This window comes from Pan paniscus, chromosome X, assembly GCF_029289425.2.
Source record: "Pan paniscus chromosome X, NHGRI_mPanPan1-v2.0_pri, whole genome shotgun sequence".
In the NCBI taxonomy this organism is placed as follows: domain Eukaryota; kingdom Metazoa; phylum Chordata; class Mammalia; order Primates; family Hominidae; genus Pan; species Pan paniscus.
In genome coordinates this window covers 18,567,747-18,711,925 of record NC_073272.2, presented here as the reverse complement: position 1 = coordinate 18,711,925, position 144,179 = coordinate 18,567,747, and the positions used below count along the sequence as shown (strand labels likewise).

At 43.1% G+C, this 144,179-nt stretch overlaps 2 protein-coding genes and 2 pseudogenes across 3 annotated transcripts; 3 read left to right on the top strand and 1 right to left on the bottom strand.

Moving 5' to 3' along the window:
• Window positions 1-8,252: 8,252 nt before the first annotated feature.
• Window positions 8,253-17,005, top strand: LOC100973776 (solute carrier family 35 member C2-like; annotated as a pseudogene).
• A 24,007-nt stretch (window positions 17,006-41,012) lies between these two features.
• On the top strand, window positions 41,013-41,085 carry LOC112438660 (U4 spliceosomal RNA; annotated as a pseudogene).
• A 3,827-nt stretch (window positions 41,086-44,912) lies between these two features.
• RBBP7 (RB binding protein 7, chromatin remodeling factor) lies at window positions 44,913-71,407 on the top strand. Of its 2 annotated transcripts, none has more exons than XM_034950427.3 (12): window positions 44,913-46,211; window positions 47,031-47,175; window positions 53,091-53,236; window positions 57,220-57,393; window positions 58,360-58,475; window positions 62,213-62,373; window positions 63,181-63,307; window positions 63,428-63,505; window positions 63,934-64,010; window positions 66,757-66,814; window positions 70,119-70,229; window positions 70,954-71,407. In XM_034950427.3, the coding sequence occupies exons 1-12, from the start codon at window positions 46,196-46,198 to the stop codon at window positions 71,020-71,022; spliced, it is 1,278 nt and encodes a 425-aa protein (XP_034806318.1). In that variant the 5' UTR covers window positions 44,913-46,195; the 3' UTR covers window positions 71,023-71,407. The 2 variants fall into 2 exon arrangements, with proteins under 2 accessions (XP_034806318.1, XP_003819573.1); XM_003819525.5 differs by lacking the exon at window positions 44,913-46,211 and adding an exon at window positions 46,348-46,757.
• Window positions 71,408-73,863: 2,456 nt separating this feature from the next.
• On the bottom strand, window positions 73,864-129,969 carry TXLNG (taxilin gamma). Its single transcript, XM_034950426.4, has 10 exons — window positions 129,750-129,969; window positions 97,125-97,428; window positions 95,748-95,839; window positions 87,730-87,900; window positions 86,230-86,424; window positions 83,281-83,400; window positions 81,687-81,761; window positions 78,358-78,450; window positions 76,132-76,227; window positions 73,864-74,622 (listed from the first exon to the last, which is right to left on the bottom strand). Exons 1-10 carry the CDS (start codon window positions 129,948-129,950, stop codon window positions 74,284-74,286), a joined length of 1,686 nt encoding a protein of 561 aa, XP_034806317.1. The 5' UTR covers window positions 129,951-129,969; the 3' UTR covers window positions 73,864-74,283.
• Window positions 129,970-144,179: the final 14,210 nt, after the last annotated feature.

The window sequence follows — 144,179 nt, the reverse complement described above, 5'->3', positions numbered from 1 at the left end:
TGCCCACTCTTCACTTTTCTTTCTTTCTTTCTTTCTTTCTTTCTTAGACAGGACCTTGCTCTGTTGCCCAGGCTGGGGTGCAATGATGCAATCTCAGCTCACTGCGGCCTCTGTCTCCTGGGCTCAAGCAATCCTCCCACCTCAGCCTCCCAAGTAGCTAGGACTACAGGTACACACCACCATGCTCAGCTAATTTTTTAACTTTTTGTAGCGATGAGGTCTCACTATATTGCCCAGGCTGGTCTCCAACTCCTCAACTCCAGCAGTCCTCCTGCCTTGGCCGCCCAAAGTATTGGGATTACAGGCATAAGCCACCAATGCCCGACCTCACTCTTCATTTTCTATACAGCAATGCACCCATTGACTTTTGCAAAGCACCTCACAAAGACCACCAGAGCCACCCTTTGATGACACAAAGCTAAATTTATTAAACTTGCTGAGTAAGGGAGAGCCCTGAGTTTACAACATCTCAGTAGCGACTCAAAAGAAGGAAGTTAGATGGCTGGGCTCAGACGGTTCTAAGGCTGGGCTGGGTAGAGAAGGAACATATGTCAGATTTTGTAAACCACACAAGTTGCTGAATCTTGGAACACATGGCTTGGATGGGTTGGTACTAAAACAATTTGGGCTGAAGCAGTTTTTGTTGTAAGTTTACGGCCTGCCTTTCTAGAACAGATCATTATGTTATCCACTATAGAAAAGTATGCTATAAACGGTGCTCTAATATGACATTGAAAGGACATGTGGCCGGCATTTTGCCTATTTCTAAGTTTTGCATATATTTTTCTTAACAAAAGTAAGAGATCTGGGAGCAACATGAAATAGCACAGGGATGACAAATAGATTTCACCAATAGATCCAACTTTGCACCATTGATGGCACAGTGTTAAGTTGAGAAGGATTTTTGAAGACCTTTTTGGGGTCTTAAAGAAAGAATCCCATGGCTGGGTGTGGTGGCTCACACCTGTAATCTCAGCAGTTTGGGAGGCCAAGGCAGGCAAATCATCTGAGGTCAGGAGTTCGAGACCAGCCTGGCCAACTTGGTGAAACCCTGTCTTTACTAAAAATACAAAAAATTAGCAGGGCATGGTGGTGCGTGCCTGTAATCCCAGCTCCTTGAGAGGCTGAAGCAGGAGAATCGCTTGAACCCAGGAGGCAGAAGTTGCAGTGAGCCAAGATCGTGCCATTGCACTCCAGCCTGGGCAACAAGAGCGAAACTCCGTCAAAAAGGAAAGAAAGAAAGAGGGAGGGAGGAAGGAAGGAAGGAAGGAAGGAAGGAAAGAAGGAAGGAAGGAGAGAGAAAGAGAGAAAGAAAGAATCCCATGATCTATTACAACATTATTTTAGGGTGTTTCCTGTCCTGCAGAAATTGGAAAGCTAAAAACTACATTTTCTAGGTTCTCTTGAAACTTGGGTTTCAGATGTGCTTTGGATTCTGCCAACCAGATGTCCCCAAACCAGCAGGGCATGAGGCACCCCCAGATTTTATTTTGTTTTGTTTTTGTCTTTGACTTTGTTTTTTGTTTTTTGGTTTTTGTTTTTAGTCCAAGTTCTGGGCTTAACCCCGAGATTTTGGCCTAGGCATGGCTGTGCCTGTCTTCCTTGAACTACATGAGCCAAACCAAGACCCTGCCATGAAACCCCTTTGTTACATACGTGAATCCTAGCTGAGCTTCTGCCACTTGCAATCAAGGATCCTGAGTGACATATCTATTTGCACATAAAATCTTGCATGCAATTTCAGGCCCTCACAAAACCCATCCACAAACTTCAGATTAAACAGCCCTACTCTAAAGACTTAATTATTAAACAGCCCTACTCTAAGGACTTAATTATTTTACTCTGGACGTGTCTCCACAATACTGAAAACTAGTAGAAAGTTTAGAAAATCCCTATTCATACACGTATAGTCAAATGGTTATAAATACTGTCACTTCTGGGAAAAAATGATTATAAATAATACCTTTGGAAGGTCCAGGAAAAAAATTAGTCTTTTTTCCTCCATTTGCTCACCATAGTACCTAAAATCCAGTCGGAAGTATATATTTCTCAGTGTTAAACAATGACACCTTATTTATACTTTTTTTTTTTTTTGAGACATGGTCTCACTCTGTTGCTTAGGCGGAGGGCAGTGGCACAATCACGGCTCACTGTAGCCTCGACCTCCCAGGCTTAAGCAAGCCCCCCACCTCAGCCTCCCTAGTAGCTTATAGTGCTTACAGAGACTATAAGCACACACCACCACATCTTGCTTATTTTAAAATATTTTTGTAGAGACAAGATCTCACTTGCTGCCCAGGCTGGTCTCAAACTCCAAGGCTCAAGCGATCCTCCCACCTTGGCCTCCCAAAGTGCTGGGATTATAGTCATGAGCCACCATACCCGGCCTATACTCTTTTTTTTTTTCAACAAATAGGCACCACATACACTGCACTACATGAAGAAGATAGGCTGGTCCGAGTGCAGTGGTGTTTACAACGACGTGATCACAATCAGTTATGGATGTCTTTGTTCTTTCTCCACTCCCACTGCTTCATTTTGACTAGCTGAAAAAAAATTAAAAATAAATAAAAATAAAAACTTTTTAAAAGATAATAGATACGATTCATGCCACCATGGAGCTTTAAGTCAAGTGGGTGAGAAAGACAAGTAAGCAGGGGGGCTCTTACTTAAATGCCCCTGAGTTGTCATTATCATTTATTAAACTAAATAGAAATCTGTTTACAAAATAGTCAATCAGTTTGGCATTATCTACTGAAGCTAAACATGTGCCATCCCACGACCCAAAAATCCAACTGCTAGATATAGACCTGAGGAAAATGGTGCACATGTCTGTCCAGAGACTTATATAAGAATGTTTAAAGCAGCTGTATTTATAAGAGCCAAAACCCAGAAACATCTACAACAGGGCAATAGGTAAACGCAGTATGGCATATTCATACAAATAGAAAACTATACAGCAATAAAAAAGAACAAATTCGGCCGGGCGCAGTGGCTCACACCTGTAATCCCAGCACTTTTGGAGGCAGAGGCGGGCAGATCACGAGGTCAAGAGATCGAGACCATCCTGACCAACATAGTGAAATTCCGTCTCTACTAAAAATACAAAAATTAGCTGGGCATGGTGGCGCACGCCTGTAATCCCAGCTACTCAGGAGGCTGAAGCAGGAAAATCACTTGAACCCAAGAGGCAGAGGTTGCAGTGAGCCGAGATTTCACCACTGCACTCTAGCCCAGTGACAGAGTGAGACTCTGTCTCAAAAAAAAAAAAGGAACAAATTCCTGTTGCACCCAACCATGTGGATGAGTCACGGACACAACAATAAGTGAAAGAAGACAGACACTAAAAAGTATGTACTCTATCATTCCATTTAAGTGAAGTTCAAGAATGTGTAAAACTAATATATGGCAATAGAACTCAGGAGAGTGGCTACCTCTATGTCGGGGAGTGGCATTGACTGGGGAGGGAGCCATAAGGGAACATTCTAGGTTGTTGTAAATGTTCTATATGTTGATCAGATTGATTTTTTTTTTTTGAGATGGAGTCTCACTCTGTCCCCCCGACTGGAGTGCAGTGGCACGATCTCGGCTCACTGCAACCTCCATCTCCCGGATTCAAGCGATTCTCCTGCCTCAGCCTCCTGAGTAGCTGGGACTACAGGCATGCACCATCCACCTGGCTAATTTTTGTATTTTTAATAGAGACGGGGTTTCACTACGTTGGCCAGGCTGGTCTCGAACACCTGACCTCAGGTGATCCACCTGCCTTGGCCTCCCAAAGTGCTGGGATTACAGGTGTGAGCCACCACCCTTGGCCCCGAGTGATCTTTATATATGGATTTGTAAATGTAAACATTCATTGAGCTGTATGTATTAGGTTGATGCAAAAGTAATTGTGGCTCTTGCCATTGAAAGTAATGGCAAAAACCTCAATTAATTTTGCACATAAGATTGGTGCATTTGGCCGGGGGCCCTTTATCCTTCAGTAGCATTTCCCCTAATAAATCTCCTGCACATATAATTCAGTCTTGGTGTTTGCTTCTTGGATGATCCAAACTGACAGGGCTCCCAAAAACAAGTGTTCCAGGAGAAAGGAACCAGAACCTACCAATGCTTCTAAAAGCCCGGCCCAGAACTGGCCCACGGTCACTTCTGCCACATTCTCTTGTTTAACTCAAGTCATGGGCCAGCCTGACTCAATGTGGGAGGGGATTGCCACAGCATGAAGATTGGAGCCATCTTTGCTGACTAGCTGCCACAACTGTATGTATGTTATATCTCTATTTTTAAAGTTTTTTTAAAAAATATCCTGTCTTCTGGATAGACCTTGGATTCTGAAGCTGCAGGTGAAGAGTGTGCTGTGGAGGTCAAACAGCATAGAGGGAGACCTCTTGAGGACACCACCTGTGTGTTCTTGCCATGCGGCAGCATTGAAAGCGAGACATTTGCAAGTGCTGCTGATCACATATGGCTTCTGTGAACTATCTGTACTCCTTTAACAGGGGTCATTTATCTGTCAGCTCAACCTTGTATGCCCTCTGAGGATAAGGCAGCATACACAGCCAAGGATAGGTTAAGACAAGCACTAGCTGATTTCGGCTGATTTCATTTGTGAGCTCTTGTCACGAAATTTTTCAATTTAATCATTATTTGAGTTTAATATAAACAGTAATCTAATCTAATTAAGTAACTGCACTGGATCAAATTTGGCAGTTGGAAAAGTAAAACACGGCCAAGCACAATGGCTCATGCCTGTAATCTCAGCACTTTGAGAGGCCAAGGAGGGAGGATCGCTTGAGCCTAGCAGTTTGAGACCAGTCTGGGCAACACAGGGAGACCTCGTCTTTACTAAAACAAACAAACAAAAAAAGTTAGCTGGGCTTGGTGGCGCATACCTGTGGTCCCAGCTACTCAGGAGGCTGAGGTGGGAGGATCACTTGAGCTCTGGGAGGTCGAGGCTGCAGTGAGCTATGATGGCACCAATGCACTCCAGCCAGGGCAAAGAGTGAGGCACAGTCTCTAAAAAAAAAAAGGAAAGAAAAGGGCTGGGCGCGGTGGCTCACGCCTGTAATCCCAGCACTTTGGGAGGCCAAGGCGGGTGGATCACCTGAGGTCGGGAGTTCAAGACCAGCCTGACCAACGTGGAGAAACTCTGTCTCTACTAAAAATACAAAATTAGCTGGGTGTGGTGGCGCATGCCCATAATCACAGCTACTCGGGAGGCTGAGGCAGAAGAATCGCTTGAACCCGGGAGGTGGAGGTTGCGGTGAGCCAAGATCGCGCCATTGCACTCCAGCCTGAGCAACAAGAGTGAAACTCCATCTCAAAAAAAAAAAAAAGAAAGAAAGAAAGAAAAGAAAAGTCAAACACACCATTGTGCTTTCTTTTTAAAAGAGAGATGGAATAAGTCTCAAAAAAGACAACACATTTTTTTCATATATATCATGACTTATCAACAAATGTTTGTAGTCAAAAGACCAGAAAAGCTAAGACAGAAAAGGAAAATAAAAATTGAGGTAGGAAAGGCAGCTTTTACTAAAACACCAGAGTAAGTTAGTTAAACCACAGGATCCTCAGGTTCAGATAGGATAGAGCCATAGTGCATGTTGGTTAATTCCTACCTGGAGTTCAAGTCCAACAGAACTTACGTCTTACCTAGAGGGACTTGGCTGAAACAGAATTTTTTGCACTAGTTAGGTTGTCTGGGCAGACATCATCTTTGGCAGCGTGGGGACGAAAGGGGGGTCTTACTTTTTAAATTGAAGTATAATTGATATAAAACATATAGTTTTTGTTTTGGTTTGTTTGTTTGTTTGTTTGTTTGGAAACAGCGTTTCGCTCTGTCACCCAGGCTTGAGTGCAGTGTTATGAACACGGCTCATGCAGCCTTGACCTCCCAGGCTCAATTGATCCTCCCACCTCAGCCTCCCGAGTAGCTGGGACCACAGGTGCATGCCACCATGCCCAGATAATTTTTGTATTTTTTGTAGAGACGGGGTTTCCCCATGTTGCCCAGGCTGGTCTCAAACTCTTGACCTCAAGTGATCTGCCCACCTCGGCCTCCTAAAGTGCGAGCATTACAGGCGTGAGCCACCGCACCTGGCCTACATAGATCTTAAGTATACAGTTCTATGGGTCTTGACAATTATGTACTTGTGTAACCGATACCAAAATCAAGACATAGAATATTTCATTTTTTGTTTTCTGAGACAGGGTCTTGCTCTGTCACCCAAGCTGGAGTGCAGCAGCACCATCATAGCTCACTGCAACCTCTGCCTCCTGGGCTCAAGTGATCCTCCCACCTCAGCCTCCAGAGTAGCTGGGACTACGTGCATACCACCATGCCTGGCTAATTTTTTGTATTTTTTGTAGAGACGAGTTTCAACATGTTGCTCAGACTGGTCTCAAACTCCTGGGCTCAAGCGTTCCACCTGCCTTGGCCTCCCAAAGTGCTGGGATTATATGTTTGAACCACTGGGCCAGGCTGACATAGACTATTTCTTCCATCTTAGAGGTCTCTTTTGCCTCTTTCCATTCAATCCCCATGTACCTACCCTCCCCACCCCTGCAAGTCCCTCCAATTACTTTCTGGATTTTATCACTATAGGTTAGTTTTGCTTGTTCTAGAATTTCACTTACATGGACTCTGACAGAATGGCTTTTTTCATTCAACATGATGTTTCTGAGACTCATTCATGTTGTTGCATATGTCCTATTTATTTCCTTTTTATTACTCAGTAGTATTCCATTGTATCAATATACTGCTATTTGATTATTAATTCTCCCGCTGATGGATATTTGAGTTGTTTTCAGTTTGGGGCTCTTAGGAAGAAAGTTGCTAATGAACATTTTTGTGCGGGGTTTTTTGTTTGTTTGTTTGTTTTTGACAAATGGTTTCATGACTCATGAGAAAATACCTAGGCAAGGAATTCATGGGTCCTAGGGTAGATGTATGTATAACTTTATAAGAAACTGACAAAAATTGTTGTACTTTTTTTTTTTTTTTTTGGTGACAGAGTCTTGCTCTGTCGCCCAGGCTGGAGTGCAGTGGCACTATAGAACTCAGCTCACTGCAACCTCCACCTCCTGGGTTCAAGTGATTCTCCTGCCTCAGCCTCCCAAGTAGCTGGGATTACAGGTGCCCACCACCACGCCTGGCTAATTTTTGTATTTTTAGTAGAGACAGGGTTTTGCCATGTTGGCCAGGCTGGTCTCAAACTCCTGACCTCAGGTGATCCATGTTGTACCATTTTAAGTTCCTACCAGCAGTTCAAGAAAATTCCAGTTGCTCCACATTGTTGCCATTACTTGACATTGTCAGCTTTTCAAAATTTTAGCCACATAGTGGTATCTCAACTGGGTTTTAATTCCATTTCCGCGATAACTAACGATGATGAGCACTGTTACGTGTACTTTTTGGACATTCCTATGTCTTCTTTCATGAAGTGTCTGTTTTTAATGCCTTCTATCTGCCTTTTTTTTTTACAGCCTGCATTAATTTCCCTTAAAGAAGCAGTTCTCCAAGTCTGCTGCCTGGAAGAGTTCTGTGATGAAACAGATCAATTCAAGCAATACATTTAGCAAAAATAGTTTTCTATGCTGGTCCAGTTTCACCATTAAAAAGCAAATATGCTTGCTCACATAAATTGGTATAACCTTCCCAAAGTAAAATGCTGACTCTAGCATTTTACTTCCAACTTTGGGGTATGTATGTACTATAAGCACTTTCACCACAAGCGTGACCACTATGGACTATGGTCTATTATAAATAATGTTTCAAAAAAACCAATGTATTTGCTTTTAAATGAACTCTAGCCTGGGGCAACATTGAAAATCATTAGTATTTCTATTCTCAAAAAATGAGGCTGAGGCAACAAGCATAATCAATAATTAATAATCAGTGAGTCTTAAAATACTTTAGAATGATTGGCATAAAATATACTGTAAGAGCTCATTAAAAGATAATGAGAAAACTTCATTTTCACCCACTACAAAGTGTTTCAATAAAGAATTAAAATCCTACAGAGAGGAAGTCGTGGTCTTATGAGGTAGGTTTACAGCAGTTCATCTAACTTTCATGTTGGCTATCACTGGTGACACCAGCTTCATCTTTGTACCTAAGGATTAATCAGTTTGAATGCTTGATTATTCCATCTTTGCTGGTGAAGACTTATTAAATGGCACTTTTATATGCTGTAAGGAACTTAATATTACTGAATGTAATCATAAATATGACATTAGGGTGTGATACAATGGCCATCAGGTAAGTCTCATTCCACTTGACCGAAAAAATAATCCCTTTTCTTCTCCTGTATCTATCGTAATATGCTCACATTACAACATTTCAAAGTTTTCTGATTTTTGCTCACTGTTCTTATATTTGGACTTTTATTTTCTGTGCTTTTGAGTACTGATGCCAATTTGTCCCTATTTCACAATAGCAAATTGCTTGATCTAGAGTATTTTAGGCATATTGTACTGAGTCACCTTGGCTAGAGCATCTCAAATCTTAGTGTGCATAGGAATCACGTGCAGTTCTTGTTAAACTGCAAATTCTAATTCAGTAGGTCGAGGGTGGACCCTGATTCTGCATTTCTAACACTTTCAGGGTACACCCATTCTGCTCACCAGGGATCCCACTTTAGTAGTAAGGGACTATAGAATAATTGCTGTCACCATTTTGACTGATATTCAAAGGTAATTTACCATTAAAACTTTTTTCAGACAGGGTCTTGCTCTGTCACCCAGGCTAGAGTGCGGTGGTGAGATTTTTGCTCACTGCAATCTCCACCTCCTGGGCTCAAGTGATCCTCCCACCTCAGCCTCCTGAGTAGCTGGGTGCATGCTATCACACTCAGCTAATTTTTGTAATTTTTGTAGGGACTGTTACGCCATGTTACTCAAGCTGGTCCTAAATTCCTGTGCTCAAGTGAATCACCAGCCTCGGCCTCCCAAAGTGCTGAAATTACAGGCGTGAGCCACCACACCCAACCAAAACATTTTTATTGATACACAATAATTGCACTTATTTATGGGATGGGTCCATGTGATATTCTGATACATGCATACAATGTGTAATGATCAAATCAGGGTATTTAGGTATTTGATACATGCATACAACATGTAATGATCAAATCAGGGCATTTAGGTATTTGATACATACATACAACGTGTAATGATCAAATCAGGGTATCTATCACCTCAAATATTTGTCATTTCTTTGTATTGGGAACACTTCAAATCTCTTCTAGCTATTTTGAAGTATAAAATAAATTACTGTTAACTGTATTAGGCTGTTCTTGCATTGCTATAAAGAAATACCTGAGACTAGGAAAAGAGGTTTAATTGGCTCATGGTTCTGCAGGAAGCATGGTGCTGACATCTGCTTGGCTTCCAGTGAAACCTCAGGGAGCTTTCAATCATGGCAGACGGTGAAGGGGGAACAAGCATGTCACATGGCAAAAGCAGGAGCAAGCAAGAGAGAGTTGGGAGAGAGTTGCCACATGCTTTTTTCTTTCTTTGGAGAAGGAGTCTCCCCCTGTCACCGAGGCTGGAGTGCAGTGGTGCAATTTGGGCTCACTGCAACCGCCGTCTCCCGGGTTCAAACAATTCTCCTGCCTCAGCCTCCCAAGTGGCTGAGACTACAGGCACATGCCACTATACCCGGCTAATTTTTTGTATTTTAGTAGAGACAGGGTTTCACCATGTTACCCAGGCTAGTCTCGAACTCCTGAGCTCAGGCAATCCACCCACCTCAGCCTCCCAAAGTGCTGGGATTACAGGCGTGAGCCACCACACCCAGCCAGCCACATGCTTTTAAACAAAGCATCTCATGTGAACTCAGAGCAAGAGCTCACGTATCATGAAGGGATGGCCTAAGCCATTCATGAGGGATCTGCCCCCATGATCCAATCACCTCCCACTGGCCCCACTTCCAGCATTGGGGATTACAATTCCACATGAGATTTGTGTGGGAACAAGTATCCACACTATATCATTAACTACAGTCACCCTGCTGTGCTATGGAACACTAGAACATATTCATTCTATCTAACTGCATTACAAGTTTTTAGCTACACAAATATTGCATCATGGCAGGTGATGTACTTTGCCTGCCTAACTGCCATCTCATCCCAACCTCCTCCACAAACCTGTTTATTGATACAACTCCCATTTTATTTAGGGAACAATCTGACATTAGCTATTATGCTCCTCTTATCCACTTTCCCAGACCCCCTGCATCTAATAATGGCCACGTTACCCAACACTGGCCAACAAAATGAAGGGAAGAATTCTCCTAGGATGCTTCTGGGAAAGCTTTTATTTTCTTGCTGAAAGAGACTATAATAAAAAAAAACACCGCCCTCCCCCCACTTTTTTTCTCTTAGAGACAGTATCTTGCTCCGTCACTCAGGCTGGAGTGCAGTAGCATGATCATAGCTCAGTGCAGCCTCAAACTCCCAGGCTCAAGTGATCCTCCTGCCTCAGCCTCCCAAGTAGCTGGGACCACAGGCATGTGCCACCATGTTGGACTAATTTTTTATTTTTTGTAGAGACAGGGTCCCACTATGCTGCCCAGAATGGTCTCAAATTCCTGGGCTCAAGTGATCCTCCCACCTCAGCCTGATTACAGGCATGGGCCACCACACTCGGCCGGGTTTATATATATTTTTAAAAGAAAAGACCACCCATATGTTCTGAGGATCCTGGAAAACATTGGGATAGGTCCAGAAGTTAAAAACAAACAAAACAAAAATAAGCAGCTATCAAAATATCACATTACTTTATCTTCTTAGTCCAATTTAAATACCATTTTTTTTAAGTTCTCAGATGTTCTATGGAATGGGGAAGCTCCTGACCAAAGTCTTCTGGCTTATGTTTTAAAAACTGTCACCAAAGAAAATGTTAGCTTTGCAAAGCCAACCACAAGCTGAAATGCAAGAAGAAATGAGAACTAAGAAATTTAGGGTGTTAAAAATAGAAATTATAACTAGCAATAGTATCACCCTGCTTCCTGGGCTTTTTGTTTTCATTTCTTTCACAAACATAATTATGAAAAATATTTGAGCTGTTAAAATTTTTTGAGATGATTGATTTTCTGAATTTAAATGTTGTTATAACTCTTAATGGGTGTCCATTCTAAAGAAACTTGACAAAGTTTAAAATTTTCTACCTAGGTAATGATTTCTACATTTAATATGTCAAGCTGAGTTTTGTTTCTGTTAGGGCTGCAAAATTTTTTTTTTTTTTCTGAGACAGAGTCTCACTCTGTTGCCCAGGCTAGAGTGCAGTGGTGCGATCTCGGCTCACTGCAACCTCCGCCTCCCAGGCTCAAGCGATTCTCCTGACTCAGCCTCCCGAGTAGCTGGGATTACAGGCACTTACCACTACGGCCCAGCTAATTGTTGTATTTTTAGTAGAGACAGGGTTTCACCATATTGGCCAGGCTGGTTTTGAACTCCTGACCTCAGGTGATCCACCCACTTCAGCCTCCCAAACCGCTAGGATTACAGGCGTGAGCCACTGTGCCTGGCCCAAAGCTATATATTACTGTTTTCAGTGTTAAGTAGTAGTAGGTTTCTTTCTCACAAAGTTTGCTATGAAGTTTTCAGTATTTCAAGCTTGTTGTTTCACAAAGCAAATAAAATGGGGGAAGTTGGAGCAAGATGGTGGAATAGGACTCTCCAATGACTGCCCCACCACCACCTCTGCCAAAGCATCAATTTGAACAACTATCCATGCATGAAAATACTGGCCGGGCGTAGTGGCTCACGCCTGTAATCCCAGCACTTTGGGAGGTCGAGGTGGGCGGATCACCTGAGGTCCGGAGTTCGAGACCAGCCTGACCAACATGGTGAAACCCCGTCTCTACAAAAATTAACTAGGAATGGTGGTGGGCGCCTATAATCCCAGCTACTCAGGAGGCCGAGGCAGGAGAATTGCTTGAACCCGGGAGGCGGAGGTTGCAGTGACCCGAGATCACGCTACTGCACTCTAGCCTGGATGACAGAGCAAGATTCCATCTACGAAAGAAGGAAGGAAGGAAGGAAGGAAAAAAGGAAGGAAGGAAAATATGAATATAAGAAAGATATAGTCCCTAGCTTTGAGGATCTTAGAGTCTACCAAAAGGGAGACGGGCATGTTAACAAATGAGCACTAAAGTTATTTAGGTGCAAAATTAAAAATCTGGGCCAGCACCATGGCTCACACCTGTAATCCTAGAACCTTGGGAGGTCGAGGCGGGAGGATTGCTTGAGCCCAGGAGTTCGAGACCAGCCTGGGCAACATAGCAAGATGTTAAAAATAAAAATTTAGCCAGGCATGGTGGTGCGTGCCTGTGGTCCCAGCTACTCAGGAGGCTGTGGAGGGAGGATCCCTTGAGCCTAGGAGGTCGAGACTGCAGTGAGCTGTGATCATGCCACTGCACTCCAGCCTGGGTGACAGAGCAAGACCCCGTCTCAAAAAACAAAAACAAAAAAACTGCATGTGGCTCTATGACTTCCAAAGAAATGAATGTTCAATTCTATCCAAAGCAGAGGGTAGGCTTCTTTGAGGAGGTAAATCCTGTTGTGTCTCTAAAGATGTTCAAAGATCAATGGTGGGTTAGTCTGTGGGACTCAGGGTGGGGGATTATATGCCAGTTGAACCAGCAGGAGCAATGATACAGGGTGTGGAGCAATGATACAGTGTGTGAAATAGCAAGGTGCATTCCCCATTAAAAAAGCTCTGTGTGCCCATTCTCTAAAGTTTTGAGGTGGGGAGAAGGCATTATAGTGAGATAACATATAGCAGGTAGTCATGTATCACAGCTAAGGACTTTGAAATTTATCTTAGCGGGACGCAGAAGCCATGGGCTGGCCATTTTTATTTATTTCCTAGCCTAAATCGTCCTGATTCTGAGCAGCTACTATGGTCTATGATTACTGCAATAGATTGTTTTCAAAATGGGTACCATCATTCCCCTCCCTATATCCCTGCCTTGGGTAGATCTCTTCAAAATGGGTACCATCATCCCCCTCCCTATATCCCTGCCTTGGGTAGTTCTCTTCACTCTGACTCTTGAGCTTGGCCACGTGACTTGCTTTGGACAGTGGGGAAATAACAAACATGACACTTGGAAAGTGCTTGCACTGCAGTAATAAAGACACTATACACTATGATCCAGCAATAGGACTCCTTTGTATTTGATGAGTTGAAAGCAGGTCCACAGCAAACCTGCACAGAAATAATAAGAGTACATAAGGAAATTGGGAGAAACTAACAAACAAATGAACTAAATGTAAGACATTGACTGGAAACTGTTTCACAGAAGTTCAAAGACTATACATGAAAATTTATTAACTTCATAGTTAATTAGTAAAAACCAATATAAAAACACAAGATGATCCCATTTCACATACACTAGATAGACAAAAATAATTCATTAAAACATTAGATCGTTCCAATGTTGCCAATTATATGGAATAAATAGACACACGTGCAAGAATGGTGGAAGGGTCAACTCATACACTGTATTAGAAATTACTGGTAATCTTGAAGTTTCCCAGAACCTACAACCCAGCAAATTTTCTCTAATGTAGAATATTTGTTATGTATAGGCACTTACAAACTTAAGTATGGTTCGAGCAACATTTTTCGTAAGAGAAGAACATAAAATCATAGAAAGCCAAATACTATAATAAATGGAATGGATGAGCAAATTGGGTTGTCCAAGACTCAGACACCAGCAGGTGTGAAATATCCTAGGGGGAAAAAACAAAGGGATGCCAATCCATTTACTTCCTTTCGTGGAAAGTGCAAATGAGGCAACATTAAATAAAACACTGCTTGGTGATAAATAGTGGATAGTAAAGCCATAAAAAATATCCACAGAATGATAGATAGTGGTCACCTCTGATGACAGAAGGCAAATGAAGTCAGGGTAGAGCACCACAGGGAGACTATGAAATGCCCAATGTCTGTTCATTACTGTGAGCCTCCAGTCTAAAGAACTTTATATGATGTTTATCTAAATGTAAAACAGAACATTTTATGCATTTTTCTGAATAAGATATAATTTATTATACATATAGGCCGGGCACAGTGGCTCGTGCCTTTAATCCCAACACTTTGGGAGGCCGAGGCAGGCAGATCACCTGAGGTCGGGAGTTTGAGACCAGCCTGACCAACATAGAGAAACCCTGTCTCTACTAAAAATACAAAATTAGCCAGGCATGGTGGCGCATACCTGTAATCCCAGCTACTCGGGAGGCTTGAGGCAGGAGAATTGCTTGAACCTGGAAGGCGGAGGTTGCAGTGAGCCAAGATCGCACCATTGCACTCCAGCCTGGGCAACAAGAGCAAAAAACTCTGTCTCAAAAAAAAAAATTATTACACATATATAAAGAAAGACTTAAGCACTAAAACTATAATTTATTTATTTATTATTTATTTATTTGAGACAAAGTCTCACTGTCGCCCACACTGGAGTGCAGTGGTGCAATCCTAGTTTACTGCAACCTCCGCCCCCCGGGTTCTAGCGATTCCCCTGCTTCAGCCTCCCCAGTAGCTGAGATTACAGGCGTGTGCCACCACGCCTGGCTAATTTTTGTATTTTTAGTAGAGACAGGGTTTTGCCATGTTGTCCAGGCTGGTCTCAAACTCCTGACCTCAAGTGATCCAGCCGCCTCAGCCTCCCAAAGTGCTGGGATTACAAGAGTGAGCCACTGCACCCGGCTAAAAACTATAATTTAAAAAAAAGAAAGTCCTTGCACTTTGGGGTTTTTCCTGGGACCCATGCAGTCATCACCTTGTGGACAAGGCCAGGATGCCCTTCCAGAGACATGTAATCCAGTCACCTTCATCACTGTAGCCAACAGCCAGCACCCACTCCAGATATGTGAGTAATGCATACTACATCAATCATTTGTATTAATGCATAATCGTTAGGGAAACTCAGAATGCTAGAGAGAAGGAGACGTGTCACTCATAATTATACTACCTAAATATAACTACTATAAGCTTTTTTAGTATTTTTATTTCCAATTTTTTTTTAAAGTTTTTTGAGACGGAGTTTCACTCTTGTTGCTCAGGTTGGAGTGCAATGGTGCAATCTCAGCTCACTGCAACCTCTGCCTCCTGGGTTCAAGCCATTCTCCTACCTCAGCCTCCCAAGTAGCCAGGATTACAAGTGCCCGCCACCACACCCGGCTAATTTTTTGTATTTTTAGTAGAGACAGGGTTTCACCATGTTGGCCAGGCTGGTCTCGAACTCCTGACCTCAAGTGATCTGCCTTCCTCAGCCTCCCAAAGTGCTGGGATTACAAGTGTTAGCCACCGCGCCTGGCCTATTTCCAATCTTATCTGCCCAGATTTCTCTATATGGTTATAATCAATATATATGGACAGTTTTGCAGCCCGCTTTTTAATTTGTATTAAACAAGTATATCTCCTGCCAGGCACAGTGGCTCACACCTATAATCCCAGCATTTTGAGAGGCTGAGGCAGGCAGATCACTTGAGGTCAGGAGTTCAAGACCAGCCTGTCCAACATGGTGAAACACCGTCTGTACTAAAAATACAAAAACTAGCCAGGTGTTGTGACAGGTGGCTGTAATCTCAGCTACTCGGGAGGCTGAGGCAGGAGAATCACTTGAATCCAGGAGAAGGAAGTTGCAGTGAGCCGAGATCGTGCCACTGTACTCTAGCCTAGACGACAGATCAAGACTCTGTCTCTACAAAAAAAAAAAAAAAAGTATATTTTTGTATATGTTACACTTTAAATATACCATGTTTAATGGCTGGGTAATAGTCCATCTGATCTGGCAAATGAACTATAATTCCTTCGCTGTTGTTGAAAAATTAGGTATATGATGTAATAAACCTTTAAAAGCTTTAAGAGTAGGCACCCTAATCAGAGCAGACCTGGGGACCTGTGAGCCCTGCACCCAGTTAACCGCTGAAGGGGTTGGCTCAGGCTACCGGCCCCTTTGGTGAGAACTCTGCCTGGGGCTCCGCTGATGGTTCTGAATCATGGAGGTGAAGAGGACTTCTATAGCCAGGTGACGTTCTTGTTGAAAGCCACAGTCTACCTCAATCAGCTCTTCCTGCAAACTGTCTTTAAGAGAGGTGCCTGCCCCCGCTGATCCAGGAGCTAGGGCGTAGCAGCTTCCATGGATAGGGAGGTGGGCCCTCTTGTGACCTTTGGGTGGAAGGCAATGTTGACTATGCTTCTGCACTGGCAGGCATCGCCTTCCACAATGAAGGGCGCTGGTTGAATGATCCAGCCACAAGACCCTTGTGGTGCTGAGCTGGACCTACTACCTCAGAAGAGTGGCTCCCACAGCACTGGCAACAGCACTTGACATAGGGTTGTCCAAATGGAGCTTCACAATAACCAAATCTTTAGCTGTCCTCTTCATCATCAATCTTCTCTCTGATCTCCAAGCTGGAGGAGCTGCAATGACACTGGTCCTTGTGATCCTCCTCATCGCCGGGGGTCTCTTCATGTTCACCTTCAAGTCCACACAGCCCAATGTGGAGGGCTTTGCCTTGGTGCTGGGGACCTTGCTCATTGGTGGCATTCGCTGAACCCTCACCCGGACATTCCTGCAGAAGGCTGATCTTGGCTTCCAGGATTCCATCGACAGCATGTTCCACCTGCAGCCACTCACGTTTCTGGGGCTTTTCCCTCTCTTTGCTGTATGTGAAAGTCGCCATTTGTCCATGTGTGGGGAAATATTTCATTTCCAGGATACAGGGCTGCTCCTGGGGTACTTGGGAGCCTCTTCCTTGGTGGGCATCTCACCTTTGGTTTGGACTTCTCTGAGTTCATCCTGGTCTCCAGACCCTCCAGCCTCACTCTCTCCATTGCTGGCGTTTGGAAGGAAGTGTGCACTTTGCTGTTGGCAGCTCATCTGCTGGGTGATCAGATCAGCCACCTGAACTGGCTGGGCTTCCTTCTCTGCCTCTCAGGAATATCCTCAAAGCCCTGCACTCCAGAGGTGATGACAGCTCTGAACCCTTGAAGGGGCTGGGCTCCAGTTCCCACCTGGAGCCACTGCCCTGAAGCGGCCAGCAGGAGGAAGATGACAATGGGGAGGAGGAGTACTTTATGGCCCAGAGGCAGCAGTGACCAGCCAAGGGGAGCAGCTTGAAAGCAGGCCACTCCCCACTAACACTTGGCAGTAGCTCAGGGGACCTGGGTGGCTGGCTCTTCATGGCAGCTGGGAGCAGTGGGCCGGGAGTCACCCGGGCATGACCATGTGGTGTGGCCAGGTCAGGGACTTGTGGCTCCTGCCCCTCCCTTTGGAGCATGGTCAAACAGAGAGGGTGAGCACCAGGCCAGCTTGGGACCTGGCCAGAGCTGGGCCCAAGCTGTGCTAGAATCACAGCAGGAGATGGGAGTGGGCTGGTTCTCCTCAACTATTTCCCAGACTCTGACAGCCAAGTCTCATTTCTGAGGCTTAGCAGCTTTCTAAGGGGACTGGATTTGGACTGCAGAGCAACTGGGAAGGGGATCTGGAGAGGCTAGGGCCCTCATCACCTGGGCAGCATCTTTTCTCAGACAGCAAATTTATTTATACTTTGGAAATACATGGTTCACGGTCCAGAGAAATGGAACAAAAAATCCCTCATAAGCATAAAAGTTTCTTCAACTTTAGGATTATTCCATATAACATTCTCATGAAGCAGAGCAATTGGATCAAAAGGTGTGAATATCATTGAGGGCCAATACACATCACCAACTCACATGAAGGATTTCATACCAGTTTACACACCCATCAACATTGTCTGAGTGGTCATTTCACCAAAGCCTCAAAGGCCCCATGGGTTTCTGTAGTTGTTCATTTTGTTTTGTTTTCTATCTTTTTTAATTTGGGTGAGAAATTAATTCTGGTTTTCATTTTAATTATTTCTTCAATAATTAATAAGGTGGAAGTGTTAGAAAGTCACATTTTCCAGTGCCTATCAGAGCACTAGGCTAGTTGATTTAAGTTGTGTTAAAATAACTTTCTTCATATCCACACAATAGCTGCTTCCAAATTTCCATATAGTGTCTAGAAATAGCTATCTGTTTGAATCTGTATTTGCACAGCAATTTCAAAACATTGAGAAGATGTCAGTTGTCTATAACTAAGAATAAGCCTATCCAGTGAAGATTATTCGGGGGAGACCTAAACTCCCAAGCTACCCATTGGTATTGCCAGGAAATCCACACCACAATATTGCTGCAATTTATACATGAGTACCCTAAGCCTTGGAGGTTTTAAGAAACTTGCCTGGCTGGGTGTGGTGGCTCACGATTGTAATCCCAGCACTTTGGGAGGCAGAGGTGGGAGGATCACTTGAGTCCAAGGGTTCAAGACCAACCTGGGCAACATGATGAAACTCCATCTCTACAAAAAATACATAAATGAGCCAGATGTGGCGCATGCACCTGTAGTCCCAGCTACTAACTAGGGAGGCTGAGGCAGGACCGTCCCCTGAGCCTAGGAGGTCAAGGCTGCAGTGAGCCATGATCACACCAGTGCACTCCAGCCTGGGCAACAGAATGAGGAAGAAGAAAAAAAGAAAAAAGAAACTTTCTCAAGAGTCCTGTAGATATATAAACCTCAGAGAATGTAAATAGACCATCAGAGCAGAGTGGATGGGGGTCCTCAGTTCATAGAACAAAAATCAAATTAAGTAGCAAGAATGACATAACATCGTTACAAGATCTTTCTGGTACATCTCAAATACAATCACTTCCTATATCTCTACTGCTACTACCCCATCCAAAGCACATCCTCTCTGTCTCTGCTGGATTACCACAGTAGTCTGCAAACTAGTTTCCAAGTCCATCCATAATCCTCTACAGCTTACCTTCTACATGTCTCCTAAAGATGTTAGCAATCTTCTTTTTTGTTTTTGTTTTTGTTTTTGAGACGGAGTCTCGCTCTGGCCTAGGCTGGAGTGCGGTGGTGCAATCTCGGCTCACTGCAACCTCTGCCTCCTGGGCCCAAGCGATTCTTCCGCCTCAGCCTTCTGAGTAGCTAGGACTACAGGCTCATGCCACCAAGCCTGGCTCATTTTTTTTTTTTTTTTTTTTTTTTTTGTATTTTTGGTAGAGACGGGGTTTCACCATGTTGGCCAGCCAGGCTGGTCTCGAATTCCTGACTTCAGGTGATCCACCCACCTTGGCCTCCCAAAGTGCTGAGATTACAGGCATAAACCACCGTGCCTGACTGCAATCTTCTTTTTCCTTTTATTCATTTGGCAGTGAAGGGAACTTGCATAGGTGACTCTGGTCAGCTTCCTCTGACATCTTGTAGGTCCTCCCCACCCCCAGTGGAAAAAAAGAACCATAAGTACATGAGCCCAAGCTGACGCATTCCCCACCTGTAGGACTTGGGCTTTGCCCATGCCTGGGTAGAAAGAGCAGCCAGACCATCATCTCGGCCACCCGAAACAGTCTCCCTCATTCTCCCTGCTCAATTTCCAGCCTGCCAGATGGAGGGGTGTCTTGAGTACCTGCTATGGAACAGACACCATGTCAGATAATAGGTACAAGACAGTGAACAAGACACAAATGATTCTAGAATTTTGGCACTTACTTTCTAGCAAGGAATACTGACAAAAGTAAATAAACAAAGAAAATTCACGCAGTGTGATAAGCACTAGGAAGAAAGTGCAGTATGAAATTAGCCTAGAAAGTAATAGGGAGGGCAGTCAACTGACTTATATCGGGTGGTTGACAAAGGTCTCCCTGGGAAAATGACATTTAAGCTGAGACTCAAAGGAAGAGAAGGAGGAGTGGGGTTGGGGTTGTGGAGAGGCTGAAAGAGAACAGTAAGTTCAAAGACCCTAAGGTGGAATAAAAATGGGCAAACTCAGTGATCTGAAAGATCAGAATGTTCTTGGTGCACAGTGAGCAAAGGGAAGTTTGATATGAAACGTCCCTGAGATGTAAGCAGGAGTCCAATCACGTAAGGCCTTAGAGACTATGATAAGGAGTTTGGACTTCATTCAAGGTACAATGGAAAGGCATAAGAAGAGTTAATGAAGGGAAGAAAATTAATCAACTATCCCTTGATGTTTTATGAGAAATGGATTGGAATGTTCATGAGTGGTGTTGGGAAGACCAGGTGGGAGCCTGTGGCTCTGATCAGGTGAAAGTTAATGGTGGCTGGGACTGGGCTGGTGGCCATGAAGATGGAAAGAATTGGAGGGCTCTCAAGATACATTTTAGAGGTAGAATCAAAAGAAATTGCTGAAAAGGAAAATCCACATTCACCAAATACTAATAGATTCGTTTGTGTCTTTAGCAATTAAAAAATCACTAAACACCACTAGATCAAAATGGCAAAAAAAAAAGAAAAAAAAGAAATGTAAAGACTGTTCTAGAAAGAAATGTTGGCCGGGCGCAGTGGCTCATGCCTGTAATCCCAGCACTTTGGGAAGCTGAGGCTGGCAGATCACAAGGTCAGGAGTTCGAGACCAGCGTGGCCAGCATAGTGAAACCCAGTCTCTACTAAAAATACAAAAAAATTAGCGGGCATGGTGGCGGGCACCTGTAATCCCAGCTACTTGGCAGGCTGAGGCAAGGAGAATCGCTTGAACCTGGGAGGTGGAGGTTGCAGTGAGCTGAGATCACATCACTGCACTCCAGCCCGGGCGACAGTGCAAGATTCTGTCTCAAAAAAAAAAAAAAAAAAGAAGAAAAAGAAAGAAAAGTTATACTGCCATTTGTGATTTAAATTTTAAGAAATCATTCTGAAGGACTTCGATGAAACAGGCACTTATAATTGGATGGCTGATGACTCACAACATGCATAATCATTAAAAAATAAACTTTTTGGCTGGGCATGGTGGCTCACGCCTGTAATCCCAGCACTTGGGAGGCTGAGCCGGGTGGATGGCCTGAGGTCAGGAGTTCGAGACCAGCCTGGCCAACATGGAGAAACCCCGTCTCTACTAAAAAAATACAAAAATTAGCCGGGTGTAGTGGCAGGCGCCTGTAATCCCAGCTACTCGGGAGGCTGAGGCAGGAGAATCGCTTGAACTCGGGAGATGGAGGTTGCCATGAGTGGAGATCCCACCATTGCACTCCTGCTTGGGTGACAAGAGTGAGACTTCGTCTCAAAAAAATAATAAAATAAATATAAATATAAATAAATAAATAAACTTTTTTTAAAATTGAGGATGACTCCAAGGTTTCTGGTTGAATAATGAGTTGGTTGGCATTGCCCTTTACTGAGATAAGGACAACTGGGCAGGGAAATAAGGTAAAGGTTGTGCACAGGGATTAAGAGTTCAACTCTAGACATGTTAAGTTTGAGGTGGGCTTAGTCTTCTTGACTCTGGATAAGGTAAACACACGATGGTTCTTTATAAAAATAAATGTGACAACAACAAATTAAGCACTAATAACAGTGGAGAACAATCTGTAAAAGACCTTCCAAGAGTAAAAGCACCCAAAACTGCTGTGTTTCTCAGAGAATGTATTTGAAACTTGCAAATAATAACACTATGAGATAGGTACAGGATTATTGCTCTCTTATTGTAGATGAGTAAACAGAGAGTGGAAAATTTAAAAACTCATCCAAAAAATACACATCTAATAAGGGGAGAAATTGGGATTATATAAATTGTAACAATCTATGGTACATGTAGGAAAAGATTATTTTTCGAAGACCTTGTGCCCGATAGTACGTTATTGTCTCCCAGTTCCAAACTGGTCCTTGCCAGGGCTGGGACTCTGCAAACATTTCTGCTTTGTCAGCTGCTCTCTGCTAGGCTCTGCCAGTAGGGGGAGCTAGATAGAGACTGTAAATCGGGAAAAGGGAAAATAGTCTTGCTCCTCCCCATCTGCTTTCTACATCTTGACTGCAGCAGTTCCTTGCAGCAGGGGATGGCGCCCTCTCCCCTGAGGTCTGGGTCCCAGTCCCTTCCTCGACGTTTCTAAGTTTTAGTAATTCCAACCTCTTCCTTTGTTCACTCAGCCTTCCTTTGCTCACCTTAGAGTTCTCTTTTGAGTCTTTCCTAGGTCAAGATCCTTTACATTAATTTCTGCTTAAGTGACTGATGTGGTTTCTGTCTCCTGACTGACCCATGGCAGATACAGGCCTAAAAAATGAAAATTCCCAGCCAGTGTCACTTATGAATATAGACGCTAAATCCTAAATGTAATTTTAGTAAATTCAGCAGCAAAACAGTTAAGGCTCATGACATGGATCATCCTGGTGAAGCAGGTCTAATTTAATATGTTAAATTAATGAAATTTAACATATTATTATGCAAGACACAATCAGGAACAGGGGAGACAATTATGACCAAAATCGAAGTCCTGTCCTTCACGGAGCTTCAGCGAAGCCAGATATTTCTTGAATAGTCACACAAACACATGCTCTGTGAGAGCTTTTTATTTATTTATTTAATATATATACATATATATATTTTTGAGGTAGAGTCTCCCTTTGTCACCCAGGCTCGAGTGCAGTGGCACAATCTCGGCTCACTGCAACCTCTGCCTCCCGGGTTCAAGTGATTCTCCTGCCTCAGCCTCCCGAGGAGCTGGGATTACAAACACCAGCCACCACGCCTGGCTAATTTTTGTATTTTTAGTAGAGACGGGGTTTCACCATGTTAGCCAGGCTGGTCTTGAACTCCTGACCTCAGGTGATCCGCCCGCCTTGGCCTCCCAAGTGCTGGGATTACAGGCATGAGCCACCAGGCCCAGCAATTTTATATATATATATTTTTAGACAGCGTCTTGCTCTATCACCCAGGCTAGAGTGCAGTAATGTGATCATGGCTCTACTGCAGCCTCCAACTCCCGGGCTCAAGTGATCCTCCCACCTCAGCCTCCCAAGCAGCTAGGACTACAGGCACATGCCACCACACCCAGCTAATCCATGAGAGCTTTTAATAGGGTATGTGACATGGTCAGGAAGGTCAAAGGTCAGAGAAGGCTTCCCTGAAGAAGTGACACTTGGACAGATATTTGAAGGACACATAAATAGCTATTCAGGCAAAGAGACAAGGGAAGAGCATGTGCAAAAGTCATGTACTAAGCTGGGCACAGTGGCTCACGCCTGTAATCCCAGCACTTTGGGAGCCCGAGGTGGGCAGATCGCTTGAAGTCAGGAGTTTCAGACCAGCCTGGCCAACAGAGTGAAACCTCATATCTACTAAAGATACAAAAATTAGCTGGGTGTGGTGACATGCACCTGTAGTCCCAGCTACTCAGGAGGCTGAGGCAGGAAGATCACTTGAGTCTGGGAGGCAGAGGTTGCAGTGAGCCGAGATCTCACCACTGCACTCCAGCCTGGGTGACAGATCGAGACTCTGTCTCAAAAAAAAAAAAAAAGAAAGAAAGAAATCTCCACTGCAGTGTGCTCATCCGGGGTGCTTTTAAATATCTCACAATGCACAGCAGACTAATTATGTCAAAATTTGGGGGGAAGACCCAAGCATCAGCATTTTTAAAAATTCCTCAGGTGATTCCAATGTGTAGCCAAGGTTAACAATTGACAGACTATCATTGTATTCCAAGTCCTATTCTAAATTCTAGTGGTGTTAAAATAAATAAATAAATAAATAAATAAAGCATGCAATGTGTGCCTCAGCTGGGCATGGTGGCTCACCACTGTAATCCCAGCACTTTTGGAGGCCAAGGCACAAAGATCACTTGGGCCCAGGAGTTCGAGACCAACCTGGACAACATAGTGAGACTGCCATCTCTAGTTTTAAAAGTAAATATTCCTTTTGGTAGGAGATACCTAAAATAAATAAATAAATACATAATATATTTTTAAAAAGAAAAAACTGTATGCCTGTATACGGAGTTACTTCACTTATCAATAACATGCTATTTTTACATAAAGCAATTTTTCCTTGAGCATTCTGGTCTTCTCAAACAATTAAAGATAAGCAGGTTGGTCAGACATTTAAACTTATAACTGTTTGAACCTTATTAATTGCCCACTTCAACAGAGCTAGTGGACTTAAGATGCAAATGAAAACTGCAAGTTCAAAGCTATCAAAAAATTAATGATTGAACCGTTCTGTTGTTGCAGAGAGATGATTATTTGATAACACTCATGGTTATTTCAGAACCAAAGGAGATGCCTGTTATAAAGAAAGATTCTAATCTCCAGTCCCTTGATCTAGAATTTTAAAATTGTAGTCACTTTTTGGAAAAAGTTTTTATTGTGAAATAATTTCAAACTTGCAGAAAAGTTGCAAGAATAGTGCAAAGAATTTCCATATACCCCCTTCACCCAAACTTATCAATTGTTAACATTTTACCATCTCTAGATAGATAGATAGACAGATGATAGATGAATGTAGATAACTATAAATAGTTTTGATTTATAAGAGAGTAAGTTTATCATGTCCCTTTACCCCCTAAATACTTCAGAGTGTACGTCCCAAAAACAAGAACATTCTCTTACAAAATCACAGTTCAATCACAAGAATTTGGAAATTTAAAGGTGCTATAACACTATTATCCAATCTACAGCTCATATTCAAAATTTTTAATTGTATCAATAATGTCCTTTCCAGCACTTTCTCCCAGTCCAGGATCTAATCCACAAGTACACATGGCATATATCATGTCATGGCTCTTCGATCTCCTTTCATCTGAAATGGTTCTGTTAATATGCTGCAGAAAATCCTTCAGTCTGGGTTTGTGTGATGTTTTCTCAAGAGTAGATTGAGCTACACTTTTTTTTTTTTTGAGACAGAGTCTCGCTCTGTCACTTAGGCTGGAGTGCAGTGGCACGATCTCAGCTCACTGCAACCTCCACCTCCCAGGTTCAAGCGATTCTCCTGCCTCAGCCTCCTGAGTAACTGGGATTACAGGCACCCGCCACCATGCCCGGCTAATGTTTGCATTTTTAGTAGAGACGGGGTTTCGCCATGTTGGCCAGGCTGGCACATTTTTTTTTTTTGGCAGAGTCTTGCCTCCCTCTGTCGCCCAGGCTGGAGTGCAGTGGCACAATAACGGCTGAGTACAACCTCTGCCTCCTGGGCTCAAGTGATTCCCATGCCTCAGCCTCTCCAGTAGCTGGGATTACAGGCACCCACACCCACGCCTGGCTAATTTTTTGTATTTTTAGAAGAGACACGGTTTCATCATGTTGGTCAGCCTGGTCTGGAACTCCTGACCTCAAGTGATCTGCCCGCCTCGGCCTCCCAAAGTGCTGGGATTACAGGCGTGAGCCACCACGCCCAACCGAGTTATACATTTTTGGATGGGGATACCACATAAGAGATGATGTGTTCTTCTCGGGGAACCACATCAGAAGGTTCATGATGTCAACTTGCCCGATCGCTGGTGATGTTTGCTTTGATCACTTGGGTAAGATGCTGTCTAGTGTCTGTCAGGTTATCATGATAATGTTACTAATTTCCCTTTGTGATGTCATCTGTGGGGATCTACCTGCAGGGTCCAGACTAGGCTGAGGTGAGTGAGGCTTAGGGATGTAAGCAGTACTCCAGGCCCTGTTGGGGAGATCCTAGTCTCCCTTTTTAAAGACACCTTGTCACGTAATCAGTTCACCTACCTTCTCTTATCAGGTTCAGGAGGAAGTCTTGCAAAAATAAAATCATGCTATCAAAATTTTAACAGGAAATTTAAATCAAATCAAGACATCAAATTTGGCATAATTGAGAAGAAAAGAGAAAGCAGGAAGAGTAATCTAGGCAGGTGGGGATCAAATAACAAAAGCAAAGCAAGCAGGACAGAGCAGGGTCTGCTGGGCAAACTCGGAGCAGAGCGTAGTGGTTGGGATGACTGTGAAGGCCTCCTAACTGGGGCCCCTAAGTCCATCCTTGTCCCCCTACAGTCTGTCTCAGCATAGAAAGCCAAGTGATCCTTTAAAACTCAAAGTGGCACTTGGAAGGAAAGGCTAATGGCTCACAGGGCCCTGCCTGAGCCACCCACACCCACCTTGCTGACCTCTTCACCCACTGATTGCCATAGCTCAGTGACCTTGCAGTGCAGAGCTGCTCTGCTCCAGTCCTGCAAAAACAGAACAAGCCCATCCACCTCGCCTTGCCTCCCCTGCCTCGGGGACTTTGCGCTATATCCCTGGGCCTGAGACATTGTGTCCCCAGATAGCCATGTGGCTCCCTCCCTCTCCTCCTTCAGATTTCTGCTCAACCTTCTCAGCAAGACCTTCTCTGACCAACCCCCGCAAAATCCTCCCTGCTACCTCCCTACCTCCCTTCTTTGCTTTACTTTTCTCCAGAGCACTTATAAGAAGCCAACAGACAAATGGGGTTCTTTGCTTCGTCTTCGACATCCCATTAGAATGTAAACTCCATGAGGCGAGGAAGTTTTGTGTCTTGTTCACTTCTGGATTCCCAGAGCCTAGAACATGCCTGGTGCATAAGAGCTCAGTAAATGTGTGTGTCTGTGTGTGTGTGTGTGTGTGTGTGTGTGTGTGTCAGAGAGAGAGAGAGAGACTGAGACAGAGAGAGATAGAGAGAGAAAACGAAGGGAAGGGAGATCAGATAAGGTTGAGAGGTAGGTTGGAACCAGATTTTATTGGTTGTCTGACACGATGGATTTACCATGAAGATAATGAAGCTTAAGGATAGGTCCTAGCAATGTGCACATGGCCATGTGTTTAAATTTGCAAAAGTAGGCTAGGTTCGGTAGCTCACGCCTGTAATCCCAGCACTATGGGAGGCCAAGGCTGGAGGCTCACTTGAGCCTAGGTGTTCGAAACCAGCCTGAGCAACATAGTGAAACTCCATCACTATAAAAAATACAAAAATTAGCTGGGCATGGTGACATGCACCTGTAGTCCCACCTACTTGGGAGGCTGAAGTGGGAGCATCGCTTGAGCTCAGGAGATTGAGGCTGCAGTGAGGCAAGATTGCACCACTGCATTCCAGCCTGGGCGACAGAGTGAGACCCTGTCTCAAAAATAAAATAAAATAAAATAAATTTGCAAAAGTAAAATGCTTAAGCTGCAATCAGTTAGAAACACTGTCTCCATTCCAACTTCCCCTCCATCTCAATATATGCACAGAGCATAGTGCTAAGCTGGAGCTTTTTCCCAGAGTTCTCAGCTCTATGTGGTTCCAGGTTAGCACTGGCCACTAGAGACATTCTGCAGGCGATGTGGAGGGTAGATGTACACCAGCGGGCATATTTTTGAAGCTCTGAAGGTTAGTCTGGGGGTGTGGGGGTAGGCACTGTGGCAGCTTGCAGGCAGTGTCACTGATCTGATCCCTCACTTAGGCGACACTGGACAGCTCCTTCAGCGACTCCAAAGCCTGGGTCAAATGCATGTGTAGTTCCGTGGCAAAGAGTACCAGCTTCTCGTGCAGGCCACACACGACACCATGACAAGAGGTGGTGAGAGGTTGGACACGTGTTCCAGTTTGTCCGTAAGCATTCCAATTGTTATCCACATGCAGTTCTTCCAAATGCTGGTCTGGCTGACCTGTAGCAACTTCAGGCTCAACAATAAACATGGAGGTGACAGCTTACACATACTCTTCCCCCAGTCGCATAGGATCGAATCCCTATAACAAATCCCTTATTCTAGATCTCTCATGGCAGTTCTGCTTATCAGATCGACCCCTGACTGATACACTTCCCGCTATGCTCAGTGACATTAGAGTGGCTACAGGCATTTTGGGGATCTAGCTATGGGAAGTTGAGTTGGAGATATATTTGGCTAGGGTTTAGAGAAACATACATGTTTGACGGTCATTTCCATGAATGATTAAGTCATTGATTAGCCATCCAAATAAGGAATAGCTCTCAGGAATACTCCTACACCCCACTGCCAGAGGACATATCACAATATGATCATGTCCGAGGGCACCTGGCACCAGATGTGGGTAGTGGACAAAAAACGAGGCTTATGGTCAGGTGCAGTGGCTCATGCCTGTAATCCCAGCACTTTGGGAGGCCAAGGTGGGCAGATCACCTGAGGTCAGGAGTTTGAAACCAGCCTGGCCAACATGGTGAAACCCCGTTTCTACTAAAACTACAAAACTTAGCCAGGCTTGGTGGTGTGTGCCTGTAATCCCAGCTATTCAAGAGGCTGAGGCAGGAGAATTGCTTGAACCTGGGAGGCGGAGGTTGCAGTGAGCTGAGATCACGCCACTGCACTCCAGTCTGAGCGACAGAGTGAGACTCTGTCTCAAAAAAAAAAAAAAGGCTTAAAATGCACAAAGCCAGAAGCAAGCCTAGGGAAAGTTCTTCCAAGCATATTATGTGATTTTTCCAGATTTTGTGATGTTTCTGGTATTTGTCAGCTTTTTAACATTTGTAATGTGTCGTGATTTCTCATTCCAAATACTTATTCACTTTTGTATCTAATGTTGCACTATGAAGTTCGTATTATTGTTCTTAAAGAGGGCCCCTAAACTGCATAAGCTTCAGCACCCATGAGATCATATTCTGCTCTTAAATATCAAGCTGGAGAAACTGGAATCCACTCTGGAGCCAATCAGAAATCATCACAGGATTCTGGCAGAAGAATGGAATAATCAGGTCTGTACCAAGCAGTGATGTGTTGGAGAAGGGTCATACTGGTTCATGAGAGCTCATTGTGAAGTTTTCAGGAATTTTATGAGGTGACTGACGTCAGATCGGTAGCTTGAAATCAGCCACTGCAGGAGTATTTATACCACAGAAATTGGCAAGTGCTGCAAATCAGGACTTCCCCCACCACCAGAGAGCCGGTTATTAAACATATACCAACACATCACTGGTATAATACCAGGTGATTCCCTTGGTCATAAATCTTCATGAGAAAATATCCCTGGAATGAATTGACTCTCAAGTGTAGCTGATAGAGCTGGGGGTTAGGGAGGGAAGAAAGGGTAGAAGGCATCACAGAGGAGAAGTTGCTTAAAAGCTTTAAGTACCTGAAGGAGAGAAATAAAGAAAAAGGATGTGAAACTCAAGAGAAACAAAATTGTACCCATCCCCCAACTTTGTCTAAGATGAATCTTGCTGATCTTCCATTCTACATGGGAGCACACTGCAGTGAAGTTTTGTTTGTTTGTTTTGTTTTGTTTTTTTGAGACAGAGTCTTGCTCTGTCACCCAAGCTGGAGAGCAGTGGCGCGATCTTGGCTCACTACAACCTCTGCTTCCCAGGTTCAGGCGATTCTCCTGTCTCAGCCTCCCGAAAAGCTGGGATCACAGGTGCATGCCAGCACACCCGGCAAATCTCTGTATTTTTAGTAGAGATGGGGTTTCTCCATGTTGGCCCACCTGGTCTGGAACTCCTGGCCTCAAATGATCTGCCCACCTTGGCCTCCCAAAGTGCTGGGATTACAGGTGTGAGCCACCACACCCAGCCTGCAGTGGAGATTTTTGAGTTTGTGTGTTGCATGGTTACTTGGGCAAGCTCTGATTATAACATATGTAATTTAATATTCTAAATTGGATTTAGAATCACAATAAAAGGTCATTGTCTTTGTTTCTGTTTTAATATATTCAGATATATTAAAATAAATATGAAGATACATATTTTCAATGACGTTATTAAATTACACAGATCATATTTCGTCTAGTTCAAGGTGCCATGATTATAAGATACACCATTATTTTATATATAAAACTAAGAAAAAAAATATTGCCAACTATACTATGACATATTTCAGATGAACGTTAATTCAGAGATGTTAAAATGTGGGGGAAAAAGAGAATGAGTCTCATAATCAGTGAAATACGAAATAACCTTTGGATCTCTCCTGGGCTAAAAACATTGTTTGAGAAATGAGGAAATTATAGATCCGGAAGAGCAAACCATCTACTTAAGGGGATAGGCCTAGTTAGTGACAGAGTTGGAAATGAAATGCAATTATCTCCCTGCCTTGATCAGAGCTCACAGTGATTAGAGAATTTCATACATCAGAGAGCAATAAGGGGCTAATGTGGAAGTACCTTTTACCTCTGAGAATACAATGTGCTAAAATGTACGGATTGTCCTCTGATAAATTAGAAAATGCTATATAGGACAAAATGACAGCATCTGCTAAAAAGGTCCCCATATCTAGCATTGGTTTCTTTTTTTTTTTTTGAGATGGAGTCTCACTCTGCCTTCCAGGCTGGAGTGCAATGGTGTGATCTCAGCTCACTGCAACCTCCGCCTCCCGGGTTCAAGTGATTCTCCTGCCTCAGCCTCCCCAGAAGCTGGGATTACAGGCACCCGCCACCATGCCCGGCTGATTTCTGGGTTGGTTTTTTTTTTTTTTTTTTTAGTAGACACAGGGTTTCACCTTGTTGGCCAGGCTGGTCTTGAACTCCTGGCCTCAGGTGATCCGCCCACCTCGGCCTCCCAGAGTGCTGGGATTACAGGCATGAGCCACCGTACCCAGCCTAGCATTGGTTTCTATTATAGATTTCCAGTGTCTGTAATAGTGCCTTGCTGAAATATTTATTGGCATATTGTAGGTTCTCAATGAATGTTAGATGCATTTATCTAGCTCAGTGACTTTCTTGATGACTTTGAACCAGTTACTTCATCTCTCTGGGTCTGCTGCATCTTCATGAAATGAGCATACTAATATCCTTCACTGAGGGGCATAGCAAAGGTTAAATGAGATGGGAATGTAAGTCTGCCTGGCACAGAAGCTGGCCAATGGTGGGAACATCAATGTTAGTTTTCTTTACCCTTAAGGTATTGTTGTTAGATTCAAAGTCGTTTAAATGCCAACTTTGTAAAGCCATTCAGAAAAATCAATATTCCTATACAGTCTAATGCTCTTCTCCAATATAGTAACCAGTAGCCATGTGTGGCTATTTAAATTTTTAATTAGCCAGGTGCGGTGGCTCACGCTTGTAATCCCAGTGCTTTGGGAGGCCGAGATGGTTGTGGGAGATCAGCCTGAGAAACATACAGAGACCCTGTCTCTATAAAAAAAATTTAAAATTAGCCATGCACGGCAGCTCAGGCCTGTAGTCCCAGCTACTTGGGAGGCTGAGGTGGGATAATTACTTGAGCCCAGGAGGTTGAGGTTGTAGTGAGCCGTGCTTTCGCCACTGCACTCCAGCCTGGGCGACAGAGCAAGACCCTGTCTCAAAAAATAAAATAAAGTAAAAATAAAAATAAATGTATAGTTAAATGAACTAAAATTAAAATTTCATTTCTTCAGTCATTTTAGCCACATATCCACTTGTGGCTAGTGGCTGACGTGCTGGACAACACAGATATTGGAAATTTCCATCATTGCAGAAAGTTCCATTGGATAGTGCTGCTCTACATTCATGAGAGGACCACAATGCCCCTGTTTTTTTCCTCAACCCAAGCCAGGAGGTCCTAAAACATGTTATACCAAACGTCACTTGATTTGTGCGCCCTCCCGTGGCTAGAGGTGGAAACTGGTCTGCGTTTAGCTGACGAAGCAGCACATTTATAAAAGGAATAGCTTAGAAATCTTCAGTAATCTGACTACTAGAAAGAAAAGTGACATAAAATAGAATATGCATTTTGAATGCTCTAGAGACTACTAAGGAAAATCTGTTTGAGAAGGTTTGATCACGTAATCCTATTGTTTCTATATCTCGGTATTTCCTGGACTACCTACCCTTGTGGGATAAAGACGTTCTCTGTTTAAACAAAGGATGGTACTATATGGCTGTTTAAAAGTGCGGAGAGACGGGCAGGATTATTCGATGAATGATCCCAGGCGCTCTCTCAGTGGCACCTGGCAACAAACAAGCTGGAACCTGTGGCTCCCCCTGTGGGGACTGGGAGGACTAGACTGAGACTCCACTTCCCACTGGATGAAGGGGACTCCTGTTTCTGGGTGCCGGGCACCTGGCCCTTCCGGGCACTCCCCCACACAGCTGGCACCAGAGCTTAGCCTGCCTGGATCCTGAGCCCAAGAGTTTATGCCCGACCTACCACCCATGCAAGGCTGTTCTCACGCTTGCGCATTAGAAATGAAGAACCGTGGAGGCGGGGTGGGGCTTCCCGCGAAGCAGTCCCCGCCTGAGTTCTGCGGGTCCCCAAGCACCCTCGCCACAGGATGCACAAAACGTGAGGGACCTGGGCGGCCGCTGACTCTTCTGCCTGGGATTTCAGCCTCACCAGTAACACCCCTGGTGCTGGGGAGGGGCGGGGCGGGGGGAGAGCTAAACCTCTTTGTACAGATTTTTTTCTGAAGACATTAATATATTAATATTTCCACACACACACAATCAGTAAACACAGAGAAATACAAAGAAAATAAAGATCACTCAAAATCCTGTCACCCAGATAAAATCACTAATACAGCTAAATATACGGTTGTACTACACATAATGGCATTTCCCCCTACACTGGTTTACTTAGCTTTAAGAGATATTCAGTGAGCAATGCACGTGGCCAAACAGCAGCTGCCTCCTGAGGTCTGGCACAGCTTCCGGGTCCCTCCCCCACGCAGGACATGCACAGTACAAGAATTGGGTTGAACCTGGTGCAGTTCTTCAACTCAGAACAGCTACCCCTTCAAATGGGCACCTACGTGTGTACACTGTGTTCGGTGCATTGTCCCTGTCTGGGAGCAAGTGCCAAGTCACATCCCTTCTCGTGCAGCTGCAACTCATCAATCAAGAGTTTCACAAAGAATGTTTTTGGAAACCAGGTACACGCTGACCCGCTAACGTTCCACATTTATCTGAGCCCACTACATTCTGGGGCACAGAGACACATCGTGTTGGCTCTTCTTTTTTAAAAAATTAGCTTTATTGAGATGTAATCACATACTATACAATTCACCCAATTAAAGCATACAAGTGACTAGCTTTTAGTACATTCACAGTCTAATTATAGAACATTTTCATACCTGCTAAAAGAAAGTGGACAAATTAGCAATCACTCCTCATTTTCCCCCAAACCTTCCAACGTTAGGTAATCACTAATCTATTTTGTGTACTTATGGGTTTGTCTATTCTGGCCATTTCATATAAATGGAACCATACAGCCGGGCGAGGTGGCCTGTAATCCCAGTACTTTGGGAGGCCAAGGTGGTCGGATCACCTGAGGTCAGGAGTTCAAGACCATCCTGACCAACATGGTGAAACTCTACTAAAAATACACACACAAAAAAAATTAGCTGGGCATGGTGGCACACGTCTGTAAAACCAGCTACATGGGAGGCTGAGGCAGGAGTATTGCTTAAACCCGGGAGGCGGAGGTTGCAGTGAGCCAAGATCGCGCCACTGCACTCCAGCCTGGGTGACAGAGTGAGACTCCATCTCATAAATAAATAAATAAATAAATAAAGGAACCATACAATATGGTTTTTTTTTGTGTCTGGCTTCTTTCATTTAGTATGATGTTTTCAAGGTTTATCCATGTTGTAGCATGTATCAGGACTTCATTTCTTTTTATTGCCAAGTAATATTTCATTGTATAGACACAATGCATTTTATTTACCCATTTGTCAGTTGGTGGAATCCCATTAATATATATGTGTATCCTTACACCAGTACCACACTGTCTTGATCACTGTAGCATGTAGTAAGTCTTGATCTAGGGAAGTGTGAGTCCTCCAGCTTTGTTCAAGATTGTTTTGGCTTTTCCAGATGCCTTGACTTTTCATATGAATTTGAGGATCAGCTTATCAATTTCTGCAAAGAATTTAACTGAGTTAGGGATTGCGTTAAATCTGTAGATCACTTATACTGTTTTATAACCTGCTTGCTTTTCAGTCAAATATATTGTGGACATCTTTCCATTTCAGTAATTACAGAGTTCATCTTCTTTCTTATGTAATAATTTAACAAATATTTATTAAACAATTACAAGACACAAAGTGGTCTGGTTTCCTAGGTAGAAAGCTTCTTTTTTTCTGGGTGTACATGTACCAAAAAGATTACTTACAGCTTTGCAAAATGAGGTAAATATAGATATAGCCTTTTAGCTAGACTAGGGTTTCTTGGTCTCAGCATTATTGATATTTGGGGATTATTCTTTGTTGTGGGGGGCTGTCTTGTACATTGGAAGATGTTTAGCAGCATTCCTGGCCTCTACCCACTAGATGCCAGAAGCATCCCCCTCTCCCAGTTATGACAACCAAAAATGTGTCCAGACATTGGCAAATGTCCCCTGGGAGGCAAAATTACCCCTGGTTGAGAACCACCGAGCTAGACCTTACATAATCATTATGATGATTCCATAGTACATCCCATGAATAATCTACAATTTATGCAACTAATACCCTATAATTCCATGTTCCTGTTACGCCCAATTTTTTACTATTTTTTATAAAACATTACTTTTAGAAAGTACAACATCAGCTCGTTGGGGTAAATAACTATATCATGTTAGATTTTTTTTTTTACTATAAAAGTTCTACGTGAAAATTATTTTTCAAACAATCTTGAAGCTAAAATTAAAAGGATTTATCTCTCAATCCTACTCCCCAGAAATAGTGTATGGTATGTTAGTTTTAAATTTTTACGTTTATTCAGAAGTGAAGTGGTAAAAACCTTCTTTTAGTGCATTTTTATCATTACATGTGATAATTTTGTCTATTCACTGCACATTTTATCTGGAGCTCTCCAAGCCACATTTTTCGAGCTGCTGGTCTTGGCCCATTCGTGGAATCAAATTAGAGGGTCATGAGCAGCACTTTTAAAAATGAAATAGAACAAAACAGATCATATCAGAGTATATTATACATAACAAAAATAAGTACTATTTTTTGAAAAAAATGTTTCAGTATCAGATAGATAGATGAGATAGACATATAGATGAAAAATGTATGCGTAACTATAGGTTGCAGCCAAGAAAAATGTAAAAGCCACTGCCGTAAGCAATCTAAATATACATATTTAACAGTCCTTTCTATAATGGTAGTAAAGTGGTGGATGGGGCAAGTCTCTTCTTTCTTTAGAAAAGAATAATTAATATAACATAAGCAAAAATACTTAGTGTTAACAGTTACCCCCAGAAAAACAACACCTATTTAATGTAAATTTAAGTTACCCCCAGAAAAACAAAATACTATTTAATGTAAATTTAAGGTCCATCAACTCAAATTACCCTGACTCCTTAGGAATTAAATGATAACATATGGGCTGGTGCAATGGCTCACGCCTGTAATCCCAGCACTTTGGGAGGCTGAGTCGGGCGGATCATGAGGTCAGGAGATCGAGACCATCCTGGCTAACACGGTGAAACTCTGTCTCTACTAACAATACAAAAAAATTAGCAGGGTGTGGTGGTACGCACCTGTAGTCTCAGCTACTCGGGAGGCTGAGGCAGGAGAATCGCCTGAACCCGGGAGGCGGAGGTTGCAGTGAGCTGAGAGCGTGCCACTGCACTCCAGCCTGGGCTACAGAGTGAGACTCAGTCTCAAAAAAAAAAAAAAAAAAAAAAACACCAGGTGTGGTGGCAGGCGCCTATAGTTCCAGCTACTTGGGAGGCTGAGGCAGGAGAATCACTTGAACCTGGGAAGCCTGGGCAACAGAATGAGACTCCGTCTCACAAAAAAATAAACGATTCAATAGGAATCATCCACAGCGCATTTATACATTTACAACTTAAATAACATTATGATATACATTATGATGGTTGCTGATTTTTTTAAATCTAGTTCTCTAATACCTCATTCTTCACTCAGTTTGACTCATTAAACATGACCAAACACTTATGACTGCCAGTAGGGAGAATGGGACATGGTGGCTTATATAAATGTTGTACCTCCCTTCAGCAAGGAGAAGTTAGAATGGCAGAGTTCATATGGCCATGATGCTCTTGAATGTCTTTTAATTTAATGCCAGGATGAAACAATAAAGTCCATGTGACCAATTTACACTATTATATAAATCTTTATGTTCATTTAAGACTAAATTACTGTGATATTTGGTTACATGGCATGGTTAACAAAGGATTTCACTAAAATCATAGGATAATTAAGATTTCCTGGCCGGGTGCAGTGGCTCACTCCTGTGATCCCCACATGGGAGGATCCCAGGTGGGAGGATGGCTTAAACCCAGGAGTTTGAGACCAGCCTGGAATATAGAGAGACCATGTCTTTACAGAACATGCAAAAATTAGCCAGCCATGGTGGCATTTACCTATAGTCCAGAGAGAATTGCTTGTGTCCCAGAGGTCAAGTCTACAATGAGCTGTGGTCACATCATTGCATTCCAGCGTGGGTGACAGAGCGAGACTTTATATCAAAAAAAATAAATAAATAAAAGAAAAAAAAATAAAGGATTTCCCCAAAAAATTTGAATATTTACTCTAACTTGAAATGATCATATTTTCAAGGTCGCTGAAGCTAAATTATAGATGAATACACAAAATGACCTTCAAACTAAGGAAGAGAAAACATTTGCTAGACCTGAGAAACACGTTTTCCCCCAAAGTTTTATTTAAAAGATCACCAAAAAGACTTGATAAAGAAAACTTTTGAATCCTCTGTGTGAGCCTATTCTTTGCCGGAACACCCACAGCCAAGTGATGCCAGCTTGGCTGATCTATCAATGCAATCATTGAAAGCCACATGGCAGAGAAAGGGAAAAATAATAAAGTGAACCCTTTTGGAAATGTAAGGGGATAAAAAAACAATTTATCTCTACTTATAAATACAGGATTTCATTCTGAGATCTAGTCCAACTCCTCACTTCAGAGATGAGGAAAATGAGTCTTAGAGAAGATAAGGCTTTTTAAATTAATAGGCTATTTTTGTGAGCAGTTTTAGGTTTATAGAATAATTGAGCTGAAAGTACAGTTCCCATTAATACAGTTTCCCATGTTAATTCACCCATGTTAATCTCTATTACTTTAATTTCACACGTTAATCTTGCATTAATATGGCACATTTGTTATAATTGATCTGCCAATATAGATGCATTATTATTAACCAAAGTCCATAGCTTACATTAGGGTTCAGTCTTTGTGTTGTACATTATATGGCTTTTGACAAAGATATAATGACATGTATCCACCATTACAGTACCATACAGAATAGTTCTACTGTCCTAAAAATCCCATCTATTCATCCCTCCCTCCCCGCTCCTGAATCTCTGGCAAGCACCGATCTTTTTACCGTTCCATAGATTTTAGCCATTTTAATATACGTGTAATGGTATCTTCTTGTTTTAATTTGCAATTCAGTAATGGCATATGATGTGGAGCATCTTTTCATATGCTTATTTGCCATCTGTAGATCTTCTTTGGTGAGGTGTCTGTTCAGATTGTCTGTTCAGGTGTCTGTTTTTAAATTGAGCTATTTGTTTTCTTAAGGTTGTGTTTAAGAATTGCTTATATGTTTTGGATACCAGTCGTTATCAGATAAATGTTTTGCAAATATTTTCTCTATGGCTTATCTTTTTGTACTCTTAAGAATGTCTTTTGCAGAGCAGTTTTAAGTTTTCATAGAGTTTAATTTATCAACTTTTCTTTTTGGTAGATCATACTTTGGGTGTTGTGTCTAAGCAGTGATCACCAATCCCAAAGTCATCTAGATTTTCTCTTATACTATCTTTTAGGAGTTTTGTAGTTTTGCGTTTTACATTTAGGTCTCTGATCCATTTGAGTTAATTTTTGTGAGAGGTGTAAGGCCTATATCTGGCTTCGATTTTTTTTTTCATGTGGATGTCCAGTTATTCCAGCACCATTTGTTAAAAGGATTATCCTTTGTCCATTAATTGCCTTTGCTCCTTTGTCAAAGAGAGGTAAGACTTTTTAGCAACACCTTGAGGTGTTATTTTCTTATCAGTTCTTTTTGCTGATAAACTGACTACAGCTCAGTGTTTAAGGGAATTGTCTCTGGAGTCAGACAATCTGTTTTTTTATCTAAACATTTTCAGCTGCAATCTGTGAGATCATGGGCAAGTTACTTAACCTCTCTTGGCCTCAGTATACTCAACTGTACAATGGGTTTGATGATAATAACATGATTAATAATAATTGTAAGGTTATCAGGAGACAGATTAGATAATATAGGTAAAATATCTGGCACATAGTATACCCCCAAAAAGTGTTGAGTAAGGGCTGCTACTATTGGAGTATTCCAAATTTAACTTGCTTTCTGCCTTGGGGCTCACTATTGAAATATACCAGACAAAAATATATGCACATCTTTCTTCATTCTCTAAACACCCTTCTAATTTTTATAAAATTATGTACCATTTAAGTAGGTTTTTTTCCAAAATCACGTTCTCTGCAAACTCATCTGTGGTGGCAGCAGCCAGATCCGTAGTTGCTCAGTAGTCATTGATGGAGGAAGGGGCACAAGGAAACTTCTGGGTGTGATTGAAATGTTCTGTTTTTTTTTTTTTTTTTTAATTGTAGTTGTGGTTTCATGGGTGTTTACATCTGTCAAAACCCGTTGAATTGTATACTTTATATGGGTGCAGTGTATTGTACATACATTATACCTCCATAAAGCTAAGACACACACAAGCAGGAAATGTAAATACTATCTGGATATTGACATCAAGGAATTATTGTTAGTTTTTTACATATGAGAAAGTATTGTAGTTATTTTGAATTTTTTGAAAAGTCCTTATCTTTTAGAGATGCATAGAGAAATACTTGCAGATGAAATAGTGTGATGTGTAATATTTGCATCAAAATAATAAGAGATCGGAAGGGTGGATTGGGGAGAGAGATGAAACACATTCGACTATGAGCTGATAACTATTGCAGCTGGATGGTATGTACATAGATAGTTCATTCCACTATTCTGTTTTGTTTTGTGTGTTTAAAATTGTCTATAATTTTAAAGCTTTTTAAAGAACCACTCCACACATACAGGAACTGTTGCCTTTATTTCAGTTGATAAATGGAACAGTACTGAAAGCATCATTAAGGTTTTTTTTATTTTTTTCTACACACCATTTATTTTATTTTATTTTATTTTTTTATTATACTTTAAGTTCTAGGGTATATGTGCACAACATGCAGGTTTGTTACATATGTATACATGTGCCATGTTGGTTTGCTGCACCCATCAACTCGTCATTTACATTAGGTATTTCTCCTAACACTATCCCTCCCCCAGCCCACTACCCCCCAACAGGCCCTGGTGTATGATGTTCCCCTCCCTACGTCCATGTGTTCTCATTGTTCGATTCCCACCTATGAGTGAGAACATGCGGTCTGCACACCATTTATACTTTTTAATTACAATTTTTGAGATAATTGTAGATTCACACACAGTTGTAAGAAATAGTATAGAGAGATCCCCTGTACACTTTGCCCAGTTTCCCACAAAGGTAACATCTTGCAAAAGAATAGTATAAGATCTCAACCAGGATAGTCAATCCACTCATCTGATTTAGATTCCCCAAGTTTTACTTCTCCTTGTGTGTGTGTGTGTGTGTGTGTGTGTGTGTGTGTGTGTGTAAAGTACTATATAATTTTATCACCCAAAATTGTAGGTTCGTTTATCTACCACCAAAGTCAAGATACTGAACAGTTCCAATACTACACAAGCACAAGGATTCTTCATTTTGCCCTTTTATAACCATACTTACCTTCCTATACACCACCCCCCATCCCTATCCCCTGGCACAACTAATCTGTCCTGATTTTTATTTCAAAAATGTAATATGAATGGAATTATATAGTATGTAACCTTCTGAGATAGGCTTTTTTCACTCAGCCTAATTCCCTGGAGCTTCATCCAAGTTATTGTTTGTATCAATAGTTTCTTCCTTTTTATTGGTACATTGATGATATGTATGTACCACGGTTTGTTTAACCATTCACTAGTTGAAGGACATCTGGGCTGATTTCAGTTTTTAGCTATTACAAATAAAGCTGTTGTGAACATTCACAGATGCATTTTCATCTAACATTTTGTTTTCTACTAGTATAATAATTTTCTCCTCTATCGATTAATCTCAGATGAGGAGTAAGTTTGCAAACTTTCTGAATAAAATCTGTTGGCTTAATAGATCTGTACATCTGAAGCATGTATAATTTCCCTTTAGAGATTGTGAAGTATTTTTCCAGCAATATAATTAATGTCTCTGATTTCTCTTCTAACCTATTTTGAAAAGCAATTCTCAATTTGTAAGTGACCTTACAATTATAGACCTTTTGATGGCTATAATAGCTTTACATCAGTGCCAGTTTCCTCTTTGTAATAATCAAACTAAACAATCTTGCTGTACCTCCTGTACCTCATAAATATGTATTGGAAGGCAAATTTTCCGACTGATATATCCATATGCCGTCACTGAGGGCCAGAGAACATGTTACAGATTTGAAATTTGTGCCCTTAGGTCTTTCAGTATAGTACAATAATGAAGTAATTTACATTCAGCCACAGTTATATTGCAAATTTCCAATTTACTAGGGAATTCTATTTTCAAAAACCATTACTGATCCTCTTAAAAGTGAGGCACGGTTTTGTTGTGGTTATTTGCCTGCCTTCCCTTAGTGCTAAGCTAACCCCCTTTCACTTTGTTTGTGATGCTAGGGTTGGCACTGCAAACTGCTTTTCCCAAACTCCCTTGCTGGTTGCCTTCCTGTTAGGTTCTGTCAATGGAAGGTTCTGATGGGAGATTGGAAGGGGTGAGAAGGGTCTTCTTGCTGCCAACTCCTATCAACAGCCGCCCAACACACATGGCTCTGGCCTGCACTTTCTTTCAGCCTTCCCAGCACCACCATACCACACAGCTGCCAGCACCAACCAGCCACACCTTCCTTGGTGATCTGAGTCTCAGCCGAGTACTACTCTTCTCAGTTGTTGGAGCAATGACTGTGGGGAGTGCCAGCCAGCAGGTGAGGTAGCTGGTATGTACCCAATTCTCTGTATTGAATCAGCTTTATGGGAAATACTTAGCATAGCTTTTGCTTTCCAGAGTGTTGTATCTTTCTTATACAATTGCAAGCACAATTTTTTAGTATTGTGCAAGCGAATTTTTTAGTACTGTGTCAGTGTCCTCTCCAGCTACAAATGTCATGTTCCTTATTCAGGATAATCTGTGGTTAAATTCAGGACTTGGAGAGAGAAGGAGGTAGGTTTATGCAAATATCAGATTTCTTTGATGGTAGGCAACAAATGGACACAGGCTAACTTAAGGAAAAAGGAAATCTATAAAAGCTACGTAGGAGCTTTGCACAGTGGCAGTATCGTAGCCAATGAGGTTTATCCGAGGCGTGATTATTGCTAATTGAAAAGCTAAGTAAGAGCTCACAGAATCAAAGGAGCCAACTTGGAAAGGGTAGGAACCAGAGCCATTCCAGAGATCCAGGAAGCAGGAATCAATGGACTTGCACCTCCAGGTGTTTCACCAGCATGAATCTATAGAACTCATATTCCAAGAAGGGTGTTGCCCACTGGGGTCAGGCGCCCTACCTTTTAGCTGGTAGAGAGTGGGACATCCTGATGCACAGTCCTCCCAAACTGTAACTGATTAAGGAAGAGTAGTTCACTCCAAAGAAATCTAGCATGCTGTTTCCTGGAGAAGGAAAAATGGATGGTGGCCAGAAATTACAACAAACGTACACTTTAATAAATTTCAGAAGAGGTCTTCAGTGGTAAATAAGAATGCATTGTATATGAAAACTTTGAATAAAAGAACATTGTGCTTGGAGTGAAACACTCAGGGCTATGTGTCTACAAGAAGATTCTACAGTTAGGAGAAATAAGCTTTAGTGATCTATTCTACAGAATGGTGACTATAATAAATAGTAATATGTTATATATTTCAAAATTGCTGAATGCATATTTTAAGAGTTTTCACTACAAAAAATGTTAAGTACGAGAGGTGACGAATTTGTTAATCAGCTTGATTTAATCATCTCACAATGTAAATATAAATCAAAACATCACATTGTACCCCATAAATTTATACGATTGTGATGTCCATTAAAAATAAAATTTAAAAAAGAAGGTTTACATGCAAAGCTTTCTCATTGCTGCTTATGGATTGGGACAAGCCTAAGAGAAGTTTCTTGTTCATTATTTTTCGTTTGACAAATATTTATTTACCACGCCCCAGTGATTCTAAGTCTAAGCCTCAGTGATTCTGGTCTAGGTCATTTCCTTTATTCACTGTCCCCAGTGCAGAGCTCAAGTGGCTTAGCCTCAACAGCTAGCAACAGGGTAGGTTGGTCTTTTAGAAATCCAGAGGGACACCCCACAAAGGTTATTAACACATTTGTAAGTATAAAACAGTTACTTCACTTTTCCTAATAAAATATCAGAATAGTCAATGCAAACAAAGTACGAGTTCAAAGAACAGTGTATTTTCTATTAAAAGAATTTTCCTTCAACTCCCTCTCACACAATTGCATTAAACAATATTTTAAAAGAAATTTCTTAGAATTTTATCACATTAAGACAACTCTTCATTTGTATTACTCCTCTGACATTTTTTTTCTAAAATGCATGCGTTTTTTCTATTTATATGAGCAGTATGCATCCAATGGAAAAAATTTTAAAATAGGGCAATATATGAAGAATAAAACAACAATATACTAGTATCAAGAGACAATGGCTATTAATATGTTAGCGTATTTTCTTCTGCTCCTAATAATGACTGGATGAAAACAATTTGGCCAGAAACAAAATTGGTATTCCTTATGCTCCTCTTTTGCTTGTATAATTTTCTGATCTTTCTGTAACAAGCTTTGTTTTTGTAATAAGAAAAACAAACAATAAAGGAGAGTATAAAAGAGCAGGGTCTCTGTATGCCTTGTTCATCCAGCTAGCTGCAGTTTCCAGAACACTGCTTGGCTCACAGTAGGTACTTCAAAAATTTTTTTGAATGGCTAAAACTTTTTTGCCCCCAACCTAGTGAACCACAGCTGCTAATGAACATGGAATCACTCTGCAGGTATGTCTGGGTACTATGTCTCTGATTCCTTTTAGTAAATAGTTTGTTCTATCCATAGGATCACTTTCGCTGTCTTAATATAAGACTGATTAAATTCAAATTCCAACTCCAACACTCACTAGCTATGTCACCTTGGCAAGAAACCTCACCACTTTGGCTCAGCTTCCTCATCTGGTGAGCACCGGTCCAGGTGCTGAGGGCACAACAAAACAAGAATCCTACCCTCTAATTTACATTCTAGTGTGCAAGAAAAAGCCTGTGGACAAACATCTGTCAGATGGCGATAAGCGATAAGCGCTGTGAAAAAACAGAAAATAGAGTAAAGGGGATAGGAGGTGATTACCTGTGGGGGTGGATGAGGGCGTGTTGCTATTTTATAAAGGGTAGTTGGCAACAGCTAAAGGTTTAAAAACTAGGCCCAGCACGGTGGCTCATGCCTGTAATCCCAGCACTTTGAGAGGCCAAGGTGGGCAGATCCTTGAACTCAAGAGTTCGAGACCAGCCTGGGCAACACGGTGTCTCTACTAAAAACAAAACAAAACAAAATCTGGGAATGGTGGCCTGTGTCTGTGGTCCCAGCTACTTGGGAGGCTGAGGTGTGAGGTTTGCCGGAGCCCAGGAGGTTGAGGCTGCAGTGAGCTGTGATCGTGCCACTGCACTCCAGTCTGGGTGACAGAATGAGAGCCTCTCTCAAAAAAAAAAAAAAAGAAAAGAAAAGAAAAAAAGAAAGAAATAGAAATTTAAAAATCATAGTGTAGTGTTTTTCAAACTTCAAGTTGTGACTAAGTGCAATCATGAAGTGCATTTAGAATTTGCATTTTCGAAAAAATGAAATAAAATTCATCCCTTCCTTGTGTGTGTGCACCTGTTTGTGCCTTACTCTATTAGCTGAGCACAGGAGAGACAAAAAGAACAACCCCAGAAAAGTGCCAGAAAAGATTAGGACCAGAGCTAAGAGGCTGGGGAGAAAGGCAAAACAAACCCAACAGTTAAGCAATCCAAGAGAGAAAACATATCACTTTTTTTAATGCAAAAAAAGTAGTATGGAAAAAAGGCCAAAAAATTAAATAGAATTGACAGATTCAATTTAACAACAACAAAAATGCAAAACTAATGAAATATGCTGTACATGACACTTTCGGATTAAATGCATGATAGTGTGTGAATATTCTCAGAAATTCCCAAAATATTTGTTCCATATTTCTTTCTCTGACCCTCACTGAGGTAAACAGTATCAAGATTTTAAAGCCAAGTCGTCTGGGAAGATTTCTTTTCTTTCAGTCCTTTAAACATTTCTTTTAATAGGTTTTGGAAATCATGTCTACTTGTCAGAAATGAGTACACTGTATTAAAGGGATACAAATCATCTCCCAAGCCGCCTCTTGCTTTGCACACGAGGTTCTCTTTGAAGCAGAGCCATAAGGTACAATTATTCTAGAACAAGGTGGGCAAACTACAGTCCTCCGACTAAATCTAACCCACCACATGTTTTTGTATGACCCTCGAGCTGAGAATGGTTCTTCCGTTTTCAAGTGGTAGAAAAAAAAATCAAAAGATTTTGTGACCCGTGAAAACGATTTTAGTGTCTGTAGTTTTATCGGAACGCAGCCAAATGCATCCATATTTTCCATGGCTGCTTTGCGCTGCAAAGCGACAGAGTCGAGCAGTTGCCCCCAAAGCCTAAAATATTTACTATCTCGGTCCTTTTAGAAAAAGTCTTGCCAACTAATGTCCTAGAATATGAGGGCTGTATTGCTTAAACACCCTTCCAACTCTCTTCCCTCTCTAGCCACCCCCTCAGCCTTAGGCACTAACAAGATTCCCTGACCCAGAATGGGGGGAGGGCGTTATAATAATGAACGGTATTGTATCGGAAACAAGACAGTAAATATCTACAGAAGGGAATGTGACTGGTTCTGCCACTGACTAACGTCTGGGTTTGCGTCCCGGTCAGAAAAGTGGGCATGACAGCGGCATCTGCAAGATAGCATCTGAGCATGAAGGCACTTGGAAAGGTATCAAGGCAGCAAATGTTCCGGGGGTGCTTTTGCAAGAGGAGCCTCTCCCGGAGCTGGACGTACACTTCGGTTCCCTTTGCACGCAGGCACCTTGGTCGCCTCCCCCAACTCCGTCCCCTCTGCTCCTGGCCCTCATTTTCTTCTATTTCCCTTTTGGCCTTGCAGCCAGCTTTCTCCTCCCCCGACACACTCCTCAAGGGCTGTGAAGTTCCTGAGCAGAGAAGGGCTCAGGTAAGCAGGCCCAGGGTAGTTCAGCCCTGCTCTCTCCAGCTCCGCCAGCTTGGGGTGGGGTCGCGCTGGGACCCCTGCAGGTGACAAAAATGACTCAGCAGGGGCCGGGGCTGGGATGAGAAAGGAACGCCAGTGCAGGGACAAAATCCCCTGAAGCGCGAAGAGGCCGCAAACCATCATCTTAAGGACCCAAACATCGAACAAATTAAAATGTAACAGTGTAAATCGGCTTCGGCCCGCCGGCGGCCTGTGCCGCCACAGGCTGCACATTTAGCCTAACAGGGCGGCCCGGGGGCTTTTGCAGGCAGAAAACGCCCGCGGCCTCTCCAAAAGATCTCCTCCGTCTGAGACCAGCCCCACCTCGGCCCGACCGGGCCCCAGGAAAGGCCAGTCGGCTGGAGGAGAACATTTCAGGGGTGCAGAGAATTGCATGTCCGTGATTATCAGGGAGACTTTGAAGGCACAGTAATCTCTCGAGAACAGGAACCATTTTCCCCTCTTGCTCTGAGATTTTGCTTGGCTAAGCGGCGGCAGCCTCCCTGCCCCCCTCTCACCCCCACCACCGCTGCCGCTACAAGCAACCACGCCCCGCGGGCCCCAAGGCTCGCCGCCCCGGGGCTCGCGGCCCCCGCTCAGCCGGCCAACCGCGCCTCCATCCGCCCCGCCCCCTCGGGCCCTCATCCGCCCCGCCCCCGCGCGCCCCATCCGCCTCCGCGGCCGGCCCTGGGAGCGCCGGGCGAGCCCTCGCGCCTGCGCATCGCCAACTTCCTGCCGCGGCACGCTCCGCCCACCCCCAGAAGCCCGCCTCCGAACGCCGCGTGAAACCCGCCCGCCGCGCGTCATTGGTCTCGGCGCCGGAGCCGTTGGCTCCCAGACCCGCCTCTCCGCCTCCTCTCACTTTTCCCAGGGCGGATGCGCCTGCGCTCAGCTGCCTGGGCGGGCTGGGAGGCGCGGGTTGAAAAGTCTCGTTCCAAGTTTGGAGAGAGAGAGAAGAGCGCCTCAGACCTCGGTACCCGCGAGCGGGGAGGAGGCAGGAAAGAAGGACGCGGCGTCTGGGGAGCACCCAGGCAGCAAGACGGGGCCCGGGCTTTCGACAGTGGGGAGTGTGACGCGCTTGGGAAAGGCAGGAGCGCCAGCGGTCGGGCTGCTCTTGGCTAACGAGGGGAGTCCGAGGCGGCGGCGAGGGGCGAACGACCCGACGCAAGATGGCGAGTAAAGAGAGTAAGAGGCCCTGCGGGGCGGCGCGCGCCGGGGCCGCGGGGGGCGGCGGGCGCGCGAGGCCGCGGCACGCGCCGGCGAAAGGCGCGAATTGGCGTGCGGAGCAGGGGGCGGGGCCGGGCGCGAGACTGGGCGCGCGCCTCGAGGGGCCTGCGCGGGACGGGACCGCCGCGCCGAGGGCTCCGAGCACTTCCGGAGCCGGGCGCGGGGCCGAGGGCTGGGCCCCCCTCTTCCCTTCTCTCCTCCAGCGGCTGCGCTCCCTCCGGCGCCCTCGGCCCCGGGGCGGAGGCGGCCCCCGCCGCTGGGAAGCGAGCGCCGCGGCTCCTTCTACGCGCGCGCGCGCGCGTTGACCGCCTCGGGGTCGCGGCCCTTGTCCGGGGGTTGCCGGAGCCCTCAGGCCTATGGCTGCCGAGGCGGGCGTCGTGGGAGCTGGGGCCTCCCCTGATGGGGATTGGAGAGACCAGGCCTGTGGGCTTCTGCTACACGTGCATTTGTCTTCCCGACTGGGTCGCGCAGCCCCTGTACGTACAGGTCGTCATCTTAGAACAGGTGCGAACAGCTGTAACAGGGTAAACAATTTCCATGTCCGTGTAATTGACTACCCAACATGGTGTACGCAGGGGGTATTGATCTCAATGGAAAAAATAGGCTTCCTGATTGTTAGTATTTTCTCCACCTTCTGGAAGAGCAGTTAGTTGTCCGTGTCCAAATTAGAGGTAAAAGGAAAGAGTACATGAGGTGTGGCCATCTTGAGGTGACCTCCAATTTCTGACTTTGATCTATCTCAGCCACTTAATCGTGTGGGCTTTCTCCAAATTTCAGTGTTTGAAGATACTGTGGAGGAGCGTGTCATCAATGAAGAATATAAAATCTGGAAGAAGAATACACCGTTTCTATATGACCTGGTTATGACCCATGCTCTTCAGTGGCCCAGTCTTACCGTTCAGTGGCTTCCTGAAGTGACTAAGTAAGGGTTTCTGGCAACTTTTATTTTTTTTAAATTTAACTGTCGTTCTGAATTTCCTAGTTTTGGCGTTTTATGCATAGAACATAAGTATGTAATCAGCCCTTGCATGAGGTGGCAGGTGGTTTTTATTTTCAAAACTTACGTGATTTGTGGGATGATTTCTGGTGTATAGTGTGGTGGTAAAAGGGGAGAAAGAAGCTGTTGTGAGATTAATCGTGTTTGGAGGAAGCACTGAATATATTTGACATTTCCTGGGCTTGAATGTACAGCAGCATCTTTCTGGGCCCAAACTAATGTGTTTCTTTAAAACTTTATTGAAAAATAGAATATTTACGGAAAAGTTCACACATCTTAAGTGTTGTATGGCTTGATAAATTTTTACAAAGTGAACACACGTAACAGTCACCCAAGATAATACATTTTAATTGGTAAAGGGAAAAAGACCTTGTCAACAATTGACCAAAGAAAAGATGTTATCGGCTTATGGAATACACTTTGAGATTGCTGTTAGTCTTCATAAGAGTATTCTTTTCTGTTACATCTGCAGTTTCTCTGGTAATAATTGCTGGCATTTATTGAGCACTCAGAACAGGGCCTGGCACATCTGAAGAATCTACGTCCTGTTGTTTGTTGTAATCCTCATAATAGTACTATGCTGTAGGTACTTTTCATCATCCTTGTTTTACTGATAAGGAAACTGGGAGTGAGAGTTTAAGTGCCATCCCAAGATCACACAGCTGGTCCCTGCATTAGACTGCCTTTCTCATTCACTTGCACCTTTTCTAGTAGGAACTTGACCATGTACTTTTAAAGTGTATTAAATATGGGGTCAGGCACAGTGGTTTATACTCCTGTAATCCTAGTGCTTTGGAAGGTTAGCTTGAGCTCAGGAGTTCAAGGCTGCAGTGAGCCATGATTGCGCCACTGCATTCTAGCTTAGCCAACAGAGTGAGACCGTGTCTCCCAAAGAAACAAAAAACAAGCATCTTAAATTTGGGTGTTGCGGGCATATAATTTAAAGAGGATTAAATGAAACTCTAACCTAAAAAAAGGATTTTGCAACAAGTTATAAAAATAATAAGCTAATTTTGGCCGGGTGCGGTGGCTCACGCCTGTAATCCTAGCACTTCGGGAGGCCGAGGCAGGCGGATTGCCTGAGCTCAGGAGTTCAAAACCAGCCCAGGCAACAAGGTGAAATCCCGTCTCTACTAAAATACCAAAAAAAAAAAAAAAAAAACCGGGCGTGGCAGCGTGTACCTGTAGTCCTAGCTACAGGCTACAGGGAGGCAGAGGCAGGAGAATTGCTTGAACCTGGGAGGCGGAGGTTGCAGTGAGCCAAGATCGCACCACTGCACTTCAGCCTGGGCGAGAGCGAGACTCCATCTCTTAAAAATAAAAATAATTATTATAATAATAATCTAATGTATATAAAACTGCTCTTACAGTGGCCGGGTTCTCCATATGCAAACATTGATTTCCATACAGATAGGAATTTCCACTAGGCTTCCCAAAAATCTAAATGTACAGATGTGGGAAGAGTAGAGAAGAACTAAAAGATGGAGACTTGGAAGCATTGACGTTTACAGCCACAACAGATTGAAAAATAGATTAAGCATCATATACTCGGGTATTCAAGTTCTGGTTTGGAGCATCGCGTGCATTTGCCTCTTTGGTCTATTAAGCAGATTTAAAATGTATTAACTAAATTTACCTTTTGGGGGATCTTTTTGACCCACTGTAACATAATACAAAACAGCAGGGGCTTTAAACTTAGAGACCTGGGTTAGAATCATGCCCCTACTTCTTAGCTTCATGAACTGGGGCCGTGTTGTCTGGGCTGTAAATGGAGATGTTGGTCATACTGACTACCTACATTTGAGGGAATGAAATAAGATCATGCATGTTAAAGTGCCTGGTGCAGCATAAGTACACGGTAAGTGGTGACTGATGCTGATTCTCCCACCCCTTCCTGTTCAGAAATAATTTGTCAGGATTGAAATAGCTCTGTTTCTTCATTTGGATTTCAATGAAAGCTACTTGCTGAAGTTTTTTTTAAAAAAATGTTACCTATAATATGTAATACTTAGGAATGTAACAAAATGCTTTAATTAAATTATTTAATGTGTATCATGGTGTTCTTTGTATACAAAGCTGTTGTGGGATTGGGTTGTGGGATGTGCAGTGGCTTAGAGAATGTAAGAAAATGCCAAGCAGCCTGCATTCTTGGATGTTGAGGATTGCTGTGTGGTGCTTTGCAGGGTTCAGTTTGGGGTATAAAGGGACTGTGTTTTATCACCATACAGAACAGTAAAAATGTTGACTATTCTCAATGCCTGACTCTGAGGAACAAGATCCTACTCCACCTCATAGGCCTTTCTTCTGCTGACTTACAACATGCTTCATAACGATTACTTGGACTTTCTTAGCTATTGTCCTTCAATTGAGTTAGGTAATTGTCCAAATAATTGATTTGGCTTTCTTTCTTTCTTTCTTTCTTTTTTTTTTTTTTTTTTTTTTTGAGACAGTCTCGCTCTGTCTCCCAGGCTGGAGTGCAGTGGCGCCATCTTGGCTCACTGCAGCCTCCACCTCCCGGGTTCAAGCGATTCTCCTGCCTCAGCCTCCTGAGTAGCTGGGATTACAGGTTTGTGCCACCACACCCAGCTAATTGTTGTATTTTTGGTAAAGACAGGGTTTCACTATGTTGGTCAGGCTGGTCTCAAACTCCTGACCTCGTGATCCGCCCGCCTCGGCCTCCCAGAGTGCTGGGATTACAGGTGTTGAGTTGGCTTTTAAAAGGTTTTATTTAAGTATCTCTAAGAAATTTGTTTTAATTAGATAGTTATTTCATATCTCTTGTTGAATAATGTCTTAAATATATTGAGACTAACTTATTGTCTACCTAAAAAGCTTTGTAATTTTTCTAATTCAGGAAGTACAAAAGGACATAGAGTGAAGAATAAGTCCCCTTTCCACATCCCTTACTGTCCTACTTCCTTTCCCCAGTCATTGTTTTCAATTTCCTAACCCATCCTTGCCAGCGTGTAGAAGTGCATACCTGTATCTTCATTTTTTATGGTAGCAAGTTCTTCACTTGAGTTTGTCAGTAAGAGTATGTATTGGAGATTTTCCTGTCAGCATGCTTGGATATGCTTGTTCTTTTCAAGAGTGCCATAGAATTTTGTTTATGGATACACTGTGTAATGTATGATACCAGTTCCTTGCTGATGGATACTTAGTTATTTTCAGTCTTTTTCCTTCTATAAACAATACTGCTGAGAATAATCTTGCAATAGGCCAGATTTATGTGATGCTTGGCTAAATTTCCTAGTGGTAGTTACTGGGGTCAAAGGATTCTGCACTGAAAATGAATAGGCTTTCTTAACCATTAGTCCTTCTGCAGCCTTTAGGTACATCCAGTATTGGAGGAAAATAGTGTCATATTGATTAGTTTAGGAAAACAGGCTGTGTTTTAATGATGGAGGTGAAGGGATTTCTAGTAAAAAGAAAAGTCCTCATATGATGATCAAGTTGGGGAAAACTGGAATAATTAAATTTGAGTCCAGAGGGATTTTTAAGCTCCTCCAGTCTGTCTTGGGACAGTGTTCTTAGAAAGGGCCTGTGATAAACTGACCTACCTGTTATTTTTTACTTGTTGGTCTTAGTTTTCCTGCTTAACTCCACAAAAAATAAGTGACTTTTTTCCTTTGATGACAGTACCAGCATTGCTCTGTGGTGCCTTCTTTCTCTCAAGCATTATTATTTCTCTTTTTAAATATTTATTTAAATTTTTGTTTTTTGTTTTTGTGTTTTTTGTTTTTTATGGAGATGGGATTTTGCCACGTTGCCCAGGCTGGTCTCGAAGTCCTGGGTTCAAGCAATCCGCTTGCCTTGGCTTCCCAAAGTGCTGGGATTAGAGGCGTGAGCCACCACATCCGGCCAAATATTTATTCTTTCTTTTTTTTTTTTTTGGAGACAGGGTCTTGCTGTGTTGCCCAGGCTGGACATGAACTCCTAGGCTCAAGCAGTCTTCCGTAGTAGCCCTAGTAGCTGGTACTACGGGTGCACAGCACTGCACCTGGCTTACCCTTTCATTTTAAGCCACTATTCCCTGTAAAGGTTTGATTTTTGTCCAAGTCCTCATAAAGTATGTTGCTTAGAGCCTAATTTTAATGGTTTTACTGGTTAAAAATAAGTGGGCAAGCCAGATATGGTGGCACACATCTGTAGTCCCAGCTGCTGAAGAGGTTGATGCAGGAGGATCAACTTGAGTCCAGGAGTTGGAGACCAGCCTGGGCAACATAGTGAGACCTTGTCTCTTAAAAAAAGAAAAGGTCGGGGGTGGGGGGCACATGTGCTCATGTGCATTGCCCCCTACACACATATAAAGACCACCTAAGATGGAATTAATTAATTTTTTGATAGCCACATCATATTGTTGGCCCACTGTGCATGTATCAACCAAGACCCATGTTTTCTTTCTTTTTTTTTTTTTTGGAGACGGAGTTTCACTGGTTGCCCAGGCTGGAGTGCAATGGTGTGATCTTGAGATCTTGACTCACCACAACCTCCACCTCCCAGGTTCAAGTGATTCTCCTGCCTCCGCCTCCTGAGTAGCTGGGATTACAGGCATGCGCCACCATGCCCGGCTAATTTTGTATTTTTAATAGAGATGGGGTTTCTCCACGTTGGCTAGGCTGGTCTCGAACTCCTGACCTCAGGTGATCCGCCTGCCTTGGCCTCCTAAAGTGCTGGGATTACAGGCGTGAGCCACGGCGCCCAGTTGTCTTTTTTTCAAACACGTTGCTATTGCTTAGTCACGGCTGCCTTACTCTGTTTTGGGGGGAGTGTGTCTGTGTGTGTGTGTCTCTTCTCCATGTGCACACACTTTTTTACCGTAAGCCAAATTTTGGTAAAATTGCATCTTGTATTTTCTTATTACTAAATTACTTGCCTAGAAGTAATCTTCAATCTTTTTAGGAAAAAAAAAAATTGAATCCTTTGTGCAGCTGAAATTTAGAAACAGATAAATGGCCTAACTTGTCTTGTGTTAGGGCCTAGACCCCTACTTCTCAGTCCTCTTCATTGAAGTGGGACCATGGAGCACAGTTGAAAATTGTATTCTAGATAATACAAATGGGAAAGCCTTTTTAATAGATACTGATGCAAAAATCACTGCTCGGACCAAGGTGCCAAGAGGTTTGGGCAAGTTCTTCAGCCTCAAGGTGTTTCCACAGAACAAGGTAACAAAGATACCTCAGTAAAATTGAGAATGTTCGTTTCATAAACTTAGGTATCATAAACGTCAGTGAGTTTCACATCATGCCATTTGCACTTACAGCCTATTTTATTCAGTGAAGAAACTGAGGCCCCAGGGAGGTTGTGTTTTAAGCAACTGCATTTTAGTTTGATCCAGGATTTAAGCTAAGTTTTTTTGATTCAACACTTTCTGTCCATACTACCTTGTAGAATTTCTTATTGGGAAATAAGAAACATCTAGTGTATAAGATATTTTTAGGTGGGAAGAAGATTTCTTTAGGTGGGAAGTTGTGATTTATGAGTGTGGGGATTGTTGGTGGATTCCTGTGTAGATGTTTGTCTGTGTTTACTGAGTTGGGCCTACCTTCCCCGGAGTGCTGCTCTATAAAAGGTAGTGTTCACGCTGATAATTGAGGCACAGGAGGATGGCTCTTTGGGAAAGAAGCAAGCCCTCTGCATGTTGTAGCTAGAATATTTTCTTATATTTGCATATGTGGGGATTGTAAAGTTGGTAACCAGAGGGGGAGAAGATACACAGTTGATGCTAAGTATATATTTGCTAAAGAAATATGAATGTATTTTGAGGGAACTAGACTGAATTTGTTAGCAATTGGAGATTTCTTGTAGGATTAGTGTGACTTATTTTCTTTCTTAAACAGACCTGAAGGAAAAGATTATGCCCTTCATTGGCTAGTGCTGGGGACTCATACGTCTGATGAGCAGAATCATCTGGTGGTTGCTCGAGTACATATTCCCAATGATGATGCACAGTTTGATGCTTCCCATTGTGACAGTGACAAGGGTGGTAGGTATATCATATATTCCAATATTGGTGTCAAAGGGAAAATGTCTCTTTCAAAGCATATGCTATTAAAACTATACTATTAGCTTTTGGCCCAGTAATTTAACTTCTAGGACTTTATTCTACTGAACTTCCCACCCACATGTGCACAAGGATTTTAGTCGTAATTGCAGAATTGAAAAATTAGGATCAACCTTGTAACCCAGATGTTGGTTCATAGAAAGTTGGTTAAGCACATGGTATGTTTGAAATACTACTCAGCAATTAATAAGAAAGGCCAGGTGCCATGGCTCACGCCTATAATCCGAGCACTTTGGGAGGCCAAGGTGGGAGGATTGCTTGAACTCAGGAGTTCAAGCCCAGTCTGAAAAACACAGACCTCATTTCTACCAAAAATTAAAAAAAAAAATTTTTTTTTAATGAGAAAAATCTGTAGGCACTGGTATAGGGAAGGTATCCAAGATAAATTAAGTGACTAACTGCTATGTGTAATTACAATATTCCACTTTGGTAAAAGTAATATGTGTTGGTGTGTGCAATGGGTATTTTTTGTTTGAGGAGAGAGGCAGTAGTGGTAGGGTTAACTCAGGAATCTGTTGGCTGCTTTTTTCTTTTTTTAATTTGTCAAACATATACTCTCCTGTTTTGGTATTCCCATGACCACCCCAAGTTTGGTGATTTCGCTAGGACTCCCAAGAGCAAATTATACTTGTGGCTAAAGTTTGTTACAGTAAAGAACACAAAAGCAGCAGGGAAAAGATGTACATCGGCAAGTTCAGGGAGGTCTGGCACAAGTCTTGTCCAAGGCCACACAGGATGTGCCTTCTGGCAGCAAACTGCAGGGACATGTGTGAAATATCTCTGCTCAGGGAAGCCTGTTTGGGTCTTGGGGTCTGAGGCTTTCTTGGGGGACTAGTTGCATAGGCACATCCTGCTGACAACCAGCCACAGCAACTGTAACTTGAGGACCCAGTAATAGAAGAAGGTACGTGTCATCAATCTTGATATCTGCAAAGTAACCCTGACAAACTGGTACAACGCGGTCCATTGCTCCAGGTGCACACCGCAAAATCATCAGTTCATCAGTGACAGAAAGAACATTCTGAGGTGCATGTTCCCAGGAGTTAGCCAAGGGTCAGTAATAGGGTCCCAGTGTTCCTCAGAGACTCCAGGGCTAAGCACCCAGACTGCTGTATTAACTCTTTCTTCACAGTCCCAAATGGCTTAACGCTATTAGCACTTTCTAATATGTGCCTTAGGGTTTTTTTCTTATTGAAAATAAAATACTGGCCAGGTGCAGTGGCTATACCCATAGTCCCAACACTTCGGGAGGCCAAGGCAGGAGGAACGCTTGAGCCTGGGAGTTTAAGACCACTCAGGGCACACAGTGAGACATTGTCTCTATCAAAAAATAAAATTAAAAATCAGCCATGTGTGGTGGCGCATGCCTGTAGTCCTAGCTACTTGGGAGGCTGAGGATCGCTTGAGCCCAGGAGTTCGAAGCTGTAGTGAACTAGGATCACACCACTGCACTCCACCCTGAGCAACAGAGCAAGATCCTGTCTCAAAAATACTACATTCTCTAGTGTAGTGAAACTGCTAGGTTGTATGGTGTATTCATTGTCAACTTCATAGAAAACTATTTTCCAAAGTGATTTACCCAGTTTACTACTCCCACAATTTACTGTTCATTCCCCGACAACTGTATGCATTATTTCTTTAAATATTGGGGGTTTTTTGTGTTTTGTTTTTGTTTGTTGTGAGGCAGGGTCTCGCTCAGTCGCCCAGGCTGGAGTGCAGTGGTGCGATCTCGGCTCACTGCAACCTCCGCCTCCTGGGTTCAAGTGATTCTCGTACCTCAGCCTCAAGAGTAGCTTGGATTACAGGCGTCCACCACCATGCCCGGCTAATTTTTGTATTTTTAGTAGAGACTGGGTTTTGTCATGTTGGCCAGGCAGGTCTCGAACTCCTGACCTCAAGTGATTCGCCTGCCTAAACTTCCCAAAGTGCTGGAATTACAGGCATGAGCCACCACTCCCGGCCTGAATATATTGTAATCAGAAATTTTTAAATGGCTTTTAGCCCTGAAGTATGTATTTACCGGGCTTGCAGTTTAACAGTCTCTGCATAATGATGTTTCTTTTTTTTTTCTTTTTTTTTTTCGAGACGAAGTTTCGCTCTGTCACCCAGGCTGGAGTGCAGTGGTGTGACCTCAGCTCACTGCAACCTCTGCCTCCTGGGTTCAAGCGATTTCCCGAGTAGCTGGGACTACAGGCGCCCGCCACCACACCTAGCTAATTTTTTGTATTTTTAGTAGAGACGGGGTTTCACCTTGTTAGCCAGGATGGTCTTGCTTTCCTGACCTCGTGATCCGCACGCCTTGGCCTCCCAAAGTGCCGGGATTACAGGCATGAGCCACCACGCCCGGCCAATATTGAGTTACATTTTTTAATGGATATTATCATTAAGACAATGACTTTTCAAAATTTTAAGTTTGAGAAAACAAAGCTCTGTGTTCAAAGTAAATCCTACTTGGAAGCCCCGCCCCCCCCCCTTTTTTTTTAAAGGAGAGCTCTTCAGGTTGTTTTAGCTAAAGGAATCAGGAAACTTGAGTATCTTTGTAGCAGAAGGGTTAGAGCCACTGGAGTCCATGGAATGGGATGTTGAAGGTCAAAGTGGAGCAGATTTGGAGCAGTCTCAGGAGGGAGGAGACGATTGGATCAGGAGGGGTCTTAGCATGCCGAGGCACATTTCTTCCATTGACACCATGGAACAGAAGGTGCTACGAGGAAAAAGGATCCTTTTGCATGTGGTCACATGAGAGTAGTGGGTAGAGGAGCTTTGGAGTAATCATGGATTTGAGATATGGTTTTTTCAACCACACTGAAATAGTAAGCTATGTTTGCTTCAGAGAGGAACGGCTAGATACTGATATTAAGACATGGAAGCGAATGTTCATTAAGCATTCCACATAGAAGGAGCTGCTTGGAACTGAGAAATGGTTTGCTCCTTTTGGTGGTTGTTCCAGGCCCCGGTCTATTTTACTTCTTACCTCTCTGGCTCCAGTAGGCATTTGTGTTAGTTGTCCCTGACCTGAGACACAGGGTGAGCTAAAATGGAATGTGCAAAGAAAAGGCAATATAGGTCAGGAAGAATAACACAATTGTAATGTGAACCCTCCTATCTTTTTAAGCGTCAGCAACTAATTCAGGTTTTTTATCTATGAGCACAAAAAAGAATGTTCTTGTTTGCTGCATTTGCTTAGATGTTCTCTACTTGTATTCTTTCTGCTAACATGTTGCTACTTCTTGGAAGTTACCGTACTTTGTTATATGACTTTGTTACTTTACAAGGCCTTTTTCATGATTATTTAATACTATAGTCTTATTCACACACCAGATGGGCGGAGAGGTTAACCTTGGCACTGCACTAGCAGTTAAACCAAGTATGCTGGCAGGGCCAATGTATGTGTGTTTAGGGACAGGTAGGGGTTAGCGTGGGTTTCTGATTGATTTGAGGATGCTTCTGACTTCAGACTCAAAGGGTGTTCATACTGTGGAGGGTTAAAACCTTTCCTGTTTTGATGAATCCTAAAATAAGATGCTAATTCAGTGCAGTACTTCCAATGAGTTGTATTTGAACTAAAAAGCTATTGGTCTGCTTATTATATGGTTACTTGAAATTTCAGTGAATAACTATATCATCTTCATAACTGAAAGAGGACAGTTGTTTTAGATCCAAGGTGGAACTGAATTAAGTTGCATAAGGCAGCTACCAATATTTTCCAGTGCAAATGGGCTTTAAGAATAAATTGATGTGGCAAATGAACCCACATTTTTGGGTTTTCTCTATGCATGTTTCTGTCTTTGTCTTGTTAGTTTGTGTTGTATTCTGCCAGGTCAAAATCTGTTAGGTTGATTGAACTAAGTGATTTGTGAATTTTAATCCTGAGTGTGTGTGTGTGTGTTTCTTTCTCCTCACATTAGAATTTGGTGGCTTTGGTTCTGTAACAGGAAAAATTGAATGTGAAATTAAAATCAATCACGAAGGAGAAGTAAACCGTGCTCGTTACATGCCGCAGAATCCTCACATCATTGCTACAAAAACACCATCTTCTGATGTGTTGGTTTTTGACTATACAAAACACCCTGCTAAACCAGGTATGTAATAATAGAGTTAGGTCATTACTTGAGCAGTTTTCTTGATTCAAACTGGTAATGTTTTTAAGGTCAAAGTAGCATACTTTATAATATTTAAAGGTTTAAAAATTGCTTTGGGGGTCCCATAACCATCCTCAAGTTCAGGGATTTGTCAGAACTACCTAAAAGCAGCTTATACTAACAGCTAAAGTTTATTACAGCAAAGAATCCAGAGCAAGAGTAGGAAGAAAAAGATACACATCAGGGGAAGTCCAGAGGGGTTAGCTACAGGCGTCTGAGTCCTTCCCATCCAGGGCCACGTGGGACACGTTTTGTCTCTAGCAGCAAACCATAGGAGCATGTGCTAAATGTCTCTACCCAGGGCAGCCCATTTGAGTTTCAGAATCTGGGATTTTTGTGGAGGTCTGTTGGCGTGGGCACATCCTGTTCTATGACCAGCCATGGTAACAAAATTGAGGACCCCAGTAGTGAAGCCAAATACATTGTGAATCTTGCTAAACAATCCTACAAGTCTTGACAGGTCCCTATGGCATACCCCACTGCTCTGGGCTTACAAAACTTTATCAGTCAGTGACGTGAAGAACTTTCTGAGGGTCACATTCCCAGGGGTTGGCCAAGGGTCATTTATGGTTGCAGGCTACCCTAGAGGCATGCAAGGACTGAGCAACCAGACCTGTTGTGTTAGAAATATTTCTAAAAAATTGGGGGGTTGCGGGGATAGGGTCACCACTGCCCAAATTTGTAGGATAGCTATAGTTTTTAATATTTTTGTGTTGGGGATAGTATTAGGTTTTCCAAAGAAACCAATCATCTAATGGTCATGAGGCTCAATTTGCATTGGGTATTAAAGACCAGATCTTGTTCGTGTGCAATTGCTGTAATGGTTCACTCAATGAAGGAGTGAGAATTTATTCTCACCAGTTCTGATAAACAGAGAATAACTTAATGTTTTTCATCTTTTCTTAGACCCAAGTGGAGAATGTAATCCTGATCTCAGATTAAGAGGTCACCAGAAGGAAGGCTATGGTCTCTCCTGGAATTCAAATTTGAGTGGACATCTCCTAAGTGCATCTGATGACCATGTGAGAAACGTATTCTTTGTAATTTGTTCATATAGTGAGAGCTGACGTGTCACAGCTGTGCTGAAGGAGTACTATATAGATGAAAGGTTTTCTAAGATAATACTGCTGATTATTGTGGTAACATTCCCCCAGGACTTTAGAGAGATGGTTTTCATACTGCCCTGTATGAGTCTTCGGATTCCACAAAGCTCTTTTGAAGTAGCCTTAGAATGGAGGGAGCATAGGCAAAAGGCCTCCCATTATTTAAAAGAGGACCCTCCAGGCCCTTAAAATGGAAACTGTAGAGTGTTTGTGGGACCTGATTAATATAAAGTATTTTTTAAGTGTACAATTCAGTGGGTTTTAGTATATTCACAAAGGTGCACAACTATTGCCACTAATTCTAGAATGTTTTCATTCGCTCTCTGAAAGAGAAATTCCATACCCATTAAGCAGTGACTCCCCACTCATTCCCTGCCTTCCCCCAGCTCCTGGTAAGCACTAATTTATTTTCTGTCTCTATAGAGTTATCTGTTCTTGGTATTTCATGTAAATGGAATCTCATATATGGCCTTTTCTGTTTGGCTTCTTTCACTTAGCATAATGTTTTCAAGTAACATTACTTACGTTCCATTCCTTTTTATGGATGAACAATATTCCACTGTATGGATATACCACAGTTAGCTTATTTGTCAGTCGATGAACCATTTGAGTTCTTTCTACTTTTGGGCTATTTTGAATTATGTTACAAGCATTTGTTTACAAGTTTTTGTGTAGATGTATGTTTTTATTTCTCTTGGATATATACCTAGGAGTGGAATTATTGGATCATATGGTATCTCTGTTTAATTTTTTGAAGAATTACCAAACTGTTTTCCAAAGTGGCTTTCCATTTTACATTTCCACAAGCAATGTACAAACGTTCCAGTTTCTCTACATCCTCACTAATGCTTGTCTTTTTTATTATAGCTATCCTAGTGTGCATAAAGTGGTATTTCCTGGGTTTTTTTGTTTGTTTGTTTTTGGCTTGGGGGTGGGGAGTTGGTTTTTGTTGTTGTTGTTGTTGTTGTTTTGTTTGTTTTTTGAGACGGAGTCTGTCTCTGTCACCCAGGCTGGAGTATAGTGGCACGATCTCAGCTCACTGCAACCTCCACCTCCCAGGTCCAAGCGATTCTCCTGCCTTAGCCTCCCAAGTAGCTGAGATTACAGCCATGCACCATGAAACCCAGCTAATTTTCGTACTTTTAGTAGAGACAGGGTTTCACCATGTTGGCCATGCTGGTCTTGAACTCCTGGGCTCAAGCAATCCTCCTGCCTTGGCCTCCCAAAGTGCTGGGATTACAGGCATGAGTCACTACGCCCAGCTCATTGTGGTTTTAATTTGCATTTCCCTGATGACTAATGATGATGAGCATCTTTTCTTGTACTTACTGGCCATTTGCATATCTCCTTTAGAGAAATAGGTATTCAAATTCTTTGTCCATATTTTAATTTTGTCTTTTTATTGTCAAGTTATAAGAGTTTCTTATGTATTCTAGGTATAAGTCCCTATGATTTTCAAAAATTTTCTCCCATTCTGTTGGTTGTCTTTTCACTTTTTTTTTTTTTTTTTTTTTTTTTTTTTGAGACAAGGTCTTGCTCTGTCACCCAGGCTGAAGTGCAGTGGCTCAGTCTCGGCTCACTGCACCCTCCACCTTTCCAGCTCTAGTGGTTCTCTACCTCAGCCTGTCAAGTAGCTGGGACTACAGGCGCCCACCACCACACCCAGCAAATTTTTGTATTCTTTGTAGAGATGGAGTTTTGCCATATTGCCCAAACTGGTCTTGAACTCCCGGGCTCAAGTGATCCACCTTCCTTGGCCTCCCAAAGAGCTGGGATTATAGGCTCTCTGAAAGGATGCTTCCCTCAAAGTGTGTATGAGACGGTTTCCCAAGTAGGGAAAGTGGATAAGTGGATTGTACTCAGTAACCCAATTACTAGTACCTTTTGAAGAGACCAGGCTGGGAATTGGTAGTAATAATAATAGCTGACATTTACCAGGGGCTACCCACATGCCAAGCATCATGCTAATCTTGCCAGGTCCTTCTGAGTCGGTGTGAATGGCAGGAGCACCACATGTTCCTTTCTCTTCAGTTCACACACATTGAGTGTCTTCATGTGTAAGTAACAACAGAGACTGAGGGCATATGTATTGTGTAAAAAAAAATTTTGTTACTGGGAAAATAGCCATTACTGGGAAATAGCTTTGTTACAGAAAGTCCTTCATGTGGCTGGGCACAGTGGCTCACGCCTGGAATCCCAGCACTTTGGGAGGCCAAGGTGGGTGGGTCACCTGAAGTCAGGAGTACAAGACCAGCCTGGCCAACATGGTGAAACTCCGTCTCTACTAAAAATACAAAAAAATTAGCTGGGCTTGGTGGCACACACCTGTAATCCCATCTACTCGGGAGGCTGAGACAGGAGAATTGCTTGAACCCGGGAGGCGGAGGTTGTAGTGTGCCAAACTTGTGCCCTTGCATTCCAGCCTAGGCAAGAGAGTGAGACTCCGTCTCCAAAAAAAAAAAAAAGAAGCCCTTTCATGATCACGTGCTATGAATTAAAAAAAAAAAAAAAAAACCCATACCAGTGTCGGTGGAACTATAATTAGTGCTAATATACCTTCATGGGATTATTTCTTATTAACTATTGAATGAGAATCGTTGCCCTATACCTTGCAATATTTTTTCATTAAAACTTTCCTCTTAACTCTTTCTGTGATAGGATGTCAAGGCCCACATCATGAGGCCTCCTTATTTGTGGGCTGCTGTGACCTTTGAGGCCCAAGCAGAGGCCCCATGGCCTCTGCTTGGGCTCTGCTGACGTTTCAAGGAGCACATCATTGGGGATCTGTCTGTGGGCGCCAGGCCTTGACCTCTCAGTAGACTAGTAGAGGTTTCTGGCCCAGTGTCGTTTACCTGTCCCATCTCCTGATGTCTGTGGTGGTTTCTGCCATGAAGTGAAAAACTTGTCCATGAGGCTTTTGCTATGTGAGAGGCAGAGTTTAATTTTAATTCCCAGTCTTCCCATCCCAGTGTAAACTTTTAGGATGTGCATTTGTGTTCAGTAGATGCTGAGCGCCGGGCTCTTGGTGATTTGTTGTGTTGTCTAAGTGAATTTGGGGTACTTGAATGTCTGAATGTATGTAGGTAGAAATTCCAGCATCAGTGTCCTTGCCTGCCACTGTACTCAGTCTCCCCTCCCCCTCATTACAGTGGAGTGTCCTTTTCCTCTGCACCTCACATGGAGGCTGCACCCACATACTCTTCTGTTTGCTTATATTTTCTCTCTTGTGTTTACCTCAAACTTATATAGTTGAATAGTTTTGTTTGTAATGAAATTATTTTAAATAAGATGTTAGCATTTAAATTCAATCTCTTGACCGGGCACAGTGGCTCACACCTGTAGTCCCAGCACTTTGGGAGGCCAAGGCAGGCGGATCACTTGAGGCCAGGAGTTCAAGACCAGCCTGGCCAATATGGTGAGACCCCCGTCTCTACTAAAAATACAAAAAAAAATGAGCCAGGCATGGTGGCTTGCACCTGTAATCCCAGCTCAGGAGGCTGAGGCAGGAGAATCGCTTGAGCCCTGGAGGCGGAGGCTGCAGTGAGCCGAGATCGCACCAGCCTGGGTGACAGACTGAGACACTGTCTCGAGGGAAAAAAAAAAAATCAGTCTCTTATGGCCCTTGTTCTTTTTTTTTTTCTCTCCTTCTGTCTTAGACTGTTTGTCTGTGGGATATAAACGCAGGACCAAAAGAAGGCAAAATTGTGGATGCTAAAGCCATCTTTACTGGCCACTCAGCTGTTGTAGAGGATGTGGCCTGGCACCTGCTGCACGAGTCATTGTTTGGATCTGTTGCTGATGATCAGAAACTTATGATGTAAGGTGGAAAATTCAGTGGGATCTTGTTAAATGGGTGACCTGAATGACCATCAGTGATTGCTGCAGGCTGTAGTTTGATTTTTTTTTTTTTAAGTTATGGCTTTAAAAAACAGCTTTAGGTAGCTTACTCCTGTAATCTCAATACCTTGGGAAGCTGAGGCAGGAGGATTGCTTGAGACCAGGAGTGTGAGACTCTACACAAAATTTAAAAACAAAAAATTAGTTGGGTATGGTGGTGTGCACCTGTAGTCCTAGCTACTCAGGAGGCTGAAGTGGGAGGATCACTTATTATTTAGAAAAAAAGAAAACTAGGTATGGACATGTGAAGGAACATACTTGGTGTGGTGGTAAATATCAAAATTGAGATCCAGAGTGATGCCAGTTGGAGGTTGGGGAGGAAAATGATTTCATCAAGGTGTGGCCACAGGGCTTCATTCACTTATAATCTTACAAAGAAGTACCTGAGGCAAATGTGACAAAATACTGGGCATTTGTCAAAACTAGTTTTAGGTATCAGATTGTGACATTATTCTCTACATAGTCTGTATTTTGTGTACACTTGAAATAGTTGGTAATTAAAATAGGAATCTAATTTAAAAATCAGGACTAACAGCCCTAGCTTGTTCTCTGTAGGTTTCGAATGTATCATTTAGTGGTCGAGGTCTGAATCACCAGCTGTGTGGTTGGTTTCTTCATGAAGGGGAGCACATAGTGGAGCTAGTTGTGGAGTGCAGTGACAGTGATGTGAGGCCGAATGTGAGTGTGTCATCCCTGGGTGCTGTGTGCCTTTACCTTTGTGTTTTAGATGGGACACCAGGTCCAATACCACCTCCAAGCCGAGCCACTTGGTGGATGCGCACACTGCCGAAGTCAACTGCCTCTCATTCAATCCCTACAGCGAATTTATTCTAGCCACCGGCTCTGCGGATAAGGTTTCGAAGTTTTTGCATTATTTGGTGTTTATAAAACCCAGTTCTCTTGTGCCTTAATCAGATATTTGAAAATTCTTAGGTAAAGCATAGAAATCATTTTCACTTGTTATTTTTCTTTAGACCGTAGCTTTATGGGATCTGCGTAACTTAAAATTAAAACTCCATACCTTCGAATCTCATAAAGATGAAATTTTCCAGGTATGTGACAGTTTTCTGGTGTCTGTATGTCAGGAAATGAAATCCAGGGATTCATCAGTTAAGCTATACCAGACTCGTGGGTCCACTATTGAAAAAAATGTCTTGTACGTGGTGTTACATGGAGATGCTCATAGGGTAAGGTACACCTTGTTGAAGAATTAAAAAGCTTCTGGGATGGTTATGGGGTCGAATAAATTTATTGAGATCCCAGGCTGAGTTCCTCAGTGCTGGGGAGTGCAGCCTTCCTGAGGACAGGATGGAGCTGAGCCCTTGCAGAGCACTTGAAAGTCGGGGACAAGAGAGTGAGGCCATCAGGCCAAGGATAAGATAATAGAGTGCAAGATGGGAAAATATCAGATTAGAACAACAGCCACAAACCTAGCAGCGGATGATTCTTTAAATACATTTTCAAAATTATCTATTACTAGGTCCACTGGTCTCCACATAATGAAACTATTCTGGCTTCAAGTGGTACTGACCGCCGCCTGAATGTGTGGGATTTAAGGTAACTTACAGTCCTGTGACAAGATACTGCATAAATGTGCTTATCTGGCAAGTTACATAGTAATTCATAAACTAGAAAAGCAATTTGGTAATCCCCCCTTCAAGAAACCTAATATTAAACTTCTAAGCATCTTCCTAAAGAGCCTTTGTTCTGTAAAATAGAAGTGAAGCAGCAAATGGACCATAAAATAAATTTCTCTGGTGTGAGTTTTGTCTCTTAATATTCAGGCATGAAGGTGTATGTGTCTGTTTTTGTTTTTGCATTCAAATAACTGTATTTAAAACACACTTGATATAGAGAAATCAAGATGTTAGCTGTTTTATGTCTCATTGGATCTCATAGTACGTGTAGGCGGGACTGGTTTTTCTGGGTTTTTGTACCATTTACTTTGCTTTCAGTGATTCATTCTGCAGATGTGCACTCCTGCTGTGGGTTGTGTAAGTGCTGGGGAGACCTTTGTGAAGGGGACAAGGACAGCCCAAGCTGTCAGAGAGCTCATGTTCTCTGGGGCCTCATTGTGTAAAGAGTTTCTGCCAATTTTTAAAGTTCCTTTACTTCAGACTTGCTGTTCTAAGAATTTTAGACTCCTTTACTTGTTCATCTGAGCCTTTAGAACTTAATAAAGTTGCTCAGTTACATACTCCTCTGTAAGATGTCATCTTAAGTTTAAATCATAAAACTTATTTCCTGCTTGTATTAAATATATTGCTTTGAAGTGGACTGAATTTAGTACAGGTTGAGTATCCCTTATCCAAAATACTTGGAATAAGAAGTGTTTGGGGTTTTGGAATTTTTAGGATTTTGGAATATTTGCATTATACTTTATTGGTTGAGCATCTCAAATCTGAACTGAAAGTCCAAATTCTTCTTCTTTTTCTTTTCTTTTCTTTTTTTTTTTTTTTTTTTTTTTTTTTTTTTTTTTGGAGACTGAATCTTGCTCTGTCACGCAGGCTGGAGTGCAGTGGCGCAATCTTGGCTCACTGTAACCTCTGCCTCCCAGGTTCAAGCAGTTCTCATGCCTCAGCTTCCCGAGGAGGTGGGTCTACAGGTCTACAAGCACTGCCACAGCCACCATGCCCGGTTTTGTATTTTTTACTAAAAAAATAAATAAATAAAGGCAGAGCTTTGCCATATTGGCCAGGCTGGTCTCAGACTCCTGACCCCACGTGATTCTCCCGACTTGGCCTCCCAAAGTGCTGGGATTACAGGCATGAGCCATTGCACTCGGTGTGAAAGTCCAAATTCGGAGTGTCACGTGGTGCTTAAAGTTTTGGATTTTGGAACATTTTGGATTTGGGATGCTCAACCTATATATTAAAACCAAGGCTGCCTTAATTATAGAGGCAGTAATCCTCAGTATATAGAAGAGACGCTGGAGAATAAAATGCTTGTATGTAAAACTTAAAATAGCTAATGTTCAGGGTTCTGATGGAGCAAACTCTTGCCGTGATAAATACTTGAAGATGTAGAAAACCTTTAAAGCAGACAGTTGGGGGCATTGTATTTGATTTAAAAACAATTTTAGTAGTAAAATAAAACCTAAATCAAAACTATAAAGAGGTTGTATGAAGCGTACAGCAAGGTTTGGAAGTCTGATGCCCTGGCAACTGAATTGCCCCTGAAGGTGCCAATAATTTGTGAGCATTGTGTGTAATTTCTTCTTAGAATTATTTCTTAGCTTGTTTAATATTAAAATTACATTAGATAGGGGGCCAGGCATGGCGGCTCATGTCTATAATCCCAGTACTTTGTGAGGCTGAAGCAGGAGGATCGCTTGAACCCAGGAGTTCGAGACCAACCTGGGCAACATAGACCCTGTCTCTACAAAAAATTGTAAAATTACATTAGATAAAATTTGGGATTAAAATGGTGAGTTTTAGCAACTATACTGACAGGTGGAAGATAAGTATTGTCTAGCAGTCCCACAGGTTTGAGATTGTTTGGTTAGTTTTATGGGAAGGAAAAAAATGTCTCACTTGGAGGGCTGGGTTTTGTTTTTTAGTAGTTGTTACTACTAAAGTCTTTGGGCTAGGTATAAGGACAGGGCTGATATTGATACATAAAGAGTGATTTCACTGTTTAGCACTGGCAAATTCTACAAATTGAAGTTTTTAAGAGAAAAACCATAAAAACATTTCCTTGGCTTACACATTTCTCAAAGTTTTATTGCCATATCTTTAGACAGATGTATAGTACTGATTTGTAATTATATTTTACTCCTGGGATGCAAAAGGCTTTGAGTGAAGTATAGGGATTGCACATCAGTTCATGTGTAGATTTTTTTAACTATACATTTCACCTTTTAATTCTAAGGCAATAAACAGTTAATGAAGGGATTTTGAGTTAATGTTTATTATTGACAATAATTTCTCATTCTGCAACTTCAATTATGAACAACTCTAACTTATTTCCAGAAAGTAAACATCCCATCCTTACACCAAATATAAACAGTAGCCAGATGTGGTGAGGCTGAGGCGAGAGGATCGCTTTTGAGCCCAGGAGTTCAAGGCTGTAGTGCACAGTGATCGTGCCTGTGAATGAATAGCCACTGACTGCAGCCTGGGAAACATAGCGAGGCCATGTCTCTAAGGAAAAAAAAAAACCTAATTGATTGTAGTATAGAAATAAGTTGTTTTTGTGAGTGTGTTTGTGTTTTAAGATTACTTTCTGGGCTGATACTGGTTTAGCAGATGTTCGTGCTACAAGAATTTCACTGATGAAAGCGTTATATTCTTTATTCTTACAGTAAAATTGGGGAAGAACAATCAGCAGAAGATGCAGAAGATGGGCCTCCAGAACTCCTGGTACGCATTGGCTTATAGAAGATGAAATGTCATATGCAGATTGGATTGTCATTGATCTCTTTATTTCGAGAATGGGTCAGAACTTCGAATTCTAGCTCTTGCAGATGGTTTCAAAATGGAGGCCCTGAAGGTTATTGCAACTGGGCTTTGACATTTATCAAAAATAGTAAATGGAGCCCAGTAGGTTTTTATGAATGTTTCACTGAGAATGGTTTGAGGTCCTGGAAAATAGTATATAGTAATTTCTCACTGATTTCAACTCTGGTATTTGTGATGGTTTGGGGATGGGGAGTGAGTATAATTGCTATTCAGTTGGCAGTACTTAACATTTCCTAACAGTATAGAAAAAATTTTAAATGCTTTTTAAGTTTCCTGCCCAGAAAAGGAGTGCTTTCTCAATCTTGATGTTAGCAGAGCCCACTATCTCCCTCCCATGCCTGATTGAAGCATCACGCATCTCCTTGGCCCTTTGAAAGCTTATGTGGTGGTATCTGCCCATCCTCATTCTTCCCGTCTGAGTCCTTCAGTGCTCACTTCGTCATTTTTCTATGAAGCATTGCCGGATTTAGCAATGGTTCCCTGTCCTTGCTCTGAATCCCACATTTGTCTCCTCCCATTATTTGGCAGATAGTCACTCATCACTCTGTCATTTACGATTTTAGTTCTAATGCCAGTACTCATTTTTGGCACACTTGTACTTTGTCCATGAGTTTTATTTATTCATTTTTTCTGTGAACCTATGGAGTATATTGAATGTCCACAAGTTTTCAAAGGTAAAGAAGGTCCTTGAGAGCAAGCCCTGCACACAGAAGATGTTCACTAAGCCCACCTTGTAAGAATGCCCCAGTCCCTTTTATTTTGATGACGGCTTTACTGAGATATAATTTACATACCACACAGTTCACTTCTTTAAAGTGTACAGTTCAGTGGGGAGGGAGTGTTCTTGGGTTTTGGGGGGCTTTTTTCTTTTTTTGTTCTTGAAGTCAGTGGTTTTTAGTATATTCATAGAGTTGTAAAACCATCACCACAAATCAATTCTAGAACATTATTCATCCCCTCGGAAAGAAACTATAGCTATCACCTCCCAATTCTCTTCTTCCTCCAGCCCTTGGCAACTACTGTGCTACTTTCTGGCACTATAAGATTGGGCTATTCTAGATATTTCATATAAATATGACTTTTGTCTTTTGTCTTTTGGGACTGATTCTTTCACATAGTACAATGTTTTCAAGGTCTCCAGCTATTTTTTTTAGGGAGAAAGGAAAGCGTATTACTTTGTATATTATGCCTCTGCAACAATTCCAAGGTCCTTGAGAAAATACACTAGGATTTTGCTTTTCACAAGAGAGCTTGAAATCAAGGGACATTTGAGAGTAGTAAACTGGGCCTGGGCATGGTGGCTCCTGCCTGGAATCCCAGCACTTTGGGAGGCCAAGGCAGGTGGATCACGTGAGCCCACAAGTTCAAGACCAGGCTGGGAAACATGGCAAAACCCTGTCCTGTCTCTACAAAAAAAAAAAATACATAAATTAGCCAGGTGTGGTGGCGCGTGCCTGTAGTCCCAGCTACTTGGGAGACTGAGGTAGGAGAATCACCTGAGCCCGGGAAGTTGAGGCTGCAGTGAGCCATGATCACACCACTGCACTCCAGCCTGGGCAATGGGAGTGAGACCCTGTCCCAAAAACAAAGTAGTAAACTATTCCACCAGTATGCTTTGATAACTCCTGTATGTATTCTAAGCCCCAGTGATCTTAAAATATATTCACCTGTGTACCCCTTAAGAGTACTCTCTCTGTCGCCCAGGCTGGAGTGCAGTGGTGCAATCTCAGCTCACTGCAACCTCTGCCTCCCGGGTTCAAGTGATTCTCCTGCCTCAGCCTCCCGAGTAGCTGGGACTACAGGTGCGCAACACCATGTCCAGCTAATTTTTGTATTTTTAGTAGAGCCAGGGTTTCACCATGTTGGCCAGGATGGTCTTGATCTCTTGACCTCGTGATCCGCCCGCCTCAGCCTCCCAAAGTGGTGGGATTACAGGCGTGAGCCACCGCACCCGGCCAGTATATTCACTTGTGTACCCCTTAAGAGTACTTTAAAAAGCTATTTACCTCTTTTTTTTTTAAGTCAAGGTCTGGTTCTATCACCCAGGCTGGAGTGCAGTGGCGCAGTCTTAGTTCACTGCAACCTCCACCTCCCAGGTTCAAGCTGTCTTCCCATCTCAGCCTCCTGAGTAGCTGGGACTACGGGCACACCCCACCACGCCCGGCTAATTTTCGTATTTTTTGTAGAGACGGGGTTTTGTCATGTTGCCCAGGCTGGTCTTGAACTCCTGAGCTCGAGCCATCCGCCTGCTTTGGCCTCCCAAAGTGCTGGGATTACAGGCGTGAGTTTTACCCAGCCCCACCTCATATTTTTAACCCGATAAGATTATTCGGTAAAATAGATACATTGCATAATACCTAGTTGGCAGGCAGAGACCTCATTGTCAAACTAGAGTCAAATCAGACTTTGTCAGGAAGTGTGATGTCCCAGTTCCAAACAATGTATTTAGTACTGTCCTTGTGAAGAAGTGTTTCGTTTAAATCTTAATTCTAAGATAAATAAGGCATAGTGCGTTCCGACGAGGTTGTCTCTTGCAGGGAACAACTGCTCTCTTCAGAATTGTTTAGCAAAGCTCTCACCTTAGGCATACCTTATGAGGGACTATCTGGAGCTATGCTTTTGGAGCCAGGGATTTTCTTTCACCCTGGTGCTGTCTGTGTACGTTGGAAAGATGGGCAAGAAGTATGCCTCTCTCAGTAAAGTGGAGAGGGGAAGAACCAGAAGACTCCTCAGGCCGCTTGTATAATAGAAGAGTATGTTACATGGCATATAACGGATTGATTACCTTAGATGTTTGCACCTAACTGTATATGAGCAAATGATGCTGGATTAATGTTCATCATAATCAGTATGGAAATGGCATTTTGACTAGGAAAATGTCCTCATTCTTAAGGGATGCAGGCTGAAGTCTTCAGCCATTTCATTGTATAGGCTCATGGATAAAGCATCAGTTATGCTAGTATTACTTGGTGAATCTAGGTAAAGGGTATACAGGTATCCACTGTACTATATTCTGTCACCTTTTCTGGAGGTTTGGAAATTTGCAAAATAAGTATAAATAGATTACTGAGCCTGTACCACCTTCTAAAACCAGACAGCACCCACCCCCAGTTGAAATACCGATAGCTCTAAAAACGTAGTAAAATCTTTGTTAGGATTAACAGGAGAGTATATGAAACCAAAGCTTTTTTTGTTCTTGTAACAGTTTATTCATGGAGGACACACTGCTAAGATTTCAGATTTTAGCTGGAACCCCAATGAGCCTTGGGTCATTTGCTCAGTGTCTGAGGATAACATCATGCAGATATGGCAAATGGTGAGTTAAAATGTTTTTCTTGAATGACTGTCTTGTAAAGGAGAGATTTACTACTTACATAATGTAATAAAGTTATTTCGAATATGTAGGTGCATATTATGCCAAACATTTACAGAAACCGTTTAAAAGAACTTTTTCCATTTCAACAATACAATCTTTAGTCCCATATGGTGCTTCGTCCACTGTTTGCTATTTGTAGCACCTGTCAGGTCAAGAGAAATCTCTGCATCTGCACTGATTTTCATTGTTGTTGTGCTCTTCATACACTGGAGTCTTGGCGTCGCTACTCTGTCTCCAGTGTCTGTTCTGTGTGGTAGGCATGAGGGATACAGGAAGGAGAGGTCAAGGCATTCAAATGACACCAAGTTCTCTGAGGATGAGCACTAAGTAGCTGACATTTCTAAGGTGTTGTTAACCGAGACTTCCATAACATCTGGGCTACCACTTCCTCTAAACGATGCTTGAAGTGCCTTTGGGAAACATCTCTTATGAACAGTGATTGAAATAAGTAGTGCATGGATGGGTGGCTAAGTATACATACGGAATTACACACTGGCAAAGAATTTTTCAAAATACTGGCTAGCCTACCATTTCCTTATTGAAGTTTTTAAGAGAGAAATGTAAAAATGAAACTAGTAAGTTCTAAATAGATTAAATTGTTTTTACATGACCATGTGAAAACCATAGGGAGTTTTTACCTGTGAATTTATTTGGTTATCTCCAGGCTGAAAATATTTACAATGATGAAGAGTCAGATGTCACGACATCCGAACTGGAGGGACAAGGATCTTAAACCCAAAGTACGAGAGATGTTTCTGTTGAATGTAATGCTACATGAATGCTTGATTTATCAAGCGCCAAAAAGGCATTGTATAGTAGGAAATGTAAGTGGGGTGGCTTATGGCTTCTTTATCCTCTGATTCTAGCACTTTCAAGTGAGCTGTTGCGTACTGTATCATATTGTAGCTATTAGGGAAGAGAAGAATGTTGCTTAAGAAAGAACATCACCATTGATTTTAAATACAAGTAGCAGGGTATTGCCTTTGATTCAACTGTTTTAAGTCCTCATTTTCTCAAACTAAGTGCTTGCTGTTCCCAAATATGCAAGAATAACTTTTACACTTTTTCCTTCCAACACTTCTTGATTGGCTTTGCAGAAATAAAGTTTTAAAATAAAACTTGTGTTTTTTTAAAAGCTTAGTGGGGGGCGGGGAGTCTACTTTTTGAGTAGAAATGGGTAAAATGGTACCTTTGGACTCCTACAGTTAAGGTCACATGGATAATGAAAGAATACACAGAAGCTGTTAAGTTTATCATACATATTTACTTAATCTATACAGAATCAAGTAGATAAAATCAGATTCACATTAGTGAAAAATCTCTACAAAATGTCTTTGAAAAGCAAAACGAGACTGCCTCTTAACAATTCGTATCCTCATGAAAGACGTGGGCTGTAAAAATAAAGCAGTGTGTTTAGCACAAACTAGAAGATATCTGCATCATTTTTTTCACAGTTATTTCCATCTACAGTCTGAAAGAGGTAGATTTTTCTGCAACACCTGAGAATTGAATTGTGATAACCAGGTGTAATAAAGGCAGTTGCATACATAACTGAAAAATACTGGTCTCAAGACCAAGAAATGTACTCCTAACAAGTCTGAGGATGAAATGGTCCATATTACCCAAGACCCAAGTTTTCTCTACACCTTGGAGTCTACCGCCAATATAAATAATACACATCACGATTCCATGATGGTGCAACAATTGCAATTTAAGTGAATTCAACATTTAAACCTTTTCTGGGCCAGCCTAGTAGCATTACAGTGTTCTAGAATATGGTAGATATGGGGTGTGCTACAAAGCCACAACACTGGGCTGGTGAGGTGATCACTGTAGGAAGATGTCCTTCTCAGGGGGTCCCATTTGTTTTTATTCACAGGGTAATGGGAGGAAGGGTTCTGAAAGGACAACAAATGCATCCCAGACAGAATCCATATCCTTTCAACACTATAATAGCATCTAGCTAAAAATACAAAGTAAGCCAAAAGCAGCAGGCCAAGTACTGTTAATCACATTGCTTTAAAGCCCTTGGAAGTATGCAACAGGCCCAAGATTTACAATCTTCCACACAGGACAAGCACCACAAAGAAACGTGGTGGGCTACACAAATGGCTTAATAAAATGTTAAGAGCTGTACATCCAGCAGAGTTCTTGTGAAATGTGATCATTAGTACTAATTTTAAGGTAGATGATTATATTTCTGATCTATACCTGCATTCCCCCCCACCACCAGGGAAATGAGTCTAGTATTTTAGTAGCAGAACAGGGTGTACTCATAAGAGGCTGTTGGAGGGTGTTGTTTTTTGCTTCTGACTCATTTTGATGGTAATTAGATAATCTACTTTGTGGATTTACTTTCCTCCACTGTGGCCCCTTGAATTAACATGACTGATGGTGGAGGCTTAGATACAACCCTCCTCCACTCCAGGCGGTTTCCTATCTATCTGTTGGACAATTTTCAATTCTTTCAACCCAGTTTAGACCATGAATGTGACAGGACTTTACAAATAACACTTGTAACAAAGAGAAAACCCTTTTAACTGGACAAAACAGAGTTTATTCAGTCCAGTAAGCAATTTAACAAGTGTCAGTCTGATAGTTTTGCTCAGTGGAATGTGCTAACATCAGTTCTAGTAGAACCTTTTATTTCATAAAGCATTTCAATGCAAATTATACCAGGGACAAAGTCAAAACTTCCATCAGTGCAGCCTGATTAATCATCTGCATAACTGCGCCACATTCAACATTGAAACAAAGAACTAATTCAAAAGTTATGTGCTTAATTTCAAATTTTCCCCCAGTCCAAGTGTAGAGACCTTGATAATACTGTGGCTTTTCTTTTTTCTTCTTAAAAAAGAGATGGTAACTAAGAAGGGGGTGAGAAACAGACTGAACACATAAGTAACAGATCATGACTAACACTCTGCCAAGTCTTCCCAAAGTAAAAATGTTGGTGCCAGTGTTTGTTTTGGAAATGAAAATCAATTTCGGTTGGTACTGATCCATAATGAAAATTCCCTTTTGAAAAACCTGGAGTACTTTGCTGGTAGAATTTTTGTAACAACTTTCAAGTAGCCAGAAGGTATTGGAGAAACTTCTGCCTAGTGAAAGTGACACGTGAATTGACCGTCCTTGTCTTTGACAAGGGACTTCATTGAACGGCAAACATGAACACCAGTTTTCAAAGAATAAGTGGCCTTCTATGGGAAGTGGAGAATATGTACTGAAATCCCAAATCAGAATCAAACACAAACCGCCATCCTCTACGGGAGCCCCTCATGGTCCAAATCCCACACCTGAAACCCAAAGCAGGATGACTGTTCAGTCACGTAAACACTAAGCTTATTTGTCTAGTGATTTGCCTCTATGTACTATTTTGTCCACAAGTGACATCTTTATATACATATTCTGCCGAAACTTAGGATTCTAGGCATGTGGCCATCTCAATTTGTCCCAAGATATAAATGTTTTCAAAAAGCTAATTTCAATCAAATATGCTTCTGACCCAACACTAGGAGTTTTATTTTTACTTGGCATTTAAATGGGTTATTAGACAAAACTAATCGCCTTGGTATTTTCTTTTTCTGAATAATATTATTGGGGGGGGGGGCTAAGACGTTTAAATTAATATTGTTTTCACATCAAGGAACCATCGTCAGAACAAAGTTCCCTTGTAATGGTCGGCCCTGTCAGTGAAATTTTCATTAGGATGATAATGTGCAAGGAGCAGGGAGAGAAAGGACAAGGCAATGAACACATGCATTCCAGTGGAGGGAGAACGAGGCCGATGTGCAACACAGCTGAGGAAAATTTATAGATTAAACTATTCAAAACTGCTAAGCAGCCTCCTGTACCACATAAGTCCAGTAGTTCTAAGAAAATACAGATATGGTAGAAAAAGTAAGAAAATTTTCACCACAAAACCAATAGTTAACTACTAACAGAGAAAGTTATACACAAAATATATCTCTCAATACAGTGATCACACCTCATCTTAGTCAACCGACTCAATGGCCGGAGCAGAGCCTGTGGACGGGGGCTTTTGCACAGCGCTTCTCTGGCTCTTGGGCTCAGCCTCCAGGTGCGCTCCCAGGGCTCTTTTCGAGGAAGTGTTCAGCTCCTTGTGAGAATCCAGGGCAGTACGGGGCCGCATCACAGATGTTGCTAACTCCCTGTTGGCCGCTTTGATGGCCGCTTTGATGGCTATCTGCTCTTTCAGGACTTCCACCTTCTCATTGAGCTCATTCCTTTCTGTTTGAAGAGCCCTGCACAGCTTCTCTAACCGTTCCAGTTTTATTTGAAGGGCCTTGTACTCTTTATCACGGACTGTTTTCTGTAAGAAAAAAGAGGATTTCTGTAACCCTGTTAAATATCAATCAGGTTACAAAAAAATTAAGCCAGCTCAGCCATATTGGACACCTCTCACCTATGTAACATGTTCCGTCTCTTCAGCCTCCTAACATTCTAGCTAGCTAGCATGACTGCACCCATAACTATACCGAATGAGATTTAGCATATTGTTTCAGGGGGACAAAATTAAATTCCTTTTGTCACTTTTTTTTTTTTTTTGAGACAGAGTCTTGCTCTGTTGCCAGGCTGGAGTGCAATGGCGTGATCTCGGCTCACTGCAACCTCTGCCTCCTGGGTTGAGGTGATTCTCCTGCCTCAGCATCCCGAGTAACTGGGACTACAGGCGCGCACCACCACGCCCAGCTAATTTTTGTATTTTTAGTAGAGATGGGGTTTCACCATGTTGGCCAGGATGGTCTTGATTTCCTGACCTCGTGATCTGCCCGCCTTGGCCTCCGGAAGCGCTGGGATTACAGACGTGAGCCAAAGATAAACTTTTTAAGACATTTCCTATTGAACTATTAAGGAAATTCAAGATATGACAAAGAGTAGCAGACACAAAGGCCTACATACAGAAAATGACTCACTTCTACATAGATTTCTCCTCTACCAATTTTTAGATGAGAAGTTTGTTGTTTTTTTTGAGACAGTCTCGCTCTGTCGCCCGGGCTGGAGTGCAGTGGTGCAATCTCGGCTCACTGCAACCTCCGCCTCCCAGGTTCAAGCAATTCTCCTGCCTCAGCCTCCTGGGTAGCTGGGACTACAGGCACGTGCCACTACGCCCAGCTAATTTTTGTATTTTTAGTAGAGACGGGGTTTCACGATGTTGGCCAGGCTGGTCTTGATCTCTTGACCTCATGATCCGCCTGCGTCGGCCTCCCAAAGTGCTGGGATTACAGGCGTGAGCCACTGCGCCCAGCCGAGAACAAGGTTCTTGTACACATGTGCCCCAGCGTTTTATTTCTTTCCTGAAGTGTTATATAAAACAGGCAAAACGTACTTTGTTGTTTTGAAAGCCTAATAAGTCAAGCTAGAAAGGCCCTACATGCTGCATCAGCATCACCTGCATGCTTGTTAGAGAGGCGGATTATCTGCCTCCGCCCCCAAGAACTAGTGACTCAGCCTCTGGGAGAAGCCCAGCAATCCTGGTCTTAACAAGCAGGCGTCTGATGCAAGCTCAAGTTTGAGAAATCACTGCTGTAGAAGAAAGCAAAATCTAGATGTTTTATGCTATCTCCAACACAAGCCTGGGCTGATTAACTGGGTGGTAGGAAGCTCAGCCCCTCACTCAGGGCCCTGTCCCTAACCTAACTGCCAGGAAAGAAGTCACAGATTCTACCCAGCAACTCATCCCCACCCCCGCCCCAACGCGGGCTGGAGTCCTCAACTATGGCAGTAGTGTTACAGCACACGTCCCCGGCCCCGATAGGTACCTGAACTCAAGGAGTCCCCATGACTAAGACTACACCTTAGTCGCAGGAAACCATCTCACCTCTTCAGCCATTTGCAGAAGTGCTTTATTATTGTTTTCCCATTTGGTACGCCAAATTATTGTTTCTTTTTCCAGTTTTTTAATTTTCTTTGTCATCTGTGAATACAATTGCACATTTAAATTCTAAGTTCCCTTACTTATCTCTACTCCCTGTCCCAGTACACAAAAATGTTTCTGTGCCCCTCCCCTCCCCCATCCCTGCACCTCCCTCACCCGGCTGACAGCTGTGTGTGTCTTTATAGAAGTAGCTGTGCCTGCCTGTCGGTAGCAGAGCTTATCTCAGAAGCTCCTAGGGTGGAACCAAAGAAGGGGGTTTGTATTATGAGAAAAACAAATTTAATCTCCTCAATTTCAGAGGCAGCAGCACATGGAGGAAGCTGTCAGCCACCACACTCTGAACTCAGTTAAGGCTGAAGTGCAGCTTTCATCCCAGCTCCGGGTAGCGAGAGACAAGCCCTCCTTCTCCCTAAGTTGTATGAAAAAATGCCCATGACTGAGTTTTCTGTCCATTAAACGAATTCCTCAGATTCTTGGGAGGACAGCGACCTTCAGCCCCACAAGACATTAAGAACTGACACTCCACCACAACCTCCAAGAACACATCAGTTTCAGAACTCAAGGCAGCATGATTCAGGTAAGACTCCAGTGACCAAGAAGATAAAAGTAGTTAATACCTCAGCTTTGGTCATCCTCACAATTCGTGAGGCTGATTTACTTCAGATTTTGCTAAAGATAAAGTGGGTCCCCAAATCAGGGAAGTGTTAAACCTATGCTACCAGAACACAATTTTCAGAAATTCAGGATGCATTTATCCATGCCTGTAGCTAGCTACTTTCTCAATATGCCTTCATCTACTGTTGACTGCACACCAGCTCTGATCCAGGTCGGGGCATTGAGCCAGGTGGTGTTAAGGGAAACAAGGATAAGACAGAGCCAGTGCCCTGTGCCTTGGGTAATTACCCACAAAACTGTAACACAAGGCAAACCGGGACAAAGGCCATGGGAAGAGCTGGTGGAAGACCTAGGTTGACTGCTGACCCATGGTGATCTCTGCAGCCACGGACAGAGAGGAATGTGTTCCAGTCCCAGAAGACCAGAAGGATGGCAGATCCAGGAGGCGGGAACTCTCTGTTCCACCTCAACAGTGAGTCTGTGCTGGCGTCCAGCTATCACCTACACTGCCTAACAGCGCCCCCTCAATTGCAGCCTCAACTGAAAGGACTGGCAGGCAGAACGAATCTGCTGCTCATGGAATTCTCCAGATTACCAGGTCTAAAAATACCTGGAGGTGGTAATTTGAGCACCAATCAGCCACATGGTAACTGAGTACATGTTAATGTGCCAAGCACTGTCTGAAATACTCTATTTCATGAAGGGCAGGTTTTTGTTACCATTTTTAACAGTGAAGGAACAGAAAGGTTTAACAACTTGTCCATAGTCACACGTTCTATGATGCAACTGGGACATTAACCCAGGGCGCACGGTCTCCACCACTATGTGAGATCTAATAATAGTCATGACTAACATCTACTGAATGCTAACAAAGTGCCAGGCACTACTGTACTCCCCAACCCAACGCTATGTTTTTAAATCCCCCATTTTTAAGGGAAGGATGCCAAGTAAAATAAGGCTGGCTGGCTGGCTGGATATGCATAGAATTATATACTTTGGTCCTTAGCTTGATCTCAAGGATATCTCTTTCCTTAACATAGGCAGGAAAATGCAACAGAAGCGAAAGAATTGGTTTGGTCAGGGGAGAAAGAATTCAGTGGGAGTAAAGATAAGAAAAACAGAGAAGCTAAAAAAGGTAGAAACACTGATATATCAACCAACCAAAATATATGATGATTATTCTGGGCTTGGATGTCTTTCAATAGTTAATCTCCAAGGACACAGAGTTTTATGAGAGGGCTGAGGATGATCCTCTAAAGTGGTTAAAACAAACAAAAAACAGCAACACACCCAAAAAACCACCACTTTATTTCTAACAAGTTGCATTTAATATAGGATTTCACTATAATAAAGGTAGAATTCTAAGAGCATAGAGAACATTAGCTACTTGGGGTACATTGAGGGCAAAATGACCAAAAATGCCACTGGAGGATCACTAAAGAGAAAATGAAGACAGTATCATAACAAAGGAAACTCAGCAAAATAGTAATCACACTTAAAAGAGCTTATACAAATTCCATTTGATATACTATTCTACTAAAAATATGTAAATACCTTTTCCATTTCCTGTCTGAAGGTTGTAAACAGTTCATTGCTTTTTGCCATGGTAGTCTGGAATTCTTCAAACTTATCCATATAAAGAGAAAGCTATAGGAAAAAAAGTATGAAACATTCTGAGTTCCACGCAAACAATTCCAGTTCCCAAACTTTCAAAAGAACGTAGTATGGTTACTTATTACAAGTGATAGAAATACGAACAAATGCACATCCAATCCTTGGACACCAGACATAGATGGCTAAAGTTCTGACAACCCACAGAAATGCATTAAAAATGAGGACATTCTGTTGACTTTAATATTAGATCTCCACCCACTGGTCATAACACAGCCTGAAGTGGTGACTATAAACGTCATGCATGTGGAGTGCTCGCCCAACTACCCCTCTCCTGCCACGTGAAAACTGTCCTTGGGAAAAGATCATTCCTTTAGAATACCACCTGCAGAGTTCTTAGTTTGATAGCAATGGTATCTCTTTCCTTAACGAAGGGAGGAAAATGCAACAGAAGCCAAAGAATTGGTTTGGTTGGGGAAGAAGAATTCGGTGAGAGTAAAATTAAAAGAAAACGTAAAGAGATCTACTCTTAACATAGTCCTACCCTCAAGGAATTTTTATTTAAGGATGAGGGAAAAAATGCTAACCAACAAGGCAAGCAAAATATAAAATGGAGTCACCATCTTCTCCCCCTTAGAAAGGAGTCCAGAGAAGTATACGGGGAAGGGCACAGTGAGGCTCAGGATACTTAGGGGAAGCTTCATGTGGGAGGCCTGAGCTGGCCCTCATAGGTGAGCTGAATGAGTTCATCTTAGACCAGGAGGGAACCCTTCAGAGACTATCCAACATAATCACATTATTTTCAGGATAGGGGAACAGAGAGAGACCCAGAGGAATAAAGTATTTTGGGCAAGATCACACGATAGATATAAGAAAAGCAGAGAAGAATAAAGGATCTTCAGAGGCCAAGAAACAGCATAAGCAGTGCTGGATGCAGAATATTCACCAGCACCACCTAGCGCACAGGATGCAGGGCAGGGTGGAATATGATGGTGCCCGCCCAGCCACAGCCAGCAGGGGGACGGGCCATCCCGGAAGCACTTAAGCAGCACGCACTGTGGTGTGGTGGACGCAGAAGCCAACTGAAAGTTAGTCATCTCACAGTGACCTCGTGCTTGTTAGGCTAGACGAGGTCCCTGTGAGATGGCCAAGCCACATCGGCACAAGGGCCTGGCCTGGGATGAGGACAAAGCAGGAAGAGAAATGCAGGGTGACCTGGAGAACACACAGGATTTGTTAGCAGACACTGACGGGGCCTCTGACATGACAGGCCTGGAGTTGGGGCAAGAGTGGTGCTCACGCAGAGGGAGGGAGCAGTATTAGTGCCTGAGGGACATTAGAAGTTACAGCAGTTTTGATGTGGTCCTTTAGGGTCTCACTCTGTCGCTCAGGCTGGAGTGCAGTGGCGCAATCACGGCTCATTGCAGCCTCGACCTCCCTCTTGGGCTCAAGCAATCCTCCCATCTCAGCCTCCTGAATAGAGGGGACTATAGGCACACACCACCACGCCTGGCTAATTTTTGTATCTTTTATAGAGATGGGGTTTCACCATGTTGCTCAGGCTGGTCTCAAACTCCTAAGCTCAAGCGATCCGCCCGCCTTGGCTAGGATTACAGGCATGAGCCACTGCGCCTCGCAGGCATGGTCCACTTTTATTGAAAATGGAACATCCAAATAAAGACTGTCCCATGTGAGAGTTCAGTGCTGGCCCAGTGGGTAGCCAATAAGTGGCCACTGTTATCACACATGGACCTCCATGGCTAGATTACAAAACAGCAGGTGAAGACAGCACAAAGACTTTGAGTTACACCAGCAGATTCTGGGAAATGACATGGTGAGGGCAGAGAAGGTGAGACATGCTTGGGAAGGACAGCCACATTTAGGTAGAGGAAAACAAGAGGTGACAGCAAAGGAAACAAATAGTGACTGGATAAGAGGACTCTGAGTGGTACAGATCACAGACAACAGAAGCTACGGTGGTGACAGTACGATAGAATTGGAGCTGGCCTGGGGGCTTGGTAAAAGGGCCCTCTGGTGACTTCCACAGCATTGTCAATGACACCCACGTTCAGGAACATCTTCCAAAGCCATCTGGAGACTTCGTACCTTCTCCACATCAATTCTCATCTCTATTTACATGGACAACTGACTGTATAGGGCTGATAAGTAAGAGATTCAAATCTCCTAGAAGCTTTCTGGCATGATCTTCGGTTCCAAAGATTCCTCATATCTGACACCTCTTGAATATTCACTCTAAGTTAGGCTAGCTTTATAGGACCTTAAATTCATCACATTGTAAGATGTTCCCAAAGAAAAGCAGCACTCCAAAGAGGTGCTCATGAAGATCATGCCAGTCTCAAGGTATCAGTGTTATTTTACAGCTAATCTAGAGTCTTCACAAAAACTTATATGATAAACTTTTAAGTAACACTTCTTTCAGCCAAATGTAATCTAGTTAACTGAAAAAAAGGATGAATGTATAGGTAGAAATGCCTAATTTTACCCATCTGTAAAGCCACGGCAAGTCTTTCCTGTACCTTTTTTTTTTTTTAAGGAGCTAACTCCTCCTACACTCATTCCACACAAGGCAACCACAGAGAGAGATCACAGTAGGACACACTTACAGGGTCTGGAATGAACAAGAGGGAGGGCCCTGATGAAAAACACCAGCACAAGCGATCCTGCCGCCTCGGACTCCTGAGTAGCTGCGACTACAGGCGTGCCACCACACCCAGCTATATGTAGTTTTTAAAACAACTTACGTGCTTATAGCACAAAACTCTAAAGATATTAGAGTTCACTATATGAAATTGCCATTTTTTTAGGCCAAGGACATATTCTTGTCTTGTTTAGCAATTTCATGTGGTTCAACTTGATACAAAATAAATAAAATATGCAGATGTATCAGTTTTCCTTTAGTGGGAAATTTAGTTTAACCGACTGAAAAAGGGAGGAATTATCTGGGCTCTTAGAAAGGGTCACTGAAGACAGGTTGACTAACCGTCCCAGGCTGCCTGAGACGGGGCATTTCCTGGGACACGAGACTTTCAGTACCAAAACCAGGAAAGTGCTGGGCAAACTGGGATGAGGTAGTTAACCTAAATAAAGTGGAAAATACCAAGAGGGCCATGAGATTTCTGCCTCAGTCCTGGTCAGCTCTGGCTGGGAAAAAGCAAAAAGCAAAACCATCTTAGAGGAGATTGAAGATATGCAGAATCAAAGGAACCACAGATTTTTCTTACAAATTGTACTATCCCCTGCTGTGAAGTTACCTGCTGTTTTAGTTGTACTTCTTGCTGTTTCATTTGTTCGTATTTGTGCCTTGATTCTGTCGCTTCTTTTAATAACTAGAAAACAGAAACATTCTGGCAAAATGCTAATGGTAATTACAAGCAGGACTAAATATCAAATGATCAGAGTTAGGCTTCATCCTTCTATTTTAGCAAGAACCACAGGTCTACAGATGAAACAGTCTGTTCCACAAATTGCCATTTACCTGTATCTTCTATCTGTCCCGCTGGTTAACACTTAGGAATGCAGGAACAATATTTTTATTGCTGAAGCAGAAAAAGTACCCTGGGGGCCTAATATGGTTTCTAAAACTCAGAGTTACATTGTTGTGTTTTAGGTGAAAATAATTATATGTACAGTATTAGCAGAGAACACGGCTGATAATCTTGATATTATCTGGGTGACTTAGAAAAGCCCCGCTATTCCCTGAGGCAAGACGAGGCAGAGTGAAAGCGTATGGGGAAAGCAACGCAATCAATCTTGAGACCTGGTTTCTGAGCACTTTTTTAGAAAGCGGGGAGGGGGTGGACATTTTCATTTATATATAGTACTTGTGCTTTCAAGAAAATCACAAAGTTGCATAGTAGGCAGTTGTGAAATTCAGTCCCTGAAGTAAAATATCACACATAGTCCAAAGAAGCCTAGAAAAGTCCTGCTGAAGCAACCAGAAAGTACACACATGTAATGAATATGAGTGTGTGTGTGTGTATAAAATTTATATTCCAACTTTGGAAATGATAACCATTTCTCAGCTGAACACTGGATACTATTGTCAGTTCATATGGAAGGATGACACTGTGAAAAACATGTCTCTCTAAACCCTAGATGCACTCAGTGTGACATGCCCACATGACGAGGGCCACTCAGGAACTGAATCTTCACACTGTGCTCATGTCAGGGCTGTGGATGCAACAGTCTGCATTATTGCAATCATTTCTCCCTTGTGGATAAGCACTTAGCTGAATTTGCACATGGTAATATACATACCCAATGAGATTCCACTGTATTCACAATTACTGACAGGCAATAGAATCTGAGCATACACTGGCAACAATGCTGAGTGATTAGGGTAGAGAATTCTGTTTAAATTTTATCAGAAAATTATACCAGAGTAAGTAAATAAATGACTTCCCCAGTTTCAAGTTACTTGTTTGAAAACAAAATGTAATCATATATAGGAGACCTGTGGCTTGGTAAGCTTGTTGTTAAACTGAATCACCAAATTTAACATGCTAAATGTGAGCACACAACTCTTGAACCTGATGACCATTATCTAAGATGGGAACTAAATATTCTAAGCACAGAAAAACAACAAGTGCAGGTCTTCCCACTGATTTGGTATAATCTTTCCAGTATATTTTCTGTATAAAAGGTTAAATAGAAATAAACAGCCAAATGCTTTCTAACACACACACACCACATACTCTCTTCTCAATCTACAGCAAAACACCAGCTGGCATGCCCCCAGGTGCTACATTAAAGGTAGAATAGATAAATGTTTCAGACGGCCTTGGTTACAATTTGATGTTTCAAATATTGGCAATATTGTCTTTGTTTTTAAGAAGTAGAACTTACAAACTCTCTCTCTCTCTGATGTTTTTCATCAGCTTCTTTTATCAGTTGTGTCGTTTGCTGCAGTTTGGCATCCACGAGCTGCTGTTGCAGTTCCTTATGTTTGAACACCTTATCAATGTGCTATGGGAAAAGGAGAGTTTCTTCCATCACTCACCAAAGAAAGGAACACAGTGGGGAGGAAACATCACAGCAGTTACAGCACCCTGCTCACCCTGCTGTTCTGCTGCTACCACTGCAGCTAAGAACACCAGCTCTCTCTCTGTCCCTGTATACTCCGCTTAGAGAAGCGGCGATTTGACACCACCTTGCAAACCATCCCACATGGGCAGAAGCATGGCCCTTTGACTGTTGCCTGTTCCCCCACCCTGTCAGACATGGGCTGTCCCCCTCACCAGCTTGGTATTTCCTATTTCTGCCCGACACTGAAAATAAGGCTCAGAGTGCACCAAGACAAAGAAGGATAAGAAGAGCAAAGTACTAAACCATACATCATGCACACAGTTCCTTTTTTCCCTCCCCATATTTTCCCAAATTCCTTAGCTGGAGGCAGCATGGTATGATGGTAGGAATGGCCCAGGTCAAATCCTGGCCAGTGTGTGGCCCTGGGCTAATTCCTCTCCACGCTGGAGCGCAATGCCCTCCTCTGTACAGGGGGATACCTCCACCTACCTTGCAGAGCTGTAACAGTAAGTGCGATGGTGGCACTAGGTAAGGTGCTTGGTGCCTGGCACACTTTAGACATTTGGTAAAAGTTCATTAGTATTTCCAAACAAAACTGTTAAGTGGTTACTGATGTATAATAAAGTCAACAGAACAATCCCTTCCCAGCTGGAGAAACGGAACTCTTCCAGTTACAATACCCTATATGAGAGGGGAAAATGCTGGTTGGTGAAGTAAGGTGGTCTAACTATGTATTGAGAGCACCACAGACTGCTCTCAAGAGAGCGCCTGCAAGTAATTTGATCATTATATTCTGACCAAAGAACATAACATAAGACACATACAATATGATTTAAACAAATCTGATTTTCAAATCTGCTACATCAGTTATGAGGTACATAGACTGTCAAAACAAACAACAAAACTAAAAGAATCATTTTAAGACAATTAAAGGCTTTATAATCTAATAAAAAGAAAATTTAACCTCTATGACAAAAAAGACGTTTCTTCAATAAATACAGTGTAAGAATAAAGGGGGGGAACCTATATTTTAGAGACTGGCGTTATATAAACCAGTGAAATGGATTTTCTTTGGATCTTGTTTCAAACAATTTCTCTTTTAAAAAGAAGCTGATCCAAAAAATTTGAATAGTGACTAGATACTTAATATTCAGTAATTGTTAATTATTTGAGACAGTCTCACTCCCATCACCCAGCCATGAGTACAGTGGTGGTGATCCTCCTGCCTCACTCTTCCGAGCAGCTGGGACTACAGGTGAGTACCACCTCACCCGGCTAGTCTTTGTATTTTTTTGTAGAGACAGGCTTTCGCCATATTTTGGCGAAATATGGGCTCAAGCAGTCCTCCTGCCTTGGCCTCCCAAAGTGCTGGGATTACAGGCGTGAGCCATTGCACCTGGCCTATTTGTTAATTTTTTAGGTATGAAACTGGTATTGTGGTTATACTTAAATCCTTACTTTTTTGAGCTATACATTCAAATATCAATGGAATATTTGACATCTTGGATTTGCTTCAAAATAATCTAGGGGAACAGAGATGAAATTATCAGCCATGTACAGTGGCTCACATCTACAATCCCAGCACTTTGGGAAGCCAAGACAGGGGGATCACCTGAGCCCAGGAGTTCAAGACCAGCCTGGGCAATTTAGCAAGAAACTGTCTCTATACACACACACACACACACACACACACACACACACACACACACACACACACACACACACGGAATTACGGTTTCATCTGCTGAAGCCAGGTGCTATATTATCTCTCTACTTTTTGTTAAGCTTGAAATTTTCCATAATTTTTTTTTAAAAAAAACAAAAGGCAGTAAGAAAAATAAAATCTTAAAAAAAAAAATAGTTTTTGAAGGGCTGTATGTAAAACTATAAAGTTTGAGTTGAAAACAAGATAAAGTAACACACAGATGCCTGATCTTTTTTTTTTTTAATTTGAATCAGCTTTTTGAATCCATTTCTGTAAGGAACATAACATAACAAGCCCAACATTTTACTAAATGTTAAAGGCAGAGATGCACCATTTAAAAAAACCTAAAGCCTCTAACCCTGTCCATCGGACCTCTAAAAGTGAGGAACTTGAAAAACCAGGTGGTACCTTCTAGCAAATAGGTACTAACCTGGTTTTTCAAGTTCCTCACTTTGTTCAGAGGACACTACCTCTGAACTTCCAGATTAGCTTATAAAATAATTCCAAAAGTCTTCATTGAAGGCCAATGGCCAAGTTCATTAGCCATGGATCTTCCCAGTAAACTTTTTACCCTCAATGGGCTTATGTGTGAGGAGTTAGAAGTAGGTTTTTCCTCCCAAATAATACAAAGCCCTCATTTAAAAAAAAAAAATCTGAAACATTAACTGTACAAGTATAATGCAATGGTAGTGGATACTGTAGAGATTATCATAGATGTCTGAGATACAGGGTATTTGGGGCCCAAATATTTATTCACTATTAGTCTGGATAAGGGAAAACAATCTACATGCGAAAATTGCAATCTTCCAGTATTTCATGGAAGACAAGCAGTACTTAAACGGGTCTCCTAGAAATAACCTCAAATAAGTCCCAAACCCAGTGACTCCTGGGACATCAAGTGATGATCTCATTTGTGGTGCCTGATCGTTTCCTAATAAATAACCGACTGCCACTATGCATATGCAAAGTTCTGAAACACCCGTGACAGCAGTTTTACTTTAGGTGTGAATGGTGACACTTTTGCTAATCTTGAGAAGCCGTTTAAATAAACCAAATGCCATTACCTCTTCCCTCAGTGCGTACTGTTCGATGAGCTTCTTTAGCTTCTCCCCCAGCTCAATGTTTTCCTGTCGGAGTTTGGCGTTGTGGATGTCATGCTGCTCCAGCTGGGCTTGAATTTCATTTAAGGTAATCTGGAAATGTGCAGTTGCTTCTTTACGTCGTTCTTCTTCCTCTCGTGCCTGCTGCATATTTTCCTCCTTATTACCCAAAATAATATTTGTTAATAATACAGACCTATAGAGAAGATGCTCACAAGAGAAGCTGCTGCAATGTGGGTTCATTTGTTGCTGCCCTGACGTGTTGCTTCTGAACTACAATTCCTCCCCCTTATTTATGACCAGAAGGCTATCACTGAAAAGCAAGCAGTTTTTCCTAAGTAGACAGATAACCAGAGAGATGCAAACTGTCCTGCTACAAAATAAATGTTATGGCTGTCTACAATTCACTCTACTGCAATACTCGCCGGTTACACAGGCCATCATCTTAGATGGGTCGGAAGAGATCCTGCCCCCTTGCAGCTTACTTTCTGGGTCACACCTACTCCCTAAAGGGCAAAGGACAAATGGAATCCTCATCTCAAAAAGCTTCCTTTCTGTAACTACTTTCTGATGATTAAAAAGAAAAAACAAAAAAATTCAAAGCTTACTTTCAATTCTTGCTAGGATATGAGTGTCAAAAGACCTTTACATGTCTGAACTGTTACCAGCCTACTCAAAATATTGATTTCCTATGGGGAAAAAAAAAAATACCACTTACTTTGACATCTAAATCCAAGGGCTCAAAAGCAAAGGAGGTAATAATGGCTCCCATACCAGGTGAAGATCCATTTCAAGAGTGCACTTATAGTCTAGGGCCTTGGGAGTTTGTTGGGGCATAAAGGGAGTTTATTGGGGCATAAAGGGAGTCTGTCCCATTCTAAGAGGCAGATTCCTTCCCACGGCTCTGCTCCTTTCCTTCTTCCCCTGTTGATATCAATGAATCTTTGGATACCTATTCCCTCTTCCTTTACAATCAGCCAAGGTATAAGTGGTTTCCTAAAAGTACTTAGCAACTGAATGGCTGGGGGTGGGCCAGTGGAACTGGGCAATGCTCCACCCAGGAGCTCAGCAGTTCTCCCTTCCCAGACTGTCTGTTACTAGTTTCTCATTTCACTGCAGCTTTTCCTACTTGGTGATCAGCTGTATCAGTGCTCAGCAGAAAACTGGCAATTCTGAGCTTCCTAAGCCATGGCTCTAAGCAGGAGGGCCTTGAGCGTAGATTCCCGGGAGCCAAGTATGAGGCAACTAAGGTGCTCTTCCTTCAACAGGAAACCAAAACTTACGTAGAAAGAATTGGTCTTACATTTACAATGACCTCACACAAGGCATCAGGCCAAGCAAAATAAAAAGCAAGGCAGTATCTGTCTCCAAGTAGAGACAAGGATTTATTTGAGATAGGCACAAGGTTGATTATGAAATCAGATAAGTCCCTCCTGAAAAAAACAGACAAATGAAGCAACTAACCTTTAACGTCTTATTGTGACGCTGAAGTTCTCTGCAAAGAGACTCTAGCTTGCTTCTTGCCAAGATAGCCTTGCTATGTTCACTCTGCAAGTGAACTTTCTCTTTCACAATCTGGGCTTGCTTCTTCTGCAGGATCTTCATTTGCTTCTGAACACTCCTGCTCTCCTCCAGCTAAAATTCATAAGCACTTTGTATTTAGGAAGTACAGTAAAAATCTTACAGTTATGGCTAGAATTATAATGAGAGCTATGGAACACATTTTCAAAAAGTCAAATACTATGGTTTAATATATTATTTAAATTGTTTCATGCCATGCTACACTGCCACCCTTCTCTTCTCTTCTCTTCCAGTTGTGACAAAAAAGTAAGCAAATTTAGGGCAGCAGAAAATAATCAATCTTTTTCTTTTTTAAAAAAAAATCCTTTAGACAGATTTAATTTTCACAACCCTTTATTATCCAGGTTTTATAGAAGAAATGTATAAGCCTGGAGACATTAATAAGTTGCCTAACATTCTTTAATTAGTACAGATAATCAGTAAGGGGTGAGGTGGGATTTGAACCCAGCAGCCTGAATCTCTGGCTTTCTTGACTTCCGTATTGGCCTGCTATCCCCTGGGGTCCTGAATTTTGCCAGCTTTCTGACTTCAGACACTGATCACAGATCTTCTCCCTGCTTTCAACCCAACAACTCACAAGCAACATGGGCTCCTCAACTTCCAGCTATGATCTTGTGCTTTTTGAAGGATGATGCCCTTCAACTGGATACCTCCTGCCCCTGAATTTTCCTGGGCCCACTGGGAACACTGCCCAAGTATTCCAGCCTTAACCCTTTGGAAAATAAACCAGCTCCAGTTCTAGCTGAAACCTACTCCAATGTTGAAGGCCAGGAGTGACTCAGTGCTAAAGCCAGGCATGTCCCGAATTGCTGTTTGCTGGGTGAATGTCTGTCTAGATCATTTCCTACCTGGCAAAAAACCTGCTGAAATCCAAATATTTTAACAATCAATTTATTGTGCTTTGGGGTTTTGATTTTTTTATTTTCATTATCATTTTTTTAGATGGACTATTATTCTGTTGCCCAGGCTGGAGTGCAGTGGCACAATCTCGGCTCACTGCAGCCTCCACCTCCCGGGTTCAAGCGATTCTCCTGCCTCAGCCTCCCGAGTAGCTAGGACTACAGGCACCTGCCACCACGCCCAGCTAATTTTTGTATTTTTAGTAGAGACAGGGTTTCCCTATGTTGGCCAGACTGGTCTCAAACTCATGACCTCAATTGATCCACCTGCCTTGGCCTCCCAAAGTGCTGGGATTACAAGCATAACCCACCATGCCCGGCCGGGTTTTGCTTTTTTGAGATGGAGTTTCACTCTAGTTGCCCAGGCTGGAGTGCAATGGATCGCGCCATTGCACTCCAGCCTAGGCAACAAGAGTTAAAGCGATTCTCCTGCCTCAGCCTCCCAAGTAGCTGGGATTACAGGCATGCGCCACCACACCCAGCTAATTTTGTATTTTTAGTAGAAATGGGGTTTCTCCATGTTGGTCAGGCTGGTCTCGAACTCCCGAACTCAGGTGATCCGCCCACCTCGGCCTCCCAAAGTGCTGAGAATACAGGCATGAGCCACCGTGCCCGGCAGGTTTTTGTTTTTTTAAATGATGCTTTAGGAGTCAATACCATCAAGTTTTACACCCACAGGCTACTATACTGAAACAGTCATCAGAATCTAAAACTCAGTAAACAGCACTCAGGGTTCTTTGTAAGAAGAACTGCTGCAGTTTTGGGTATGGAACAAATCAGTCTGTTTCAAGGTTAAATCAACATGAACAGATAAGATGGCAGCCTTACTGACCTTTCAATAAAGCTTTTACTGAAAAAGAAAATGATGCTGAGTCACAATTTGAAGAGCAAGAGTGACATCTTGTGGCCTACCAAAACATATCACGCATCCTTACAGCCACATTTACAGGTATTAAAAACACCTTTACTGAAATTCTTGCAGGAAAAAAAAATCATTGTTTTTGCATAATTTTGTAAAGCAAAATTACTGCGAACTGTACACGGCTGCCCAGTTTAAGAGGCTGCAGGTCCGGCACATACTAGCTGTAATTTCACCAGGGTGCAGAGCTCCTGCCTTTCCTGACCCAGGGTTAGCGCAATCCTGAATCCGGTGTTCATTATTCCTTCGCTTTCCTTTCTATATAATTTCATTTCATCTGTGTGTACTTCTCTAAAAAAAAAATCCTTTTGGTTTTAGCTGTTTTGACTTTATTGTAGCTAGTGCAAATGAGGAATTGAAATTTTCATTTAATTTACACTAATTTAATAAGCCACATGTGGCTGATGGCTACTGTCTTGGACAGCACAACTCGATTACATTGCTAGGACTCATCCACATTGTTGGCGTGTAGCTGCAGATCAGGACTTAGCAGATTTTTTCTGTAAAGGGCCAGCAAGTAAATATTTTAGGCACTGCAGGCCACATATGGTCTCTGTCACGTGTTCTTCTTTATTTTTAAACATCTTAAAAATTAAAACCATTCTTGTGGGCAGTGTAAAAACAGACTTCGGATGCATTTGGCCCACAGGCTGTATAATATTCCACTTTTTAAAAACACAGCACACACACAAACATACCACACAAAGTGAGAACCTGTCTCTAAAAAATAAACAGTGAGCCATGATTGCGCCACTGCACTCCAGCCTGGGTGGTAGAGTGAGACCCTGTCTGAAAAATAAACAAACAAGTAGATAAAAAATAAAAACACACCACACATACACACAAAACTCTTTATTAATCCATCTTCTTGCATCAACAGGCATCTGGGCTGTCTCTAGGTTTTGTTATTACTCACAGTGGTATGAACATTCTCATGTGTTTCCTGGTATACACGTGTCAGGAATTTCTCCTCTGTGCAAACATCAGAAATGAGGTTGCTGGGCAATGATTTCTAAATGTTTGATTTCACATGACAATGGTGAATTGATATTCCCAACAGCAATATATAAGAGACCACGTAGATCCACATCCTCTCCAAAATGATCAGATTTCTTCATTTATGCCACTACAATAGACGTAAAATGGCATCTCACTGTGGTCCTGATTTGCATTTCCCTAATCACTTATCAGGTGGAACATCTCTTTGAATGTTTATGGACCTTTATGTTAAGGTATCTTCGTATCTTTGTTTTTCCACTTCTATGAAATGTCCCTTTCATGTCTCTCATCCAGCTTTCCATAGGGCTATTTGTCCTTTTCACATTAGTGTTCTTTAGATATTCTTGATACTAAATCGCCTGCTGGTTATATTTGTTGGAAATATGTTCTCACCAGTTTGTAATGTCTCACTTTTTTTTTTTTTCTGAGATGAAGTCTCACTCTGTTGCCCAGGCTGGAATGCAGTGGTGCGATCTTGGCTCACTGCAACTTCCGCCTCCCCAGTTCAAGCGATTCTCCTGCCTCAACCTCCTGAGTAGCTGGAACTACAGGCGCGCAACCACCATGCCCGGCTAATTTTTTTTTTTTTTTTTTTAGTAGAGACGGACTTTCACCATATTGGCCAGGCTGGTCTTGAATTCCTGACCTCGTGATCCGCCTGCCTCAGGCTCCCAAAGTGCTGGGATTACAGGTGTGAGCCACCGCGCTTGGCCATCTTCTCACTTTTTTTCAGGGCATCTTTTGACGAAAACAAAGTTCTTAATTTCAATAAAGCAAATTTGTACAATCTTTCAGTGCTTTTGTGCTACAAGAAATATTTCCTAAACTCAAGGTTGGAAAAATATTTATCTATTGATAAATCAAAATAATATCTACAAATTTCAAAGCTTAATTTTTGACATTTAAGCCTTTAATCTATTTGGAATTGATTGTTGCCTCTGGTGTGTAAGGATCTAATTTTACTTTTTCCTCAAAAGGATAACTTTTTTTTTTTTTGGAGATAGCATCTTGCACTGTCGCCCAGGCTGGGTTGCCATGTGGCACGAACTCACTGCAGCCTCCAATTCCTGGGCTCAAGCGATCCTACCACTTCAGCCTCCCAAGTAGCTGAGACTACAGGCGTGTGTGCGTGTGTGTGTGTGTACAGGGTCTTGCGACGTTGCCCAGGCTGGTCTTGAACTCCTGATTGTAAGCAATCCTGCTTCAGCCTCCTGAAGTGCAGATGCTACAGGGCTGAGCTACCATACCTGGCCAGGACAACCACTTTTTAAGTTACATTAATATCATGAGGATGGCAATTCTCCCCCAAATGTATCTACAGATTCTGTGAAATGCTCTTTGAAATCCCAAATAGTGCCCCCCAACACACGGAACTACTAAATTGAATCTAAAATCTATAGAGAGTAAAGGGCCAAGAATAGCCAAGATACTTCAGAAGAAAAGAGTAAGGAGAATGGAACCTACCCAAGCATATATTAAGATTATTATGCTATAATAATCTATACAAACTGACTACAGGATGGGAAAGAATAGCATTATAAAGTACTTAAGGATCATGTTAATGGTATCCACAGCTAAAAGCAAAATGCTACAATTTCATGAATCCATGTGATCTGGTGAACATGTTGGCCACCGGGTCTCTCCAATGGACAATCCCAGTTACAGTGCACAGAAATCCATTCCAACTGCTCCACAAAACAGTTATGCATGTCAGTGCAACAAGCACAATGACATCAGATGATATATGTCATAAACGGGCAGAAGACACTGATGGCAAAAGGGAAGGGAACTTTTCAGAATAATCCTTGGGAAAAGGCTGTGACTCCCTTGGTGACCTCACATATATATACTCCACTTTTTTTTTTTTTTTTTTTTTTGAGACAGAGTTTCACTCTTGTTGCCTAGTCTGGAGTGTAATGGCAGGATTTCGGCTCACCACAACCTCTGCTTCCCAGGTTCAAGTGATTCTCCTGCCTCAGCCTCCTGAGTAGCTGGGATTACAGGTATGCGCCACCACGCCCAGCAAATTTTGTATTTTTAGTAGAGACGGGGTTTCTCCATGTTGGTAAGGCTGGTCTCGAACTCCCGACCTCAGGTGATCCGCCTGCCTCGGCCTCCCAAAGTGCTGGGATTATACGCCCGGCCTATATCTACCTTTTAAGTGAAATATGTGTTGCTTCAAGAAATCAAGCTTTAGAACATTTTCTGGAAACAATACACATTTTGTCTTTCAAATTTTTGGCACAAATCTGTATAAAAGAGAGATTACTCACTAGGCAAGTCTTCAATGTGTCACATCCTGAAATGAACACAGTCATTACTGCTGGTGCTTAGCAATAACCTTATCCACAATCAAAACAATAAAACCAAAAGCCACAAACAAAAACACCCTAGACCCCTGCTACTTCAAGTGTGATCCAAGGTCTGGCAGCATCATCACTGTTGCCCGGGCATTTGTTAAAATGCAGATCCTCAGGCCCCAACCAAGGCCTAGTGAATCAGAATGTGCATTTTAACCACAAGTTCAATGATCGGTGTGAGTCTGAGAACAACCACCCCAGATCACTGTTTGTTCTCTCTTCTAACCAATTCATGGCTGTCTGTCATTGTCACATCACTGGGTGGGGTAGCTAACCTTCGACACTGCTTTTTCTGGTTTTTACTCTTTTCTCCATTTTTTCTTTTCCCTTCTCTGTTCTTGTCTTTCTTCTTTTTCCGCCATTTCTTGCATGATTCTCCCCATGTGAAAGGCACCAAGGGGGACTGGCTTCCACAGCCAATGGAAGCATTCCTTTCCTGAAGCCATCAATCCAACCACGCTGTGTTTTCGGCCATCTTTGCATTTGTGACTGCTCTGGGACATTTTCACTGATGCACAGGGCGTCCTGTTGCTACAAATAGTGAAAGGTGCCAAGCTGCTGAATGCCAGCTAACTGAAGTATACCTGGACCACTTCATAAACTAAGGGAAAGTAACTGTCTTTTTTTTTTTTTTTTTTTTTTTTTGAGTCAGAGTCTCACTCTGTCGTCCAGGCTGGAGTGCAGTGGCGCAATCTCAGTTCACTGCAAGCTCCGCCTCCCGGGTTCACGCCATTCTCCTGCCTCAGCCTCCCGAGTAGCTGGGACTACATGCACCCGCCACCACACCCGGCTAATTTTTTTTGTATTTTTAGTAAAGACGGGGTTTCACCGTGTTAGCCAGGATGGTCTTGATCTCCTGACCTCGTGATCCACCCACCTCGGCCTCCCAAAGTGCTGGGATTACAGGCGTGCGCCACTATGCCTGGCCTGTAACTGTCATTCTTGAGGCAATAAACTAACAGAATTCAGTTTTTTTATATTTTTTTGAGATGGAGTCTCGCTCTGTTGCCCAGGCTGGAGTGCAGTGGCACGATCTCGGCTCACTGCAAGCTCTGCCTCCCGGGTTCAGGCCATTCTCCTGCCTCAGCCTCCCGAGTAGCTGGGACTACAGGCGCCTGCCACCATGCCAGGCTAATTTTTTTTTTGTATTTTTAGTAGAGACAGGGTTTCACCGTGTTAGCCAGGATAGTCTCGATCTCCTGACCTCGTGATCCGCCCACCTTGGCCTCCCAAAGTGCTGGGATTACAGGCGTGAGCCACCGCGCCCGGCCTCAGAATTCATTTTTTTAGAGCTGATCATTGATTTAAAAAAAAGTAATGGCTTATGATATGGAATTAACTGTTTTAACAGATGAAGATGCATATAAATTGTACATGATAATTCACCTAAGTATGTCACAAAAGGCAATAATTTTAGCATTTATATTAGAACCACTCATTCTAAAAGTTTCCCACAACCATTCCTTTAAAGGGTTCTATGATTTTCCCATTCTTCAATTCAAATAGGATGGCAGGGTTTCCAAGTTGAAACTGCCTTCACGGGCCAGGCACAGTGGCTCATGCCTGTAATCCCAGAACTTTGGGAGGCCAAGGCGGGCGGATCACAAGTTCAGGAGATGGAGACCATCCTGGCTAACACGGTGAAACCCATCTCTACTAAAAATACAAAAAATTAGCCAGGCGTGGTGGCACGCGCCTGTAGTCCCAACTACTCAGGAGGCTGAGGCAGGAGAATAGCTTGAACCCGGGAGGCGGAGGATGCAGTGACCCAAGATCGCACCACTGAAATCCAGCAGCCTGGGTGACGGAGCGAGACTCCGTCTCAAAAAAAAAAAAAAAGAAAGAAAGAAAGAAAGAAACTCCAAAAAGAGAATTAATGCTACCTGTAATACCTGTAATATAGCTGAGAATGGACGGGCGCGGTGGCTCATGCCTGTAATCCCAGCACTTTGGGAGGCCGAGGCGGGCAGATCACGAGGTCAGGAGATCAAGACCATCCTGGCTAACACGGTGAAACCCCATCTCTACTAAAAAATTTAAAAAACTAGCCAGGTGTGGTGGCGAGCGCGTGTAGTCCCAGCTACTCAGGAGGTTGAGGCAGGAGAATGGCGTGAACCCGGGAGGTGGAGCTTGCAGTGAGCTGAGATCACGCCACTGCACTCTAGCCTGGACCACAGGCGAGACTCCGTCTCAAAAAAATAAAATAAAATAATATAGCTGAGAACAAACTCTTTGATAAGGTCAATGTTTCTAGAAAATGGAAAAAAGGATGCTTGACACATAGTAGATGCTAAAGAAGTATTTCTGAGACAAAGTATTGTTTTAGCAGATGATTTCATGTAACTCACAATCTCAATCAAAACAGTCCTCAATCTCTAGAATTCCCTTAGGAAAAGTTTAAGACAGGAACCACTACACCCCAACTGAGTGGCACCTAAGGCATCACAACATAGCAATGGAAAGGCTGACTTAGACTCTAAAACTGAGTTTTAGAAAATCTATGCCACATCTTAGTATTACAATGTTCCCTATATATTACCTCATAAAATGAAACTATACAACCAATAAAAAGCCCCAACAAAACAGATTCTCTTCTTCAATTTCAGAATAAAATATAATTTTACATTTAAGGCCATATTAAATTTGTACTTTAAGAAACTTATCAAGCACACACACATTTTGCTATATTTTATATGGCTCTCACATCCTTGGCTTAATACTCACAAGATCAGCATATTTCTTACAGAGAGCTGCCAGCTTCTCCTCTGGGGTTGAAAGGGTGTTTAGGGCTTGCATCAGTAATAAAACTTCTTTTCCTGATGATTAACAAGAAAAGAAATAAGTCCCAGAAGAATGAGATCAAATCTAACCTGTAAATTCTACTAACAATTCCCGTGCTCTGACATCCAGAGTAAACTAATTTACACCTATGATTATAAATAAGAGATTTACCAGCTCAATGAAAAAGGCAATTTTTAAATTCTGGATTAGCAGGCCTCGCTCCCCTCCCCATACCCACCCCAAATTTCTTAACTCATTCACTAACACTGCGAGCTATTTATAAGAACTCTTGTTAAAAGCTTATAAATTTCCTTGCCTAATCACTGATGTCCAAGTTAAGACAAAGGGCAAGTTACAAAGGGCATGGAATTTTTTTTAAAGCTTCCTCCTAACCAAGTTCGAATATAGAAGCAAGTTCAAAGGGAGTTTCAGTTGGTACTACACTTTGCCAAAGACACACATAATCACAGGAGAACATACCTTTTCCTACGAACAATTTAAAAACGTGTGCTTTTCTTATGATTTACTAAGTATATTCTGTGTGTTAACTAAGGTTAACTAACCAAAGGATGACAAGATAGCTCTTCCCGTGGGGAAAGACCTTAGCAATACTGTAAGGACTTTGGCAGAGAGAGGCAGGTGGCTGAGATTAGGAGGGGACTAATGGCATTTCGAAGTAAGGGGTAATCTTTTATTTCTTAAGCTAGGTGATAGGTACCATTTTTATTTTTTTAATGTTCATTCTTATTTGTAAGATACTGCATCAAAATATATATCTCAAAATAACTCTGACATACAGACTGCTATGGGGGAAAAAGGGTGACTTCAAAAAAGAATGCTTTTCTACTCACATAAAATTGTATTAATGAAATCTTCTCTCATTTAACCCAAGGCCAATAAGACCTTTAAGAGACGATTAAACACAATTACTGAAAATGATCAGAAATAACTGCAATGTGGCCGGGCACAGTGGCTCACACCTGAAATCTCAGCACTTTGGGAGGCCGAGGCAGGAGAGGACTGCTTGAGCTTAGGAGTTTGAGACCAGCCTGGGCAACACAGTGAGACCCTGTCTCTACAAAAAAAAATTTTTAATTAGCCAATTCTTGATTATTTGGAAAAAAAAAAACTAAGCGTCCTCTCTGCTGTTTTCGCCTCCTGCACATAACTGCAGCAGACACATGGACTGACCTCACCAAAGACACTAGGTGTGTTGGCTAAGCACCTCTAAAGTGGCTGTGTTCAAAATTATCTGGGCTGCAGAAAACACAAGTAAAATGATTAGCATGTGAAACGTCCAACCACTGAACGGATTATTACCTAAAGTTTTTTCTTTGTTCCTGTTGCACTCTGAATCTTGCTGACCATCAGGGGGATCTGTTCGAGCTTCTCCCCCAGGGATTTCCTCTCTTGACTCTTGCGTGCAGTATGCTGGGCTCACCAAATTCCTGTTCTCTGTTATAAAGTCACTGCCTTCCTCCTCTTCCAATGAATGCTTGTTACTTGTGCCACCACAATTTGAGCCTTGATGTTGAAGAATATCATTTGATTGAGAGTTACACAACATATCTGCTTTCACCCCTAGCCCACAAATTCCAGCTTCTTCCATTGTGCCAATTTCAAACTAGAAGAAAGGAGAAGGAGAAAAAAGATGGAGAAGGGGTTAAATCTAATGTAATCAATGTTTACAAGCAATGGAACATCATAGCCTGATAGTTTTTTCTTCCTTAGTGGTTTGCAAAATTGATGTAAATATGGTACTTTCTAGGTTTCACTGAGAGGTGACCTAACTATAAAGTATAAGGAAATTAGTTAAAATGAATCACACAACTATTCAGTACCAAAGGAGGCAAGAAACCCATTTAGTTATAAATCTAAATTGATTTCCACATAAAAATTCACCACTTAACATAATTAGCACCTTAACAGAAGTGAAACCGTCCCCAGTTAATGAATATTAATTATTCTAATCTTATCCTCAAGGAGACAGTACAGCAGGGATGGCTAGCTAGCTATCCATCAAAACCCCATGCTCCCCCAAGTTCCTGTGGAGTTGGCACTATGAGACAAGTGCCCAGCCAGGGACTATTCCCCAGCCCCCTTACACCAAGGGGCGACTTCCACGTGAAGTTCCCACCAACTGAATGTGGGCATAGGACACGACTGTCCAAGACTTTTATTCTTAGAAGCACAAGTTCTTTCTCAACCATCTCTCCCCGACTCTGGCAAAATGCAGACATCTCCAAGACCCTAAGGGATGGCAGAGCCACAGGATTAATGCAGCCTGGGACTCCATATCCTACGTACATACAGGAAAGCCACCCTACTTACAAAGAAAACCTACACTGGACTATAGGTGAACAAGAAATAAACTTCTCTCATGCTAAGCCATGGAAATTTTGAGACTGATATTTTAAGCAGCTATCCCTGCCCTAATACACATGGTAAAGATGCCTTTATTCCAGTATGTTATTCTTATGTCAGTAACTGTCTTCTATCACATTGTTAACCCTATTTGAGTTTTTTCCCCTTGTGAACACTTCCTGGTCATGATGTGGCACAAATTTAAATTCTGTGCATTTACTCTCTGTATGAAAGAGGGCCTCTTCCTTTTCTGAATAATACTGTTGAGGTGAGGAGGTGTTTAGTATCCTTCTCTTATCACAAATGGACAAAAGCTACTTTCAAAATTTATGGGAGAGTAGATATTTGAGATTTTAGGTTATAATCATTTTGTGCAACTGAAGAACTCAAAATATCAAAGTAGGAAGGGATAGAGAGGTTAAGGAAAATAAAATCTTATATTTTATAGTCTAATGTTGATAAATCCAGTACTGTGCTTTCATAAGAACAAATTGGCAAGGACACTTTGAAAAACTCTTTGGCAATATATGGATACCTTCTAACCCAGTTAAGTCTACTCCTGGGATTTTGCCCAAGTGTGTACATATGTGTATCCAAAGGCCAAGAATAAAGGAGCACTATTCCTAATAGCTCCAAAATGGAATCAACCCAAATTTCTATCAGTAGCAGAATGGATAAACTATAGTATCAAAGCAGTGAGAATGAACTACTGTTGGATGCAACCACATAGATGAGTTTCACAGACCTATGTTGTGAAAAAGGTGCTAGAAGAGTATCTACTATAGGAAATCATTTATGTATAAAGTTCAAAAACAAGGCAAGCTAATAAATGGTGCTAGAAATCAGGATAGCAGTTACCATTGGGGATGGGGCCTCCTGGGGTGCTTGTAGTGTTCTATTTCTTGGTCTAGATGAGGTGACACATTCACTTTGTGAAAATTCATTAAGCCCAACATTTATGATTTGTATACTTTTCTCAATTTATGTATTTCAGTAAAGTTTATTTTAAAAGTTGCAATTTATACATTATTCAAGAAGTAAGAGGAACCAAAACAAATATTTTCCTCTAAGAAGAGAGATTAAAGATATGCTGCTTTTCATGACACTTTTAAAATAATGTGCATGTAATACTTTGACATCTTAAAAAAAATTAACACATTAAAGGGAAATGGGTTATCTATTTCAGAGTTATGGTTTGATGCCACACTCTAAGCCTAATTCAGATAGAAAAAACTTACAAATACTGAAACTCTTAAGTTATTTGAAAAGATTTTAAAAATTCACTTCCATATGTATCATATTCTATAGAGCAATGTTTCTCAAGCGTAACCCATAAAGTTTTTCAAAAATTCACAATGGCACGCATCGTGGGGCATGCTTGTAGTCCTAGCTATTTGGGGGCTAAGGCAAGTTTGAGGACAGCCTGGGCAATATAGTGAGACTTCATCTCTTGGGGTGGGAGAGGATTCACAATCAAGTTTTAGGAAAAATCATTTGTAAGATTTCACTACTGTAGAAACTTCTTAAAATTGTTAATAGGCCGGGCGAGGTGGCTCATGCCTGTAATCTCAGCACTTTGGGAGGCTGAGGTGGCCAAATCACTTGAGGTCAGGAGTTCAAGACCAGCCTGGCCAACATGGTGAAACCCCGTCTCTACTAAAAATACAAAAATTAGCTGGGCAGAGGTTGTAGTGAGCCGAGATCGCGCCACCGCACTCCAGCCTGGGTGACAAAGTGAGACTCCATCTCAAAAAAAAAAGAAAAAAAAATCATTAATATACCCAAATAACATACTATAGCAGTATTATTATTAACAGAACAGATGCAAAGTGATAATTCAATGCTACATTTCACATGTAACTACTAGTTTCGCCTCTAATCAAATATTGAAATGTCATGTACTAATTGGGTGCATAGATATATAAAGAGACCCTTTACACAAAAGCAACAGAAAGGGAAAAAGTGAGTACTATCAATACCATTTTCCCCAATTTAAAAAAAAAAATTTCGGACAGGCGCAGTGGCTCACGCCTGTAATCCCAGCACTTTGGGAGACCGAGACGGGCAGATCACAAGGTTAGGAGTTCAAGACGAGCCTGACCAACATGGTGAAACCCCACCTCTACTAAAAATACGAAAATTAGCCAGGCGTGGTGGAGCATGCCTGTAATCCCAGCTACTAGGGAGGCTGAGGCAGGAGAATCGCTTGAACCCGGGAAGCGGAGGTTGCAGTGAGCTGAGATCGCACCACTGTACTCCAGCCTGGGTGACAGAGCGAGACTCCGTCTCAAAAAAAATAATAATAGTTTCAAATCTATTCCCTGAAAACCATTAGGTATAAGAATGGCACTATAGGCCGGTCGCGGTGGCTCACGCCTGTAATCCCAGCACTTTGGGAGGCCGAGGCAGGCAGATCACTTGAGGTCAGGAGTTTGAGACCAGCCTGGCCAACATGGTGAAACCCCATCTCTACTAAAAATACAAAAATTAGCTGGGCATGGTGGTGGGCGCCTGTAATCCCAGCTACTTGGGAGGGTGAGTCAGGGAGAATCGCTGGAACCCAGGAGGCAGAGGTTGCAGTGAGCCGAGATCGCGCCACTGCACTCTAGCCTGGGCGACAGAGTGAGACTCAGTCTCAAAAAAAAAAAAAAAAAAAAAAGAAAGAAAGAATGGCACTACAAAATTATAATGTTGGCCTTAAATATTGATGAAAAGTGTATAAAGAGGTAATAGAAGGGCTGGGTGCAGTGGCTCACGCCTGTAATCCCAGCACTTTGGGAGGCTGAGGCAGGCGGATCACCTGAGGTCAGGAGTTTGAGACCAGCCTGATCAACATGGTGAAGTCCCGTCTCTACTAAAAATACAAATTTAACTGGGCGTGGTGGTGCATTCCTGTAATCCCAGCTACTCGGGAGGCTGAGGCAGGAGAATTGCTTGAACCTGGGAGGCGGAGGTTGCAGTGAGCCTAGATCACGCCATTGCACTCCAGCCTGGGCGACAGAGCAAGACTCCATCTCAACAACAACAAAAACAAACAAACGAGAATAGAAGACTGCTTATCTCTAACACAGAATTTCTCAGACACTTAATGATAATAAAACCCACACAATCCCAGAAAATATGGTGTCAAGCCGTATCAAAAATACAGTGAGCATGAAATTCGTAGAAAAAAGGGGAAGCATAAATAATTTTCACCAAGAAAACCCTGAGGCCTGTCCTAACCCTGAGGCTACTTGAGGAATGAGATTGGTTCATTTGTAGTTTTTCAGTTCCATTAGCGATTTATTTTGTAACACCTTTATTGTGATATAATTCACATACCATACAATTCCCCAACTTAAAGTGTACAGTTCACTAATTTTACTGCATTCACGAAGTTGTGCAAACATTACCACAGTCAACTTTGCAACACTTTCATAACCTGAAAATGAAACCCAGTTCTCCTTAGCTATCAACCCTTAATGCTTCTATAACCTTCAGCACCAGGCCACTAATCTAGTTGCTGCCTCTATGGATTTGGCTATTCTAGATACACTTCATATAAATGGAGCTATACAATATGTGGCCTTTTGAGTCTGCCTATTTTTTCTTTTGAGATGGAGTCTCACTCTGTCACCCAGGCTGGAGTGCAATGGCACGGTCTCCGCTCACTGCAACCTCTGCCTCCCGGGTTCAAGCGATTCTCCTGCCTCAGCCTCCCAAGTAGCTGGGATTACGGGCACCCGCAACCATGCCCGGCTAATTTTTTGTATTTTTAGTAGAGACAGGGTTTCACCATGTTGGCCAGGCTGGTCACGAACTCCTGACCTTAGGTGATCCACCTACCTTGGCCTCCCAAAGTGCTGGGTTTACAGGTGTGAACCACCACGCCGGGCTGAGTCTGCCTATTTGCATGTGGCAAATTTTCAAGATTCCTCCATGTTATAGCATGTATGAGTATTCCATGCATGTAGCTGAATAATATCCCTTATACAGAGAGACTACATTGTATTTATCCATTCATCAGATGGACATGTGGGTTATTTCCAATTTTTGGCTACACTGTATTTATCCATTCATCAGATGGACATGTGGGTTATTTCCAATTTTTGGCTATTATGACTATTTCTTTTTATTTTTTTTGAGATGGAGTCTCGCTCTGTCGCCCAGGCTGGAGTGCAGTGGTGTGATCTTGGCTCACTGCAATCTCCATCTCCCGGGTTCACGCCATTCTCCTGCCTCAGCCTCCCGAGTAGCTGGGACTACAGGTGCCCGCCACCACGCCCAGCTAATTTTTTGTGTTTTTAGTAGAGACGGGGTTTCACCGTGTTAGCCAGGATGGTCTCGATCTCCTGACCTTATGATCCGCCTGCCTCGGCCTCCCAAAGTGCTGGGATTACAGGCGTGAGCCATGGCGCCCGGCCAATTATGACTATTTCTGCTATGAACATTAATGCATTCATTTTTGTGTGGACATTTCTCCAGGGTACAGTCCTAGGAGTGGAATTGCTATATGGCCACTCTATGTTGAACCTTTTGAGGAACTGTAAGACTATTTTCCCAAGCAACTGTACTTTTTTTTTTTTTTTTTGGAGACGAGGTCTCGCTTTGTTGCCCAGACTGCACAATGCAAGCTTACTGCAGCCTCAACCTCCTGGGCTCAAAGGATCTTCTCGCCTCAGCCTCCCAAAGTGCTGAGATTACAGGTATGTGCCACTACGCCAGGCTCATTTTTTTTTTTTTTAATTTTGTAGAGGGAGAGTCTCGCTATGTTGCCCAGGCTGGTCTCAAAACTTCTGGGCTCAAGCAATCCTCTTGCTTCAGTCTCCCAGGGCACTAGGATTACAGGCGTGAGCCACCACGCGCAGCTCATTGGTACCATTTAAAATTCCCACTAGAAGTGTATGAGGGTTCCAATTTCTCCACATCCTCAGCAACACTTGTTATTATTATTTTTTATAGCCATCCTACTGAGTGTGATGGTACCTCACTGTGTTTTTGATTTGCATTTCCCTAATGACTAACAATATTGAACATCTTTTCATGTGCCTATTGGCCATTTGTATACCTTCTTTGAAGAATGTTTTTCAGATCTTTTGCCCATGTTTAATTGGGTTGTTATTTTATCATTGGACTGTAAGAGTTCTTTATGTAACTAGCTACAAGTCCCTTACCAGATATATTTTTCAGATGACTTCATGGTTACCTCAACTTGGAAGAAAGGAATAGGACTGGCGCAGTAGCTCATACCTGTAATCCCAGCACTTTGGGAGGTTGAGGCGGGCAGATCACCTGAGGTCAGGAGTTCAAGACTACCCTGACCAACATGGAAAAACCTTGTCTCTACTAAAAATACAAAATTAGCCAGGCGTGGTGGTGCAAGCCTGTAATCCTAGCTACTAGGGAGGCTGAGGCAGGAGAATCACTAGAACCTGCGAGGCAGAGGTTGTGGTGAGCCGAGATCACACCATTGTACTCCAGCCTGGGCAGAAGAGCGAAACTCCACCTCAAAAAAAAAAGGCTGGCCGCAGTGGCTCATGCCTGTAATCCCAGAACTTTGGGAGGCCAAGGCCAGTGGATCATGAGATCAGGAGTTCGAGACCAGCCTAGCCAACATGGTGAAACCCTGTCTCTGCTAAAAATACAAACATTAGCCGGGCGTGATGGCACACACCTGTAATCCCAGCTACTCGGGAGGCTGAGGCAGGAGAATCACTTGAACCTGGGAGGCAGAGGTTGCAGTGAGCCGAGATCGCGCCACTGCATTCCAGCCTGGGACAGAGTGAGACTCTGTCTCACAAAAAAAAAAAAAAAAAAAGGAATAAATATTCACTTATTTCAAAACATCATAAGGAGATTTAATTAAAAGTTACTCTTGTTTTCAGATTAAAAGTATACAGGTCATTGGCCAGGCACGGTGGCTCATACCTGTAATCCCAGCACTTTGGGAGGCCGAGGCGGGTGGATCACTTGAGGTCAGGAGTTCAAGACCAGCCTGGCCAATGTGATGAAATCTCGTCTCTACTAAAAAAAAAAAGCAAAAATTAGCTGGGCGTGGTGGCGGGCGCCTGTAATCCCAGCTGCTCAGGAGGCTGAGGTAGGAGAATTGCTTGAACTCAGGAGACAAAGGTTACAGTGAGCCAAGATCGTGCCACTGCACTCCAGCCTGGGCGACAGAGCAAGACTACATCTCAACAAAAAAAAAAAAAAAAAAAAAGAAAAAAAAGTATACAGGTCATTTACTATTACCACTATACAGCAAAAAGACAATATAAAGACTCAGGGTCGGGTGCGGTGACTCACGTCTGTAATTCCAGCAGTTTGGGAGGCTGAGGCAGGCAGATGACGAGGTCAAGAGATGATCAAGACCATCCTGGCCAACATGGTGAAACCCCGTCTCTACTAAACATATAAAAATTAGCTGGGTGTGGTGCGTGCCTGTAGAGTCCCAGCTACTCGGGATGCTGAGGCAGGAGAATCACTTGAACCCGGGAAGCAGAGGTTGCACTGAGCCGAGATCGGGTCACTGTACTCCAGCCTGGCAGCGAGACTCCGTCTCAAAAAAAAAAAAAAAGCCGGCCACGGTGGCTCACACCTGTAATCTCAGCACTTTGGGAGGCCGAGGCAAGCAGATCACCCAAGGTCAAGAGTTCAAGAACAGCCTGGCCAACACGGTGAAACCTCGTCTCTACTAAAACCACAAAAATTAGCTGGGCGTGGTGGTGCATGCCTGCTACTCGGGAGGCTGAGGCCAGAGAATTGCTTGAACCTGGGAGGCGGAAGTTGCAGCAAGCTGAGATCGCGCCATTACACTCCAGCCTGGGCGACAAGAGGGAAAACTCCATCTCAAAAAAAAAATAGACTCAAGGAAGGCCAAAAAACTATTGTGTAATGCAGAATAATAGGTGGTGTCATATGGCATAAAGAATAATATTAAATTAATCTGTATAGTGCACAAACACCACATCACCTATTTTCCTTTTAATTGTATGTCATCACTTCCTATTTGTAGTTAATACTTCCGATTTTTTTGTCTTTCCAGACACTCCTGCCTCTGAACTCTTATCACATATTACAATATCACGTATTTGATACATACAGCCTCCTAAGTAGCAATAGCTTATTATGCACAAATGGTACTCAAACGCCAACTGATGGGGAGCATACAGAGGCAAAAATGGCTGTTGAAAACAATCCACGAAAAGAACCTAGGCATTAATACACAAGTTATAGAAAATACCACTATTGGCCAGGCACGGTAGCTCATGCTGGAAACCCAGCAATTTGGGGGGCTGAGGTGGGTAGAACACTTGAGGTCAGGAGTTCAAGACCAGCCTGGCCAACATGGCAAATCACCATCTCTGGTAAAAATACAAAAATTAGCTGGGCATGGTGGTACGTGCCTGGAATCCCGGTTTACTCGGGAGGCTGAGGCACAAGAATTGTTTGAACCCAGGAGGTGGAGGTTGCAGTGAGCTGAGATCACACCACTGTACTCCAGCCTGGGCAATAGAGCAAGACTCTGTCTCAAACAAACAAAAAATGAAAATACCACTATTTTTATTTTATCATTAGAAGCAAGACAGTATTACATTTCCCTTCTCTCTTGTACAACTAATTTTGATGTGGTATTGGGGTATTTTTTACATTTGCTAATGAAAGATATACTTTCGCTCTACAAAATCTTTTTGTTTATTAATAAGCCCAGTTCCAACAGGACTTGATTCAAACCACAGTCTACAAATACTCTTGAAATAGCAGGCCCCAATTTTTCTACCACAAGGACTATTCAATTAACAACCTACTTGAGGCTCTGTACCTGGGCTATTGAATATTAAGCAAATTCTTAGGCCAATAACTTTATTAAATTGTAAATGATTTCTCAGACCTCATCTCCTCAACCAGAGAATTCTATATCATATGCCCAGTACAATTTCCTACTCTGTCTTCTCTCTCTGATGCCCATTCTGGATGCCTTTTTTTGGATCAATCTCTTATATAAATAATAGTAGTAGCAGCTAATACTTATACAGTAAATAGTACATCCAGGCACTACTGTAAGAACTTTCCTATATTAATTAGCTTAATCCTCACAACAATGCCACTAGGTAGGCACTATTATTTTCTCCATTTTAGAGATGAGCAAACTATGGCATGTAAAGTTAAGTATCCTGCCTAAGGTCACAGTTAGTAAACTGCAGGGCAAAGATTTGAACTCTAGCAGTCTGAGTCCATGCTCTTAACCACAAAAATATACTGCTTCATAACTACCTTCTGTCTACTACTGTTCAAACATCCTTCTCCTGGCCCAGCCATCTTACAGAAGCCTATTTAATAATGGGAAGAGATGCTCCCAAAATACGATGCACAAAAATGAATTACAAAACAGAATGTACTGTATATTTTGTATACGCACTATATATATGTATACAGATGCTGCTCAACATACATTAGGGTTACACAGTGATAAATCCATCCTAAAGTCAACAATGCAAGTTGAACCACAGTAAGCCAGGAACCATCTGTGTGTATGTACATACACACACAGAGAAGTGCTGGAAGAAAATATCTTGGCCTGGTGCGGTGGCTCACACCTGTAATCCTAGAACTTTGGGAGGCTGAGGCGGGCAGATAAACTGAGGTCAGGAGTTTGAGACCAGCCTGACCAACATGGAGAAACCCCATCTCTATTAAAAATACAAAATTAGCCAGGCATAGTGGCGCATGCCTGTAATCCCAGCTACTCGGGAGGCTGAGGCAGGAGAATGGCTTGAACCCGGGAGGCGGAGGTTGCAGAGAGCCGAGATCACGCCACTGCACTCCAACCTGGGCAACAGAGCGAAACTTCATCTCAAAAAAAAAAAAAAAAAAAAAAAACAACTATAAGATATCATTTTACACATCAAAAACTTCGACAACACTGTGGGAGGGGGTGTGGGGCATTCTCAAGCATTCCTGGTGGGAGGATAAATTGACTTAACCACCAAGGAGTCCAGTCGGGGAAGGGACTGACTGGGAACCAGCACAAGGGAACCTCTAGGGTGTTGGTAATGCTCTGTATCTTGATGGGGATTTCAGTTACAGAGCTGCATGCATTTGCTAAAACTTAGCACATAATGTACTTCTGATGGCTTCATGGGTGAAGGGACAGATAAATGGATAACTGAAAAAGCAACCGGAGTAAAATGTCAAAGGTAAAATCTAGGTGGTGGCAAAATTGATGTTTAGTATAAACTTTGCAGTAGCTTTGAAATTTTTCGTAAGATGTTGGAGGGAGAAAACATCAAGTCACATATGCTTTGATCCAGCAAATTCATTTCTTACCAGTTTTTCCTACAGATATACCAGTGCATTTGTGAATGACATAATACATAAGGTTATTTATGCAGCATTATTTATGGTAGCAAAAATTCAGAAATATCCTAAATATCAATAAATAATAGACCGCATGAATAAACTGCCGTACATCCATCCAATTGAGTACCATACTGTTAAAAAAAAGAATAAGGTGGTTATATAATTACTGGTAAGGACACGTTAATAAGGGAAAAAGCAAAATACCCTGTAGCACATACCATATGCCATGATATGAGGCTTGAGGAGGTATAAATGTATGAGCAGAGTAGTATATCCAATCTCTGGCCGGACACAAAGAAACATTACTGGAGACAAACTGGGTGAGTGGGGACAAGACTTTCACAGCAGGCGTGTTTTCACCTTTTAAGTTAGGTGCCATGAGTTACCTTTACAAGAGCTTTAACATGTTTTTTAACAGCAAAATGAAGAGCTCTAATATAGTGCCTTATTTGGAAAAACAAAAGGGGAGGAAATATTTATTTAAATTCCAATCTCAAATGAAAATGAAACCAACACTGAGTAGTTTCCAGATGGATTTCTATTAGAACCCTTCCCTGCAGAAAATCAAGACACAAAAGCTATGACATCTGCATCTTGTGAGCAGCATGTGTACCTTTTAGAGAAGCACAACACTGTGCTACAAGTGTTTGTTTACAAGAGCCTTAAACACGAATAATCCCCCACCGTAGCCACTCCCCTCCGGTCAAAGGATATATTTTGCAATCTTCCTTCCACTGTCTCAATACTTGGAGCTAAGAGGACTCACTAACTGACCAAGAGATGCCTTCAAAATGGGAGGTCACCAGTTTATCAATAATAAATGACAGGAGCAAAGAACAACTATCATAGAAATTTTTGCAAATGAACATGAGGAAGTACTCTGCATTCATCAACTACTTGTAATAGCTTTTTGGATCAAAACATTCAAAACTAAGAACATGGAAATTAAAACCAAAAGGAAAAAAAATTTTTTAGGTTTCTTTCCCTTCCACCAACACCCACATTCACTTCCTAATTATTTCAACTACTGCTTGCTCACATGAGCTCAAACACCTTTGACCAGGGCCAGGCATATGCAGAGGACACAAATTACCCAGTCCTTGCCAGCAAGAGCTAGAGTGGACCTTCAGAGGGAGCAGTTGGGAAAAGTTGTGTGTATTTCTGCATTTTCCTAGACAGACATCCTTAGCTTGCCTCAGATTCCCAGTCTAGGAGGAACTTATCAAATAAGTAAAGGGAACCTTTAGCACCTCAGGCTGACACTGTGTGAGGTGTTCTCAAAGTGACCCCATTTAACCTTCCCTGCCTCACTGAGATACAGGCCTTATTGTTCCCAGGTACAGAAAATGAGACTTGACGAGATTAAGTAACTCGCTCAAAATCATATTAAAATCAGTAAAAGGGGCTGGGAAAATTCAAAACCAGGTCCACCAAACTCAAGAGTCAATGTTCTCTCTATTACACTGTTTCCCTCACTTTATAAATCAGCTTTGGAAAATGCAAGTTCAAAGTCAAACAGATCTCTGACGCAGTTACAAAATAAATCTAAATTAAATGTCTAAAAATACACAGCACACTAGAAATACCAATATGCATTCAGAAAACATCATGAAAGATACGCAGAATTTTTAGCAGGGATTAACTCTGGGATTTAGGGAGGTAAGACATGTCTAATTTGGGGGTAGGGACAGCTTCAAATAATTTGAAGTGATTATTTAAGGAATTGGAGTTAGTTTGTTGTTGTTTTTTAATTTTGTGGTTTGTTTTTGTTTTGTTTGTTTTAAGACAGAGTCTCGCTCCATCACCCAGGCTGGAGTGCAGTGGCCCTATCTCAGCTCACTGCAACCTCCACCTCCAGGGTTCAAGCGATTCTCCTGCCTCGGCCTCCTGAGTAGTTGGGACTACAGGCGTGTGCCACCACGCCTAATTTTTTTTTTTTTTTTTTTTGAGACAGAGTCTCGCTCTGTCCCCCAGGATGGAGTGCAGTGGCACGACCTCGGCTCACTGCAACCTCCGCCTCCCGAGTTCAAGCAATTCTCCTGCCTCAGCCTCCCGAGTAGCTGGGACTACAGGCGCGCACCACCACATCCAGCTAATTTTTTTGTATTTTTAGTAGAGATGGGGTTTCACCGTGTTAACCAGGATTGTCTTGATCTCCTGACCTCATGATCCACTGGCCTCGGCCTCCCAAAGTGCTGGGATTACAGGCATGAGCCACCGCGCCCGGCCAATTTTTGTATTTTTTAGTAGAGATGGGGTTTCGCCATGTTGGCCAAGCTGGTCTTGAACTCCTGGCCTCAGATGATCTGCCCGCCTCAGCCTCCCAAAGTGCTGGAATTACAGGCGTGAGCCACCATGCTTGGCCTTAATTTTGTGTTTTAGGATAAACCAAATTATCTCTAAAAATCTTTCCAACCCTTTGTTTCTAATAATTTACCCTAAGAGTTGTTAACTTCAACCAGGAGTGTACGGACAACAGTGTATGTGCAACCATGCTCGCTCTGCCCTGGGAGGGGCAGTGGAGGCAGAAATGGATGAGGAAATAGTGAAAGATATCAAAGATACCCCATACTCTCGGGGCATCAGCTATTGGTCTTATTTGGTTTTATAAAACATAAACCTTCCTCCTAAACCCTTCCAGTATTTTGAGGGGCTTTCACATTTCCAAATACAAAGTTTTACAAACAAGCCTATTATAAAAATTACATTGTCATGTGGCTAAATTACAAAAATGACTTCAGCTTTGTATAAGTCATTTAAAACAGTGTATACACTAAGGCTATTTTAATCTTCCAAAGAACTATTGTGGATAGCACAGTTTTCCTCACAGCTAATGCTTTATCAATCATTTATCTCAAATTCCTGTTTTAACCATTTTGGATCAAAGCCTTTAAAATATGTATTACATAACTCAATGCCTCCTTAAATAGTAGTCTGTTTTACTGTGTTAGAACAAAGAAATGAAATGAAAGGATATTTATTTTTAACAGATAAAATATTACTGTGCACTATTATATAATTAGATTCTGGTATACATGTCTCTACAATATGCCTATATTCTTTAAGATAATAAATTCTCAATGTTTCCAAATATAAACTCCCAAAGGTTAGATCTTATGTAAATTTTAGGTATGAAATACTTGTCTGAGACTTCCTAAGTTATATAGCACTGTCTTTAAAAACAGACCACACAGACCCATACATGGGAATTTACTACATTAAAAATGGTGTCATTTCAAATTGGTAAAGGAAATAAATGATTTATGATATCTCCCAAACCATATGGGGGAACAAAGGGGTATCCTGTCTTACCCCCTCCAGATATACCAAGATTGAAACATGAAAAATGAAAACCACAAAGAGCTTGAAGAAGTCCTCAACAAATTTTTTTCCATAACCTTGGCATGAAGAAGGCCTTTCTTTTGTTGTTGTTGTTTTGGTTTTTTTATTTTTATGAAATTATATACAGCAGAATGACTGCTCCATAGACAGAGCAGGGCTATCTCAGTAGCACAGAGTAGCCAAGAAGGCCTTTCAAAGGAAAGCAAAAAGCCCAGAAGCTATTTTTAAAAAGGGGGTGGAGGGCGGGTGCGGTGGCTCACGCCTGTAATCCCAACACTATGCAAGGCCAAGGTAGGAGGATTGCTTGAGCTCATGAGTTCAAGATTAGCCTGTGCAACACAGCAAGACCTGTCTCTACTAAAAATAAAAAAATTAGCCGTGTGTGACGGCACACATCTGCGGTCCCAGCTACTCAGGAGGCTAAGGTAGGAGGATCACTTGAGCTTGGAAGATCAGCAAGCTATGACTGCACCACTGCACTCTAGCCTGGGCAACACAGCCAGGCTCTGTCTCTCAAAAAAAAAAAAAAAAGGGGGGGGGGCAGTGGTGGTGATTGGAGATTAGTTTGCTAAATAATTAAAATCTTTGAAATTCCTGGGGTGGAGGGACAACGGACAGTGAGGTATGAGAAATTACCTATTGGGCCCAATTTATACTATTCCTAGTAGTGATGGTTATACTAAAATCCCAGACTTCAGACTTCACCGCTACATAATGTATCCATGTAACGAAACTTGTACCCCTTAAATCTACAACAAATTTTTAAAAACTAAAAACTTTCAGACTAGCCAAAAGACTGCAGGAAGCCCTTACAGATGAGCCAGAGACACCGTTTTCAAGGGTTTGTGAACAGGCAGATCACAATTAAAGAACTAAAAATGCCCAATATACAAATAAAAATGCAAAGCAAACCAAGGTACCATCTTTAACTTACCACATTTTAAAGGAGTAAAAAAACAACCTTGGTGTGGGCAAACAGGTCACTCAGCATACTTTTGGCGGGGGGTGGGGGGCTCTAAATTGGTAGAGTGGGTTTGTAGAGGTATTAGCAAGCTCTATCAACGTCTGAACTCACATGCATTTTCACCCAACAATTCTACCGCTTTGAGTTTATTCCAGATATTCTCACTCAAGTGTAAACGGTTACTCACCAAACCAGAAAACAACCTAAATGTCCACCAATAGGGAACTGGTTAAATAACGGCCAACCATACAAGGTAAAACCATGCAGCCATTCAAAGGAATAAAACAGATCGTATGCCGACATAGTATAATTAGGTAGGAAAAAAGGCAAATGGCCAGTACAGGATGAATACATCAGTATAAATTTAAAATATCCATATACTGTATAAGCCAATATATGGATACAATTTTCCTACAAGAATATCCCCAAAATTGTTCACCATAATTACCTTTGTTTGGATTGTGGACCTAGAAGTTGGAAATGAAGAATTATTTTTTCTTTTTATAATTCTTGGCTCTGCCTTAATTTATTTTACTTTTTGGCTGTCAAATGATCCTTTATTGGAATATTTTCCTTTGTGCTTCTTTTTTTTTTGAGACAGAGTCTCACTCTGTTGCCCAGGCTGGAGTGCAGTGGCACGATCTCAGCTCATCACAACCTCCGCCTCCCGGGTTCAAGCGATTCTCCTGCCTCAGACCTTCGAGTAGCTGAGATTACAGGCGTGCGCCACCATGCCCGGCTAATTTTTGTATTTTTAGTAAAGACGGAGTTTCACTATGTTGGCCAGGCTGATCTCGAACTCCTGACCTCGTGATCTGCCCGCCTCGGCCTCCCAAAATGCTGGGATTACAGGCGTGAGCCACCGCGCCTGGACCCTTTGTGCTTCTTAAATAGCTGGGTATTGGCCAGGCGCAGTGGTTCACACCTGTAATCCCAGCACTTTGGGAGGCCGAGGCGGGTGGATCACGAGGTCAGGAGATCAAGACCACGGTGAAACCCCGACTCTACTAAAAATACAAAAAAATTAGCCGGGCGTGGTGGCAGGCGCCTGTAGTCCCAGCTACTCCGGAGGCTGAGGCAGGAGAATGGCGTGAACCCAGGAGGCGGAGCTTGCAGTGAGCCAAGACTGCGCCACTGCACTCCAGCCTGGGTGACAGAGCGAGACTCCATCTCAAAAAAAAAAAAAAAAAATAGCTGGGTATTGCACTGCATCACTGTTGATGTCATCTATGATGTCATGAGAGTGACAGCCATCAACATTGCAATCCACAGACTGGGCAGTCCCCAGGATCTCTAATGGTTACGGAGAGTTCTTAAAGATCCGTGACACATCTGTAAGGCAAAGTTTGTTAGGTCAAACTTAGGCTGCATGGTGGAGGCAGTGGGTGTCCAACGAACCCCAATTTGGGACAACCAAAGAAAGTAGCAGGCCGGGCGCCATGGCTCATACCTGTAATCCTGGTACTTTGGGAGGCCGAGGAGGGTGGATCACAAGGTCAGGAGTTCAAGACCAGCCTGGCCAAGATGGTGAAACCCCGTCTCTACTAAAAATACAAAAATCAGCCAGGCATGGTGGCAGGTACCTGTAATCCCATCTACTCGGGAGGCTGAGGCAGGGAATTGCTTGAACCTGGGAGACGGAGGCTGCAGTGAGCCACGATCGCGCCACTGCACTCCAACCTGGGCAAAAGAGCAAAACTCTGTCTCAAAAAAAAAAAAAAAAGCATCTTGGCCTTCTCCGAGCAGAAAACTGAAAGCACTGTTTTTTATTGTATGAATGTATTACTTTTATTTTTTAAAAAAGACCTTTTAAGTTGAGATTTTGGTTGGATATCACAGTATCATACTTACTCACTTTTCCATTACTAACGCAAGCTCAGAATCTGAACACAGCAGGAGGTCATACCTTATTTCATGTCATCTTTTCCCTTTGCCTTGCTCTATGCCAGTGGGAAATGCGACCAAGCCAATTTAACATAAGTAGCGGTCAGAATCACTAATAAAAGGGGCCGGGTGCACTTTGGGAGGCTGAGGTGGACGGATCACCTGAGGTCAGGAGTTCAAGACCAGCCTGGCCAACATGGCGAAACCCGCCTCTACTAAAAATACAAAAATTAGCTGGGCGTGGTGGTGTGTGCTTGTAATCCCAGCTACTCGGGAGGCTCAGTCAGGAGAATTGCTTGAACCTGGGCGGCAGAGGCTGCAGTGAGCCAAGATTGTGCCACTGCATTCCAGCCTGGGTGACAGAGTAAGACTGTGTCTAAAAAAAAAAAAAAAGGCCAGGTGCGGTGGCTCGCCCCTGTAATCCCAGCACTTTGGGAGGCCAAGGCGGGCAGATCACGAGGTCAGGAGTTCGAGACCAGTCTGACCAACAGAGTGAAACCCTGTCTCTACTAAAAACACACAAAAAATTAGCCAGGCGTGGTGGTGTACGCCTGTAATCCCAGCTACTTGGGAGGCTGAGGCAGGAGAATCGTGTGAACCCAGGAGGCAGAGGTTGCGGTGAACCGAGATTGCACCACTGCACTCCAGTCTGGGTGACAGACAAGACTCCGTCTCAAAAAAAAAAAAAAAAAAAGAAAGAAAGAAAAAAAAAATCACTAATAAAAAGTATCCCTTATTTGCCCAAGATTATGCAACGGTTAGGCCAAGATCTGAACACAGGGAGTCTGGCTTTGTTCAAAGCCCGGGCTTTTTATTACTGTCACACGGTTCACAGGCAACACTAACATTAAGAATAAAATACATGCAAGACATGGGCTTCAGGAGAACTCACCAACGACTGTAGACTCATTTATAAGCAGAGAAAATAGCCAATCTCTTTCCCTCCAACCCCACTAGCTGGAGAATTAATCTATCATAACGCTAAAGAAATCACTATCTTTAGGAGAAAGGTAGGTTGCCTTTAAATAAATCAGTTGACCACTGAGTAAAAGGGGAAAGTCCTTGACTATCTGGATGTTTTGGGGACTAGACTTCAGGTAAGCGTAATGGAAAGGGAGGTGTGTTAGGCCATTCTCATACTGCTATAAAAGAATGCCTGAGGTCGAGCTCGGTGACCCACGCCTGTAATCCCAGCACTTTGGGAGGCCGAGGCGGGCGGATCACCTGAGGCCAGAAGTTCGAGACCAGCCTGGCCAACATGGTAAAACCCCATCTCTACTAAAAATACAAAAATTAGCCAGGTGTGGTGGCATGTCCCTGTAATCTCAGCTACTCAGGAGGCTGAGGCAGGAGAACTGCATGAACCCGGGAGGTGGAGGTTGCAGTCAGCTGAGATCGCACCACTGCACTCCAGCCTGGGAGACAGAGTGAGACTCCGTCTCAAAAAACAAACAAAAAAAGAATGCCCGAGACTGGGTAATTTATAAGAAAAGAGGCTTAACTGGCTCACGGTTCTGTTGGCTGTACAGGAAGCATGGCGCTGGCATCGCTTCTGGCGAGGCCCAGGGAGCTCTTATTCATGACGGAAGGCAAAACAGGAGCAGGCGTGCCACACAGTGAGAGCAGACGCAAGAGAGCTAAGGGGTCAGGGGCACCACACATTTTTAAAAACCAGATCTCGCTAGAACTCACTATCAGGGGGATGGTTGGCACCAAGCCATGAGAGCCCCTATGATCCAATCACCTCCCACCAGGCCCCACCTCCCACCAGGCCCCACCTCCATCACTGGGATTACAATATAACATGAGATTTGGAGGGAACAAGATCCAAACCGTATCAGGTCTGAGGTTGCTGAAGCCAAGAACTGCTCCACAGGAAATACACTAACAAATAAGCATTTTTCAGAAGTATCTCCTCTTGGCCAGATGTGTTAGCACACGCCTGTAATCCCAGCTACCCAGGAGGCTGAGACAGGAGAATCGCTTAAACCCGGGAGGCAGAGGTTGCAGGGAGCTGAGATAACGCAATTGCACTCCAGCCTGGGCGACAGAGTGAGACTCCATCTCAAAAAAAAAAAAAAAAAGTTTCCTCCTCTCCAGGCCTGGCTCGGTGGCTTACGCCTGTAATTCCAGCACTTTGGGAGGCTGAGGTGGGCAGATTGTTTGAGTCCAGCAGTTCCAAACCAGCCTGGGCAATACAGCAACACTCCGCCTCTAAATAAAAATTTGCCAGGTGTGGTGGTGAACACGTATAGTCCCAACTAATCGGGAGGCAGAGGCAGGACGATCACCTGAGCCTGGGAGGTGGAGGCTGCAGCGAGCTGAGACTGTGCCACTGCACTCCAGCCTGGGTGACAGAGTGAGACCCTGTCTCAAAAAAATAAAAAATTAAAAATAATAATAAAGTGGCTGGGCATAGTGGCTCACGCCTGTAATCCCAGGACTTTGGGAGACCAAGGTGGGTGGATCGCCTGAGGTCAGGAGTTTCAGACCAGCCTAGCCAACATGGTAAAACCCTGTCTCTACTAAAAATACACAAATTAGCCGGGCGTGGTGGTGGATGCCTGTGATCCCAGCTACTCGGGAGGCTGAGGCAAGAGAATCGCTTGAACTCCAGAGGCGGTGGTTGCAGTGAGCCGAGATCATACCACTGCACTCCAGCCTGGGCTACAGAGTGAGACTCCATCTCAAAAAAAAAGATTTGATGATGGATAATTATTCCCAAGTGGAATTACATGGTCAATATCTAAGTTTACTATGTGAGATAAATGGAACACACAAGATGGCTAACAGAATACCTTCAAGGCTAAGTTCTGAGTGAAAAAAAGGAATAAAAAAACTAACATTACTAAACGCCTGACATCTTATTTATTTTTTTGAGACAGAGTCTCGCTCTGTCACCCAGGCTGGAGTTCAGTGGCGCGATCTCGGTTCACTGCAACCTCCGCCTCCTGGGTTCAAACAATTCTCCTGCCTCAGCCTCCCGAGTAGCTGGGACTACAGGTGCCCGCCACCATGCCCGGCTAATTTTTGTATTTTTAGTGGAGATGGGGTTTCACCATGTTGGCCAGGCTGGTCTCGAACTCCTGACCTCGTGATCCGCCCGCCTTGGCCTCCCAAAGTGCTGGGATTACAGGCATGAGCCACCATGCCCGGCCTAATGCCTGACATTTTAAATACATTATTTAGTTCAGTGTTACAATTCTAAGACAGTAGGAACATTACCCCATTGTATAGCTAAAGAAACTAGGGAGCAGAGTAGGAAGTGAGGGGAGGAAGCCATTATTTCAGACCTACATTTATTAAGCCTGGCATGGAGGTCGATGCTTCTATAAGGGGACGTCCTAAAGAACCACATCTAAAGCTAAGAATCATGATGAATACCCAAATATCCATCGCCAGATGAATGGATATACAAAATGTGGTTAATATATAAGGTAGAATATTATTCCACCTTAAAAAGGAAATGCGGCCGGGTGTGGTGGCTCATGCCTATAATCCCAGCACTTTGGGAGGCCGAGGTGCGCAGATCACCTGAGGTCGGGAGTTCAAGACCACCCTGACCAACATGGAGAAACCCCATCTCTACTAAAAATACAAAATTAGCCGGGCGTGGTGGCGCATGCCTGTAATCCCAGCTACTCGGGAGGCTGAGGCAGGAGAATCGCTTGAACCCAGGAGGCAGCGGTTGCGGTGAGCTGAGATTGCGCCATTGCACTCCAGCCTGGGAAACGAGCGAAACTCCGTCTCAAAAAAAAAAAAAAGGAAATGCTGGCTGGGCGCAGTGGCTCATACCTGTAATCCTAGCACTCTGGGAGGCCAAGGCAGTAGGATCACTTGAGCCCAGGAGTTGGAGACCAGCCATAGTGAGAACCTGTCTCCACAAAAAATAAAAATATTAGCCTTGTATGGTGGCACATTCCTGTAGTCCCAGCTACTTGGGAGGCTGAAGCAGGAGGCTTGCTTGAGCCTAGGAGTTCAAGGCTGCAGTGAGCTATGATCATGCCACTGTATTCCAGCCTGGGCGACAGAGCAAGACCCTGTCTCTAAGGAAAAAAAAAAAAAAAACTTTTGCTGTCCACCACAGTATGCTGGTGGTCTTCGAAAAAAGCACGAGTGCAGCTGTTTGAATTATGAACCCAACTTGCTGCTCTTTCTATGAAACATGTTTTAAATAGACAAACTATGGTTGTTTGTTCAGACCTGGGTATTTGGCAGACATTTTCTCCAAAATATACGAAGAAAGCCTGCCACTTCAAGGCAAGCAAACAACAGTACTTGTTGCCAATGATAAAATTTGAGCTTTCAAGCAAAAAATAGAATTTTTGAAAATTATCTGCCACCATGAGCTAAACAGCTTCCCAATACTTAAAAAGACTTTTCTGATGAGATCAGTGGTGATTAACAAATGTAATTTTTATATAGTATACCAAAACGTACCAACGTTTGGAAGATGAACACAATTCAGTTAACCAATATTTTCGAAATGACTAATGGATGGTATTACAAAATGATACATGGGGAAAAGAGACCCATTTGACACGCAAGACAGACCAACAGAATCAAAGGATTTCCACAATTATCCACAAAGACTATTACAATACTCCTCCCTGTTCCAACTACATACATGTGTGAGGCCACATTCTCTTCATATACTTAGGCTGAAAGGGCATATTACAACAGATTGAATGCAGAAGCAGATGTCTTCTATTAAGCCATTCATTATAGAGATCTGCAAAAATGTGAAAGAATGCCACTCTTTCCAGTAACATTTTGGAAAATCAGCTATTTTTAATTTTTTTTAAATGTTACTTATGTTAACATGTATGGCAGCTTCTGCCATGGCTCCCAATGGTCCCCTCCCCTTGAGTGTGGGCTGAAACTAGTGACTGGCTTCTAATGAAGAGAGAATTTATCAAAAGTGAGAAGATGTCATTTCTATGATTACGATACAAAAGACTGCAACTTCCTTCTCTTTCATGCTGGCACTCTCTCTTACTCACTCTGATGAAGCAGCTGCCATGTTGTGAGATGCTTACAGAAAGACCCATGTGGCAAGAAACCAAGGAAGGCCTCCGGCCAACTGCTCATGAGGAACTGAGGCCTCAGTCCAACAGCCCACGAGGAACTGAATCCTGCCAACAGCCACAAGAGTGAGCTCGGAAGTGGATCTTTCCCAGTCAAGCCTTCAGGTGACTACAGCCCTCGACAAACCCTAAAGCAAAGGACCTGGCTAAGCCACACTCAGATTCCTAAACCCCGAAACTGTGAGATCACAAATGTTCCAAGTCAGTAAGTTTTGGGGTGATCTGTTACACAGCAATAGATAACCAGAGTACAACATTTCTTCTTCTTTTTTTTTTTTTTGAGACAGTCTTGCTCTGTCGACCAGGCTGGAGTGTAATGGTATGATCTCGGCTCACTGCAACCTCCAACTCCTGGGTTCAAGTGATTTTCCTGCCTCAGCCTCCCAAGTAGCTGGGATTACAGGCATGCGCCACCACGTCTGGCTAATTTTTGTATTTTTAGTAGAGATACGGTTTCCCTGTGTTGGCCACACTGGTCTCAAACTCCTGACCTCAGGTGATCCACCCACCTCGGTCTCCCAAAGTGCTGGGATTACAGACATGAGCCACCGCGCCCAGCCTCATTTCATTTTTTAAGTGAATTAATAATGTTAAAATTTTTATTGAATTTCTAATATGGTAAATTAGGTAAAGAAGCCCACAAGAACAAAAGCTCCTTGGGACTGTCAATAATGTGTAAGTGTACAAAAAGATCCTCAAACCGAAGTTTGAGAACTGCTGTCCTGGTTGTGGTGGGAGCAGGAATAGAGAGACTAGAAGGCCAGCTCTGTCAAACCATGACCAGAAAGGGGTCCACATCTTGGCAGCAATAAGCAGGTAGATCCACCTCTGGGGAATATGCCCTGGGACCAGGGAGGAGAACAGGGAGAAGAGTGCCACTTCCTTCTTATTCAACTACACCTAACAAATAGGCATCTTTCCCCCTTTTTGTTAAGTGACAGATGTGCCAATCAGTGGAATCCAAATGGGTGGTGAGGGACAACTGGTATAAACACTTTCCCTTGACCTTCATTGCTCTGGCTCATTCAGAAGCCTCTGTAACAGTATTTAATAGACTACTTCCTCATTTAATTCTCAGAACTATCTTATAGGCAGGTATGATAAACAAGCAGCCTCAGTGATAAGGTAATTTAAGTACGATGTCCACGGTCAGGAACCTAGGAAAGGAAAGCAGAGACTGAATCCTTGTCTTTCTCTGTAAAGAGCATACTCTCTAAAGAGCATGCTCTTCCCAGGTTATGTTAAAAATAAACAAGTGCGGCCAGGCACAGTGGCTCACGCCTGTAATCCCAGCACCTTGAGAAGCCAAGGCTGGAGGATCCCTCGAGCCCAGGAGTTTGAGACCAGCCTGGACAACATGGCAAAACTCGGTCTCTAATAAAAAATAATAAAAATGAACAAGTGTAGTGACGGTCACACAACTCTGAATACATACTAAAAAAAAGTGAGGCCGGGCACGGTGGCTCACGCCTGTAATGCCAGCACTTTGGGAGGCTGAGGTGGGTGGATCACCTGAGGTCAGGAGTTCAAGACCATCTTGGCTAACATGATGAAACCCCGTTTCTACTAAAAATACAAAAAATTAGCCGGGCACAGTGGCGCATGCCTGTAATTCCAGCTACTCGGGAGACTGAGGCTGGAGAACTGTTTGAACCCGGCAGGCAGAGGTTGCAGTGAGCCGAGATCGCACCACTGCACTCCAGCTTGGGCAACAAGAGTGAAACTCCGACTCAAAAAAAAAAAAAAATTGAATTATACACTATAAATGGGCAAACTGTATGGCATGTTACCCAAACAAATTACTAAATAAATGAAGCCAGAGAAATGATGGAGTTCTGAGGAGGGATCATAAATTGGAGGCATGGTAAGTTCTAGGAGTTGTCCTAACTACTACCTGGGAGCAGGCAGCTAAAGGATCCAGAGTAACTGTCACAGCATGTAAGAGCACAAAGAACACACAGAACCATTAGTAGGTAAATGACAAGAAAAGAGAGGCAGACTAGTGCTAAACTAAGGGATGAGGGAACCTGATCTCCCCCACTGGGGAAGAAACCAAGAATGAGTAAAAGGATCCGGGAAAGGTCTACTTTGGACACAGCTTCTTTAGTCTCATAACCTAGCAGTATAAGTGCTAATATTGTACATTTACTGGTAACATCTATATTAGACTGTGTACATCATTTGCCTTTTAATAAGTGAATGTTAATGACTGCATTAAATTTTGCATTTAACTTCTGTGGCTATTTCTTTTATAAAAATAAATTATTATTTTTATTTTTTTTTGAGACACTGTCTCGCTCTGTCGCCCAGGCTGGAGTGCAGTGGCGCAATCTCGGCTCACTGCAACCTCCGCCTCCCGGGTTCACATCATTCTCCTGCCTCAGCCTCCCGAGTAGCTGGGACTACAGGCGCCCGCCACCACGCCTGGCTAATTTTTTGTATTTTTAGTAGAGATGGGGTTTCACCATCTTAGCCAGGATGGTCTCGATCTCCTGACCTCGTGATCCGCCTGCCTCTGCCTCCCAAAGTGCTGGGATTACAGGTGTGAGCCACCGCGCCCAGCTAAATTATTCTTTTATAAAAATAAAGGATGCTGTATTCCATGATTTGCAAAATCACTTCTAGTTCTAAAACTGTAACTCAGTGAATATCTGCAATCTGAAAGATACTTGTATTAGTGTAAGTACCTATTTCAGCAGCAAAAGAGCAGGACATTCAAAGATTTTAATGCCCAAAGCCACTGAAATATACTTGGACCTGATCTATTTACAGGACAGGGGCTGGGTCACACAACTAGCATCTTTAAGCCACAGACTCTTAGATGTAAAATGGTCCTTTACTTTTATGGGTTACCTAAGTGAACATCCCTGTCCCAATTTTATGAAGTCATCCTTCCCTAGCTCCATATGGACCAATCCTGATACACCTCTGAAACATCAAGCCTTCTTTTTATTTGTCTTACTTCCCCAGACCACTTCAACTCTTTGCTAACACCAGGTTATATGAACTTTATTTACAAGAAGTTAAAGAGAGTCTCTCTAAACTCTCTACCTTTCAATTTATTCAAATTACACTTGGAGGTACTGTTGCAGGAAGTTGTAGCATGGCATACCTCCTAAATCATAAATCTCAAGGTTAACCTAGGGCCTAGGTGAATGAAGCAAAAGATATTAAGAGGCTCAAAACTCCTCTGGTCCCCAAATTACAATCAATTTTCGATATCCCCTAATCATCCAACTCCATCCCTCATCATTTGTCTTCGTTTAGCAAAAACTATTACTATTACTATTTTATCTACCAGCATGTTTTGCTCACTTTCAACTAGGGGCACTTATGTGACCTTTACTATCTGAGGAAATGTTAACATGAGAGATACGAAATATGGACAATGGCTTTGGAGCCCAAAGAGCCGAAACTCTGGATATACCACTTAGCATCTCCTGTGTGGCCATAGGGAGGCCAACCTGTCAGTTTCCTTATCTGTAAACTGAGATGTACAGTACTTACCTTCTTAGTGCCATAAGTAGATATAATAGGTATAAATTGCTGATAGATATAAACTGCTGACACATAGCAGAACTGTTATAATATTTGAATGAAGACATTTTACAGGCTGCGTGCAGTGGCTCACGCCTGTAATCCCAGCAGTTTGGGAGGCCAAGGCAGGAGAATCATGCTTGAGCCTAAGAGTTTAAGACCAGCCTGCGTAACATAGGAAGACCCTGTCTCTCAAAAAAAAGAAAAAAAACAGCCAGACAAGGTGGCACACACACCTATAGTCCTAGCTACTAGGAAGGCTGAGGCAGGAAGATCACTTGAGACCAGGAGTTCAAGGCTGCAATAAGCGTTAACTACACTCCAGCCTGGGCAACACAGGGAGATCCTGTCTCAAAAAAAAAAAAAAAAAAAAAAAGATATTTTACAAAACGCATTCATTCTCACTTTTAATATGGCCCATTTTGCAATCCAAAAGACCCATAAAGAAATGAGTTTCTAAGCTACTGGCACATCTTTCTTGCCAAACCATTCTACTACCTTGAGAGTAGGGAAAGAAGAAACATGAAAAAAAAAAAAAGTAGCCAGTAAATATTACTCAGGACAGACTATAAGGTGGGAAGTAGGAGATAACAGAGGTCATTCTAGGGACGTTTTGGAAATGCAACACAGAATGCAAATCAACACCCTAAGCAATAAATGCTAATACAATTATTTTGATAGCATAGGAGGAAAACACCAGTTATTTTATGTATCTTTTCCTTCAAGTAATAAAATGTAAGTATTTATAAGTGCCAACAGAATTTCAACTAGGAGGTAGATTCAAACATAAAAATGTACTCCCAGGGTCTTAATGGATCTTAAAGGTCACCTTACCTATTTCTACCCTCTTCTAGAAATGTCCCATCTCAATGTTGATGAATATGATATTAAATTTGTATATTATTGTATACTTTTTTTTTTTTTTGACACGGAGTCTCCCTCTATGTCACCCAGGCTGGAGTATAATGGCACGATCTTGGCTCACAGCAACATCCGCCTCCCAAGTTCAAGTGATTCTCCTGCCTCAGCCTCCCGAGTAGCTGGGATTACAGGCATGCATCACCATGCCCAGCTAATTTTTGTATTTTTAGTAGAGATGGGGTTTTACCATGTTGACCAGGCTGGTCTTGAACTCCTGACCTCAAGTGATCCACCTGCCTCGGCCTTCCAAAGTGCTGGGATTACAGGCATGAGCCACTGTGCCTGGCCTATACTTTTTATTTTTATTATTATTATTATTTTTTAGAGACAGGATCTCACTCTCTTGCCCAGGCTAGAGCAGTGGCCCAATCGTGGCTCACTGCAACCTTGACCTCCTGGACTCAAGTGATCCTTCCACCTCAGCCTCCCAAGTAGCTGGAACTACAGGCACATACCAATGTGCCTAGCTAAGTTTTTTATTCTTCATAGAGACGGGGTCTCCCTGTGTTGCCCAAGCTGGTCTCAAAATCCTGGCCTCAAGCAGTCCTCCCGTCTCGGCCTCCCAAAGCACTGGGATTACAAGCATGAGCCACCATGCCTGGCCCATACTTTATAAATACTGACACATCCGTTATATTAACTAAAAGTTATTCATAATCACATTAGAACCAAACAAGAGGAATTAGGGGGAGGGCAGCAGGAAGAGGAGGAACAGGCAAACAGATTTCTTGAGGTATTAAGTTAAAACTTAACGAGGTAAGCAGAAACTTCCTGGGCATTAGAAGACATCTGTCATACTATCAATTACACAACTATACACTAACCCTAGCAAACGTCACCAACTGTGGGCTCTATTATTCAAGCAAGTTTGTTTCTGACTAAGACTCAGATGCCTTATCTATATACCTGGGGATACCACCTACCTTGCAGAGTTAAGGAGATATTAGAATGCATGCACACCTTAAGTGACTAACACAGTGCATGAAACACAAATGAAATTTGAGGTCTCAAAATTTCTTTCCTTTGAAACATAACTCTGAGAAGTGTAAAACTGTGACAGCATATCTATTTAATAGAAGCCCATTATAGTGAATCTTGTGAAGAATCCCACAAAAGCAGTTTTATGTCATTTGGATTTGATATATACCTTCCTAAACAAAACTTCTCTAGGCAAGACCAATATAAATAACACACAAAATAACATAAAACACCTTCCAGGCAGGGCGCGGTGGCTCATGCCTGTAATTCCAGCACTTTGGGAGGCCAAGGCAGGTGGATCACTTGAGGTCAGGAGTTCAAGACCAGCCTGGCCAACATGGTGAAACCCCATCTCTACTAAAAATACAAAAATTAGCCAGGCCTGGTGGCGCATGCCTGTAATCTCAGCTACTCGGGAGGCTGATGCAGGAGAATCACTTGAACCCGGTAAGTGGAGGTTGCAGTGAGCTGAGATTGCGCCATTGCACTCCTGCCTGGGCTACAGAACAAGACTCCATCTCAAAAAAACAAAATAAATTAAAAATAAATAAATAAAACACATTCCAATAACATAATAAATATGGCATAATATGATATGAAAATGTGGCATGAATAGCAGAATATGCTGTATCTGGTTTGTTCTCATTACTGCTTGTCCTATTTGATCCCAGTAAAAGAAAAAAATAAATTTACCAAAGCTTGGTGATACAATTAGAAAACAATGGTGTAAGCAGAAGATCACTTTACTTCTCATTACTTAATCTCTGTACCAGAAGAGTGGAAGTTCATCAAGTTGGCAAATGGGGAGAAAAACAAGATTAATGAAATGGCTTCTTCCTGCCCCCATACTCTTGCCCAACCCTGACCTGATTTCTCCTCATTATGTCTATCACGGAGAGATTCTGGGAAGAGGAGAGAATATAAAGGTTGGAAGATGGATTTACAAAATTAGCACCCTAAATGCAAGAGAAATTAATCTCTTCCATATGTCCTCCCCTCCAAACCATGTAAAATTCTACATATCCCACACTGTGCCAAATGTGTCCCATCAACTCCTTCTTCACAGTAATCCCCTGTGGTAGGTATGAGCATTATCCCCTCTTTACAGATGATGCAACTGAAGCTTAGAAAGATTGAGAAACTTGCCCAAGGTTGCAGAGCTATGGGCGGCAGAAAGCCAGGAGTCCCAACTCCAAAATCCATAGATTTACCCAGTACTACACTACTCATTACTGTAGTATAGATGAAAGAGTATTGGGTTCCAGACTCAGCTTCACCCCTTAGGCAAGTGAGTTAACATCGTTGAGCAGCTTGTCATCAGCAAATGAGGGCAGTGAAAGCTGCCCAGCCTTCTCCACAGCATCTTACTGGTGCTGAAAGAGTTAATGTATGTGCAAATGTGCCATAAAAACTACAGGGCATTATGTAAATGCAAGATTTTGTTAATTTGGGCCTAGGTACCTTGTATTATCCTTCCACATGGTTTATGGACCTAAAAATTAGTTTAATAGTAGTTAAATAATTTTTAACATTCCCAAGCAAAAATCTAGTAAAGAAAAAAAATACCAACCTTAGACAACTGGAAAAGGCAAAACTATGGAGACAGTAAAAAGATCAGGCCAGGTGTGGTGGCTCATACTTATAATTCCAGCACTTTGGGAGGCCAAGGCAGAACGATCGCCTGAGCCTAGGAGTTCAAGACCAGCCTGGGCAACATAGCAGGACCCCCAACTCAATAAAATTAAAAAAAAATAAAATCAGTGGCTGTCAGTAGTCTAGGGGAAGGGAGAGAGGGATGAATAGGTAGAGCACAAGGGATTTATAGGACTGTGAAACTCTTCTGTGTGATACTATAATCGTGGATCCATGTCACTACACATTTGTCAAAATGCATAGAATATATAGCACCAGAGTGAACCCTAACGTAAACTATGGACTTAGTCAATAATAATATAGCAATATTGGCTCATGAATTTTAACACAAGTATCACACTAATGCAAGATGTAAATAATAGTGGATAAGGGTCGGGCGTAGTGGCTCACGCCTGTAACCTCAGCACTTTGGGAGGCCGAGGCGGGCGGATCACCTGAGGTCAGGAGTTTGAGACTAGCCTGACCAACATGGAGAAACCCCGTCTCTACTAAAAATACAAAAAAAATTAGCCGGGCGTGGTGGCACATGCCTGTAATCCCAGCTACTTGGGAGGCTGAGGCAGGAGAATTGCTTGAACCCGGGAGGCGGAGGTTGTGGTGAGCCAAGATCATGCCATTGCACTCTAGCCTGGGCAACAAGAGCGAAACCCCATCTCAAAAATAATAATAATAATAGGGGGAAAGGGTGTGTGTGAGGGGGTATATGGAAACTGTACTTTCTACTCAATTTTTCTGTAAAACTAAAAACCATTCCCAAAAAAAGTCTATTAATTTTTTTTTAAATCAACCTTATAAAGCAAATTCTACATAGGGATTTAGGAAGTAAAACGAATGAACCTGATGTTCTAAAAAATGCCTGACATACTAGATATTGTGTACTCATCTTTTTAGACCAATGCTGATAAAATTTTTATGCAATGATGAAAATATTCTAGATCTGCTCTAATACAGTAGCCACTAGCCACACTGGCTACTGAATACCTGAAACTTGGTTAGTATAACTGAAGAAAAAAATTTTTAATTTTAATTTTAGTTAACAAATTTAGCTACATGTCACTAGTGGCTACTATCAGCACAGTTTTAGAAAATTCCTGAAGAGACCCCTAGTAATGTACTGTAACATTACCTTTAGAAGCAAAAGGTTACCTCAAGAGACCATTCAAATGGATGTAGTTATGAAACAATGCCACAATTAACTGAGCAGGTCGCGAGTGACTAGGCAGATGGTTAAAGCAACCAGGAACCAAAAAAGCCCATCTCCAATTGTTCCTCACTTCAGGTCCCATAATGTAACTAGATAATGACAAAACACTCACTTTTCTTTTAATTCTTTCAATATTTTCAAAAAACTCAATTCATTAAACATTTCTGCTTCCTGAAAAAAAGGATAGAAGTTAAGCTGGAATTAAGAAATATTTTTTCAAGTCAGTGACCCAAAAGAAATTTTAAAATTAAGGGACACAATGAAGTAATGTAAAAATGATTTTTAAAAAAATTTTTGGCCAGTTGCAGTGGCTCATGCCTGTAATCCCGCCACTTTGGAAGGCCAAGGTGGGTGGCTTACCTGAGGCCAGGAGTTCAAGACCAGCCTGGCCAACATGGCGAAACCCTGTTTCTACTAAAAATATAAAAATTAGCTGGGCGTGGTAGCACACATCTGTAATCCCAGCTACTCAGGAGGCTGAGGCACGAGAATCGCTGGAACCCAGGAGGTGGAAGATGCAGTGAGCCAAGATCGCATCACTGCACTGCAGCCTGGGTAACAGAGCAAGACTCTGACTCAAAAAAAAAAAAAAAAAACACAACAAGTTTGTTTGTTTTTTTAAGAGACAGGGTGTCACTCTGCGGCCCAGGCTAGCCTCCTGCTTCAGTCTCCCGACTAGGTGGTACTACAGGTGCATGCCACCATAGCTGGCTTAAAAACGATTTTTGCAAACACAAGATAATTCACCCAATTTGTTAAATGAAAATTCAAAGATTAATGTTTTACCATGTATTTGAATGCCGTCACTGTCAGTTAGAAATCAAAAAGAAAAAGATGCTCAGAAGAGCATAAGCAAAGAAGAATGGAGTATGAGGTACATAAACAAAAATGAGTAGACACACACATGACTATTCCTATCCAGCTGTTAACCAGAGCTCTGCACCTCAAAGGGTCATTACCTCCTATCTTGGTTATTTTAAATGCTAGTTGATTAAACCTCAGTTCCTAATTCAACGACTTTTTGTCCTTATCCCAGTGTCATAAAAGGGAACTTATATCCTCAATTGCAGTGGCTTTTTATTAGAGTCCTCCTCCCCTGGGGAACCTACGAAATCAAACACTGAGATTGGCACTCCACCCTTAGGGAATAAGTGAAGTGTCCAAAGTGATGGTGTTGAATCCCTTACAGGACATTGGTCCACAGCTTCTTTTTCAGTCCTGCAAGCACTGGATCTTTCTTTTAGAATACAAAGAGAGGGAGAGAAAGAAAGAGAGGTAATTGAGAAGTAGTAACACTGTCATGCAGAAACATGAAAATACCTGACCTTAGAAACAGGCCCCAAAAAGCTAATTCTTAACACTCTGCTCAGACGTAAACTGGACCTTTGTTCTCCCATTTGAAGTTTGTGAATTGCATTAGAAAAATATTATTTCGTAATTTCATACAGGAGTTAAGAGTGTTCAAATACGTAATTAAGTAATATTAAATAGCCCTCGGTGATCAAGCAAGATATCCAACAAGTCGAACGTTTCAGTATGTTCACCTGCAAGGAAAAAAAGAGATGGGGTTCCCACCTTCCCAGTCTCAGTCCCCGCAATTATCCATTCCAGGGCCCCGAAAACCCTGTACCCCGTTCGTTGTGCAATCTTTTTCAAACTCCACCCACTGAGCTCCAGAACAAGTGGAATTGTCCCGTTCTGAAAGAGGTCTCAATTTTCCTGTATCTAGGGAGGGACTGAAAACTCCTTGACGTGAGTCAAGTAAGGCAAGGGGAACAGTCCGGCCTGTTTCCCAGATTAAGAAAGACCCAAGGCCAGGGTCGGGAAGGCATTCAAGTTTCCACTCATCAAATTAAAAAAATAATAAATGAAAGAAAAAAAAGAGGGGAAAAAAGAGGAGGGTGGTAAATAGGACTGGGAGGACCAGCTATCATGCGATATCCCAATTCTGCAGGACCGAGGTCCTCCAGCATCGCCTCCCCATCCATCCCCGGCCCCACGTGCAGCCAAGCCCTCGGAGCCCCGGGGTCTAGGTCCCGGGGGCCGAGCGTCCCGCTCGCACCGGCCCTGCGACACTCACCCGCTCGCCTGCCCGCCCGCGCAGTGGCGGGGAGCGCAGGGGGGCGGGGGAAGGGGGGCCAAGCACACCCCGGCTCCCGCGCGGTTATCTTACTGCGCAACAGCCTAGCCTGAGCAGCCCGGGGGCACCCCGCAGCGCGCCCTGCGCACCTGCCCGACGCCAGGAGGGCGAGCCCACGACCCCAGCGAGCCCCCGGACGGCGGCGCTCAGCGCCGGGAGCACGGTGACGGCGGTGACTGGGAGAAGGAACGCCTGGCGCCCGGATCCCCGCGGTGCTGGCCGCACGTGGCTGTCACACCTGGCGCACCCCCGCCTCGCACCCCTTCTCCCTTAGAACCGCGTGCGCCCCCTGCCCTCCCTCCCGGCTTCCCCGCCGCGCGCCGCCAAACCCCAACCGTCGTCCCTTCCCACCCCATCCATCGCGGTCCCACCCCCCCCCCACCTGCTCCCACTGTCGTCACCCCCGGGAGGGAAGAAGACCGGATGTTCGTCCCGTGGCTATAGGTAACCAGGGAGAGAGAAGAGGTGGACCCTGAAAAAGGGAGCCCAAACATCCCCCGGGCCCGACAACAACGAGGGCGTCCCCCTGACTGACCTTCTGCCGCGGGCTGCGTCGCCGTCCGCCCCGTCCGGCCTCAGTCGCCTCTTCGGCGCCGCCGCTTCTTCCCCGCGCTGCCTCCTCTACCCGCGTCGCCATGAGGTGACGGCAGCAGCCAAACAAGCGGCCCGACAAGGGGCACAGAATCTCGCAGGGCCTTTCGCCCCGCCCCCGAGCCCCCACGACCAGTCGCCGCATGTGAGACTTCCCACGTGACCGGAGGAGGTTGGCCCCCGAGGGGACGGAGCGAGATGGGGGTGGGGAGCATTGAATACTGGGCTGGGCTTCAGCAAGACCGAAGGGCAGATAGAGGCCGTGTGAGTCTGCGCGGATCGGGAATGGGACTCGGGAGTGGACTACAAGTCCCAGCAGGGCGTGCGGCCACAGCTCGCAGGCTCGGATCGGGATTGGGACATAAAGCGGCGTTCTGAAAAGGGGAGAGTGCTGCACCCAGTGTGCTTCGTGTGCATCCTAGTGGGACTTGCGGTTTCTGGGGGCGGTGTCTGGCTATAGGAAGGTACTCGTTATGATCTTTCGCGGAAAGTTTAGAAATATCCCCGTGTTTGAGAAGGAGCACGATCGGCGACACATTCTTGTGTTTTTGTTTTTGTTGCCGTTCTTAGGAATTGGGCGTGAATGATTTGGGGATAAGGGAAAATACTTCGCGACTTTCAAGACGGAAGGTGTACTGGCTCTTAGAATTTGAAGTTTCGTGCTCGGGCACCTGCCCCGAGCCCTGCCCCTCCACCAGAGTTGTTACCACGGTTTACTTGTCCCGAGCTCCCGCGGGATAGGTGCCGCATTCTATTCACCTTCGTTGAACCGCCCCGGCTTCTGCACACTTACTTGGCACTTCATTCATGTTGAATGTATCCTGCTTTCTCCCACCCCATTTACTCGTTTCATTACCTAAATTTTTTCAACAAACTCGGTTTGCTGAACCGAATTTTTTTTTTCTTGATATGATGTTGGGGGGGAGAGGGGAGTTTTCCTCAGGAATATTCCCTATTTCCATCTGATGGAACCAGATCTCCAATGGCCGAGCTTCTGAAAGGTACAGACCATCATGAAATCCTGATATATTGTCTTAAATAATTCATTATGAGGCCGGGCGCGGTGGCTCACGCCTGTAATGCCAACACCTTGGGGGACCGAGGCGGGTGGATCACAAGGTCAGGAGTTCCAGACCAGCCTGGCCAACACAGTGAAACTCCGTCTCTACTAAAAATACAAAAATTAGACGGGCATAGTGGTGCGCGCCTGTAGTCCCAGTTACTCGGGAGACTGAGGCAGGAGAATCGCTTGAACCCGGGAGGCGGAGGTTGCGGTGAGCCGAGATCGCGCCACTGCACTCTAGCCTGGGCAGTAGAGCGAGACTCCGTCTCAAATAATAATAATAATAATAATAATTCATTAAGAAAATCTGTGCAAGTCATATCATTTTTATTAGATTTGAATACAAAACGGTGGTAGCAGGCGGCAACAATTTAATAACATAGATGAGAGTAAATTTCAATATTGGGGAAATTCCATCCATTACTGTTAAATATTTCTGTAAGTTTGAAAAAAGTATCATTATTTTGTTTCCTGGGCAGAACATCACAGTCCAGCTTTGCGATTTCAAAACCAAAGCATAGTTTGAGACGTAGGTGACAACTGATAATGTACCGATAACTAGACTCTATAAAACTGATGACCTCAGCCACCATGTCTCATATTCTTAAAGGCAAGTCCCAACAAGATGCAGAATAAAATCTATCAGTAATGCAATTCTCCAGGGATCAAGTGGGAAATGCACTGTAGTTAAATTATGGTACAATAGAATGCCACGAAGCCACTAAAATTGATAAGCATTTTAAAAAATTGATATAGAAAAAATATTCCATTTATGTAGAATTGCGCCGGAGTATGTTTTTTTGTTTTGTCTTGTTTTGTTTTGTTTTTTGAGACGGAGTCTCTCTCTGTCACCCAGGCTGGAGTGCAGTGGCCAACATAGTGAAACCCCGTCTCTACTAAAAATACAAAAATTAGCCGGGCATGGTGGTGGTGGTGGGCTTTTCTTTTTTCTTTGTTTTTGTTTTCCCAAGACGGAGTCTTGCTGTCACCCAAAGCTGGAGTGCAGTGGCACGATCTCAGCTCACTGCAACCTCCGCCTCCCAGGTTCAAGCAATTCTCCTGCCTCAGCCTCCCGAGTAGCTGGGATTGCAGGCACGTGCCACCACGCTGGGCTAATTTTTGTATTTTTAGTAGAGAGAGGGGTTTCACCATGTTGGCCAGGCTGGTCTTGAACTTCTGACCCCCTGATCTGCCCTCCTCGGCCTCCCAAAGTGCTGGGATTACAGGTGTGAGCAACTGCCCCCAGCCGGTGGTGGGCTTCTGTAATTCCAGCTATTTGGGATCTGAGACAGGAGAATCGCTTGAACCCGGGCAGCAGAGGTTGCAGTGAGCCAAGATCGTGCCATTGAACTCCAGCCTGGGTGAGGAGAAACTCCATCACACACACACACAAAAAAGTAAGTTATTCCTCAAAAAAAAATTTTTTTTTAGAGATGGGGCATTACGTTGCCCAGGCTGGTTTCAAATTTCATGATTTTCTATATTGCTTAAGTATGTATGGAATGAAAAAAATCAATAAAGTTATCTTTATTAAGGAAAGAGGCCGGCCACGGTGGCTCACGCCTGTAACCCCAGCACTTTGGGAGGCCGAGGCGGGCGGATCACCTGAGGTCAGAAGTTCAAGACCAGCCTGACCAACGTGGTGAAACCCGGTCTGTGCTAAAAATAGAATTAGCCAGGCGTGGTGACACGTGCCTGAAATCCCAGCTACTAGGGAGGCTGAGGCAGGAGAATCGCTTGAACCCGGGAGGCGGAGGTTGCAGTAAGCCGGGATCACGCCATTGCACTCTAGCCTGGGCAACAAGAGCGAGACTCCGTCTCAAAAAATAAAAATAAAAGAAAAGAACTATGCCATTAACCCCAAGCCTTCAGAGAAATGAAAAATATTTAATTGAATTAAATGCATATCTTTTTTTTTGAGACAGAGTTTTGCTCTTGTTGCCCAAGCTGGAGTGCAGTGGCCAATCTCGGCTCACTGCAACCTCTGCCTCCCGGGTTCAAGTGATTCTCCTGCCTCAGCCTCCCAAGTAGCTGGGATTACAGGCGCGCCCCACCACGCCCAACTAATTTTTCTATTTTTAGTAGAGACGGGGTTTCACCACGTTCGCCAGAATGGTCTTCATCTCTTGACCTTGTGATCCGTCCACCTCGGCCTCCCAAAGTGCTGGGATTACAGGCCTGAGCCACCGTGCCTGGCCTCTTTTTTTTTTTTTTTTTTTAATGCAGAGTCTTGCTCTGTCGCCCAGGCTGGAGTGCAGTGGCATGATCTCAGCCCACTGCAATCTGCACCTCCCAGGTTCAAGGAATTCTCGTGTCTCAGCCTCCCTAGTAGCTGGGATTACTGGCGTGCACCACCACACCCGGCTAATTTTTGCATTTTTAGTAGAGATGGGGTTTCGCCATGTTGGCCAGGCTGCTCTTAAACTCCTGGCCTCAAGTGCTCTGCCCGACTCGTCCTCTGCCCAACTCGTCCTCCCAAAGTGCTGGGATTACGGGCTTGAGCCGCAATGCCTGGCCTATCCTTTCTTTATGTCCAAGACTTTAAGGGTCATCCAATGTTCTGTTTACATTGATCTCACCTTTGCGCCAGGACTATTGTCTTTTAACTGTGCCTGCAGGCGTGGCTCACACCTGTAATCTCAGCAGTTTAGGAGGCTGAGGCAAGAGCATCGCCTGAGCCCCGGAGTTTGAAACCAGCCTAGGCGACAAAGCGAGACCTCGTCTCTAAATAAATAAAGTTATCAAATAAAAAAAGCCGGGCGCTGTGGCTCACGCCTGTAATCTCAGTACTTTGGGAGACCGAGGAGGGCGGATCACCTGAGGTCAGGGGTTCGAAACCAGCCTGACCAACATGGTGAAACCTCGTCTGTACTAAAAATACAAAAAAAAAAAAAAAAAATCAGCTGGGCATGGTGGCGTGTGCCTGTAGTCCCAGCTACTCGGGGAGGCTGAGGCAGGAAAATCGTTTGAACCCAGGAGGCAGAGGTTGCAGTGAGCCGAGTTCATGCCACTGCACTCCAGCCTGGGTGACAGAGGGAAACTCTATCTCAAAAAAAAAAAACAAACACTGAGGCCGGGCGCGGTGGCTCACGCCTGTAATCCCAGCACTTTGGGAGGCCGAGGCGGGCGGATCACGAGGTCAGGAGATCGAGACCATCCTGGCTAACACGGTGAAACCCCGTCTCTACTAAAAATACAAAAAAAATTAGCCGGGCGTGGTAGCGGGCGCCTGTAGTCCCAGCTACTCGGGAGGCTGAGGCAGGAGAATGGCGTGAACCCAGGAGGCGGAGCTTGCAGTGAGCCAAGACAGCGCCACTGCAGTCCAGCCTGGGCGAAAGAGCGAGACTCCGTCTCAAAAAAAAAAAACAAAAAAACAAAAACAAACAAAAAAAAAACAAACACTGTGCCTGCTAGAAGGGTAAAGGCCACCAGAACTATAGCTCCTCATTGGGTACGGGGTGTTCTCTCCAGGCTCCCTAAGGAATGTGAATATAACCTGAATATGGCTCCATTTATTCAGATGTTTATTAAAGTCTTGAGCAAGCAGGCATCAAACAATTCATGTGAACAGTAAGCTCAATGAGGTCCCAACTCTTTGACCTTTGAGATGCTCTGACCACCGTTGTGATGAAATGTAGAGCTCTCAAGGTGGACTCACCACTATTACAGAGGCAGGATTCTGTTGGCCTTATAGCCGATATCAGGAAACTGCAACACTCAGAGTTTATAGCTGGACACAGGACCGTTTAGAGGTTTAGCCTAGAGTATTATCCTGAAGGAAACAAGCTTCGGACTTGCTAGATTCTTTTTTTTTTCTTATTAATTGTCTGTATGACAAAGATTTTTTTTTTAAGAAAGATTCTTATACTCTTTTAAAGCAAAAGTGAGGAGAGTCTCACATATTTTAAACAATGCATATATCTTCAATATCCCTGATTTCACTAATGTGAGCCCATTCTAATGCTGTTATTTTTATTTTTATTATTTATTTTTGGTGACAGGGTCTCACTCTGTCACCCAGGCTGGATTTCAGTGGTGCCATCACGGCTCACTGCAGCCGCCACCTGCTGGGCTCAGGTGTTCCTCCTGCCTCAGCCTCCCAAGTAGCTGGGACCACAGGTGTGTACCACTACACCTGGCTAATTAAATATATATATATATATATATATATATATATATATATATATTTGTAGAAATGGTAGGAGGGTGTCTCCCTATGTTGCCCAGGCTGGTCTCAAACTCGTAGGCTCAAGAGATCCTCCCGCTTTGGCCTTGTAAAGTGTTGGGATTACAGGTGTGAGCCACCATGCCCAGCCTCTAATGCCTGTTATACTAGCTAAAGCTAATAAGCTACTAATTTCACCTACGAAAACCCATTTCTGGCCAGGCACGGTGGCTCACACCTGTAACCCCACCACTTTGGAAGACTAAGGTGGGTGTATCGCTTGACTCCAGGAGTTCAAGACCAACTGGGCAATATGGCAAAACCCCATCTCTGCAAAAAATACCAAAAAATTAGCTGGGTGTGGTGGTGCACACCTGTAGTCCCAGTTATTTGGGAGGCTGAGGCAGGAGGATCACCTGAGCCTGGGAGGTGGAGGTTGCAGGGAGCCAAGATTGTGCCACTGCACTCCAGCCTGGGCAACAAGAGAGAGACCCTGTCTAAAAAAAGAAAAAAGAAAACCCATTTCTTTTTTTTTTTTTTTAGACGGAGTTTCGCTCTTGTTGCCCAGGCTGGAGTGCAATGGCGCGATCTCGGCTCACTGCAATCTCAGCCTTCTGGGTTCAAGCCATTCTCTTGCCTCAGCCTCCCAAGTAGCTGGAATCACAGGCATGTGCCACCACGCCCAGCTAATTTTGTATTTTTAGTAAAGACGGGGTTTCTCCACCTTGGTCAGGCTGGTCTCGAACTCCTGACCTCAGGTGATCCGCCCGCCTCAGCTTCCAAAGTGCTGATTACCGGCATGAGCCACTGCGCCTGGCAAGAAAACTCATTTCTAACCTTCATTTTGCTACTTAAGAAAGCCTCTGTTATTGGTTGAGCTATGGCTAACAGAAGCATCTGTAGTGGCTAGAATAGGAAATATGGACTCCTGACCACCCCTGGTGTATAAAGTCCTAAGTGGGGTCATTTCCAGCTCTAAACACAACACACTCCTCCTCCACCTCTTCCTTCTCTATCTTTGCTGACAGTAAATTACAGGCCTCATCATACCCTATAATATGATCACAGATATTAACATAGCTAAAGAAGCAATGTGGGGCTGGGCACGGTAGCTCATGCCTGTAATCCTAGCACTTTGGGAGGCCGAGGCGGGTGGATCACCTGAGGTCGGGAGTTCGAGACCAGCCCGACCAACATGGAGAAACTCTGTCTCTACTAAAAATACAAAATTAGCTGGGCGTGGTGGCTACTAATCCCAGCTACTTGGGACGCTGAGGCAAGAGAATTGCTTGAACCCCGGAGGCGGAGGCTGCAGTGAGCCGAGATCGGGTGCACTCCAGCCTGGGTGACAGAGCAAAACTCCGTCTCGGGAAAAAAAAAAAAGAAGCAGCAATGTGGCTATGAGAAGAGTGGAAACCTAGAAACTTAGGGAGAGAGTAAGGAAGGCCAGGCAGCCAAAGCCCATCTAAGCAATTTTTGGAAGACAAAGAATCTTGGTCAAAAAGAGGACTTCAAAAATGATCATCCTATTTGTAAGGCTATCCTTTACGTGGGGATGGAGGCTCCAGTTATCCTAACACCTTTGATCAATGGGAATTGATTTGATTTCTTACCTAACCACCTTCCCATTGTAATTGTGCTTCCTACAATCGGAAGCAGGTCTGTGCTCTGACCACAGGGAGAGAATGTAGATGTGTACCTTTTAACTCCATGAGACACTTACATTTGCTCATTGTTAACAAAGGGACATTTTGACTTTATTATTATTTTATTTACTTATTTATTTATTTTTTGAGACAGAGTTTCACTCTTGTTGCCCAGGCTACAGTGCAATGGCACAATCTCGGCTCGCTCCAATCTCCGTCTCCCGGGTTCAAGCGATTCTCCTGTCTCAGCCTCACAAGTAGCTGGAATTACAGGCACCCACCACCACACCCAGCCAATTTTTGTATTTTTAGTAGAGATGGGGTTTCACCATGTTGGGCAGGCTGGTCTCGAACTCATAACATTAGGTAATCCATCCACCTCAGCCTCCCAAAGTGCTGATTTACAGGCATGAGCCACCACACCTGGCCATTATTATTTTTGAGACGGGGTCTCACTCTGTTGACCAGGCTGGAGTACAGTGACACGACCTTGGCTCACTGCAACCTCCACCTCCCAGGCTCAAGCAATCCTCTCATCTCAGCTTCCCAAGTAGCTGGGACTACAGGAGTGCACCACCATGCCTGGCTAATTTTTTGTATTTTTGGTAGAGATGGGGTTTCACCATGTTGCCTAGGCTGGTCTCAAACTCCTGAGCTCAAGCAATCCACCCACCTCGGCCTCCCAAAGTGCTGCGATTACAGGCATATTCGACTTTATATAGCAGCTCTGGTTAATGTGTACCTATTCCCTGACAGAGAGTGTACTCTGGGTGATCCCTCCAGGAAGCCCCACTGGTCCCAGGATATCTTAGTTGCCTGTGTTATGTACCCCTAGCATACTGTACTTCCCATACCAGGCCAGTCCCCACTCTTCAAGGCAGTGGTTTGTCTAATTGACTCTTTCCCCCAGCCAGATGGTAAACAAAGTGAGGGCAAGGACTGTGCCCATAAGACTCCTATATTCCCAGTGCCCAGCAGAATGCCAGGCACAGTCTGCATACGGTGGTTCACGCCTGTAATCCCAGCAATTTGGGAGGCCGAGGCAGACAGATCGCTTGAGGTAAGGAGTTCAAGACCAGCCTGGCCAGCATGTTGACACCCGCCTCTATCAAAAATACAAAAATTAGCCAGGCATAGTGGTGGGCACCTGTAATCCCAGCTACTACGGAGGCTGAAGCAAGAGAATTGCTTGAACCCTGAAAGTGGAGGTTGCAGTGAGCTGAGATCGCACCACTGCACTCCAGCCTGGGCGACAGAGCAAGACTCCACCAAAAAAAAAAACAAAACAAAAAAACCCAGGCACAGAGAAAGCTCTCCACACATACTTATTGAGAAAAAGATCCCCTGAATAGGTAACTGCATTAAGAAATCTGCTTTCTGAATCTGTTCAAATGAGGACCAAACCTTCAATTCCCCAAGGTGATATCCTATCCCTTCTTGTGACATCTTGGAGAGTTTTCTGACAGCAATGTCCCTCTGCAACACTGTGTAGACCCTCCAGCAGCCAAGGGACCAAGGTCATTCCAGGATAAACTTGGTGGCAATAGAAAGTTTTCATTCATCAGTTAAACAGGAGCACTGTATTAGCCACCAGGCATACCTTGATTTAGAATAAGGGGCACCCAGGCCAACACTGAACACTCACATGTACAACAAACAATAAAGTAATTTATAAAATGGAGGTATTGCAGGGTAACCTCTTGAGGGTTATTTTCTACTGGTGGTGGGGAGGTTTAAGGATGGTTTAAGGTGACATCTGAGCTGTGTCTAAAGGGTCAACAGAAGTTAAATTAGCCACACTAGTCTGACTTGTCCACCTCAGAGTACTTTCACAGAAAGAAAAGCTCCTACTAACTTTTAAATCAGCCAAGAGTATTGTTTCATCAAAAGAGTTGAATTTCATGTTTGTTGCATACTATTGGGGTTGTAGGTAGTGAAAAAGAGTGTTTGCCTCTTCATAGAACAAAAAGCTTATTGTTTAATATGATTACACAATACCATCTTTCTGAGCTAACCCTGATTTTAGTCCTTGTAGGAATTTGGCCAGTTTCTGCATTTGCTATAGATGTCCACATTTCTGGCAGACACTGAAAGATTTAGAAAATGATTATACTTTATACACAGATCACTCAGGCATACTGATGGCAGGCTATGGAGTGTACTATCAGATTGGCACACACCAGGGTGCCAGCTCTAGCAGAAAGAGGATTTTTAAAATAAAAACTCTTCTCATGTATGGACTATTGGGAGAGAGTATGTGCGTTTCAAAAATTCGAATACGTATATTGCATATTTCAGAGTATTGGGATTCATTCATTTTGTTTTGATATACTTCCCCAAGTCTCACCTATAATTATAGACTTCAAGGACATGGAAACAATGTTCATGTATAGAGACAATGGAAAAGAAAAATACAAACTACAAATAGGTTTAGGCTTTATTGAAAATCTCGGGGCCAGGAGTGGTAGCACATGTCTGTAATCCCAGCACTTTGGGAGTTCGAGGCAGGGGGATTGCTTGAGGCCAGGAGTTCAAGACCAGCCTGGGCAACATAGGGAGACCCCATCTCTACAAAAAATAAAAAATTAGCCTTAGCCAAGTGTGGTGGTGCACACCTGTAGTCACAGCTACTTGGGAGGCTGAGGCAGGAGGATCGTTTGAGCCTAGGAGGTTGAGGCTGCAGTGAGCTGTGATCATGTCAGTGCATTCCAGCCTGGGTGACAGAGTAAGACCCTGTCTCAAAACAAAACAATTTTTTTTTTTGAGACAGAGTCTCACTCTGTCACCTAGGCTAGAATGCGAAGTGAGACCTGTCTCAAAACAATTAAAACAATTTTTTGTTTTGACAAACTGAGACCCTGTCTCAAAACAATTAAAACAATTTTTTTTTTTGAGGTGGAGTCTTGCTCTGTCACCCAGGCTAGAGTGCAGTTGGCACGATCTCGGCTCAATGCAACCTCCGCCTCCCGGGTTCAAGTGATTCTCCTGCCTCAGCCTCCAGAGTAGCTGGGATTACAGGTGCAAGCCACCACGCCCAGCTAATTTTTGTATTTTGTGATCCCAAAGTGCTGGGATCACAGGTGTGAGCCACTGCGCCCAGCCGAACAATTTTTTCAAGTTTTTTTTTTGTTTCGTTTTGTTTTAAGAAACAGAATCTCTTTCTCTGTGTTACCCTGGCTGGAGTATAGTGGTTTTCATCCTAGCCCACTACAGCGTCAAATTGGGCGACAGAGTAAGACCTTGTCTCAAAAAAAAAAAAAAAAAGAGAAAAGAAAAGGGCTGGGCTCGGTGGTTCACGCCTGTAATCCCAGCACTTTGGGAGGCCAAGGCAGGTGGATCACCTGAGGTCAGTAGTTCGAGACCAGCCTGGCCAACATGGCGAAATCTCATCTCTACTAAAAAGAAAACACAAAAATTAGGCCAGGCACGGTGGTTCATGCCTGTAATCCCAGCACTTTGGGAGGCCAAGGTGGGCAGATCACTTGAGGTTGGGAGTTCACGACCAGGCTGACCAACATGGAGAAACCCCGTTTCTACTAAAAAATACAAAATTAGCCAGTCGTGGTGGCGCATGCCTGTAATCCCAGCTACTTGGGCCGCTGAGGCAGGAGAATTGCTTGAACCCGGGAGGCGGAGATTGCAGTCAGCTGAGATCGCACCATTGCACTCCAACCTGGGCAATAAGAGTGAAACTCCATCTTAAAAAAAAAAAAATTAACTGGATGTGGGGGCGCGTGCCTGTAATCCCAGCTACTTGGGAGGCTGAGGCAGGGGAATTGCTTGAACCTGGGAGGTGGAGGTTGCAGTGAACTGAGATCGCACCACCGACAGAGCAAGAATCCGTCTCAAGAAAAAGAAAAAAGAGAAGAGAAGAGAAGAAAAGAGAAGAGAAAAGAAAGGGGAACCATCCTGGCCAACCTGGTGAAACCCCGTCTCTACTAAAAATACAAAAAATTAGCCAGGCATAGTGGCGGATGCCTGTAATCTCAGCTACTCGGGAGGCTGAGGCAGTAGAATCCCTTGAACCCAGGAGGCAGAGGTTGCAGTGAGCTGAGATTGTGCCACTGCACTCTATCCTGGGCGACAGAGTGAGACTCAAAAGAAAAAAGAAAAAAAGAAAGAAAAAAGAAAAAGAAAGAAATCAGCATCCAGTTTAAACCACTGTAATTCTGGATTTTTCTGTCACTTGCCATCAAGCTGATTCTGAAATCACAGAAAGATATATATAGATTTGCTTCTAGGGAAGAGGGTCTATGCTTTTTCACTCACAGTCACACACACACACAGACACACACACACACAGATGCTCACTTCCTCCCATCATCATCCTCTCTAAATGGTTGTTTTCATTGTGTTAATTTAATATCTTAATTTTTTTTACATTATTTTCATGTAGATATTATTCACAACCTAGTTGTATAGTATCCTATTAATAATTTCTTTTTTATGTTTCTTTTTTCTTTTTTTTAAATTGAGATAGGGTCTTGCTCTGTTGCCCAGGCTGGTCTCAAACTCCTGGACTCAAGTGATCCTCCCACCTCAGTGGGAGCCACGGTGCCCTGCTCCATGTTTCTTATCTTTTCTCTTCTATTTTCCTATATCCTGTTTTGCTACAGACAGTTCCAGGGTTACAATTTTTGATGTTGCGATGGTGCCAAAGTTGTATGAATTTGACTTTGAGTACCCATACAACCATTCTGTTTTTCACTTTCAGTACAAGTATTCAATAAAGCACATGAGATATTCAACACTTTATTGTAAAACAGCTTTGTGTTTGATGATTTTGACCAACCGTAGGCTAATATAAGTATTATGAGCTTGGCCAGGAGTAGTGGCTTACGCCTGTAATCCCAGTACTTTGGGAGGCCGAGGTGGGCAGATCACCTGAGGTCAGGAGTTCGAGGCACACCTGGCTAACATGGTGAAACCCCATCTCTACTAAAATACAAAAATTAGCCGGGCGTGGTGGCTGGCGCCTGTAATCCCAGCTACTTGGGAGGCTGAGGCACGCGAATCACTTGAACCTGGGAGGCAGAGGTTGCAGTGAGCCGAGATCGTCTCACTGCACTCCAGCCTGGGCAATAGAGCAAGACTCCATCTCAAAAAAACAAACAAAGTATTATGAGCTTACATTAAGGTAGGCTAGGCTAAGTTATGATGTTTGGTAGGTTAAGTATATTTTTTTTTTTTTCCGAGATGGAGTCTTGCTCTGTCTTGCCCAAGCTGGAGTGCAGTGTCACCATCTCGGCTCACTGCGGCCTCCGCCTCCCAGGTTCAAGCAATTCTTCTATCTCAGCCTCCCGAGTAGCTGAGACTACAGGCATGTGCCACTACACCTGGCTAATTTTGTATTTTTAGTAGAGAAGGGGTTTCACCATGTTGGCCAGGCTGGTCTCGAACTCCTGACCTCAGGTGATCCACCCGCCTTGGCCTCTCAAAGTGCTGGGGTTACAGGCATGAGCCACCACGCCCGGTCAGGTTAAGTGTATTAAATGCATTTTCCACTTATGATATTTTCAACTTCTGATGGGTTTACTGGAACATAACGCCATCATAAGTCAGGGAACATCTGTACTTTGTAGATGATCTCAACTTTGTCTTCTAATACTACTAATGAAGTTTTGATCAATGTCATATTTTATTTACTTTTTATTTAATTATTAATTTGTGAGACAAGTCTTGCTCTGTCACCGAGGCTGGAGTGCAGTGGTGTGATCATAGCTCACCGCAGCCTCTACCTCCAGGGCTCAAGTTGAGGCAGGAAAATAGGATCTGGAGGCAGGGAATATAAGGCCGATTCACACTTCAGCTATGACAGGAAATATCCTCTCCATAGGACGCAGGCCAAGTAAATGATTGTAACTTTACTTTATCCTCTTCATTTACATAGGGCATACCTCAAGTAGAGGTTATTTTTAAACTCCCAAAAATTCTGAAACAGGGCCTTTGAGCTATGCTTGGGCCTGCTCAAACCCTGTGGAGTGTACTTTCATTTTCAATAAATCCCTTCATTCCTTCCTTGCTTTGTTTGTGCGTTTTGTCTAATTCTTTACTCAAGACGCCAAGAACCTGGACACTCTTCCCCGGTAGCAAAGTGATCCTCCCACCTCAGCCTCCCAAATAGCTGGGACTAGAGGCATGCACCACCATGCCTGGCTAATTTTTATTTATTTATTTCATTTTATTGGTAGAGACTTGGTGTTACTATGTTGCCCAGGCTGGTCTTGAACTCCTGGGCTCAAAGGATCCTCCCTCCTTGGCCTTCCAAAGTGCTTGGATTGGTGTGAGCCACTGCCCCCAGTCTGCAGGACAATTTTTTTTTTTTTTTTTTTGAGACAGAGTTTCGCTCTTGTTGCTCAGGCTGGAGTGCAATGGCCCCATCTTGGCTCACTGCAACCTCTGCCTCCTGGGGTCAAGCAATTCTCCTGCCTCAGCCTCCCAAGTAGTTGGGATTACAGGCATGCACCACCACCACGCTTGGCTAATTTTGTATTCTTAGTAGAGACGGGGTTTCACCATGTTGTTCAGGCTGGTCTTGAACTCCTGACATCAGGTGATCCTCCTGCCTTGGCATCCCAAAGTGCTGGGATTACAGGCGTGAGCCACCACGCCAGGCTGACAATTCTTGAAGAGTAAATAGCTTTTCCCATCAAAAGGAATCAAGATTCCTTGAAGAAATGCCTGCTTCCAGGTCTGAGGAAAGGAAATGTAAATTATTACCGATTTTTCTTATTTTTCCTACTATGTTAAGCACAGAAATTCCCAAAAACATAACCACAAATAGTTAAAAAAATATATAAAAAAAAGATGGCCAAGTGTGGGTGGCTCACGTCTGTACTCCCAGCACTTTGGGAGGCCAAGGCGGGCGGATCACCTGAGGTCGGGAGTTCGAGACCAGCCTGACCAACATGGAGAAACCCCGTCTCTACTAAAAATACAAAATTGGCCCGGTGTGGTGGCACATGCCTGTAATCTCAGCTACTTGGGAGGCTGAGGCAGGAGAATCGCTTGAACCCGGGAGGCGGAGGTTGCGGAGAGCCGAGATCACGCCATTGCACTCCAGCCTGGGCAACAAGAGCGAAACTCCGTCTCAAGAAAAAAAAAAAAAAAAGATATAGCCGCCATTTTGGTGTAAGCCTTCCGAGTCTTTTCTATGCATATGAGGCAGGAGAATAGGGTCCGGAGGCAGGGAACCTAAGGCCGATTCAAGCTGGCTTTCTAGAACTAAGTCAATGGCCGGGCGCGGTGGCTCACGCCTGTAATCCCAGCACTTTGGGAGGCCGAGGCAGGCAGATCACCTGAGGTCGGGAGTTTGAGACCAGCCTGACCAATATGGAGAAACCCTGTCTCTACTAAAAATACAAAATTAGCCGGGCATGGTGGCGCATACCTGTAATCCCAGCTACTCAGGAGGCTGAGGCAGGAGAAGCGCTTGAACCCGGGAGGCGGAGGTTGCGGTGAGCCGAGATCGTGCCATTGCACTCCATCCTGGGCAATAAG

Bases quoted from the DNA above. Each gene is read 5' to 3' on its own strand.
- RBBP7 (XM_003819525.5), top strand. From the start codon at position 46,610: ATGGCTGCCGAGGCGGGCGTCGTGGGAGCTGGGGCCTCCCCTGATGGG. The intron at 53,237-57,219 runs GTAGGTATATCA...TCCTCACATTAG, and splicing joins TTGTGACAGTGACAAGGGTG to AATTTGGTGGCTTTGGTTCT. The intron at 70,230-70,953 runs GTGAGTTAAAAT...GGTTATCTCCAG, and splicing joins TCATGCAGATATGGCAAATG to GCTGAAAATATTTACAATGA.
- TXLNG (XM_034950426.4), bottom strand. From the start codon at position 129,950: ATGCGGCGACTGGTCGTGGGGGCTCGGGGGCGGGGCGAAAGGCCCTGC. The intron at 83,401-86,229 runs GTAATGGCATTT...CTTTTCCCATAG, and splicing joins AGTACGCACTGAGGGAAGAG to CACATTGATAAGGTGTTCAA. The intron at 81,762-83,280 runs GTAAGTTCTACT...TCTGTTTTCTAG, and splicing joins ATCAGAGAGAGAGAGAGTTT to TTATTAAAAGAAGCGACAGA.